This window comes from Centruroides vittatus, unplaced genomic scaffold, assembly GCF_030686945.1.
Source record: "Centruroides vittatus isolate TY-2023 unplaced genomic scaffold, ASM3068694v2 contig_1049, whole genome shotgun sequence".
Classification (NCBI taxonomy): Eukaryota; Metazoa; Arthropoda; class Arachnida; order Scorpiones; family Buthidae; genus Centruroides; species Centruroides vittatus.
In genome coordinates, this window is record NW_027120677.1 from 669,363 (window position 1) to 813,198 (window position 143,836).

General features: G+C 32.0%; 3 protein-coding genes and 2 non-coding genes across 5 annotated transcripts; 4 read left to right on the forward strand and 1 right to left on the reverse strand.

The window, feature by feature from the left end:
* Nucleotides 1–3,878: 3,878 nt before the first annotated feature.
* On the reverse strand, nt 3,879–54,931 carry LOC136970650 (homeobox-containing protein 1-like). Its single transcript, XM_067265112.1, is given in 7 exon segments — nt 3,879–5,976; nt 11,297–11,416; nt 19,124–19,321; nt 20,995–21,200; nt 25,538–26,144; nt 26,147–26,334; nt 54,741–54,931. Coding segments are annotated over 6 exon segments (1,530 nt in total). The 5' UTR covers nt 26,262–26,334; nt 54,741–54,931; the 3' UTR covers nt 3,879–5,692.
* A 2,429-nt stretch (nt 54,932–57,360) lies between these two features.
* Nucleotides 57,361–105,961, forward strand: LOC136970584 (choline transporter-like protein 1). Its single transcript, XM_067265035.1, has 19 exons — nt 57,361–57,655; nt 63,373–63,457; nt 64,486–64,599; nt 64,727–64,869; nt 65,909–66,001; nt 66,340–66,424; nt 66,493–66,556; nt 73,049–73,157; nt 73,303–73,426; nt 74,565–74,612; nt 93,362–93,433; nt 93,680–93,805; nt 93,876–93,982; nt 100,781–100,921; nt 101,014–101,126; nt 104,520–104,686; nt 104,755–104,847; nt 104,982–105,074; nt 105,205–105,961. The coding sequence occupies exons 2-19, from the start codon at nt 63,416–63,418 to the stop codon at nt 105,268–105,270; spliced, it is 1,800 nt and encodes a 599-aa protein (XP_067121136.1). The 5' UTR covers nt 57,361–57,655; nt 63,373–63,415; the 3' UTR covers nt 105,271–105,961.
* On the forward strand, nt 96,267–98,137 carry LOC136970595 (E3 SUMO-protein ligase ZBED1-like). The gene has a single exon (XM_067265045.1). It carries the CDS (start codon nt 96,950–96,952, stop codon nt 98,135–98,137), a length of 1,188 nt encoding a protein of 395 aa, XP_067121146.1. The 5' UTR covers nt 96,267–96,949.
* Nucleotides 105,962–131,368: 25,407 nt separating the features above from the next.
* On the forward strand, nt 131,369–131,487 carry LOC136970755 (5S ribosomal RNA). The gene has a single exon (XR_010880033.1). It is a non-coding gene; the product is annotated as a 5S ribosomal RNA (ribosomal RNA).
* Nucleotides 131,488–140,664: 9,177 nt separating this feature from the next.
* On the forward strand, nt 140,665–140,783 carry LOC136970747 (5S ribosomal RNA). The gene has a single exon (XR_010880030.1). It is a non-coding gene; the product is annotated as a 5S ribosomal RNA (ribosomal RNA).
* The last annotated feature ends 3,053 nt before the right edge of the window (nt 140,784–143,836 follow it).

A 143,836-nucleotide genomic window follows, 5' to 3' on the forward strand; every position in this document is an offset into this window, starting at 1 on the left:
ATCATTTTAGACATTATTATATTATGTCCCAGGCACAAATCTGGACAAACGTTGGGTTCGTCGAAGCAAATAAAAAAATTTGTATACGTTTACATATATATATAATGGACCCCATTGTTCCCAAACAAAAATTTTATCAAATGGACAGTTGATTGCTGGACTGGGAAGTACTTTTTGCATATTTTAATACTTAAAATAATAATTGATGGTGTTAGTAAGAAGATACTTTAAGATAAAATGAGGTAAATACTTTAGAAATATCTTACATATTGCCAATTAACAAGAATGTTCCGTCTACCCGGAATGCGTTAAATTCATTAAAAGAAATTGTAATCTACGGACAACTTGGGCTCTTATTTTTAGATCTTGATCCATTAAATAATCAAGATTTTCTTGATGTTTAAAAATCGTATCGTATGAAATTCTAAATTATTTGCTTTCTTAAAGCAATTTAAAATCATCATTAAAGCATAATCTGAAAAAAAGCATCCTATATTTTTATTCTGTACATATAAATTAAAGAAAAAACAAAAAAAAATTCGTTTTTCCTTTCTATTAAAATAAAATCTAAACAATAACAGGATCTCATAAGTCTAGAACCATAGGAGTTATGCTGATCGTTGTTTATTCCTTTACAGATAAAGCATGGTTCCAAGTAAAGAGAAATGAATTCACTGTGGGTCCTCCAACCTACTGTAAAGTTGCCAAAGAGTTTAACAGGCTGCATGCAGATCACGTAGAGAATAGACGCAGCCCATTAAACTCTTTGGTAACTTCGCACGGACTGCAAGTCCCCACCATCGAAACGATTTCGGTTTGTTCCTCCTTAATCGGCACCATACTTTTATCTATAAAACAAATAACACGACTCGTGGTTCCGGACTGGGATACCCTGTATATATTAAAATTATTGTAATTTAAAATATTAATTCCAGTATACAAAAAAAAATCAGACTTATTAGTAATAATCACAAAAACATTCTGAAGGTATACTTTTAAATATTACCACTTTCCGTGTAATCGAATTGGATAATTGCAGTAAATTTAAAAAAATTCTATTTATACTCCATTATTTGAGGATTAATAATCTATTTGCTCAGGCAATTTCAAAATAAACTGAGAAAACCTTCAATAAAACCCAAACTAATTCTTCTGTATGTTATCTTAGAAAATTATTCATAATAGACATTATATTACATTGTCCTTTGTAACTTCAGAGAACATTACAGAAAGATTAGGCCAATAATGAGCAATGGATTCATAGTGACATAATGTCGTATAAATAAAGATTTAATGCGTAAAAATTATTGAAATGCTAGTGGAATTACTATTTTTACTAGAACCAACAGAAGATATTATCTCATATCAAATATGATTTTTTTTCTGATTGATATGGGATGCTTTTTCTTGTTAAATGCTATCATTTGTATTAACAAAGCTTATTTAAAATGTTTCGGACACGTACATATAAATAATAAGCTGCATCGATAAAAAATTAACCGGTTTTGCTAATACTACAGAAAAGAATTCGTTTTAAAATTAAACGTTATCTTTACTTTTCATTGAAATAAAGTAAAATTGTAATTTTTCGTCACATTTAAAAATCTATAATGTAAACTACCAACAATTTAGAAATATATCACACTTCTTTTTAGAAATATTTTCTTATTACGATAAAAATATAACTACAGACGGGATAGTCGTACCTACCTATAAAAGTATCGAGATTACTTACCCCATTTTACCTTAAATTTATAAAAATATTATAATAAATCAAATCGTAATTCAAAGAATTAACTCTTGCCCCTCAATTTAATTTTTACCACAATTCTTGGGAGCTATATTTAAAAAATATTCGAAATTACAGAATTATTAACTTTACAAACTTTATTTACGACAAAAATAATAAGTTATTTTGTCGAAAATTACTTTGTTAACCGCTCGACATTTTGGGGAGCCTACACGTGTTTACGAGGGGTAAGCGTCGAATTACGCATAACGGAACGACACTCGATTAATCACCGTACTTATTTTTTAAAAGCTGTATCTATATTAAATATAAAATGAAAACTTTTTACACTAAAACAATAAATTAAAACTATTTCCAGACATTTAAACCTGAGTTCTGCATTATATGAATGCTAGAAAGGCAAATTGGTTTGGTTACATGATTACTGTATTTAAGCGCATATATTTATATATATATAATATATAAAACTGGACATCAGATCATCTTTTAAATAGTTTATGATATCAACCAAAATTTCTTATTTCCTAATGCACGTAAAAAACACACCGTGGCTAATATATGATATTGCTGTTTAACGAAGACAAGGACTGCAATCGATAGAAACAATTGTTGTACTTTAATTATAGATTGGTCAAATATATGGGCCTATAACATCAGGTTTATGCAATTTAATGTCATATTTGAGGTAGTGCTATTATACGACTGACCTAACGGCTTCCCAGAGACAGAGATGCGTTATTTAAATATTAAATTAATATAATTAATTTCGGAATAAAATAACCTCCTCGTATATTTTTCCGTCGAGTTTTCGAATCTCGTTACCGATCTGTGGACTTTCGTCGACCGTTTCGAAAATTATTCGTACATATATTAGAAAATTTTTGTATAAGATCAATAAATAAGACTTAAGTTTTAATATTCAAAATGTGACATTTAACGTGCCATCATTTTTTGTCACGTTAACAAACTAATTACATTTATATATTTTACTTAAATCGTTTATTCCTAATCTCCTCGTTTTCCGCAGTGGGAAATGCACTGATCGTTTCGTCTAGCTTCTCGATATTTTTAACGGACTCGAATCTTGCGAGAGGTATATTAATGGTCAGAATTATTGGCTATACGCTTTCGGTTTTGTACTGGTGTTTGTTTCTTTAAATGCATAACAAGCAGATTATTTAGAAAATTCGAAATCTGTGCATCCCTAATTCAAATCCATTAAGTTCAAAACATATAAATACTAAAATAACATCTATTATTTTGACAGAATCTTATTCATTAAGAAGAGTTTTGAAACTTTGGCAGTTGAGAACATCCGATAGTATTAAAAATACTCAAGTTAAATGGATCACCCATTATATAATAATGACAATAATGATGATGATATATATATGATTTCTCTGAGTACAAACTGGAATTACTCACGTTAGACAAATATTAAATTGAACAACAGAAACAGTTTCGAGGGATAGAGGTATTGAAGTTTACCTGATTTTCACAATATAATAACAATCGTACGATATCTATAATAAAGCGATTTCCTGAACGAATGAATCCCTTTCTTATAACAAACTTAAAATATTCAATCGTTTTGTACTTGTAAAAATGTAAGGATAAATACTGTAAACTTCTGTACAGTAAATAAGAACTGTTATTGGATTTCGTTATACGAATTATAAAAAGTTCTACAGAGATGAAGATACATCTTAATGTTTCAATAAAATTTTATACAAATTCTATTACCTTTCTATAGTTTTTTATTTTATTTAACAATTTATTTACTTTCGTTCTCCGTCGATATTATTATTATTACTGAAAGTTTCAAACAGTTTGATAAATGCAATTTGAATACTGTTCAACTATGTATCTTCATTTCTTTAATAAATTCATAAAACATTAGAATATTATTTCTATAATATAAAAATTGGCAGTTCTTTATTGAAAATTATAGAATAACTTTGAAGTGCGTGTATTAAAAAGTAAGAAACGTCAGTTCGTGCCGAAAGTTATACTGTATATTTCTTAATAACAACAACTAAATCAAAAGAATAAAAGAAATTTCAATTACTACATCTAATGAAATTTAAAAAGCATAAATTGTAGATAAAATTTTTTAACACTTATTAAAGAATAAGGTATAAGAACTGCCAATACAGGTAAAAGAAATTTGCGTATTTACAAAAGAATTATCAAGTGGAAGAAAAACAAGAATTGTCACACTTGAAATAATTACATGTACTATGATTATATAATAATCTGATATTCTTTGATAAATAAAATATACAATTACAACAATAAAATTATATATTGACTCTAAAAAATTAACCCTGTTTGAAATTATACTATGGCTAATTACTTTAATGTATGCAAAACAATGCACACCTGAATAACTCACAAAATTAAAATACAAACATTATTTTTTAAAAAAATTCTGTACATTGTAAACAAAACTACCAGATATTTACTCGAAAAAACTGGTCAGTTTTGCGCCGGTAGACAGGATTCAACTCTTTTTTTTTTACGATTATGGCAACAATGTATGAGGTATGAAGGGCAAATAAATAACAAATCCAACAACTGTTTTGTGAATCAGTTATGGGAAATTATAAATTATTAGTGTAATACTGGCTAGCGAAGATACGGCAATTCAAATCGACGATGTTTCGGTCTGACGTCACGGACCAAATAATCTCCAAAAGATGGCGGATGTTGCTAATGAGTGTGATGGCATGTTTTACGTTATTCAACATGCAATATTATATTTTTAAGATCAAAAGTAAAAATTGGCAGCTTAAATAAATAAATAAATAAATAATGTAAAATGATGAAAATCCAACTGATGAAAGGAAAAACTGAAGAGTCTGAAAGAACGAAAAAAATCGTAAATGTTTGCGTCGGATAAAAAATACGGTAAAAATCGTTATGGCAGGAATATTACAAAATATGTTCATTTCAACTGGACTTTGTCAGAAGACAAAATTATTTTTCTGTTGACATCCATTGTAATGCAATCATTTTTTTTAAAATATGTTATTTACAATGTTTGATGAATGAACAATGGCAAATCTTTTGAAAAAAATTTTGTCAATGGTACCAGTCATTACAAATGCTAGAGAAATATAATTGCAAAATTAGGTTACTTCCCCCTGCAGTTGGTTATGACATCAAATGCCTCAATCATCTATTGTAAACACCATCACCACATACATATTCAATTCATGCAATTTCTTTTCAATAAAGATATATCCCAATTATATCACCCTTGTCTAAAACAGACTACTGACTCAAACATCACAAGACATGCATTTATGTTGATTAAAAATATAATTTTCAAATGAAACCCTTTCTCGTTCTGTCGGTCAGACAGCAAAATAAAATAATTTTTATCACTTTTTTTTTTCTTTAAATATCTAGTTAAATTTATATTTGCACTTTCTCCAGATGTTTATGTTGTGCTTATAGAATATGGTGGCACCGAAATTGATCACAAATTGATGTTTTCACAGCAAATTGTAATGGCTGCCATAATTTTACACGAGCCCGTCTAATGATATAAATAAATGTTTGATATTTCAGACATATCCTATTTGAAATAGCTACCATCAAATGATCTTTCACAATCAGACAAATAGCAAACACATACATTGAAGACAAACTTACTTCAAAAAGTGTCTTATTTCGTTGGCTATGCCACTTGCACACCACAGAAATGAAAGTAAATAAGAATAGATCTTGCTTGGCAAGAGATCAAATGTAAAAGCACAACCCCAATTTGTAGCACTCCTATCAGCTTTCGACCGCCGGACCACTTTTTTTTTTCGTTTTTACTAAATACTGTCATCTACAAGGCCAGAAATATATAGATATATATATATTTTCGAACAGCTCGAAGTTTTGTTTTGTGAATCTTTCACACGTTAATTTTTCATTCGTGAAAGAGCTTCATATCTCCTGCTTTACATGCATCTTGTCATCTTCGTCTAATTCCATAACCATCATCTCACCATTATCGTACTGTCCTTGCGAATCATGCGAACTATCACTATCTGCTGTTTCATTAGACAGATCAAGATGGGCACTATTAGGTATGGAGGGCACTAATGGATTGGAAGGTGGAAGGCTTGTGGGAGGTGGTGCTGCAGAAGTAGAAGATGGCCAACCTAAACTGGATACAGATGGCATTCCTGCAGGTTGAAGAGCAGCAGATACTGCTGCCATAGCTGCTGCTAAATAAAGTGAATATCTTTATCATGAAATATAATTTTTTTCGTTTTTAAGAATATTTTTAATAAATATTTCTTAACAGAAATTAAAAAATAAATAAATAATAATAATAATATAGTAATTATTAATATAATCATAAACCTTAAACTGAGATTAAACTTAATGTAATTATACTCAAAAATATTCAGTATACAGTAGACTCTCCTGTAACAGGGTAGATACGTTCCAAGTTATATGAATCCATGTTGTACGAGTCACTTTAATACATGAGCTAATCACAGCCCAGCATGTGTGCAGTTTAGGGGCTATGACTGTTTGATAGGTTTTCTTCCATAAAATTAATCGATTCTAGACTAATTTGATTCAACATTTCCAAATCACGTATAATTTTTTGGGAATAATCCATATAAACTATGCTATAAACAAAAAAATTGTAGGAATACTTACCGAGTGTGCACCGTTCGAAGATGCCATTGCTTAAGTTTGTTTTCGTCACGGAGCGGCTCGTCGAATGGCGGATGCTTATTTCCTGATTGGCGAATTTTTCGCAGAAAAATAACTTAACTTTGGAGACATCATTAATAAAAATATAATTTTTACGGCCATTGAATAATAAATGTTTTTTAGTAGGTCCAGTTTAAACTCGACGGTTTGTACAATATCCGCTATTGGTCCAGATTCGACCAATCCTGTCGCGACACGAGTCGGCGATGACGTTTTACCGTGTTATACGAATATGATCGCAGTTTTTTCACCGTGTTATTCAAATCCGTGTTATGGGGGGGTCTACTATAATTACATTTTCAAAGTAATAATATACATATAAAATTAATTATTCAAATTATTATTCATAATCCATATAACTGTAATAAACCAAGAATATTTTTGAAAGTATTCCAAACTATTTATTTCCAAACATAGTCAAACCTTGATATAGCACCACTATTTGTTCACCATTGAACTAAATGCTAAACTGAATAATCTCAAACTTAAAGGCATTTTATATTAAGAGTTGACTATATTGAATATGTGAAATAGTTTCTTCTTACATTAAATATGTTTTAGTGCAAGTTTGAATCATAATAAACTAGATTAAAGTAAATTATATACAGTATTTAAAAATAATTTATATGATTCAAAGAAAGATTTAAATTTTACATATATATTTTTTTAGTTTTATTTGTTTCACATATCGGAAAACATTATACACTGATGGATATTAGCAGTTCATTTTTAGCTTAAAATACAAGCTAAAGAAATAATAATTTGATTTAAAATATAAAAAATACAAGGCAGAATTACTATTCTATAAAATTCTAATATATATAAAAAGCATTGAATGTATTTTTATGAAAAGCATTATATAATATGTACTTATCTTGAATGTTAATGAATCCATTTCAGAAGTAAAATTCATTCAATCATAATAATAATTAAATTTTTGTAAAGATATTTAAAATTGCTTTTTAAAACAATTATGATGTTTTAAATCAACCAATTTAATAACATATTCACGTTTTTTCTCAATTTAAAATACTTTTTAAGATTTGATTTGAAACATTGGTCTCAAACTTCGTGAGCATATAGAGGGGTTGAAATAGAACAACTTTCTAACAGAAACTTGTGTTTGCTAATATAATCCTGAATCAGCATAAGCTGTCTAATGTAAGAAACTATACACGACAACATAAAACATACCAATGAACAAATGTTTAATAGTGAAACAAAGAATACATGAATATAAACATAGTAGAGTAGAGCATCGATTATCCGACTTAATTGGGGACTGGGGTTGGTCAAATAACCAAAAAGTATGAAAAAATACATTATTATTATAGTGTATTAGGCCTGGTTTAAATACTAGCCTCCCTTTCATGGTCGAGCCAGTGCTGCCAGCTAAAACATGCAAAAATTTAACAAAAATAATATTAAAGTAGCCAAGACATAACCAAATATTGTAGCGCCACATCACTAGCGGACATTTGAATTTGCCGACTAGAACGCGGTCGGTTAACCGATAAGTCGGTTAATCGGGGGTCGAATAATCGATGCTCTACTGTACATGTGAAATGGCACTGTTACAAAACGTTTTTAAATTGGCACCCCCCCATATCCAATGTGGGCATTGCATTTTGAAAAGAAATTGGTGCATCCTCTCAAATATTCCATCAATTTCCTTAACCACATCCACAGTTGCAAGAATTTTGGCTAAGTGTTTTCAGGTCATCCACCAGTGTCTCATAGACAATGCTTTTAATATGCCCTAAAAAATGTTTACATTAAACAGCTTACATTGACTCAAATTATGTTGGTAATCAAGTTCCTACTCAAAAGTTGCTCCATTTTAATTTAAAATATAAAGTCTGTTATAAAATATACTGTATTTATTCTAATAAACACAACTCTTTAATAATAAATTCACTCTAAAACAGCACAGCTGCAAGCTGAAAAAAGTTAGAGATAGTGCACTATTTATTAGAATAAATACAGTACATATAATATAAAAAATTTAAAAAATCTATAAACATTTTTTAATATCTTTAAACAAAAGAAAATTTGGAATTTTAAAATTAGTAAAAATTAAGGAGAATAAATAATTTTTCTATTACCTTTTACCAGATTCCACTTATTGTAATCACAATGTTATCAAAATAACAAAATAAAAGTTATTATACATCATAAATACTTCACTTACTGTAACCAGAATTCAGTTGTTGTAATCATTAATTTTATTTATGCTTTCTTTTCATATTAGCATTCTCAACATATAATAATTTTCATGTTATCAGCTATAAGTTATTGTTATTGGTTTTAACCAGTCCTTTAAATTGATCGTTTTAATTTTTATTTGCTCATAATAAAATATTTTAAATTGCTAGCAGCATTATACTAGTTGTTGAAGTTGGTATCAGACATACAATACTGAATGATTTATTTGTAATTATTATTATTATTATTATTAAGTCATCGAGATATACATTTTTAAATTGTTTTCATGTATTCTTTTAATGTTAGAATCAATGAAATCACAATTTCTTCCAATGGTAGTCTTATTTAATTACTTTGCATGATGTTATAAGTTTAGACTAATCCTAAAGTGATTAAAATAAGCAGCATCTACTGTATTTTCCAACTGACTTTTAGGTTTTGCATTTTCTTGTAATAATAGTTTGAGATTTAGTTTTTATTAACTACAATAGTTATGAACGTTAGATCAGAAGAATTTTTTATTTGCTTTACAGAAAGTTAGCTTGAAACATGACAAGAGATTGCAGTATAAAGCATAAAAGACAAAGCAAATAATGTTCAACAGTTAAATTCAATAATGAATTTTTAAGGTAATACAAACAATGTTTGAGTCCTTTATCTTACATCCTTTTATTCCAACCAGGAACCACGAAACAGCAGGTGACTTGAAACAAAAAACTTCTAAAAATAACAGACAATATACTATCAAATGATTAACACACAATTTAATACTATCAAACGAATTAACACACAATCTGCCAGAGGACTCTCAGCCGAAATGTCGACTATATAACAAAGATGCTGTCGTGAAGAATTTTTTATGTTTGTAGACGCCGTAGCCTACAAAAACAGGTCGGCGTCGGGATCATTTTTAAATTGTGTGTTAATCCTTTGATAGTATATTGTCTGTTATTTTTAGAAGTTTTTTTGCTTCAAGTTGCCTGCTGTTTTGTGGTTCCTGGTTGGAATAAAAGGATGTAAGATAAAGGATTCAAACATTGTATTACCTTAAAAATTCATTATTGAATTTAATTAAAATAATCCTGGACTAAGATGTACAATGTTCAACAGATTATTTTCATTTTTCATTGTTAAGATTTTGGTAACAGTTATATTTATCAAAATTTGTGAATTAACAATATAAGATTAATTACCTAAGATATGTTACATGTATTCTATAACATACATACCATTATGTCTATAATCTATGCAATTTCTTATCGATTTAGTGAAGACTTTCTAAAATAATAATCACGTGCTTATATTTCAATAATTAAAATTATACATCTTTATGTTTTATAGAAATTCAATAAAATTTTAATGAGAAGCATACTCAATTCTTTCTTGGATCAGCATCAGCTTATGAAATAATATTTGAACATATATATATAAAATATTTTTTACTTCAAAATATTAACTAATAATGTAAAAAAAAATCAGTAAATTCTTTATATTGTAAATCTATATATTTATGATATTTCTACAATTACCGTAATTCCTCGTGTATAATAATATTAAAATGCAAATAAATATAAAATATTTAATATTAAGAGAGGAAATTCTGTATAAAAAATAAAACAACATAAATCAATATAAAATATGACCACTTATTACATTTTGGTTCAGTATATAACAGATTCCATAATAAACCTAAAAGTAATCAATTTGTACATTCTTATGTCTCTGTCATTAATTAGAATCTAAACTGAATGCTACAAGAAAAAGGAACAAAATATTTTCCATTAGAGATCGACACATTAAAAGACTAAAATATTGAAATTACTTAAAGACATTGGAAAACTGACCAGTAGAATTTCCTACATAAACTTATAATTTTCAGTATTGAAAGAACTGATTTTTCCAAATTTTTTGAAGAATTTTAATAAAAATTTAATGATTTTGATTTACTGAAATCTAAACGAAAATTTTGACTAGTTTAATAATATGTTGGCAAGTCACAACTTTAAGAAATATCTAAACATATTGAAATTAAATCAAATCTAAAGAAAACGAGCAATTATTTATTGTGATGTCGTCACAATGCCGGGCCGAAATTTTTAATCATATTTTAAATTTATTTATTTTAAAATATATGCTCTCCACTGCAAATTAGTAGTGGCTTGCCCCTGTACATCATACTTTTCCTTTAACAATACAGTTGTGCTGGTAATCTATTAACTGCTTTCAGGGGAAAAGTTTTGAACTGAAATAATGTGACTTCTGGTTTGTATCGGAAGCTCTTACGTAGTTAATCGGAGCCTCCTGTCCCTAAGGTTTCCGTGTCTGGTCTCAACTTTCATCTATTTGACTCCATTTGAGATTAAGGAAAGACAGACAGATGGACAGATTACAATGGGAATTTATAGGTCTACAATTTTTTCAAATTGCAGCCTAAAAATTGGAAATTATGCTTTGAAATTGCATTTAAATTTTTAAATTAAAGCTAGTGTAATAATATTTTTACAACTTATAAAAAATCATTTATTATATAATAAAAAATGTATATAATTTACATTTAATTATGTGCTTATATATTATGAAATTTACAACAAAATTAAGTAAAAAGTTTTGTACCATGTTGCTGTCGTAATTGTTTTTTCGCTTCTTTCCGACGATTGTTGAACCAATTGTTTACCACTGGCAATGTAACCTTTTCTCTTTCCGATAAAGGACGATCTGCCATGTTAGTAACACCTTCGAAACAAAATATTAAATAAATAATGTTACTTTTAATTAAATGAGTCATTGTTTAAACTTTGAATAACTTTAATTTACAGATTGCTTATTCATATAACAGTTATTTAGAATGTTATGAAGTATATGGCTGGTATTCAATTATTTCACTTTTCAATTAAACTTTGGTTTGATAAGCAAAAACAGTTATGCAATATTTAATTCTTTTGACACTTTTACAATAAAAATTCTCAAAAGTATTGCTTAAAACTTGCTGAAACATTTAAGTTCATAAAAATTAAAATGTTTCAAGTTCATATTTTAAATTATGCTGACATAATTTTGTATAATGACTAGCACTGCTTATTCTAATATTATTTAGATATAAAATAACTGATTTTTTCATACAGAATACAGTGTTTAATTCTTTCTAAAAGCCCATAATAAGAAATTGAAAAAATTAGATCTAAAGAATAATTAAGTACTGTATATTTCCGCAGATAAGACGACCTTCAGATAAGACAAGGTATAAATTTTCGTCAAAGTTTTAGTTTTAGCATATATCTGTTCTATAAGATGACCCCCAAACTATCAACAGCCTATGAATTTAGTTTAGATCAGCGATCATCATCTGGATAATAATACTGTATAGCATATATGGAATTATGTCCTATTCGTAATTTTTCGAATGAACAAATTTTATTTTCTGCCTTGCGATTGTTGCAAACATTCGCACTGATTCGGGCATTCACCTTGACTATTCACAAAAACGTCCTATGGGCTACAACATACCCTACTCTCTACTAGAAAATAATTACGGTTTGTTCGTTTTTTTATAATGGTTTTAATTTATATAATTTTCAATCTAATTTTTTTTTGTATCTGTCCTATAAGATGACCTCAGATTTTGGGGGCCATTTTTTATGATTCAACTATCATCTTATCTGCAGAAATATATGGTAATTAAATTAAAGCAACTGTAAAAAATTTAGCGGAAAACACAGTATTTTTGGCAGGAAATTTGTGGGACAGTACAGTCTCAGTAATTCAATATATGTGGAATTGGAACAGAGTGAATTAAGATAATTGTCAGATTATTGAAAGTCAAATGATTCAATGGTGTAATCATTTGGAAGAAAAATATTTTGTTTACTTGCATGATATCAATACATTGTATTAGGTTGGACTACTGATCAAAATATTTGAGCAGTAATTATTGTTGCCAAGTTGATGGATTCCACTTTCTCATTAAATTTAATATTTTAGTGAGAAATTGAAGCAACTGTAGAAAATTTAGTGGGAAATACTGTATTATTTGTGGGCAATTTGGGAGAATGATTTTTTATATTTATACAGTATTATGCTATAGCTTGTATTTATTGTACTTTTTTGTAATAGTATAAGATAACAAGCCTAACTATAACCTTCACTATGACCAAGTGTTCAAGCTCAGGCATGATATCAAGCCTGAGCTTGAGAGTGATTAGTTTCAGATTACTGGGCATATCACACTGCCAGATGTGGAAAACTCCATAGGGCCAGCCAATTTGCCATGCCCAAACCAATGGTTAACTACCAGTATTCAGTAGTTTAATCCACTCAGTTATTGGTGGGCGGCACTTATGAGAATTAAGAAAGTACCATTCAGAAATGAAAAAACACAAGTTGTTAGATTTGGAAAATTAAATAGTTATATCCAAACTTTAGTTATATATGTGGATGAGCTTTTCCATCCCCTTGTCATAGAATGTTGCCGCCAGTAAACTGAGATGGCCTTAACAATGTTGTTTTGAAGATTGTCATTATTTTATTAGTCTCAAACCTCTGCCCTGCTAGCCATGTTTTCAGTTCAGGAAAGAGGTGGAAGTCTTCACACATTAAAAAGTTTTAAGCTGGGTTGAAGTCTTCACCACTTTTAAACACCCAGCGTATAGCCCCAGTTTAGCGCCGAGTGACTTCTATCTCTTTCCTGAACAGGAAAAGTGGCTAGGAGGGCAGAGGTTTGAGACTAATGATGATTTTCAAAAAACATTAGGGCCCATCTCAAGTCATTGGCGGGAACATTCTATGACAAGGACATGGAAAAGCTTGTCCAGAGATATGACAAATGCCTCAATCTTCACAGTGATTATGTTGAAAAGTAACCATGTTTGTACCTACTTTTGGTAATAAATTCATTTTGTTATTTACACTTGTCTGTTTTTATGGACCATTGGAGCTTGAAAGAAAAAAAAAAAAAACAGCCTACGTACTTACTATAGACTTTCCACAGGGTAACACTTTTAATTCCACGCAGGCAAGTGTTATATGCTATCTGTCTCAGTAATGATATAGCGAGTCTAGTTCATGCTATATCATTGTCAGAGTAATTAAGTGAATGTAATCCATATTTTTTAAAATTATATCCTTTTTTGTAAGAATTATATTTAGTTTATTATTTTGTTAAATATTTTGCCAACAGATAGCACTACATGTAAATTAGCAAATCAAATGTAGATAGATATTAATTGCTTCATAGAAATCCAATCAATATTTTAGGGTGGGATGCATGACATTATGTAAGTTAGAAGTATGTGAATGTAACTGCCAACGTTTGTAACAATTGGTTGGACGGCCTAGAAGTGTGTAGCAAATAAACAAACATCCTCACCTATATATACAGTAGAGCATCAATTATCCGACCCTCGATTAACTGACTGCATTCTAGTCGGCAAATTCAAATTCCGTTAGTGATGTGGCGCTACAATATTTGGTTATGTCTTGGCTACTTTAATATTATTTTTGTTAAATTTTTGCATGTTTTAGCTGGCAGCACTGGCTCAACCATGAAAGGGAGGCTAGTATTTAAACCAGGCCTAATACACTATACTAATAATGTATTTTTTCATACTTTTCGGTTATCCGACTTTTAAGTTATCCGACCAACCCCACCCCAGTCCCCAATTAAGTCGGATAATCGATGCTCTACTGTATATTATATATATATATATATATATATAAAATAATGTTGATTTCCTAATTGTGCAATATTTCCTATTCTGTGTATAGTAAGTCTGGTATTACAATGGATGTTGATGGCCATTAATGAAACTAACAGACAACAACCAAATAAGAAGCAAATATAAGAAAAACAATTTTATTCTTAAAAATTATTATTCTACTTACTCAGATTTAAGATACACATTAATTTCTACACATTCACTCATGGATTTTTTTTAAATAGACAACCTACGATAAATTTATGTCAGAAAAGTTCAGTATTTATTGTAAATAAAATAAGTTTTATAAATCCTTGATATCAAAATTAAAAACCATTTTCCATGTTAGGCTTTTCTGAATCAACACTAATATTGTTTCAGTCATATTCCTAAGTATTAGTTTTAGTCATTATATATATGTAGTTTTAATTTTAGTAAACTAAAATAAGGCTAATTAACATTGGATTCAATGTTCACATTTGCCCACATGCAAACATACTCAGTGCCATTTACAGCATCAGAAATGCAACATTTCTGGAAAGAGTGCTGCACAATTTTCTAGTATTTTCAAATGTTAGTATAACAGATTAATGATATTAAGCTAAGCTGACCTCTTAAATATTTTCTATTATGAATATCAATCTAATAAAATCATTAAAATGATGCCATAGAATTAGTTACGGAGAGACAAGATGCATGATAAAAAAGAACGTAGAATTATAAAATTATAAAATTAAGAACAAAGAATTCTGAATTTACGAAAAATTAAAACAAAATTCTATTGCACTCGTGCAAATTGTTGGTAATGCTCATGCGCGTTAATCCAAACGTAAAACAAAAAGGTAGTAACATATCAACCTAGGCATCGTAAAATATTACATTAAATATAACGATAAACTAAAAGTGGCGTTTTAATGATGTTCTGTTGCTTTAACAATGCTCCGTTAATTTAGGTTATCAAAGAAGGATTTCCAGGCTGAAGCTAACATGTCTGCATCTCTATGGTTGATGCAGTTTGTGTTTAAATGAGCTCTGTGTATTTCCATTTTTTCAATGTGTTTAACTGCTTGTCTTGATCTTGCGGCCCTCACAATCGAGGCTTTATCCCAAAATACCGTTATCCCTTGCTCTTTCACAAATGCTGCCAGTACCAGTAGAATCAACATTCCTGTTCACCGACTGCTTATGCTCTTATACTCTCTGTTTTAGGCTCCTCATTGTAGCACCGACATATACTAGATCAGTGTTAAATTGATTATCTCTAATTGGGATGAAATATACTCCTGTTTTGTCGTTGTGCTTTTCATTTCTCAAGATACCGTTCACCGTTGGGTTACGCCTGCATATTACGTGCAGATTCCTATGCCTTGCTACTTTCTTAACTACTTTACTCAGAAACGGTATATAATCCAAAACTAAATTTCTTCTTTGCCCAGTTTGGGGTTGTTGCTGGTCCTGTTTACATTTATGCATTCTCGTAATCAGGTCGTTGATTACTTTCCTGCTGTACCCATGTTGAACCGCTACGTTTCTTATGTGTTCTAACTCATTATAAGTATCACAGACATTCGTGCAATGTGTGTGCGCACATTTTATCAAGGGTCAAAACGCTGCCAGTTTAAAGTGCTCAGGGTTTATAGAATTGCTCGGTATAAAAATTGACTGATAAACAGCTTTACGACATATACTTGTCTTGATTTCACCCTCTTTACATATTATCGTTACATCCAGGAAGTCAACGCTAATCCCACTTTCCTGATCCAATTCCAAAGTCAACCCATACGGGTTGTTGTTGATTCTGTTCATAAACTGGCGCACATTGAGGTTATTATTCCACAAAATGGAAATATCATCAACATATCTGGTGTATGCTACTATATCCTTCTGGAACGTGGTTAAGACTTTGCACTCAAGTTTACAGAGTACTAATTCACAAAGTACTGTCGACATTGGGCTTCCCATCAGGATGCCTCTAGTCTGAAGGTATGTCTTCCCTTCAAATTCAAAGAAAGACGTGTAGCAGATTAAATCTGCTAACTCCAGGATGTGTTTATGGTAGTTGAAAGCATTATTGATGTTAGCAAATAAAAAATCTCTCAAAGCACAGAAGCAAGATGGTAATTTTATGGAGGGGTACAAGGCTTTATAATCCATTATTGTCATATATTCTTCGTCTTTAAGCTTAATTCTCTCCAGTTTGCGTACCATTTGCAATGAGCTCTTTATATGAAAGGGGTACCCCTGAATTTTGTCACGTATAAATGCAACCAGCTGTTTTTCCAGACCGAAAGTGGGTGCCTTGCACTTCTCCCCTACTGGGCGTAATTGGCAGCCAGGTTTATGGGTTTTGCCAAATGCAAAAATTCTTGGTGTTCTTGGTGCTTGGATAGTAGCACTTCCCATCTTTAAAATACGTGCCAATGGAGTTGCGACAACTCTCTTGACTCTTTGCTGTAATGTTTCCAAAAATTTGTCTGGGGCAATAATGCATTCTGTGCTTTCAATATATTCCTGTAACTTCTGGTTATAGGAATTACGCTTCATGAGCACCACACCTTTAGACTTATCCGCTTTTAAGAGAACTATGTCATTGGTTTGCAGCCAAACCCTGGTTTCTTTGATGCAGTTCTGGAAATATCTTGAGTACACGCCCTCCCATTTCGCTTTTTCTGCATGGAATCTTGCCTTCCACCTGAAGTAACCCTGGCTAGTAGAGCTCAAACCAGATACGAGCAATTCAATATTAGGTATAATTGTTTCTGGTTGCACTGCCAGTCTATAAGCGTAGAGGGGGCCGTATTCCAAAGATTGTATAAGGCACTGTGGCGGATTGATATTATCCCATGCTGTTATTACAACGTTTTTTCTTCTATGGGGTTTAACGTTCTGGCATTTGAATAACCATTTCAGCTTTTTGATATATTTTCTTTTCAAATTATTTTCAACAGAGTATGATAGAGCAACCACCCTGGCATTGACTTCTCTTAAGAGCATTTGGTCTTCTTTATAGAGCTCATCTTCTAGTCGCGTAAGCCTGTGTAGTAACGAATAAAACTTCCATCTTGCATTTCTGATAGCCTCGTTAAGACAAAGATGTTTGAGTTTGGGTAACAATGTGTTACATCCTACAGGTAGCTTGATACGAAAAATTGTCATTAGGAAAACCCCATTTAGATGACATTCCATAAGGAATTCGAATTTCGTTCTTGCTCTGCAGAGCTTAATAACTACTTCTCTATATGTCTTGGCCGGCAAAGCCATTAATACAATAAATAAATAAACAAAGCTTACTGGAATTGTTCCTATACAGTAAAATAACAACCTTTTTTTCCCGTTCCAGCAATATTTTAATTACATAAAAACGTTTTCAACTGCTTTAAGCAGCCATCATCAGTTAAACAACAAAAAAGAACGTAGAATTATAAAATTATGAAAATAAGAAGGAAGAGTTCTAAATTTACGAAAAATTAAACGAAATTCTATTGTGCTCGCGCAATTGTCGGTAATGCACTTGTGCGTTAATCCAAACATAAAAAAAAAAGATAGTAACATATCAACCTAAGCATCGTAAAATATTACATTAAATATTTACAATGGATGCTTGAAATTCGCAATGGATGCTTGAATGGATGCAACGAAATTCTACTGCACGAGAGCAATAGAATTTCGTTTAATTTTTCATAAATTTAGAACTCTTCGTTCTTATTTTCACAAGATGCATTGCACTAGAGATCACTAATTATGAAGTATTACATCAAATCTAAGACACACACTATTTTCAGAGATACTAAAACCTGACAAAATACATTTAAATTCAAATGAATATGGTATTTAAAATTCATATTCAAAAATGTTACAATGTTTAGATGTTCAATAGATTCAAATCTGATGAGTTACAGATTGGCATCTCATATAGTGTAACTTCCTGGAAATCTAAAGTTAATACTATATGACAGTTTGCTTGGAAAATTGTGAAATAAAATTTCTAAATAACAATTTACAACAAAAAAAAAAGAAAAAATACAGCAATCAATACTGCTTTAATGATTTTTCTCTGTCTATATCAGCGGTTCCCAACCAGTGGTCCGCAAGAGCTAAAATATGGTCCGCAAAAGATTTAAAACTTTTATTCATTTTAAATTATTATTCCCACATTGATACAAACTGAAGTCAATTTTTACTAAAAATGTTGTTTTCTATTGTAATAGTACTGTTAAAGCATGTTACTCGTGAGTTTAACAATTACTTATGTTAAAAGTTTTGATTAAAGTTTATTTTTAGATTGACACAGTTTATTTTTCTTAAACCTTGTGGTCTCTGCTAACAACAATAAAATCAAAGTGGTCCCTGGTCAAAAAAAAGTTGGGAACCACTGCTCTATATGGATGATAATGTCAGAAGATGGGAATAATTGAAATATATGAAGACAATAAAGGGGACAATATAGATTACTTCTAACTAGCTTGAATGGAGAGAGTACAAAACAGTCTGTAGACATATAATTAAAATAGAATATAAAAAAAACTTTAAATGGTTATATACAAATCACATTATTATTAATTTTTTTTTAAAATAATTGGTTAAACTTTGGTAATTTGTATCTCTACTTTAAATCACACCAAGAAACTTAGGAATGTGTGCGTTATTTAAAAACATAAATCCAACAATATTTACATCACAAGATGATGAATTTTAATAAATGACAAATCATCAAATAAAATAAATTAATCTGAATGCTAATTTACTTTACCTGGCCTTATCAGAGCCCTATTACATTCATCAACAATCTGTTCTCTTGTTTGTGTATCTGGATAAGGATCTTTTTCATAATATCGTTCCAATACTGCTAAATGTGCTGCTTTGAAAGTAAAACGTTCTCTTTTTAATGGAATCAAATCACCAGTTTCTGACACCATTCTTTTCATTCCTGAATTTGGACATAGCTGAGCTGTAAAAATTAAAAATAATTTTTTTTCAATTATAGATTTTTATAAAAAAAATTTATATAGATGTTCTATCTAATATAATAAAATGTATTCAAAATTACTGCATTTATTTACTTACATTTTCAAAAATGAATTCGAGATTTCAGAATAAATAAAATTATATAAAGATTATAAAAGTTAATAGAAATTAAAATTTTATAAATTGAACTTACAAACAGAAGCAGCAAAATGACACTCGACTTTTAAATTATTTCATGTTTAAACAATAAAAGTTTATTTGAAATTAAATTAATTTTTGCATTTGTTTTTTAATTTACTTGTGTATTTACTTATCCTACTAAAAATCTATTTTAGTTGTCTTCTCATTTGACTTACAGTATACTCTTACAATATTTTTGCAAAGTTCCCAATAGTGTAGATAAACACAAACTACAAATTAATGGAAACTGAAAACATTCTATTCAGCTGAAAGTTGGAGAGTTGGAGAGTCGAATGTTAAAACTGACACTGACTTGTAAATGGAAAATCAAATACAGGCCTACTCCTCACAGTTTTCTGTTTTGACAGTGGTCACAAATACTTCATTTCAACAACTTCCAAATTGTTCTTCGTTAACGCATGTCTTTGGACAAATTCAAGTTTATTTAAAAATGGAGAACTGTTAATAATGCAAGCACATAATGTATCTGTCAGATATCCTGAATATTTTTGTTAATTATTATTGCTTTTTACGTATTATTTCTGAGAAATTTTGAAATATTTTTAGAAAATTGATATGAAATGTAACCAAAGTAACTATTCTTGATTGTTAAATATATGTAGAAAAATGCCTTTTTGTTTACTGAAATTATTTGACAAAAAAACAGTATCAGAAATATCATACAATTCCTCTTTGTGCATCTCCAGGTTACACAAAACAATATTCTTAATAATTTCTATACCTTGCAGAGTGTTTGGCTCAAATTTCTTAGACAAAGCTTCTATATACGAACAAAAACAAGTACTGTACATGCAATGAATCTATTAAACACTACATACACTGCAAACAACTTTTAACTAAATCTGGTAAGCAGAAACATATTTTAACAAGAATCATGATAATAAGATATCAAAAATATCAGCTTGAGGATAGGGGAATGAAGTTTTAAAAAATTCAAAAACTTTAAAGAATGTGGATTTCTCAAATACATTGCATGCCTTTCTGGATTAACGAGCACGGTTATCTTTTCATTCTTCTGTACAACCTAACGTTTGTGCAGTTGATTTTTCCACTTCTACATGTACCAAGAATTCTATCCTTGATTTCCCTCTTAATATTCTTTCAATTTTACCTCCATTAGTACAATACATAGGAAAAATAATTTATAAAGTGAATACATTTCTCTCTCTAGTTGTTATACTATAACTATCATCATTAAAAATAGTTTTACAGAAAGGAATATGAACTCATTTGACCAAATGCTTTTGCAAACAAAAATTTATAAGTTCTGTTTCTAAGTAAATTACAAAAAGTCAAATTCTTGTTTTTAAAAGTGCACCTTCATTTTTTATTCATCGATTGTAATAAACACATAAGGTTGACATTAAAAAATTTAACAATATTAATAGAAATAATTAGAGATTATTAGACTAAAGTAAAAAAAATACAAAATGTAATTTCAAAAAAACAACGTACCTAATTTCCAGGGATTATTTTTACATGTTAAATACCACATATAGAAAGTATTTTTGGTGCGTTCTGACATGTCTTGGATATCTCCTCGAAAGAAACGGCTGACGTATGCTTGGCTCATTTTTGTCATCTCTGCAATCATAGTTTGCTTGATGTTGTATCTCATTACAAAATTTCGAATTTCTGACAAAATAGCCATTTCTCCCCTCCTAATAAAGTATAAAAATCATACGTTATTTTCAGTATCACTTAATTTACTGTATTAAAAGAATCATAATAATCAAAACATCTGAATGTTAAATAACAATCTTATAAATTTAATTCTAACTTTAAGAACTTAGATATTTTAACCTCTCAGTTCTTAAACTTAAGTAATCATCTTAGTAAAAGTCAAGCAAAAAATTTATTGTGTTTGACACGGTAAATACTATTTACAGGTCAGAAATTTATCATCTGCTACAAGCATTGTTTGGAATTGTATATATATTTGAATTAAAAAATTTACTACATCCATAATTTACATTATGCAAATCAAATAGGAAAAGAATTATTATATCAAGATAAAATTATTTAAGTATTAAACCAAATGAAAATTTGAGTCTATATTACAATCTAAACTCAAATTTTCATTTGGTTTAATGCATTAGTACTTATTTGGAACTCGTAAATATAAATAGAAAAGATTTTCTGGCAAAAATGCTGTAATATATAGCTTGAATTTTTCCTAAGGATTTAAAGATATTGTGAAACAAAAGATTTTGTTTCACATTGCTTCAGTTTTTCCACAATATGCAAAATATGACCTAATGTAAAAGTAAAATAAAACTATCCAAATCATATACTCTTTAAAATAAATTTTCCATAATACATTTTCAAAGAAAAAAAACACTTACAAGCAGTATTACTTCTTTGTAAAAAACTTTTTAAAACAAATTATGCTTTAACAGATCTTTAATAAAGATGATCATTGTATAACTCACAATTATAAAACAGACTATAAAAATTTTAAAATTGAAGATATTTATCCTTAGAATATATATATATATATATATGCATTTTTAGTTTTAAACAGAGTGATAACAAAATTCTCACTAGCCAATCATTTTAAAAACTAATAGGACAACCACAGTAGACCTTTTGCTAATGCTTACTATATGTTGGACATGTGCTAAATGGTGGTGCAACCCTTCTATAAGAGGGATATTGCCCCCTAATGAAAATAGGTCAACATTATCAATTACAAAGTTGTTGCACATGAAAAATTATATATTATTAACTTTTAGTGCATTTTTTGAAATATCAAGTGGAACAGTCAAATATACCAGGCAAACATTTCACTGCACAACATGCATAGGAAAGCAATACATCACTGCATAACACAAATGAAATGTGGGAGTAGCTGAATGTGTGGTTACGTTTAGGTTAGCAGTGATGTGGATATACATATGATCCAATTTATTAGAAAACATCAAATACTGTTAGATAAACAGTGCTAAATAAATATTCTATATTGTACTTTCATATAAAATAACAGTCTTCTAATCAGAAATACTGGAGTGAGAATGAACTGTCACAGACAAAACCTTTTTTACCAGTATTGAACTAAACAAAACTTTCGAATGTTTTTGGCCTTCACCAAGGCCTGCTTTAGGTGCTGAACTAAACTGGCTTCCTACCTGGACTGTTAGAACGATACTGTTTGATTTTAAACATTGTATATATTACATTTCACCCTTCTGCCTGGCTCCATTCAAATTCCTCGAACATGTATCTCCACGCATGCATGATAGTCTCACCATCTTTTTTTTTCTTCTTTTTTATTTTCACGACTAGATGCATTAACAGACACAAGGCATTTTTTACATCATCTTTATTCCAGATCTTCTATAGGCCGATATGCTTTTTGGGCAAAGGCCCCTCCTCTGTCGGCACGACTTGAGGGATTTTCCTCGGGTGGTGTCGGCACATTCCGTTTTTAAAAATTACTTATTTACAGATAAAAATTGTTTAAAATACCATTACAGTTTATAATTTTAAATTACTATTGCAGTAAAGGATTTATGGTTTAGTCTCACCATCTTTAAAGTTAATACAGTTGCCTCTTAAGTTGGCTTTATAAATCTCCAAGGCCTCCAGGTGACCAATATGATCTATTTGAAAACGTTCGGAAGTTTTGTTTAGTTCGATACTGGTAAAAAAAATTTTGTTTGCGACAGTTCATTGTACTTTCTACACAAGAAAGGACAAGATGTGAAAAATATTAACAAATCACAGAATAATAATATATGAGCATTATTCACCAAATACTGTGATGAAGTAAACACTTCACAAGCATACCAAAATTTTTATTCCTCAAATTTGGTAAGTTAAATTATAACTTCAAGAAGTATAAGTGTTATAAAAGAATATATTATTTTTCAAAATAAAATTAAAAAGTTTCATTATTTAAATATATAAATATAACAATTATACTAAAAACAGTCGATTTAAACATTTAAATGTCGATATATGAAAATAATCAAATACTGTAAATGGGAAATAATCCATAGAAAAAATCAAAATAAATAGCAGCAAAATTTGGAATGCAATAATAAAAAAAAGTAATATTATAATTTAGTATTTTATTTTTTTTTCTATTTAATATCTACTCTCTCTTGAAAAACTAAAAATTTAAAATTATTTATGAAGAATCAGTTACGGTAATTGAGAATGCTGCAAATGAAGTAAATTTAAACATCACATCATGTCTGCGGATCGCAATAAATGAGTTTCATAACTTTCTAGACAATAAAGTTAAAATTGCATGCGGTGCCATCTGTTATGATATTTTATTTAAAAATTTTTATATTATTATAGAAAACCCTCAAATTACTTTTGCATTTCTTGATGTTTCGAGATCCTCCAAACAAAAAGTGTAAAAATATTTTTGCTTTAAGAGTATCAAATGAATGATTTTCTGTAACTAATAATTAAAAAAAAAAAAGTCGTAAATGTTAAAATTAAATTATGTAGAAGTGTAACTTATCAGATTAAAAAGCAGACTTATTTAAAATTATAAAAATATAAATGTAAGTTGTTCATTAATTAAAAAGTAAAAAGCTGTTTCCTAAAAACATAATTACATAGCTGTCCACTTTAACACAAATGAATCAATTGCAATAATCCTCTGACCTTCTTTTACAAGCTATTTGAAGAATGATAATGTAGTTGCTCCACTGGATATGCACTATTTACATATCTATAAAATATAAATGCTGGCCAGAGAAATAAAAGGAGGTCAGAAATATTGTTATTGCCTTGTTTAGATTAAACTATCATTTATGTATATTAAAGAACTTCTTGCCTGTATTACAAATTTTACAAAAAAATACTTACAGTAACTAAAACCAATAAATCAGACTTATATTCACAGCAAATTTAATTAACTCTTTATTTGCCCAATTTGTATTAATGCAATAATGCATATTGGACAAATAAAGAGTTAATTAAAATTTATTGTCAGTGTAATAAGCCTGATTCATTGGTTCTAGTTAACTTTTTTGTATCATTTATGTAACTTTGTTAGGTAGAAAATTGTCATGCAGCTAGTAAGCACAGAAACGAGCTGATTTCTGACTATGATTCAGACATACTATATAAAAGCAACATTATACCTAAATAGACTTATGCACAACTTTTGAAAACTGTATGCATTTATGACCATTACTTTTATGTTTGACTTACAATCCAACAACTTATAATAGGAGTTCCAAAACCGAACTCAATCGTAATTTAGAATCTAAGACAATCTAAATGAGATTTCTATAGTCTCCAAATTTTTTTAGAAAAATAGAAGACAATATCAGAAATGAAAATGTGGAAATTTAACACAGAACATGTAGATAACATCATTAACATGTGTGCAAAAATAGAAGAAACATTTGGAAAGAAGGGGTGCAAGGTAATGGTTGTGAATTTCTTATAAACAAAAACCAACAGTGAAAAAAAATGTTTAAAACTGCAAAAGATGGGAAATAAATCTATAGATATTTAAACATCAATGTACTGTGCTCTTTGAAAATTAGTTTAGAGTCTTTGTGGTCTGTCATTTCTTTCCTAATATTCAGGTTAAAAGTAATAAAAATTCCTAATTATCACATTTACTAAGATATACTTTTGTATTTAAAATTTACAACAACTCTAGTTTTTTTTATTTTTTACCTCACTTTTATGTTAGAATTTAATATAATTCTGGTTAAAATTTTTAATTTTTATGTTATTTTTTTGAGTTATTAGATGTTACATTTATATTTAAATATTTAAAAATTTAATGTTCTGATATTCTACATTTATTGTATTCTATTTTGGAACAGTTTGTAACTGACATTCCGAAAGTACGGTATATGAAGATGGCCTATGGATTAGGTTGAAAACATTAGTATATAGCAAATAAATGTATCTCAGCAGCCAAAGGTGTTTAGTGATGATTTTAATATAGTGTGTGTGTGTGTGTGTGTGTGCACATATAAATACATATGTATAAAATCATTTCAATTATATTACTTACTTTTTCAATTCTTCCATTTCATTGCATTCATCTTGAAGTAAATCATGAGGATTTATCAAACACTGAATAGGTACACCAACAGATGATTCAGATTTCGATGCAAACATTGCTGGATTATTAACAATTGTGCCATCACTAACAGATTGTGTTGGTTGGGTTAATGAATTACTGAGAGGTATAATGGTTAACTCACTTGGAAGTTTTGAGGTAGGGGAAGTAATAGATGAATTGGGTGAAGGAGAAACATTGCCATTTGGTGGAATAGTTGATACTATATCTGAAATTCCATCGTTGGAAGTACCATTACTTTGTGGTTGAGAATATGATTGAGAACATGACTGTTCACCTTGTTTAAAGGCTGGCTGCATAGATGGCACTGTTTCTGACCTGAGAGAGTTTGAAGACATTCCATTCGGCACTTGACTGGTTGTAGGCAAGCTTGTTACTTTTGTAATTGTAATGCCCAAAGGACTATTGTTATGTCCAGCATCAGGAGTAGAAGTCTCTGTGCTGTGAAGTGATGACGTAGATGTTGGGCTACTATAATGTTGTCCACGTACATTATTTCCATTGGTCTTTCCCAATTCAATGTCTAACCGATCTAGTTGTCAAAAGCTTGTACTACTTGTTCTTTTGTAATACCGCTGCTTCGCAAGCGGCGAATCAGTTCAATCTGTTCAATGGTAAATAGGGCACCAGCCATAGAAGCAAGAAGGCATACCATACATCCAGTAGCCAGCACTTTCAGTTCCCACTAATATATTTTAACTTTTGTTACATCCTGATCACTTTCTCTGCTAATAGAAAAAACATAAATATAAGTAAATAATAGAAATGCAATTAACTGGCCTAAATACCTACAAAAATTACTACATATATATAAATTTAACATTATGATATCATTTCAAAAAGAATATTTTTAATTTACTATTATTATTTTATTCACAATTTTATATTTTTTCAATGAAAAATATCAAAAAAAAAAAAGAAAATATTACATAAATTTGTCTTTTTAAAATTTACATATAAATGACTAATATTGTTCCAATAATTTCCTAACTATAAATTCAAATATTTAGTAATTTAAATTTCAATATATTTTGTTTTTTTTTGACAGATGTTTATATGTATGTGTGTACGCATGTGCACATGTACACACATACACAAGATAAAGTCAAAAAAAGGGAAGAAAACATTAGGTGTATTGCAAGAATAGAAAATCAATTACGATATATCTGTCATTTTATACAAGAAATTATTGTTTTTGGAGAAAAGGCAATATATTTTCTAGTTGTTGGAAACAAAATGGCCATTTTTTAAAATTAAACTTTTTGGCCTTGTAGTTCAACTTTTTTCCATGTGAACAGTGCTGTATGCTTGCAATTGGAAGAGCCCACACATAATATGTGAATTTAAAAATGTAATCTCATTTATATTGTGAGTTCCACATGTTAAAGAATACTTTCTCTGATGGAATAAAAAAAAAGGAAATTGAATAATTTTCTTTTTCGAATATAAGCAGGAACATAATGCAGCTGAAGCAATATGAAATACCAATAAAACTTTCAGTGAAGGTTCTTCTAGTGAAGTGAGCAGACTGACAGGGATTGGTTTAAAAAATGTCATTCTGGGAATATAAATTTCAAAAATCAGAACTGAAGATCATAATCGAATTAACAATGCCTCACAGTCCTTATTTCTAATTTAATTTTTTACTGTCTACTTGGACATTGACTATTAGTAGGACGTTAACTGGTATTTAATATTTGATACAAAACTGACAGTTAGATCAGAAAACAAAACTTTTATTAACTTCACCTGTAGTAGTAATTTTTCCTGTACACATATATGTACATATATGTGTACAGGAAAAATTACTACTACAGGTGAAGTTAATAAAAGTTTTGTTTTCTGATCTAACTGTCAGTTTTGTATCAAATATTAAATACCAGTTAACGTCCTACTAATAGTCAATGTCCAAGTAGACAGTAAAAAACTAAATCATAATCGAATCATTACATCACTTGACTCTCCAGGAAATCACAGAAAGGTTGAATGTACTGGACATTATTCATCCATTTCTCAACACCTAAATATGTTAGGGAAAGTCAAGAGCTCGACAAATGGGTACCTCACAAACTCGGTGAGAAAAATAAGGAGCTTCATTTGGAGATCTGCAGTTCTTTAATTAGTTGTCACATAAATGAAATTCTTCTCCATCCACCTTATTCTCCAGACTTTTTGCCAAGGAAAGTTGTCAAGAAAGAGGATGCAATAAAAAGTACCTTTAATGACTTTTTGGCTTCTTGTTCTTGTGATTTCCATCAAATTGACATTAATGCATTTCTATTGCATTGAGAAAGTGTATTAATGTTGGTGAAAACAATTTTGAATGAAAATATAAGTTTTAAATTAAATTAATATGTATTCAAAGTCGAGTAAAAATTGGCCATTTCATTTGCAACAATCTAATAATTATCTTTGGCAAATCAGAAGAAATGTTTGGCACACAACATAAGATTTTAATTATTTTTTTACTGTATAAATAAGTTTTATCTTAATTTCAGTTTTTTTTAATTATAGTTTGAACATAAACTGATAAAAAAAAAATGTTCAGCTTATAATCATCATCATTTTCTCAGCCAGATTTTTAAAATTTATGCTAATTAAAGTATATTCACTATTTCTTTAAAAATAATTGTTCTAACTCTAAACTTTTGGCACGAATAAATTATTTGAAAGATAATTACACCCACTGTATGGTACACAGATACAAAAAGGTTGTCATTCCTAATCTATTCCATGATCAAAGTACATGCATGTATGAGGCACATCAGAAATTAAGTTCTAAATTGGCTAGAAAAAAACAGAAACTTACTTCTTCAACCTTATGTTTATTGTTGTAGCAGTGACTATGTATTTTTCTATTTTCAATATATTCACCTTTGAGGTTCAGATATTTGTCATAGTAACAAATAAGCTTTTGCAAACCATCATCAAAGAAGTTTCCCATCAAATTTAAATTTAATCTTACAAACATATTTGTTTTTTTTTTTTTACATAAACAAAGATCATTGTAATTCATATATTAGGGTTTATCACACACACAGCAATCAAGTATTTGAAAACAATTTATTATACTTTGGTTATCATAAAGACTACTATATAAAATTTACAATTATTACAAAATTACAGGGTGATAATAATTAACCCATACAAGTTTTTTGCATCGTAAATTTATTAAAGAAATGAAAATTAGCAAAACAACAGCAGATAGCTGTGACAATACTTTATGTATTAATCAGATATTCAGCCGGTTTCAAAGTGGCCTCCTTTTGCTTTGATGCAGAGCCCCAAACGCATTTTGAAATTCTCGGCAATGGGCCGCTGCTCTTCTGGAGACAGTTTGTCCCACTCCTGGTGTAAGGATTGCTTCAGCGACTCCAGCGACTGTGGCGCTTAGTGCAGGCCCTGGTCTTCAAAATGGACCACACGCTGTACTCCATCGAGTTCAGATCTGGCGAGTACAGTGACCATTCCACAGACGAGATGAAATCAGGAAAATGAGCCTTGCACCATTCCCGAGTCTTCTTTGCCTTGTGTACCGGTGCCGAGTACTGTTGAAACTTCCGTCACCAAAATGCTGCTGAGCCCACAGAAGTACCACGGCCTCAAGAATGTCACAGCGGTACATGTCTTGATTGATTTTAGCACCTTGATTGACAAAAAGGGGTGTCTTGCTGCTTGCACAAATTCTGCCCCAAACCATGACTGACATTAGATTTTGGCGATGTTCAATGACGGCTAAGCATCCGGGAGCCTCTGCAGACCAGTTCCTGTCATTTTGATGGTTTGGTTGTGCACCTGTTGTATGGAGAAAAGCCTCTTGTCTGGGAAGAGAATGTGCTCCCATTGTCGACCTGTGGCTCGACGCTTGAGTTGACGGCATCTTTGGAGTTACACACACTTGTTTTCATTGGTGAAGAGCTGAACCTTTTGGAACTTGTAGGGCTTGAGTCCAAGTTCCTTTTTCACCATTAACCGCACCGATTTGCGATTGATTCTGATCTCACTAGTAATTTTTCTCATGGAGACCTTCGAATGTTGGTCAACTCACTTTTTGATGATCTTGCAGTTTCTAGACATGTTGACAATGCGCTTTCTTCCACGTCCAGGATGGTCATCATCGTGGCCAAGCTCCTTGAATTGCTGAACTGTATCTGAGACTGTCATTTTGGGAACACTGAGCAAATGAACAATTTCACATTGATACTTTCCTTGCCAGAATAGTTCCAAAATTGCACAACGTTTGTTCAACATCCTTAAAAAAATAAAGAACTAACCCTTATTACACCAAAAGCACATCTACATGGGCGGAAAATCACAGAGAATTAAACACTACAGTATGTAAATTAGTGACAGTAATGCAGCATTGCTACAAACTTTGTACGGGTTAATTATTGTCACCCTGTAACTAAAATGCATTTCAGAACTTGGATTCCCTCTTCAGTTGCATGATTATTATACATAAAACCAATAAATTTTTGTAAAAATTATAACAAAACATTAGTAACATAAAATTAATCTGTTTTAAACTACATTTGGTACATTTCCTTCTTTATATTTGTTTTCATCAGTCATACAATTAAAGTTTGTTTAGTCCATTTTGTATACTTCAAATTATGATACAGTATTAACAAATACATTTACAATATGAATATATTTCAAGACACCTTTTTTTTTCTTATAAAAACATCTACATTTTACAATCTTCCAATTTTAAAGATATTAATGGAGTTTAAAGTAGTAAAATTCCAATACTTTACACATCATTCACAAATAACTTATATTCAGTAATCACCAATCTATACATCTATTACTTTCCTACATTTGCCAAAATAGAAATACTACACCAAGAGCATGCACACAAACTAGTGTTGCCACCTTTATAACAATCGCTGACCCGGACGGCAGGTCAGGTTTGTTCGAACAGAAGTTCCTGACACATGCACAATGTCATTTTACAATGAGAAGAAAAACGTGCATGCAGGTTCTAAATCAGTTACAGTTAGGGACTAGGGACTTGCGTAGGAGTATAAATAACTAAATACATTGTATGATTGTATAAATACACAAAAAAAAACAAAAGGTCGAAAGGCAAGTTGCATGTCACACGTCAGCATAAACAGAGTAACATGGCGAAATGGCAGATAAGTTTCGGTGAGTGTGAGGTCCTTCGTTGTTCAAACGGTGTAAATTTATAACATTATTTGCAAGAACTTTGTTTCATTGTAATTTCACAATTTCTACGAAATTCCTGGACAAAATTAATAGTTCACACAGACAGCGAGTCAATTCCTGGACTGTAGGGTGAAAACTGGACGGGTGGTAACGCTAACACAAACACTGATTATTAAACACCCAGGTACCAAACTACAAATACAAGGTCTCTCCCAAAAGTAAGTGTACTGATTTTTTATTTAATGACTGTGCAGCATTAATTGGTATTTTCATGTTGCTAGATATCTTAGCAGCATGTCTAGACATGTTTCAAGTTTATCAGTTAAGTCAAATGTGAACAATCTCTGTTTGTGTAAGATAACGTTTTAACACATTCTTATGTTTGAAATAGAGAAAAATCTTGAACAACATTATGCTATCAAGTTTTGTGTGAAACTCAAGAAATCTGCAACCAAGACTTTTGCAGATTTAACCAAAGCTTATGGAGATGCCACTTTATTGAGAAACATGGTGTTTAGATGGCACAAAGATCCAGGGTAAAGTTGATGCTTATTGTTTTTGATGTGAATATGTCTTTAAATTGCTTCTGTAGTGGGAGGCAATTCAGAAAACTGATAACAAAATCGGGGGATACAGTTTGGCATTGCAGCTACATATCTATCATCTACATCCAAAATTTAATTACACCACTCGATAGTTAATGGATCAAAGAATTCATTATGTTGAGTGGGGACTGTGATGCATCACAGTCCCCACTCAACATGGTGGAATGGGAAAGCCTCCCACATGGTGGAAGGGGAAGCGCTGCCATTTTGAGGTTGTTTCGCCACGTCACATACTTTCCGTTTAATATACATTTTGACTCGGATAAGCTATGACGCTCGTTTGAGTTTCAATTTATAGCTCTTGTCAATATTTATCGATTGCATACACAAAACATTAGTGTGGAATAGTTATGGTGAATATATATAGTGTTAAAGTTAAAAATTAAGAAAACTTAATGCAACGTCGGCCTATACTTGTCGAAAAGCCAAATCAAAATAAAGAAATCATATTGGTTAAAAAGGGTTTCTCAACAGCAATCCAGTGATACCCATAAAACACCATATGATAGAGTGAAGCGGTGTGGAAACGTACATAAAACATGGAGATCCGAAGGACTTCTTACTGTTAAGGAATGATTATGACATACATATAATATGCTCAGAAAAAAAATATTATCTGTTAATGTACAACAGTCAAACCTGTTTTTATGCAGTGGATAGGGACCGCATAAAAAAAACGCATTAAAAAAAAAAAACGCACGAAACTTCACGAATGGCTGTAAATAATAGTTTTCGCAACACAATTAAAAAAATATTTTTTTTTATGCGGTCAATAGAGACCGCATAAAAAAAGTCTCACATAGAAAATAACTCAAAACCGTACGAAATAGAACTTATTGACAACAGATGTCAGCACTTGACTGCATCGTCTCGTCTATCGTCTGTTTTACATATTTTTGTCCAGGTGGTGTTTTGTTGACTTAAAAAATAAATTATTTCATTTTTCGCATATTCATGCAATAATATTACTATAATAAGTTCATTTATGCTATAATAAGTTTATTTAGCTATAATAAGTCAACGTGAGACATGACAAATTGCACGAGACTAGTCGCCAACTATACCGCACAAAAAAAAACGCATAAAAAAAATCACACAAAAAAAAGACCGCATAAAAACAGGTTTGACTGTATATTCACGTAAAACACACGACCATGTCCCCAACACAGCCACACCCCATTTTTTTCAATAGCCGTGGAATTGTGCACAAAAAATTTTTACCTTCAGGACAGACAGTTAATCAAGCCTTCTACAAAAATGTCTTGGAACAACTTTGAAAATGGGTCAAGCAAGTCTGCAGGGACATTGCAGAAGATTGGGTGCTGCACCATGATAATGTGCCTGCTCACACAGTGCTATCAATTCCAGAGTTTTAAGCCAAGAAAAAATCCCCACACTCCTACAACCTCCCTGTAGCCCAAACCTAGCTCTGTGCAACTTCTACCTATTTCCTAAGATAAAATCCAAGTTGAAAGGTCATCATTTTGGGGCAGTGGAAAACATCAAAAAAGTTGCAACTGATGAACTAAAATAAACACCCTTACAGAAAACGACTTCAAGTACTGCTACAACCAGTGAAAAAACTTTGGAACCACTGTGTAGCATTGTAACAGTCGTACTTTGAAGGAGAATGTTTGTATTTTGATATAACTCTGTATACTTTGAAATAAAAAATAAGTACATTTACTTTTAAGACAGACCTCGTGTACTCCAAAGGCAGTATTAGAAAATGAAACACACAAAATATACTATGAGAGAGCCATAATCACAGATAAAACAATTCATTTCAATAGACCTGACATCACTTTCATTGATAAAAGCAAAAAGATTGATTATATAATAGACATCTCCATTCCAAACCTTTATAACAAGAAAAATGCTTACACTAAAAAAAATCAACAAGTACACTCCATTTTCCCGAGAAATAAGGCAACTGTAGAGGATAGATAGGGTATTTATTGTACCTATTGTCTTCTCTTCCCCTGGTGTTATACCACATACACAAGTGCCTAGAAATCTTAATAAAAATATATACATGGCACTACAGAAAGTCACAATATTAAACACATCACATTATTAGGAAGTTTTTATACATTCATACCAGGGCTATGAAGTCAGTAGATTTTCACATGACATTGACTTGACTTTTTCTTACCATTCGACTCCACCAGGGGTGGATTTGTTAACAAAGTAGGCCCGAAAATTCTGACGTCATCACATGACCTCAGAATAAAAGCTTCAATAAATACAGTTCTAATAAAAATAGAACGTAGAAACTTTTTTACTCCAAAGTTTTAGAATTAGTAATGACATAGTCAATATATAAATATGTATTTGATAATTTTTTTCTTTTTCAGCTGTTATATATAACAGAGGGAAGGTGTAGCAATTGGTCAAAAAATGACCCCATCTCAAAATTTTTACATTTTTGGACTCAGGACACCTTGAAATGTCAACATTTACTAAAAATCCAGGTTTTTTTTCTATATGTATGGCTGTCAGACTGTGGGGCACAATTTTGTTCAGCTTGTTTGAAGATTGATAACTTCTGTGGTTTTTGAATTGGAGTCAGATGGTATAACACAGAAGTTATTAAGCTTTAAAATGATTGAACTAAATCATGCTCCACACACAATCTAACATCGTGCATACAGAAAAACCTCAGATGTTTTTGCACTTCTCTACATTTCGAGGCTTATATACTAGCCTATGTTTACTCAAAAATTAAACTTAACAACATACAAAAAATCAGTAAGCATTTCAACAACAAAAAACAATGTACTACTCAGCTGGTTTTTAATTCTACAATTCTTTCAACCAACACATAACACCATTAAAAATTTTACTTTCTTTAAAATTACAACGTTATAATAAAAACATGATTAAAAAACCATAAGATTAACATATATAAACTACATCATACATCTTTTTTAAAAAACAAATTTTTTTTACAACTGTTTCCTTCCAATAAGCATATACATTGCAACCACATATCAGGCAACCATCCAATATCACTATTCATTCTATTATTCCTTTTCCCTCCTTTTTTATTTTTTAATTCAGTCTACCAATACAAACCATCTACACTCCACTATTCCAACACTCTCAACAACTTCACTAACAAGACCTTCCACATTAACCAAGGTTTAACCACAATTTAATTGATTACCTAAAATACAGATATACATTCATATATCAAATGCCTTTTATCATACTATATGAAAAAAATTGATATTGGTAAAAAGGTGGGTAGAAATATTTACCTATTTTAATAAACAACATATTTCACACAAAAATCTTATGCAGTGGGTGATCGGTTAATGAACAGATTGGTTAACAGACAAATTGGATAACGAACACTTTCGCGAAAGATTTTTATAATCAGACAATGAGCACTTCACTGAACAAACACAAAAAGAAGCAATGGAAATAGCAAATACCGATTGATTTTCCCTTGTTTCCAGGTAACAATTCAAAACTTTTCGGAGTGCGAGAGACGTCGACATCAACGTTCAATCCGACATATACTGATCAGATAGTATTCCCTGAACTTTGAAATACTCCCTTGAATTCCAGCCTTTTATTTTTCTGACAGAAACAATTCTTTTATAGTATTTGCGAGACTGTCGGGCAGGCACTCATTAAGTTTTGCATCAATTTTTATTTTCGAAAGGTGAGAGTATAATCGCAAAGGTAGAGAGTGGGCAGAAGTCTGATGTTGCTGGGCAATATGGCTTGAACAAATCTACAGTAGGGCACAGTTCAATCTTATCTAAGAAAGATACAGTATAATCAAGAAGACCCAAGCAGTTAAAGGAGTAACAAAAATCACATCTGAGAAATAAAGAACATTGAAGAGCTCATAATGGAACTTTAAATGGATCTGACAACAGAAAAACACCAAGAACTCTTAAATGAAGAACACCAAGAAACTTGGTGAGAAACTTCTGAAAAAGAGGATTAATGCCAACATCTGCTATTAATTAAAGATCTTTTGAAAAAGGGGGGATGTCAAATCAATGGTCTTAAAATGGCATACAACCAGGTTGAGGTTAATAGGCTTGGGGATCTCTACAATTACAATGCTATTAATTACTTCTGAAAATTCTGAAGAAGAGAGAAATACAATCAACATTAGACAAATTCTTTAACCCCCACAAATAAAAAAACATGACTAATAAAAATGCAAGACTGTGTATATAAGTATTTTTATTATTACATATAAATAAATGTAGTAAGTAAGTATATATTTTTTTAGTTTTTGGGGTCTCCAAAACGAATTAATCAAATTCCCATAAAAACCTACGGTAAATCGATAATCAGTTAACGAACAATTCGGATAGCGAACAAAGTCTTGGAATGGATTATGTTCGTTAACCGATCACCCACTGTACTTCTAACTGAATATTTATTATGCTGCCCCAGCACCAATGCTTCAGTTGAGTGTGTGTTTTCAATTGGAAATGACTACTGCAGCAGTGAATAATCACCATTATCTGTAAACAGGTTATCATTGGTCATATCTGTAAAATTTAATTTATATGATGTAAGTTGTAATGAGATTAGCAAATTGTTAGAAGGAAATGACCAATTAGTAAAACTAATACATTCAGTGGAAAAATAAGATTTAAAAAAATTTTCTGCACTGTTTAATATTGTATTAAATAAGTAATAAGTAGGTGTTTTTAAAGGTAGCATTTGTAATAATGTTTGTAAGGTAGTTTGTGTTTCCTAAGACAATAAATGATTTTGTTTTTTACTCACTGTACACCTTTTCCTTCACAAATAGTTGGTCACGTTATTATTGTTATTATATAAATAAAATATAAATGTGGTAATAAGATTTTAAAAAATTTTTATTTGATAAGCATTTGTAGGTTATTTACATCTGTATTAGAGATTTCTTCTTGATATTCCATTTTTTCATTTCATTTACTTTAAAATTACATCTACAGTGAAGTGTAATAAAAAACAATGTTTTAACGTTTGAGACAGACCTTCTAAATTGCATATTAATAAATGTCATACTCCCAACAATTCTTGTGGATGCAGGATGTGAAATAGCATTGGTTCAGTGAAGGTTTTATTTCTATTCTAGCAATTTCTGTGGGCATATGATGTTATGAATTTTATGATAGCCTTCAACAAGGGCTATCCACATATTTATAAAATTACAATGTGCTAACTGAATAGAGAAACTCAAACTTTAAAACAAAAAATATATATTTTTATATAATGGTTACAAGAAATCTTGTACATCCTAAAAATATTTCATACATGTTTGTGTGTTTTATATGACAGTTATGTTAAATGATATATATTTTTAAAATTCTGCAGTAAGTTACATGAAATCAAAAGTTAGAGGTGATTCAATACGTAAAGGGGTATCCATCAATTATATCTTATCTACAAAAGTTAGGCAGTCTATAAAGTATTTTATTGACAATAATAATGAAGGTTGTTGTTGACGTTATTATTATTATGATTATTATTATTATAGCAATAACAATAACAGCATTTTATTGATAATAATAATAATAACTAATATAATATCCATTCTTATCTGCTTGAAATGTCTTGTGACTAAAATTCTTATATACAAAATATAAATAATGTTACCAAATGGAGAGCAGCTAACATCAGATAAAAGAAGAATGAGAGAGATAAATATGCTCTATCGTTATTTTTTAAATTCAGAACTGAAATATCTTAAATTACACAATAAAAACAATCATAACTTTTTCAATTTAAAATAATAAAAATCTTTTTAAATAGAATTTGTAAATAGTAGATATTTATTATTGAAATATATAAATAATTTTCAAAAATTAAGACTATCAACATTAGTAATTTTTATAGAAATTCAATATCATAGTGGGTAATATAACTACAAAAAATCAAAAACCTTTAGAGTCTAGCATTTTATTTACGAAAAGCAAATATTTTTGGCTAATTTAACTAGCCCTCTTCAAGATCAAAACTGCAGACACCTGGATTTGAGAGCATCAGTTCAAATTATTCAAAAATTTTGTAATATGACCTATTTTAAATGGAATGTGTACTATGAATTATTTTGAACTGATGTTCTGCAATCCAGTTGTTGTAAGTAGTTTGAATCTGAAGATGGCTAGTTAAATTAGCTTAAAACATTTGTAGTTTTTCAAAAATGTAATGCTACGTTGTCAAGGTTTTTAGTTTCTTTCTGGGGTAATTTCTATGTATTTACAATGTTTATTTTCTAAATTTCTCCCAATGTATTGATATACATCTATAAATGTATTTTATTAATTAATTTTCATATATGTATATATATTTAACCTGTGAGAATAAAGTGTAATATATGTACCCTATGTTTTATAAGTTTTTTTTTTCATTATTTTTAAATATATTAAAAACTCAGGACATATATTTTAATTGTTAAAACCAAGTTTTCAAAACTGCACTAAGCTCTAAGAATGAAAATTTGTTAGAGTCTTTAAGCATGACATTTATATGCGTGAAATATACATTAGAAACGAATATATTAAAGTAATATTTAATAAGCATGTTATATGAATTAGTATTGATACAAAACCATTAAGATAAGTAATGGTTAGCTAATAACGAAGATCGATTTACATTTCAAATTAACTAATTAAAATTACATATATGTCATTTCTCATACATAAAATGAATGGAAATATTTCAATAAAAAGAAAACCAAAACAAAAATTGTCTTTTAATCTTTGTTTGTTGAATCTTAAAATATTTAATAAAAAGGTATTTCAAAATAAAAGGATATTACAAATACTCTTGCATTATATACTACTTATGAGAAGTCCACATGAGAATCAATACTGCTTTAAATTCCATTAAAAATAGTAAAAAGAGATAACCATTATAGATTTATATTATTTCTGAAGACTTTATGAATATTTTTAATAATATATATCTTAGAATAATAAATAAAATTTTGTATGTTTCAAAGTAATTTAATTCTAGATTTCCCTTGAATTCAATATTTAAATTTTGTTTATTAAAGTTATTTTCATATTTGCCAACCTTTAGTATGGGGGACAGCTGAGACATTGGTAGAAAAATGCTGATTTTTGAATAAAAACACAGCATAAACAAGTGAAAAATTCTTTATTAGTATTGATATTGCACAAGGCTTATATTAAATACCTTTAATAAACAAAATTTAATTTATCTTTGCTTATGATATTTTATAAAGATACTGTCATAAACACTGCCATAAAAAGCTTTATACTCTAACATCACAATTTTAAAAAGGTCAATTAATTTTAAATATAAATGGTTAACGATATACTAATATATGCAATTTATTTTGCTGTAACTGCTCAAACTTATATAGAACACACAGATTTATTACATGACGTGTATAAAAATTCTTAAATTTAGTAAATGACCATATTAGATAAAGACATTTCAGTATGGATCTCCTTAGATAGTAATGAAACAATTACACTGTTCACTACCTAAGTTACTGCTCAGGTGATCCATTGGGATAACCTCTCACTTCTCTTATATGTCAGTTCTGTAGCATCTCTTCATACTAATGCCTGCCTTAAAGAAAATCTTCTACAGATAATACACAACAATTTTGCTACTTCAAATTCTTTTTGAATCCTCTTCTTTTGTAGTCCAATTCCAACTTTTCAAAAATCAATCCACAATGCTTCAAATAAAATTTTTGTGTCTACATAACACAATTAAGTATATCTTTCATATGGTAGCTACTTTTACCAAATATGACAACTGCAATACATTAGTATCACACCTCTAGTGTTGGCAAAATTAGCAATTACATCATCATCAAATGATTCCATTACAGAAAGTGGTGAGGTTAAGGATAATGTCCCAAAAGCCATTTTTTCACATTGTTAATGATTTACATCTACTATATTGTTCCTTAGATTTTGATCATCAATGTACATGAAAATTTACAGCCAAAACAAAGAATTTTAACTCTCAACATCATATTTTCCATGCATTTTATTCAATTATTTAATTTTACATTAAATAAATATATTAGTAAACGTGAAATATTATGTACACTCTGTGCAATAAGAGAGAAATTACAGTAGAATCCTGATTATCTGAGTTAATGTGGACCAATGTACCTTGGATAATACTGAATGTGCAGCCATTTTGAATTAAAACTTGTAAATGCAAAAGATTTATACGTAGCACTTTTAAGCCTCTTTTTATATGTTATTAAATTTGATAATGCATAAGAAGAACAATTTTTATCAATTTTTACATCATTTATTATATAGCCAATATATATACACAATAGTTTCAAGAATAAAAATGTGTATTATTGTAGTTACATTTTAATATGAATGGTTTATCATTTAACTTTAATGTGAGACAAAAAGTAATGTATTATAAAATAATTTCCTTTTATGTTATCACTTTAAACTTTCTTCTAGGAGTTAGAGTATAAGAACAGTAGTGTAGTTGCTTACTGGCTTGACATGGTAATGCAGAACCTGGATAATCAAAGTTCAACTGTATAATATTTACTTATTTATTAATGCAATAAATAAATAAACAAAGCTTACTGGAATTGTTTCTATACAGTAAAATAACAACCTTTTTTTCATTCCAGCAGTATTTTAATTACGTAAAAACGTTTTCAACTGCTTTAAGCAGCCTTCATCAGTTAAACATACAGCAAAAAAGAACGTAGAATTATAAAATTATGAAAATAATAACGAAGAGTTCTAAATTTACGAAATATAAACAAACTTCTATTGCGCTCGCGCAAATTGTCGGTAACACGCTTGCGCATTAACCCAAACGTAAAACAAAAGGTAGTAACATAATTACCTAGGCATCATAAAAATATTTACATTAAATATAACGATAAACCTAAAATGGCATTTCAATGATGCTCTGTCGCTTTACCAGTGCTCTGTTAATTTTCGTTATCAAAGAAGGATTTCCAGGCTGAAGCTAACGTGTCCACATCTCTATGGTTGATGCAGTTTGTGTTTAAATGAGCTCTGTGTATTTCCATTTTTTCAATGTGCTTAACAGCTTTTCTCGATCTTGCGGCCCTCACATTCGAGGCTTTATCCCAAAATACCGTTATCCCTTGCTCTTTTGCAAATGCTGCCAGTACCATAGAATTAACATTCCTGTTCACCGACTGCTTATGCTCATATACTCTCTGTTTTAGGCTCCTCATCGTAGTGCCAACATATACTAGATCAGTGTTAAATCGATGGTCTCTAATTGGGATGGAATATACTCCTCTTCTGTCGTTGTGCTTTTCTTTTCTCTTATCGTTTCTCAAGATACCGTACACTGTTGGGTTACGCCTGTATATTACGTGCAGATTCCTATGCCTTGCTACTTTCTTAACTACTTTACTCAGAAACGGTATATAATCCAGAACTAAATTTCTTCTTTGCCCAGTTTGGGGTTGTTGCTGGACCTGTTTACGTTTATGCATTCTCGTAATCAGATCGTCAATTACTTTCCTCCGGTACCCGTGTTGAACTGCTATGTTTCTTATGTATTCTAACTCATTATAAGTATCACAGACATTCGTGCAATGCACGTGCGCATGTTTTATCAAGGATCGGTGAAGGTGAAAAGAGGGTGAAATCAAGACAAGTATATATCGTAAACCTGTTTATCAGCTGTTTTTATACCAAGCAATTCTATAGACCCTGAGCACTTTAAACTGGCAGCATTTCGATCCTTGATAAAACGTGCACACACGCATTGCACGAATGTCTGTGATACTTATAATGAGTTAGAATACATAAGAAACGTAGCGATTCAACACGGGTACCGGAGGAAAGTAATTGACGACCTGATTACGAGAATGCATAAACGTAAACAGGACCAGCAACAACCCCAAACTGGGCAAAGAAGAAATTTAGTTCTGGATTATATACCATTTCTGAGTAAAGTAGTTAAGAAAGTAGCGAGGCATAGGAATCTGCATGTAATATACAGGCGTAACCCAACGGTGTACGGTATCTTGAGAAACGATACGAGAAAAGAAAAGCACAACAACAGAACAGGAGTATATTCCATCCCAATTAGAGACCATCGATTTAACACTGATTTAGTATATGTTGGCGCTACGATGAGGAGCCTAAAACAGAGAGTATATGAGCATAAGCAGTAGGTGAACAAGAATGTTGATTCTACGGTACTGGCAGCATTTGCAAAAGAGCAAGGGATAACAATATTTTGGGATAAAGCCCCGATTGTGAGGGCCGCAAGATCAAGACAAGTGGTTAAACACATTGTAAAAATGGAAATACACAGAGCACAAACTGCACCAACCATAGAGACACAAACTGCATCAACCATAGAGATGCAGAAACGTTAGCTTCAGCCTGGAAATCCTTCTTTGATAACGTAAATTAACAGAGCATTGGTAAAGCGACAGAGCATCATTGAAATGCCATTTTTGGTTTATCGTTATATTTAATGTAAATATTTTTATGATGCCTAGGTAATTATGTTACTACCTTTTGTTTTACGTTTGGGTTAATGCACAAGCGTGTTACCGACAATTTGCGCGAGCGCAATAGAAGTTTGTTTATATTTCGTAAATTTAGAACTCTTCGTTATTATTTTCATAATTTTATAATTCTACGTTCTTTTTTGCTGTATGTTTAACTGATGAAGGCTGCTTAAAGCAGTTGAAAACGTTTTTATGTAATTAAAATACTGCTGAAACGAAAAAAAGGTTGTTATTTTACTTTATTTATTAATGCATAAAAAGTGACACAAATGAAAAGTATCACCATTTTTATGTTTTACATTATCATTTAATTCAGTTCATATAAATAAACATGTATTTTTATTTTTTAAAATGTTTTTCAATATTTTTTTTCAATAAACTTTTCTTCTTATGGACATCAAATTGATTTGTCATTCTTATCCCAGACAAAAAAATAGTTACTTTGGTAATATATTTACTACAAAACCATTTGTATCTGGCAATCAAAACAGAAAACTTGTATTACATTTTAAATTTTTTTATAGTTTTTCAATAATGCTCTATGATGTTCTCAATCTAGATGTCCACTAATAATTTATAACTACTTACTATGGAAATAGTCATATCTGGCAAATCACGATAGACAATGTTATATGAGTTATCTCATAGATGACTCCTGATGTTCTACTGCTAACTACAAGATAATTCGTAGTTGGCAGTCAACATGATAATCAGACTTCAATGAGTCGTTTTTCAATTTTTATCTTCAAAGTATTATGATAAAGATCGTCACTAATACAAATTTTATAACAGTCTAACAGTTCATTTTTGTCCAACTGTTTATTAAAATATGATTTTTGACAATCACATCATTTTTTCAATAAACCTTAGAGAATGATAACTGCAATAACAGCGGCCAATGTTATAAATTTAAAAAAAAAAAAACTTTTTACTATCATGACAAATTTATAGACAATTAAAACAAACTTATTTTCTTATTCCTATTTACATTATGTTCTGTTCAATTGTAGAGCAAAAACATTATGTTTATTAATATTTAAATATTGACAAATCAAAGAGAAATATGATTATACTTTTTGTTTGCATTTTCCGATGTTTATATGGAGTTGGCATTTCCTTGTCTAACACTTACTCCATTTCTCGCTATCAAGGGCTTCTTCTCACTTAAGTCCCATCTGATTAAAGTCTTTTTCCATCTTATCTTTCCAATGCAGCTTTGGTCTTTGTCTTTTCCTCTTTCCTTTTACAACCAGTTTTCTGACCCTCTTTCCAACATAATCTTCACTTCTTCACTCTATATGCCAAACCTCCTCAACCTAATTCTTGCATCTTCCTGATCAAGAGGCCCACTTTAACAGAGCCTCTAATAAAATTGTGTTCCTTATTCTATCCTTCCTTGACACTCCACACATCTCAACATTCTCATCTCTGCCACTTCCATCTTTCTTTCTTGGGCTCTTGTTATTGCCCATATAACATTGCAAGTCTAACAACCGATTTGTACAATTTACCTTTCAGCTTGCAGCTAACTTTCTTGTTGCATAACACATCGCTCAACTTCCTCCAGTTCATCCATCCTCATTGAATTCTATGCCGTACTTCTGAGTTCAATCCTCTGTGGTCATACGGCTTATTTTGTATATTGTTGTACATATTATTCTTGGTACATATTTCATTTTCTTCCTTTTTGTTCTTGGTTCTTTTGTCTATCACCTTCTAGAAACTTCTTCCCTAATCCTTCCCTGTTCAGGTGGTGTTGACCTAATTACAAGAAAAAAAAAAGGGGGTAGCCCTGAGGGTTAAGTGTAGGACAAGTCTTTACTTTTTGGCTTGAATGTTGGAGAGCTAGGACGTGTCATGAGGTCCTCCAGGTAGTTCTGTCATCAACTGGAGAACAAAGGAGAAGATAATCCTAAGCTAGCATTCGAGAGGAGCCCAAAATATCTTGATATTTGGATTTTCAGAAGCTCATTGAAAGAACCTGATAGAGTTCTACAATCATAAATCCCTACAATTTGAAGACTTAATAATTCAGAAATCACCACCATTACCCCAAGATCGTCGGTAACTTTGGGTACCTATTCTTTATCATCACTATATATCCATCTATCCTATTGTCTATCCATTCTTCCTTTTCTTTTTTTAATATAAGTAGTTTTAAGTATTTAATCATAGTTCTTTTTTGTACCATGGTGGATCTTTTCAGTTGTTTTTTTGTCACAAGATTACACTTAATGATTCTGTCCAAGTATCTGCAGAAATTGTATGTAAAAGAACAGAAATGAGGTGTGTAGGAATCTATAAAAGAATCCTGTAAAGAAAATAAACACGGGTAAAGAAAGAACATAGGAACCTATATGTAACATGCTTATTCTCTTGTTGGATTACACTCACTGCATATGTATTGCACACCTCCTCCCATCTCAACAAAGGCCCCGATACTTAAAACTCGAAATCAAAGGGAGCAGCACATTTTGGATTTTAATATTGCACTTGTCCCTGCCATTCAGAGTAATGTAAGCTGTTTTAGTTCTGCTAATCCTCATGCCCCTTTCTTCCAAAACTTTCCTCCAATCTTCCAGTTTCTTCTCAGCCTTGGTTTGGGAAGGTTCACACAACACAATAGCATCTGCAAATAGCATACTCCACAGAGCCTCACACTTCGTGTCACATGCCAAAACGTCCATTATCAGGTCAAACAGATAAGGGCTAAGGGCTGATCCCTTAGCCCTTATCTGTTTGACCCTGTAAACCAGCATTAATGGAGAACCCTTCTGCAGTGCCCACACTACTCTTAACTTGAGTCTCCACTCCCTCGTACATTTCCTTGATGAGCCTAGCATATTATCCTGGAACATTCTTTTCCCTCAAACATCTCCATATCTCTTGCCTTGGTACCCTATCATATGCCTTTTCCAGATCTAGGAACACCATGTGCAAATCTTCCTGCATTTCCCTGTGCCTTTCCATCAGCTGTTTCATAGCAAAGACAGCATCAGTTGTACCCCTTCCTGGCATAAAGCCAAACTGTTCCTCTCCAATCTCAGATTCCTGTTTAATCCTTCTTTTGACAATTTTCTTCCAAATCTTCATAGTACAGGACAATAACTTTATACCTCTGTAATTTCCACAATCCGTACATCCCCTTTACCTTTAACGACAAGCATAAGAATACTCTTTCTCCATTCATCTGGAATCTTCTCCTGCTGCCAGTTTCTTCATAATGTCCCAGAGGATATCAATCCCCTCCTTACCCAAACCTCAACCAGAATCTGATCAGTGCCTACTGCTTTCTCCATCTTCATTTTCCTAAGCACACTTTCCACTTCTTCTCTGCTAATATCTTGCACCACTCCTTCATTTGCCTGTTCATTCTTGTATAAAGTTCTGGGGTTTTCCTCATTCAATAAATTCCTGAAATATACTTTCCATCTTACCTTGACCCTTTTGTAATCTTGTAATACTACTCCTTTATTATCTTTAATCAGTTTAATAGAGGTAAACTCTTTCAATGCCTTATCTCTTGCTTTGGCAATTCTTATCAACTGTCTTTCCCCACCTTTTCTTTCAAAAACTTTATAAGCCTCTTCTAAAGCCTTTGCTTTTGCAATAGCCACTGCCTTTTTAGTCATTTTATTTGCCAAATGGCAAGCTTCTTTATTTTCAGGCCTTCCCATCAAATCCCACCTTTTCTTTGCCTCTTTCTTTTGTTTAACTGCAGATTGTACCTCAGCATTCCACCACCAAAGTTCCTTTCCTTCTGGTGACCTCTTCCCTGAAGTTTTTTCCAAAACCTCTTCTCCAACTTTCAAATGCACTTACTATTCAGCAGCCACCATGTTTGCACATCATCCAGGAACTGAATTTTCTTAAACACTTTTACCTTAAACTCTTTCCTCAATTCCTCTTCTTTCAACCTGCACCATTTAATCCTTTGTTCAATCTAGCTAACACAATTCATACAATGGCTCATAAGGAAATCACAATTCACCAGAATAACTCTATATTGTGCAGCAACACTTTCTTCATTTGACACCTTACTGTTTCTCACTTCACTCAGATGCCTCCTGTGGCACAAGAAAAAATTAATCTGGCTGGATCTACCTCCATTCATGTATATAACAAGCTGATTCACTTTCTTCTCAAAGTAGGTGTTAACTAGCACAAGATCAAAAGCCACAGCATGATCAACTAGTCTTTCTCCCTCACGCCACCTCCCAAGAACTCTTCTTTCTGCATTCTTCCTCTTCCCAACATGACCATATAGATTACCCTCACAGATTAACCTCTCGTTCACAGGAACACACATTATAACTTGGTCAAGATCTGTCCAAAAGTTTGTCTTCTCTTCTTCTCCACTACCTGGCTGAGGAGCACACATGCACACACACACGCACACACACAATCATGATGAAAATTTCACCAACGTCCAACGTAACGCTCATAATTCTACCACACCTTCATTTAACTTCACAGATTCTGTCTTTTAGAGCTTTATCAAATACAATACCAACTCCATTCCTTCCTCCCTTATTTGCTCCACTCACAAACAGTTTGTACCCATCACCAAGCTCTTTAGATTTATTTCCTTTCCATCTTGTCTCTTGCAGGCACAGATTGTTCACTCTCCTTTGCATGAGATCAACCAACTCTCTACTCTTCCCATTCAATGTTCTGATGTTTAAAGTACTTATTCTTATACTTGTCTTCTTCTTCCTCTTCCCTTTCTGGACTAACTTCTTTAGCCAAACCCGTCCTTGGTTCAGTAGCCCAAGCTCATTTGACACAGTTTTCAGGCAACATGACTGTGCGTCACTTATGGGAATGCCCTAACCAAGTTGTAACTTACTTGTAGCCTAGCAGACATTGCATGGGGTTTTGGCATAGGTTTTACGGCCGGATGCCCTTCCTGACGCCAACCCTCCTTTATCTGGGCTTGGGATCGGTTCTTCTGTATATATCTGAATTTCAATGATGGCTTATGGCATTTGAATTTTTAAATAAAATACGATTATACCAAATCTATTAAAAAAACATTTAACAGCACTAAGACTACAATACCATTGTCGCCTTGGATAGAACATCAACAAAAATGTAAATGTATAATAGACCAAGATAATATTAAAATAATAATATCAAATAATATAATTTGAAAAAATAGTGAAAAGAGAAAAATAAGGGAACATTTTGCTATTGTAAAACAATTAAAAAACAAAAATGTAAATTTACTAAATTTAAATACAGGTATAAATGTGTCACCAGAGTGGTGTACAATTATAGATGTTGCAACAACAAGAAAGTTAATGTCATGGAAATAATATGTTGTAAAATGACAATTGTAAGTTTTAAAAAAAAATATTGTATTGCCTTATGTAAATTTTTGCTTTCCTTTTTTGAGATATTTGTTTATAGGCTAAACTTAGTCCTATAAATGTACTGATGAGGATCAGAAGATTGAAATGCATATATAAGAAAAATAACAAACAGTAATGGTTTTAAAATCTTTTTAGTACCAGTTTATTGTTTTTAACATATCTTGAATGAAGATTCAGGAAAGTAAAAGAGACAACTATGATTTCATCAAATTTTATATATTTTTAACATAATTTTAATAAATTGTTATACTATATAACCATGGTGTCAAATTGCAGCTTCAAGCTCATGCAGTCTTCTAGACCCTTACTATAGCTCCTGTACATTTCTTTTTATAAACTTGTGACATACTATTACACATATATTTGTAAGTTTGCTGACTGTTATGTAGTATGATATATGCATGGATTGTAAACATTATTCATAACTTAGCTTTCAGTTGCCCTTTTGAAGTTAAGGGTATGTTCCTATGAACCAAATTTTAAAGTTAGTGTCCCAACTTCAAAGTTACAAATGTTCTAACAGAAAATAATGGAAAAGAAATATTGGTATGTATTTAGATAAAAAAAAACAAGTAATTGGCTTATAATAAACCTATTTTTTCAAAGTTTTTTAGGTAGCTTTTCTTATGTACCTACACAAATATATGCATCCTTAACCCAACATAATTGATATTTACTATAAAACAGTGATAACTACAGTATTTTAAATAGATGTATAAAATACATTCCAATAGAAGATGCAGCTCTTGCATGTTTTTAATAGGAAATATTATTGTGATCAAACAGTATTGGGAAAGGTTTATTTAAACTACATGCATGAAAGAGGGTGCTTTTGTCATTTGGTATGACTTTCATCTACATCTAGCAGAAATCTGTACGTCGTCGTCTGTTTTTGTTTGCAAATAAATGCTTGTTTTGTGTGTAAAGAATTTTTGCACCAACGATTTTTCAAAATATTGAGTGTAATTGAGCAAAAACCATACATTAAATTTTGTTTTTGCAATAGAATTACTGCTACAAAAATATTAGAAATGTTGCAAAAAGGCTTTGGTGATGATCTTGTACCACTCAAACAAGAGTTTGAGTGGTACAGGATGTTCAAGGAAGGTAGAGAACATATCAAAAATGAAACATGCTCTGGTAGACTATCAACTTCAACTGATGAACACATTGCTCAAGTCAGACATTTGGTGCTCAATGATTGTCATTTAACAATTTGGGACATTATTGAACATGTTCTAGTAACTAGTTCTAGTATCTAGTTCTGTACAAGAACATTTTCATTATTGAACATGTTGAGTATGTTCTTGTCAAGCAATTTTAAAAGATCATTTAAACTTCTGGCATGTTGCTCCTAAAGTTGTCCTGAAAATATTGAATTGTTTCCAAAAACAACATCATGTTCAAGTATCGAAGGAAATGCTTTCTCAAGGCAAATCATTCGTAAAATGCATCATTACAAGTGATGAATTATAGATCTACGCTTTTGACACTGAAACAGCTCATCAATCAAGTGAATGGCACTTGAAAAATGAAACAAGACAAAAAAGACCATGTCAAAGTCAATCAAAAATCAAGATCATGTTGACTGTATTTCTTCAATTGTCATGGTGTTGTGCATTACAAATTCTTTCTGACTGGCCAAAACTGTCAACAAAAATATTATTTGAGCATTTTGCGTTGTTTGTGTGAAGCAATTCATAGAAAACGACCTGATTTGTGGTGAGAAAACTCATGGATGATGCATCTGCTCACAATGCTCTTGTTGTTTGTAAATTTTGGGCCAAAAATTCAATAAATATGGTTCTGTAAGCTCCATATTCACTCAACATGGTACCATGTGACTTTTCCTGTTTCCTCAACTAAAATTTTGACTTTGTGATCTCTGTTTCGAGTCAATTGATGCCATGAAACAAATTTTATTGAGAGTCCTAAAAGTGTTTCCAACTTTAATTAAAGCATGTTTTGAAGATTGGAAAAAATGATGAGGTAAGTACATTTAGTGGGAGGGAATTACTTTGAAGGAAATGAAATAAATTTTGATGAATAAATTCAAATGTTACATTTTATTAAACCATTCCTGATACTTCTTGATCACAAGAGTATATGGCTCCTATATTGTGATAAAGTTTGTCTATATAATCCTGCTATATAACAAAATATGAAATAAAATGAAATAAAAAACAAGTTTTTTCATTTTCTTAAATTTTTGTACTATATATGATGTTTATAATAATCATCAAACTTCAAATGTAAAATCAATTGTTTCATATAATAACAGGAATAGCAAAAATACAACATGATAAGTTATGAATATTAAAGAAAAATAATTTTTTCAAAACTTCAAAAACAGCAACTTATTGATAAAGCTATTAAATGGAATTATCATCAATCAAGCGTGCAAAATAACACCAAATTAAACTTAGTTGATAAAATGATTAATTATTTACAATTTAATTATTTTTCTAGCGTGATTAATACTTTTAAAATAAAAAGACAGGTTAATTATCATCTGAAATTGTTTAACAGTGACATGTAAACTAGAATAGATTAAGAATGAATTATCGAATTCAAATATAATCTACATTTATTCTAGTCGCAAACTTTTTCATTTTCTAAATATTAAGCTATCAAAATATTTTTTTGGAATAGTTATCTTAATATATACTTTATTTAGAAAATTTTTTCTATTCACGTATTAATAATATAGTAAATACTCTAAACGGTAATTTAATTATATAGACCAGTGGCATAGCGTGGGTGTCAGCTGCCCGGGGCGGAGGAAAATTTCGCCGCCCACTTATTTAGGTATTTTTACAAGATATTATTATTTATTGTGAAATTTTGCCGCCCGGGGCGGGCCACCCCTGCCGCCCCCACTACGCTACGCCACTGATATAGACCTATGTTTCATTTATTAATTTTTGCATTTAACCAATTTACTAAAGAAAAAAGAATGTTACTTTGTGGAGAAAAATAAGTTTTTTCTTTATTTCGAGCATATGTCTGTTATTTTAACTGTTGTTTTTTCAAGTAGTTTGGCAACTCTGCTTCAGGTCAATTATACTTGTATTCAATTTGAAAATTATATTTTTTTATATAATTATTTTATTCTTGCTTATAATTTAACAACTAATAAAATGCTATAACTTTTATACAAAAATATCTTAGCTTATATAGTGGGTATTTACTCCAAAGCCAATGAAATGAGTACTTTATTATTTATATTTATGGTCTGATTCAAATTTTGAATCCAACCATAAATATAAATACCGTATATCTCGGCGGATAAGACGACCTTCAGATAAGACAAGGTATAAATTTTCATCAAAGTTTTATAGTTTTAGCTTATATCTGTCCTATAAGACGACCCCAAACTATCAACAGCCTATGAATTTAGTTTAGATCAGTGATCATCATCTGAATAATAATACTGTATAGTGAGTGTATACAGAATAATGTCCTATTTGTAATTTTTCAAATGAACAAATTTATTTTCTTGCATCTGGCAGCACTGCCTTGCGATTGTTGCAAGCATTTGCACTGATTTGGCATTTGGGTAATGACCTTGACTAGTCACAAAAATGTCGTATGGGCTATTCTAGTTTGTGCACATACTCTACTCTCTACTAATAAATAATTACGGTTTGTCCGTTTTTTATAATGGTTTTAATTTATATAAATTTCAATCTAATTTTTTTTTGTATCTGTCCTATAAGACGACCCCAGATTTTCGGGGCCTTTTTTATGATTCAACTATCGTCTTATCCACCGAGATATACGGTAATTAAAAATAATTATAATTGAAATGGACTACTGTTTGATTCAAAATTTTAATAGCTGTTTGAATTTTATTAAATTAAACAACAGGAGTTTTATTCCTTTAATAAAAAGCTTGAATCTCACCTCACTACACACTTTTTTTGCATTTTATAATTCTTTTCAGTTTCTCTTTTCAATAATTGGACTGAAAAGACAACCAGAAAAAGTAAAATCCTAAGACTAACGCTTTTAGATAATTTTTTTTTACTTAAAAAACGAGCAATTATTTATTATGACATTGTCACAATGCAATTTTTAATCATATTTTTAATTTATTTAATTTAAAATATATGCTCTCCATCTCAAATTATTAATAGTGGCTTGCCCCTATACATCATACTTTTCCTTTAACAACAGAGTCGTGCCAATCATCTATTAACTGCTTTCAGGGGAAAAGTTTTTAATTGAAATAATATATAGTTAATCGAGGCCTCGTGCCCATATCTCGTCTCAGATTTCATCTATTTAACACCATTCTCAAGATTACGGAAAGACTGAGACAAATGAATGACAGTGGGAATTTATAAATCTATAATTTTTTCAAACTATAGCCCAACAAAAATTATATATTACACAAGCTTTCCTGGTAAAGATAAATTTCTATATTTAAAACTTATAGAAAACAAATTATAAAAATTATTTTTGAATTACATTCAGATATGAAATTCTTCATTATTATTTTCTTGTTGAGAATTTTCATCATTTATTTCTATATAATATATAGAATTTTTTCCTTCTCTATTTTTTAAAGTATAACAACAGTGAAGAAATTTGTATGTGATCAAAGTTTTTATTAAAATTATATATAAATACAGCAATTTATAATTGAAATAAAGATGTCTAGTTAATACAAGTATAAAGACTAGTCTTATATCATTTAAATACAAGTTGCTGAAATTATTAGTTAATCTAACAAAACTAGCTAATAATTTGACTAGAATCAGTTAATAAATTTAAAAAGCTAAAGATAGTTTATTATTAGATTATTAAAAGATAGTAATAAAGATATAGTATTAGTAATTTTAATAGTTACATACTTTCAGAATAGGCAGAAAACAATATATCTGAGTGGGATCCAAATATTCGCACTTCATAAACTAAGCAATGCAATACCATATTTTTTAAATAACAGCTGTTTTAATTTTTTGTTTTCGTATATTTACTTATTAATTATATTTATCCAAAATTTTGTAACTTAATTAATTAATAATTAGCTTAACTCTAGCTCAAAAAATAATTAAATTTTTTTATATTCGTTGGCGTTTCCAAATGATAAACAAACATTGCCAGTTATGTCATCTGAACATTTGAAAATAAAATTTTTTTATTAGCCCAATTCTCTCCAAATTATTAAAAATTTTTTTAAATTTGATAACTTATAATTGATCCAAATATAATGACATTTTAACCAATTTATTATATCATCTTTTAATCATTCTGGTTTATCTGATTAAAATAATGACTGTTATAAATTCGAAACTGTTATTTAAGTTTAGAACATAGTTATATAATTAATAAATAATGTAAATATTTTTTTATTAAAGTAAATAAAATTATTATATAAAAATGAAAACTTTGTACTGAAAATTAAATAAACAAACTTTTTGTTGACTTTCTATAAAAAAAAGAATTCTTTTAACTTAATAAAAATACGTTGAATCTAATTAATTTCATGTCATTTATTAGCCTTCGAAATATACTACTACAGAAAATATTATAAAATGTAAGAGTTTTATATTAACTGAAAATATAAATTTCATAAACAAAACTTTGTAATTTGATTATAGATTATTTTATATTACAATTAAATTACAATATATTATAAAACATTACTTATGCAATATATGTGTTACTGTAATTTCATATTATAGTATTTACAATTGTATTTTAATGTTTACAGTAGAATTAAATTAAATTGTTTTATTATATATTACCATAAATTATAATTTATGATAATCATTTTAATTTGATGCAACAAAGTTTTTAATGTCAAAATATTATATATTATAATTGAATTTCGTTTGTTTTTTCTTTTTGAACCATTAAAACAAATTATTATGAGTTCAGAGAAATATTTTAAATTTTCTTCTAAACAAAATAAGCATTTAACTTAATAATAAAATTCTTTAAGGAGAATAAATACTCATATTTATCAATAATAAGCTATTTCATATTAGTAATTAGATAATTTTATTTTCAATACTTATTATTATTATAATAGACAAAAGTTAATATAATAATAATAAACAATTATAATTAGATTTAAAATAAAAATATTTCAATAAAACAGCACTATTTGCTTCATTTCCTATTTAAACAAGAAAAAATTTTTTTTAAATCTTCAAAATGATTGAACAAATTTTAACATAAAACATAAAACTACTAGTTTAAAATTCAGGACAAAAGAAAAATATATATATACACACACACATTTTTCTTTTTCCTGTCTAATTTCACACACACACACACACACACGTGTGTGTGAATTTAGACAGGAAAAAAATATCAACTAGCAGCATAAGGGTTAATGTTACCCTTGGTGCCAAGACGACTTGTCTCTGATTCCAGCAAGGAAGCAGTGGGACGCACGTTCTAACCTAACCTAACCTAACCTATTCTAATAATTTAGTTGCTAATAATTATGGTAATTTATTAGAATAGGTTAGGTTAGGTTAGAACGTGCGTCCCACTGCTTCCTTGCTGGAATCAGAGATGAGCCGCCATCTTGGCACCAAGGGTAACATTAACCAAAAAAGGGTTACTTAGTTGAAAATATCTAAGTTTTGAAAGCATTTTAATTACATCTATTTTTTTTTTTATTAAGTTCTACAAGCAAAAATTGAATACATTTTTAAAGTTTTCATGATCCATAAAAGACAAAAAAATTTATATCTATAACCATGAATGTCAAGTGACTTTAATAATTCCATTTTCTGTTACTATAATAGTAGTTTACTACATTATATTGAATTTTATCTGAAGAACAACTTTCCATTTTATAAAAACTGAAGCTACATTAGTTTAAATAATTATATACAAACATTTTCTCAAAAATCCTTAAGATTAACATTATGTTTAAAACATACATATCTTTTAGTTTAAGATGTAAAAACAAATCGTGATTAAGAATATTTTTTCGAAAAAAAATAAATCATATAAAACTATGTTAATCTTGATGGGTTTTTTGTGATTTTAATATTAATATTTTTTAAAAAAATTTTTATCAAACAAATTCATCGATTTTTTCTTTTATTTACATCACGAGCAACACAGATTTTCAAATGACCTAATTCGCGTAGGACAAAAATCTTAACCTTTATTCAACTTTTTTTGATCGAATAGTAAGTTTTTTCGGCATAATTTAAGGTGTTGAATTATAAAATATATATTAAATGAACGAAAATGTTCATTTTCTTTGACAAAATCCGTAAAACAATCAGATATAGAAGTCAACGCCTGTTCGGACATTGAACGAGGAAATGAAGCAAAGGAAAAATGTAAATAGAACGAAAAAAACTGAATATATGTTAAAAGTAGTCATCCAAATAATATGTAACATATGGGAATTCTATATAATATCTTCAAATAATCTATATTGATCATTGTTATCTATTAATTAACCGAATTCATTAACTTTAGCCTTTATCTAATTAATTATACGTTACCTTCCCATAAAAGAATATTCCTCATACAGCATATTTTCACGGATGCAATTTCTGCAAGACTTTGAGTCTTTTCGTCCATTTTCTTTTCTTTATTTCCTTCTGACAGACGTCAATCCGTCATTCACGTTCAACCATCGTCATAAAGGAAGTCGCCATCTTTAAATCTTGTAAAATCGCGAACCCTGGCGGATAAAAATGGAAAACATATTTTTCTTACGATTTACAATAGCTATCAATATTTTCAAATTGTTAATAAGGAGTTAAATGAAAATTCTTGTTTTATTAATAAATATTAATTCTAAGGTAAATAAATTAATATTTACTCTATATATAAATGGATATCCATCTCAAAAACATCATTTTGTTGTCAATTATAATTTATTTGAATATATTAAATTAATTAATATAATTAAAGCACACTTTGTTTTACACAAAGGAATTAAAGATAAATTTTAATTGAAATATGCTAGGATTTAATTAAATAAGAGAAATTAATTACAAATTCAATTTTATTTTTATTTCATGCTGTAAAAACATTCTTTGATTTCTCAAAATCTAATTATGAAACACAGCTTAATATATAAATCAATGTGTAAATATATTTTTAAACATAAAATTAATTCTAAAAAGTTTTTCTTTTTACACTATATTGTGTAACTAATTTTAATATATTCATAAATATGAAAATATCAATATTTTATTTTATTTCAACCATAATGAAAAATTGATTTAATTAAAATGATTCTTTTAATAATTTATATTTGTTGTATTTTTATAAAGAATGTTAACTAATTAATTCATGACGTTCAAACAGTACAAATGTATATTCTTTCACTAAGTAAAAAGTAAATAATTTTAACTTCTATTCATTTTAAACATAAACAAATCAATATTGATTCGATAAATTTCATAGGTGAATTTACATTAATTAGCTAAATTTTGTATCCATTCTTACTTTTATATTGTTTGCTTTCAATAAATAAAATAAAGACTTAAAACTGAATTACAAATAGTAATGATTTAATAACTTAGAATTTAAAATTCGTGTTTATTTAATTTTATATTTAAATATTTAAATACTTAGAATACAAATAAACACATAAATATTTATTCCATTTAAATTGATTATTTTTATAATTGTGTTACATGTATAGACTTTAATAATCTTGTATATGAATTAATAATATTTAAATCAATCGAGAAAATTATTCTGATACAAATTTAGATGTTAGAATTACAAACCAGAGTTTCTTAAGTCAACTTTGCTTGATAATTTCTACTCTATCATCATGACAAATAAATCTTATATAAGAGTATAAGAGTACTTACATGAATGACGAAATAAGAAATTTATATCGCTATAATATTATATTTATAATGAAGACATTGCTGTAATAAAAGTTAAATTATACTAAGAAAAAATTTATCAAGTCATTTGTCAATTTAAAGACATAAATATAAACTTTAATAAATACAAAAAGAAATTTTAATATTTGGATTATATTATATATTAAATTTATATGCACAGTACATTATATAAGTATATAAAAATATGTATGTTAAAAAGTAATTTTAAATTTTTATAGAGATATTTAAAATGGGACATATTTCTATATTATTTATTAATTAAAAGATAAAATACGTTATTATTTAATTACAGTTAGTTTAAATATTATTTTAGATTTAGTACGTATAATTTCATATTCTAATTACTAAACTACGTTGATAAGTAAATTAATTAAATGAAAATTAATTATTAAAAAAAAACTTTGTATAATTTTATATTTATTATTAATTATTTACTGAAATAATTATAACGATATTTAATTAATAAAAATTAAAAACGGTTTTCAATCATAAATCTTGAAAAATTGTATAATTTAAGATTTTTCTAAAATTCATTCGAATATTTTAAATTAAATAATAACGAACAAATAGAATTTTTTCGGCGAAAAAAACCTATTTAAATTTGTTTACTCCGAATTCTCCGATGAGCATTAATCGATTATCGGCCACGATTCATTTCCTCGCTGATAATTGTTTTCTTTAATTTGATTAAATGATAAATTTCGTTTGCAAATTTCAATATTTCGTTTAAAATCTCACCTCCCCCCATTTTTTAAAAATTTTTAAAGTATTTGTCAAATTGAATTCATTAATTGTATTTTGTATTTACTTTTGCGCGCTTTAAATATATATAGAAAGCTATAAATGTATTTTTAAAATAATTAATTTGAAGTTAATTACAGAAATATTTCTAACAAGCAAATTAAAATCAATGTTAGAATGATAAAGGAAAAAAAAAAAAAAAGGAATTATATATTAGACTTTTATTCGCTACGCCATTATTATAAATTTTCAAACGTAAATGATGATGAACTTTTGCAAGAAAATCAATAATTGCCAGTCGAGTAACTTTAATTACACGTTAATTAAACCAAGTAAAATAGCTTTCGCTAATCTAAAAATTTTGAACTACTTTTATCTTAAATCGAAATTCGTTACCATAGTAACCAAGAGGATCGTTTATTTTCGTATTTTTTTTTTTCTTTCTTTCTTTCTTTTCTTAGAGTATCGCACGTGCTCGTGAATCAATGAATGACGTAGCAAACTACAGTCGTCTGCTAGCGGGTCAAGGTTTCTATGACAATAGTTAGAGAATAAACATATATATAGCAAAATGTTTTCGGGTCTGACGTTACGTTATATATTAATGTTACTCCCAATCGATGTTAATTTGAAGTTGAGTCGTCTCCTGACCCTATTTATTCTGCTGTGAATCGATGGTGAGAGAGTGAGAGAGAGAGAGAGTTAGCTAATCCCGCACTTTCATTTCGCGTTCCGATATAAACGATGAGAAGCATTTAAAACTTTCTTCGCAACGGAGCCGTCTCTTGGAAATTATTTAATTTAAGGTAAGAAATTATTTAATTATTGTTAATTTTTAATTTAATTAATAACGTTTGCGTCATTGCTTAATCGTGTATGATATCATACGTCTTAAGAAACGTGACGTCATATCTTAAGGCCGCTTCTAAGTAGAGAGCGTTTAAGTAAGCAAACCAATAGCATAATCCGTTTCATAAGTACCGGTAATTTAGGCTTTATTTTCTTTTATTATAATGGCTACTTATAGTTTGAAATTATAATAGTTTGATCAATAAAAAATGTTTTTTAAAAAATTTTTCTGTATTTATAATTATAAAAATTGTTAAATTTATTTAAATTGTAATGTTTAAGTTTAATGATAATTTCTTTACATAAAATAAGTGGAATGTAGGAGAAATTATATTAAAATGTTTTTTTTTTTGTTTTTTTAAATGGTAAACGTATGAAATTTAATTTTAATCTATTCTTGTAATATTATTAAAATGTTTTTATGTTATTGCCGTTTTTATTGCTACAAAAAATTTTAATAATATTTGAAATTTTTGTAACGCTATTTTATACTTTACAAGTACCATTCCCCGTAACGCTCTGCACATAATCATCCCCAAACTTAAGTAACACGTATCCTCCATCTATCGTACTAAGGAATACACGCAAAGGGTATGGATCGTTGCATTATTTTATAAAAATGAATCGTTCTGTTACCCAAGGGTTGAGACCTTAACATTACGTAATCCACCCCTTGTAACGCATCGTAACGATTACCAACATATCAACCCACTCTTATCTGTAATTTATAGACAGCTCCATAACATTATGACGATATATATTTATCTTGACAAAATATTTAGCCGCATAGTTGACACAATTCGTAAACATCGAGATATTAAGATGCACATGCACACACTTCTCTAATGCGATCTCGCACGGTATTATATCACGTACTGTACTTGATAGACTTCTCTAACATGGCTGGTTTAATGTTAAAATAATATATGTTCGTCTTAACAATAAAGTATTTAAATATCTTCATCTGGAATTTTTAAGTATCGAGAAATCTAACATGAATATGATATCAGCACATGTGCTTGTTTGTCTTCTCTAACATAACATATTTATATGACATATAAAATCTGAGACATTTAAGTGTTTGAGGTAATCTATCCTTTCATTTTATGGACTTATTTTTCAATTCAAATGGCAAAAATTCCTGGAAATTACACAATTATTAGATGTACTTTATTTTATTAGCCATACAAATTAATATAATTGTATTGTAAAGCTAATAAAATCAAGCACCAAACGTTAAAATAATTATTTATTTATTTAGTTTAAGATATAATAAAATCATAGCAGTGTAATGATTTAATTTATATTAACAAAAGAAAAAATCATTTTAAAACTAAAATGAATAGAAATGAAAATACAGAATTATCAACTTTGTAATACCATGTAATAATTTTAATGTCGTAAGACCTAAATAAAAGTAATTAACGAAATTACGTTAAATTATTATTTTAAATGGAAGCTACTTTGTTAAACAATGCGTATACAGTAGTCTCATCTTTATTTATCTTTCAGATTTCGAATCAATTCGAATTAAACTAAATCTTATATATTCAAAAATTATATCTTAAGTAAATATTCTTATAAATGTATACATTTAAAAAAAATGAACTAGAGACCGTCCATAAATCATTTAATGCTATTTTTATACTTTACAACCCCCTGTAATGCTCCATAACTCCTAAATTACGCAACGCATATCCTGTATCGACCCCTTTAATTGTACTAAGGAAGAATACACAGAACGTGGTTCCGAACGTTACATTATTTGGTTAATGTAATCCTTGGTGCCAAGATGGCGGCTCGTCTCTGATTCCAGCAAGGAAACAGCGAGACGCATGTTCTAACCTAACCTAACCTATTCTAATAATTTGGTTGCTAATAATTATGGTAATTTATTAGAATAGGTTAGGTTAGGTTAGAACATGCGTACCACTGTTTCCTTGCTGGAATCAGAGACGAGCCGCCATCTCGGTACCAAGGGTTACATTAACCCATTATTTTATTAGTTACATGTATAACGTACTGTACATAATACGGTTAATACTATGCAAGAGTGTTGCATAGCGAACCGTAAAAAGAATGAATCATTCTGTTACCTAGGGTTAAGATATTAGTATTAAGCAATATTTTTTGTAAACACCCCTTCTCATCGTAACGATGACCTGCATATCCACTCACCCATAGCTACGTTACGTAATTTATAGACAGCTCCCTATTTGAATTTTATAAACTGATACTTTGGAGATTTTAAAAGTTAGGAAAAAAAAGATTATATTTTATAGTAATTGCTTGAAATGATATACTTTAATTAAATATTTTACTATATTTTTAGAATTTTAAATTATTGATATGACTCGATACAACGAGATAATTGTTAAGTTATATCGAGTCAAAGTAACGCATTTTAAATTAAAATTATTCCATTTTTAATTTCTAGTTTTTCATTATTAACTAGTCTATGAGTTAATGTCAAATTTTAAATACTTATCATTGCTATTTTTATTTCAAAATTTTCGTAGCGAAGATCTTTGTCTGCGCTTAGATAATACAAACAGTAGCTGCTTTAATTTAATAATAATTAGTAATTTATTTAATTAATTATTAATTAATATGATTGAATTTAAATCTTCAAACATAGTTTCTTACGGTGCTTGATGCAAATTGAAATGAAATTTAACGGATTTTGAAAATTTTCAAAGGAATAACATAAAACGATTGAGTTAATTTTTCAAAAGAAAATCGAATTTAATATATTGTTTAATTGAAAAAAATAATAATTAAAAGTTGAAATTTAAATACCAGTATTTCTATAATTTGGTATTCTTTAATTCCATCTTAAAATTTGAATTCGTCCCTGTTTATTTCTACTTTTCCATAAGCAGAGACTAATGTAAAGTGCGAAAGAGAAATTTTCTTTATTGAAATAAACGTAAAATTCCTTCTTCATAGATTACTATTTTATATCATTGTTAAAACCTTATATTATAATTAAGTTTTAGTGATTTTGAACAGTTGAATATTGTTTAAACAATACACCTGATTCAAATGCTTTAATGATATTAATTAACAGGAACAAAAATTTCAAAATTTTTAAAATTTTTGTTCCTGTTAATAAATTGAAAAACAAAATACGTATCTTTCAAAATGTATTACAGTACAGTATATAATTATATGTACAGTACTATAAACATTTATATAATTTTTTTCAGTTTAAAAAGTCACTTTATATAGGAATGCAAAAAATTCGCATCTAAGAATGAAAAATAAAGCAATAAAAACCTTTGTAAAAGATTTAATTGCAAATTGCTTAGGTGAAAATTATTTTATTAGAACAGTATGAATATTATTAAAATGTTAAAAAAAAGAGCACCATTCACATTCTAAGTATAAAGCTTCAATGTGTAGAATTTACGTTCTATCTCTCTCTCTCCTTTCAATGCAAGTGCACTCTAGTATGACGTGTGAAAATTTCATTAGATATATTATATAAAGGCGAACAGAGTTTATTTAAATACATTATTTACTATGAGCTTTCCTCGCTTGGAACGATCATTATATTTTACATTGATGTAATCAATATTTATAAATTCTCAACATTCTCAACATCTCATCTCTATATCCAAATAACGTGTTTATGTAATTTACGATTGTTATCTAATCCATATTTACTTAGTTTTTGTTGAATTCTTCTATTACTAAGAAATTTCGTATGTTAAAAATTTTATTTTCATATAACATATACATATGTTGAATATTTAATTTGTTTTTATTGACTATTCTATTATTTCTCAGGATAAATTTATGAATTAAATAAAAATATAATGAATAAATAGTTATATTATATTTTTTTTTTCCTAATTACTTTCTTATATTTTTATTCTGGTTCATATTTTAAAATCTTGCTGTTTTCATTTCTTTTGTCAATCTCTGTTTTTGTCAATTTATTTATATTTTTCCATATCGTAAAGTATGTTTTATCTTAACGTAAGGTTCTTTAACGTTATCTACACTCAGCCGACTGTTAAAATAAGATAAAGATTTCTATATATTGTATTTAACAGGATATGTATAGATAATTGGTTGCTTACCAGTGGATGAAACCATCTGGTCGTGGGTTCGCGCCCGTGCAATAGGGTTGCGACCGGGTTTTCTTCACGTATCTAACACCTAAATGGGGTCAATTTCTCATAGAAGAGCCTCCCGGAAAACACCACCTCTTGGCAGATTGTCTGTGTTGCGTTACATTATACCACCAATCCGATCCCGAAAACCAACGATAATTAATATTTTCTATGTAATATTTCTTCGAAAATCACTCGAATAAAAAACGCTAGATTAAAAAAACACCAGATTTGGTAAATAAATCGCGTGTTTATGAAGTTGAAAATAGAAAAAAAATTTTTTTGTTTATACCTATATATATATATATATATACACACACACATATTTCTGATTTAATGTTAGGCATTAAGAGAGCATTTTTATATATCCGAATAAATTCGACGAAATTTAATAGATGCGTGTTTCACGAGACAGACAAAACGTATTTTTAATTTAAATGCTTTAACGATTGTTTTCGTATAAATATTTTCTGTATCCATAAGCAACATTTATTATTAAAAAAATATATATACATATTAAAAATTAATAAGGTATTCAATTAATATGCAAAAGGAAGAACACGTGATATTTACATTTACTTACGATGCATAGTGAAGTAATTAATAAGCACTATAACTTTACAATTACAGTAAAAGCATCGCAGCATGTTTCATGTGCAAATAATTGTGTTGATTAACATGCAAATTTCTCTTAAAATTAATTCATTATATTTTAATATAAATCTATCGTCAAACGATTGAGGCTATTAAATCTTAATTTTAGTATTTTATATTTCAATAGATTTATCTTAAATAAAAGTTTAAAAATTAAAACGAAATCATTTGTAAAATGTGAATTGTTTTTTTTAAATTTATTTAAAAATAATGGTTATATATTATTTTTTATATTGTTGCAAACTATTTGATTGGAAACTAGAAAAAATAATCTATAAATTGATACGATAAACATTATTTTAAACAATTTTAATGCATTTTTTAAAAAAGTAACAGATGTTAAAAACAATAAGATTAAATTAGTGTAATCAGAGTAATAAAACAAGGCTGTTTACAGCTCTCTATAATGAAGAAGTTAATTTAAACTAAACTTTTTAAACTTCCCTCATAACGCTTACTTTATAATTAAACTAATTTTGATTCTTATAATACTTTCTTTATAATAAAACTATTTTGTATACTGTAAATCTTTTGTATTAAATTCTTAAGGCTAATAGGCCAAGAGCATTATTAATATAAACTCTTTTAATAAATCAATGTAAAAAAATAGGCCAACGATAATTTGCTAAAGTAGGCTACATGGTAGGCAATGACCTAATTGTAAGAATGTAATCTTTCAAATTGATATTTTATGCAATTCCACCCATAAAATGAGATAAAGTTTTATTGATTTTTGTTATAATTTTAATATCATTATTTTAAAATTATATATATATATATATATATATATATATATATATATAATTTTAATATATATATAAAATCTTTCAGAAATTAAAAAGCTATTCATTTACAAATAAGTAATTGAATTCTATTAAAGATTTTCTTTAATCTTTCAGCTTTTAACTACAATCGATTTAAGTACTCTCACGTTAGATAGATATGGGATGCTGCGGAGAAGATAAGCGTGTCCATTCATCTTCCGTGAGTATAAATAAAAATTCAAATAATTGATTTCTATTTGTTCTTTAATGATATTAAATTATTTGAAAAATTTCAACGATAGCCAAATTATAGAGAATTTTTCACCCAAACACGGCACCTAATTCGATGGAATTGTAATTTTCCTTTTACACTAAAGAAATTAAAAGTTATTTAAAAGTATTTTCGAATCTACCACTAGAAAAACTAAATGTATTCCTATATGTTACTCTTTAAATTTTATTAACATTCTTCAATTAGTTTTAACGATTCGGGTTAGAAAGGTATGGGGGGAAAAAAACTTCATTTAGACGACAGTTTAATAGGAATTCCTTAACTTAATGAGTGTAACGTGTCACCTCCCTGATCGATATCTGAATGAATATTACTTCAAGTTCCTTTCTCCGGTTCCTCAACTACTTCCACGCTATTCAAATGTAAAATTTATTATTTAAATTCTTAAGTGTATTTCATTACTTTCCGGTATAAATGTATACAGCTCAACTATCTTCATTCAATATTTTATAACAAGATTTTTGGGGAACGGTTCGTATAAATTACGTAACACAGATATGGGTGGGTGTGGGTAGGTGTGCAGATAATCGTTACGATGCGTTAAAACGGGGTGGGGATGTTTACAAAAACGTTACGTAATGCTAGGGTCTCAACTCTTGGATAACAACGATTCATGTTCTGTTACGTAGAAAAAGTCACTGCTTTGTATGTTACACAGAAAGCTACTCGTAATTAATAATGTAACACTTGGTACCTGTGCTGTGTGTTATTTCTTAATACAATTAAAGGGTTAATAGAGAATATGCGTTAAATAATTTTGGGAATGAGTATTATTGGCTTACAGAGCGTTACGGGGCATTACAAGGGGAGGTAGTTGAAAGCATAAAAATTGCGTTACGTAATTTATAGACGGTCCCTTTAAATCTTTATCATACAGGTTAACATTTAGGTCTACATTTAAAAATTGAAAAATTAATTTTGATTGTTCTATTTATAAAAAATACAAATATTTCTAGGTTAACGGAAGATGGGTTCCTCCGGATTTAGAAAGTTTTGAAGGGCCAACTAAAGATCGTCAGTGTACAGATATTATATTTTTAATACTTTTCGTCGTATTTTGTATTTTCTTGGTAATTAATGAGTTCCATTTACTTACGTAAAAGGATTTAAATTAATTTTGAAACTTAATGAATTTTATATTAAATTTGAAAAAAAAGATTAATAAAATGTAATTAAAGATTATTCTTCTTTCAACAGATTATAGTCCTAGGTGTGGCTGTTGGTATAGGCGATCCCTATCGTCTCTTATACGGTTATGATAATTATGGAAATGTTTGTGGTAGAAATAATACGAAAATTAAAGACGTATCTGACTCTGGAAAAGATATGACAGATAAACCGTAAGTATAATAATAATAATAATAATAATCATTTATTAGTCATATTAGGCAATAGCCTGTTATTACAGGGAGTTATAACATAGAATGAACATTGATCATAGTCATAATTATAACATATTCAGTTTTTATCAGTTAGTATTGTTACGTACAATGTTCGGATCAATTCAATTCTTTCACCCTTTTAAGGATTGATTACAAAAGTTTTTGTATAATTATATAATTTGTAAATCATAGCAGTATTTGCACCTTGGAAGAAACGATACATTTGATTTTCTTCTGTGATGAAATTTAATTGGTTTAAATCCATTTTAATTCTTAGTTCATAGCCTTTTTTACATCCACAGAAAACGTGATACTTAGTGAATAATTCTTGACATCTTGGACAGCTACTTTTGGAAATTTCATAGATTCTATTATTAATTATAACCATATTGCAATTTAATCTCAGTTGAATGAAAAACTTCTTGACTGTAAACGACATATTAGATAACATATAGTTATTATTGAAAGGGTAATTTAGCGATATTTTATACCATTTAGGCTCTCTTCTCTTATGTATTTTTTAGATATCTTGAGCTAATGAGATTTCTAATGCATTATGTATTAGTTATTTCCTTATAAAGTCGCTAATTTCTGAATTTTCTAGTAATGGAGCTATAGAAACTCCGTATTCATTGATTATATTCTTCACTTGACTAATCCAGGTATTTTTTTGAGGTTTTTGACACATTTTTTTATACAGCAAATATAATAGTTTTGTTGGAAGGTTGTCATTGTCTCTGATTTTATATAGAAAATTAACAAATCTTTTGACAAAGAAAGGAGCTAATCTAAATCTGTTGAGTTCAATTCTAAGAGCGTAACCAGCAATATTGTATTCCAATGTAAAAATTTTTCGAATAAATTTATTTTGAATGGATTCAAGATAAACCGTAAGTATATAAATAAATTAAATAATTATCAAAATATATATATATATATATATATATTATGAATTATCTATTATTTATTAATATAAATAATCAAACATTTATTTCAGTTATTTGACTACAGATTTTGAAGTTGAGTGTAGATCTAATGCAGATTGTACAGTCTTATGGAAATGTATCGATAAATGTTCAGATGATTATCGGTAAGTTACAAAATTTGGTTAATGTTATCTATGGTTCCAAAATGGCGGCTAGTCTCTGATTCCAGCAAATAGAAGAAAGGAAACAGTGGGGACGCACGTTCTAACCTAACCTATTCTGATAAATTACCATAATTATTACCAACAAAATGATTAGAATAGGTTAGGTTAGATTAGAACGTGCGTCCCCACGGTTTCCTTTCTTCTATTTGCTGGAATCAGAGGCGAGCCGCCATTTTGGAACCATAGGTAACATTAACCCAAAATTTATTTTAATTATTTTAAGAAGTTCATAAGTTTACGTGTAAGGAGTTTTAAAAAATAATAAAATAATTTTCTAGTCAACTGGGATACAGATGCTACAAAGAAAAAGTAACTGTTGGTGTTTTTAAAAAAGCGGAAAAATTTGGACAAACGTTTTTCGAGGTATTTATTTTAAAATATTTAAGTTTTAGAAATTATAAGCATTACAATTTCTAAAATTGATTTTATAGCAACTTGGTGCAGATGTAAAATCGTGTACGAACGAATTGATTGCTCTCTGCTTTATATCTGTAGGTAAGTATTTTAAATAAATAAATAAAATATTATTGTTTACGTTTGTATTTTCATAACTATTTTAATTTTTTATTGAGATTTTATTTAATAATTTCCGTCCTGTGGGCGCTAACAGGGTCTTTTTTCTAATGGTTTGTTTACCCAAGTTCATAACGGGGCGGTCGGATGGTGAGGGATGGGGCTTGACACATCCAGAAGGGCCTTTCATGGAAAATTCTGGGGTTTTTATCGCTCGGATTAGATCCAGTCCAGAACGGTAAACTGACGCATCAGCCGCTTGAATCATCCAGCCATCCATTTTGATATTTTTTAGTCTAAGTTATATCAGCGTGATAAATACTGTATTTAATTCAGTTGTGAAGCTTCAATTACGCGTGACTATTTGCAGTCTATTGTTTGCCTGATCAATTGATTATCATGACGTGTTTCTTTGTTATATTAAAACAATCAAATGTTGAAAGGACGAGCAACTACTGTAATAAAACAATAAATAAAATCGAATTTCTGATTACATTAAATGATATTATTCCTACATACAGTATTTATAGTAAAAGTACGAGTAGTCGGGATGTAATGACTCCGATATATATTTATGCATCCTATTGGGAATTGTTTTTTTTCTACATTATTCAAAATTACTTTACTTTCAAATTGGCCATTTTAAATTTTAAGATCTGACATTTGTTAAGATATAATGTGCTTCGATATTTTATTGCTATTTACAAAAGAAAAATGGGAAATCATCAGAACTTACATTAGAACACGATGAACATTTAAAATATATCGATCTTTGTTATACAGAAAAAAGTTTAAATACATAGTAATTTAAAAGTAATTAATTTTTTTATAAATTAAATCTCCAGTTGATCGTTTACGAAATGTAATGCATTTAGTAATATTTATAAAAGAATGTATGGTGATAAACCAACATGTTAGTAACCATGTCTAGTACGTGGCGAACGGCGGCCGGATGGCCGAACGGTCAAGGTGGCAGCCTACCGCTCTGGGGGACCCGGGATCGAATCCGAACGGGTCGAATAATCCCCAGGAATTTTTCGGGGGGTGGTCCGTTCGGATATGTCGGGCCCCGTCCCTCACCACCCGGTCGCCCCATTGTGGGCCTAGCCGAACCCATAATGGGCCTACTATAAGAGAGGCCCTCTTAGTGCCCACAGGGCGGAAAGAGTTAAAAAAAAAAAAAAAGTACGTGGCGAACAACGGGCTCCTTCCAATCCGCACAGTTCAGTTCGTCCTTGGTAATGGCAGCGATCAGAGAGACATGAAGACAGGGGGTGATAATAATTTCCGGGTTAGACCAGGCTTCTACACAATGATGATTTTGGCTATGTATAATGGACTATCTTTATCTTCTGAAATTCGGTTACAGGAGTTAGAACAAGAACTAGAATTAACTGGGATATCTTAAGAGTCTGTGAGGTAAAAAGGAAAGGAGAAGAGAAAATTAAACTTAACAGTGGATATGTATTCTAGTACAGGGTAACAGATAATGGTAAAACTATGGTTTTCTTATTCACAAAAAATGGAAAAGCCTTGTTATTGAGTTTGACAGTTCATCAGACGGAGTAGCAAGATTAGTTATCCAATTGTCAAAAAGATACAAAATACAGATTAGCAAAACCAAGTTTATGTATCAACAACTATATATTCTGATGAGGTATTAAAGATTTTTATGAAGAAGTAGGAATGATAAATCAGAAAGGAAATCATTATGTTAAGGTACTTATGGATGACCTGAATGCTAGAATCGGAGAAGAGAAAGAAGGCGAAAGCTCAGTCAAGATGGTAAAAGAAATGAAAGAGGAAGCAGACTTGTCGAGTTTGAACAGCTTTACGTTATGAATTTATGAATTCCTTTTTCGAAAAAAAAAAAAAAAAAAAGACTTGGAGAAATGCAAAAGGAACTAATAATGAAATTGGTTACATCGTATCAAACAAGAAATTTTAATCCATGACTGCGAATTTCTCAACAACTTCAATGCAGTCAATTATCACAGAATAGTTCAAATGTAAACTGCTATTGAACACGAAAATTGAAAGGACGAAGCTTGTTAAGATCAAAAAGAAGTCCATTAGCCTAATATGACAAGTATATAGGAACACCGAAATAATTGGTGAAACAGAAACAAAGCCAGCGAAGAAATTAACAGAGAATACAAGAGAATCGATGAAAAGAAAAGTAGGGAATTCAAGGAAAATAAAAGTGATCCAAAATCAAAAGTAGAATATGCTAAATTATGTAAAACAGTGAGAAAACACATTACAGAGGACATCAGGAAGTTCAATTGCAATTTTGTAACAAAGGTATTTGTAAATAACAAAAGTTTGAAAACAACTAAACGCCAAACAGAGAACTCATCGAACAACCATAAAGAACGTCAATTATCATTTTCTTTTGTCTTTGTAAATTTCGAAAAAGCTTTTAATTCTTTTCCCATCTGTAGTAGTGAAAACTCTAGAATCTAATGGCATAGAAAGCATATATATATATTGACATAATTAGGAAAATCTATAACAAAGCAACAACAACCATCTATTTGGATAAAGAAAAGGCTACGATCAGGCTTGAAAAAGGGATCAGACAAGGAGACAGAATATTGCTAAAACTATTCAATGTTGTATTAGATGAAGTTTTCAGAATTCTGGACTGAAGCAAGAAAGAAATTAAAATTAATGGGAAATTTCTGAGTCATCTCCGCTTTGCAAACGATAGTTATCATTATCAATAACCCAATCGAACTAGAAAAAATACTTGGATGAACTAGTAAGCACTCAAATAGGATTAAATATAAATCTGCAAAAGACGAAAGTAATGTTTTATGAATTTACTATGAAAAAATTTATGACAGAACCGAGATTGAAGGAGTAAAAAATTATATCTACCTGGATCAAGAAATAACTATAGACAAATGAAGTAAACAGAAGAATTAGGATCGGATGGGGTACATTTGGTAAAAATTGGAAAATTCTAAAAAGCAACCTGCCGCTGCACTTGAAAAAAAAAGGTATTCGACCAATGTGTACTACCATCACTCACCTGTGGAGCAGAAATGCGGACACTAACAAGTAAAACAATACAGAGGCTATAGACAACACAAAGAAGTATGGAAAGATGCATGCTGGGTCATTACGAGAAGAGATAGAAAGCGAATCATTTGGATAAGAAATACAAAGGTATATGGTATCAACGAGAGAATCAAACCTTCAAAATGGCAATGGGCAGAACACATTGTTAGAAGACAAGACAACACATGGGCTACAAATATTTTAGACTGGTACCCACGAGGGATCGAACGCCGAAGAAAAAGGCCCTAAGTACGATGAAGCGACGAAATAAAGAGAGTGGTTGACATTAGTAAACTAAAGCATTGGCTACCGGAAAAATGGAAAAGATTAGATGAGACCTTTATCCAATGACAAAATTAAAGAGCACCATTTAGCAGTGGCGTGCCGTCATTGGAAGCGATGGAAGCGCCGCTTCCACCTTCCAATGACCTTCCCTTGTATTTTATAAAATATAAATTTTCATATTTTAACGTACTTTGAATTAATTAAAATTAATATTTTATTATAACTGCATTATGTATATTTTACAAATTTCTATACTACATGTGAAAAAAAACGATAAGATTGCTATTGTATATTCGAATAATTCAGTGGCGGAAGGAATGTCGAAACCGGGTCAGTTTCTAATCAGCCAGATTATATAGGCATTAGCACATGCGGTTTACAGTGCACCAACCTCACCCGGTTTAGCTGGTAGAAGCGACACACGCGTAAAGAGTCCGACTTTATATCCCGGAGCGGTTGTGGGCTGTTAGCCGCCTGCTAGATATTCGGTCACCCTCGCTCGATTATGCGAATCATGAGCAGACTAGATCAACGGCGGGCATCCCCCGGCCCGCGGGCCAGCTACGGCCCGCGAGATCTTTAATAGATCGGAAAAATAACTAATTAATAGTTATTTTTCCAATTCTTTGTAATTTTCGAAAACGATAAGAGAAATAAATGTAGTGATTAACTTTTTATTTATTTATTTCATATTTGCAGACTAAAAAAATTACGAGTCACAAGAAGGCGTCAATTGACTACTACGGCCCGCGGAAAAAACGTAAAATTTATTCTGGCCCATGTTATAAAAACGGTTGCTCACCCTAGACTAGATTTATAACTTAACCCAACCGATAGGAATTTACTGGCATATTTTTATGATAGTTCTGTATAGTTGACAGGAGTTTAAAAAAAAAAATCCATTAAAATATTTGATATATTTATTCCGCGTTTATTCTGCTCTCCCATCTTATATTACTTACGGATTTCAATGTTAAACCGGTGATATTACGATTTAGTATGTCCCATCTGTAAGGGGATGCAGAAAAAACGTGTACAATTCTAGTACAGTGTTAAAAATTAACTGTTACTTTGGCAGCATCATTTACAACCAAATTTAATGAATGAGACGTACAATGGTACAAAAAAAAAAAGCTCTAGGATTTATTTTCCTTAAATTTACGATTTATATATCCGTTGTCATTAAAATTTGTCTTTCCACTGTTTTCCCGAGACTACAGATATTCAGGTACAAAGTAACCGGTTTCAACTTATTTCTACTTAAGTAGTAGTTAAATAATTAAGCGATTAGAAACATATATAAAACCCTGACGAAAGAGCCGAAATTTTACTTAAACAGAAGCTTAACCGAACCAATCTCTTGCCGAGTAGAGTGGGGTCTGATCTCTTCGTAATATTAGATGTAATAAAGACAGAAATTTTTCCAGTTCAACGAGAGTGACCGAAAAGTTGTAAATTTTGGAAATTTCCGCGAACACTCGGTCCTAAAACGAATTAGTTAGAAAACGAACGACGGACAATCTGTTAAGTTTAACATATTTAGATTTTTACAGCTACGGTGAGAAACGTTTAAAATCTACAACAATCCCGTCGCGTCCTTTGAGATATACTAGTAATGCGACAAAAGAGGCATTTGACATTGACCGGTATCGGCACCCTCGGGATTTGGCACGCACGCACCTACCTGGACCGTCTCCGATTTCATTCATTAGCCACTCGTAGGGAGCTATTTCACTAACTTGTAAGTGGATTGTTTTAAGATTTAAAAAGTAAAGAATATTTTATTTTTATGTACGTTTCTTCACAAAGTTATATTTAATTATAAGTTTCTTTAAAAGTATATTCATACAATTGAAGAATTTTTTTTTACTAAGAATGTATATTCATCACACATTTTGTTTTACCAAGTAAGTTTTTTTTTTTATAATTTTAATTTTAGCCCTTATATCGTGGCTAGTGATTCAAAAATTTATTTTAAAAAAGTTTTGGTTCAAGACCGTATAAAAAAAAGAAAGCATTATTAAAAGAGAAAGACCGATGCCTAAATTACGTCGGCAAAAAAATTTCAACATTTTGACGATAAAATTTATGACGAATGACGATTCTTTCGTAAAATTGAAGCAATTTGGAAATCAAAGCGGAATAGAATTTAACATTGGTAGACAATATAAAATAAATATTGAAAATTATAACGAGATAATTACGATTAATAGATATATCTAAATTAATAGAAGTTATATGTTTTTTCTCAAAGCCAGAATTGGCATTTAGAGGGCGTAGGGAATTTATTGAATCTAATAACGGAGGTAATTATATTGAACTTTCTTATTTATTAAGTACGTCAGATAATCTATTAAAAATACATTTAAAGAAGTATACGGTTTTTACTGGCTTATCGAACAAACGAATACGAACGGGCCCTGACGCGCAATTAATTGATTGCCCCTGTAAGTCGGCTTCTTACAGAAACACAGCTTCCCTATCATCAAATGTCACGGCACGCCACTGCACAGTGCAAAGCCTTAATAAAATCCTTTACGGCAAACTAATAAAATAACTTATTTAGAAAAATATTCTGGCCGGTTTGATTAGTTTTGAAAATAATAACTTAATGGATTCTATAAATAGTGCATTTAATACAAATCAATTTATCGAAATTGCTGTTTTCGACTTTATGACATGTACTGTATATAAAGTTCCATTAAAATATGTTCTAAATATAATGTAATAAATCAAAAAAATGTTTTTTCTTATTACTTTCAACTTGTAAAAGAAATACAGTATGTAATTCGAGATGTATTTCTTCTACAATTTTGTTATATATAGCACAACATTATACCAGTAAAAATAAAGAAAAATTATGAAGAAATATTAAAAATAACGAATTGACACTTTTCCTCAAATCGTAGACAACATCGCCACTATAAAAACTTAACAAAATATGACTCTATCTGTTTATTAAAGGTTTAATTTTGAATTTAGCCTCATAATAGCTGAATGTATAAATTTGACTTTGAGAAGTTCTCGTAAGAATTCGGTCGAATTACATTTTAATTTTACATTTGTTATTATACTATGGTGTTTATATTTGATTATAATAGTAGACTATATACTTTATTATAGGTCTTGCCATAGTGTTAATAATTGTGTTGAGATTCTGTGCAGCCATCATAATTTGGGCAGTATTGATAATTGTAGGAATTGCATCAATTATTCTGACGTCTTTCTTATGGTACGTAAAAGTAACAATTTTCTAACTTGCTATTATTTAAATTTACTCGTTAGAAGATAAACTTTGCTATTTGATTTTATTAGTAATAGTTAGGTTTACTATAGATTTTTAGCGAAACTAAATTTATACATTGAAATACGTTTAGGTATAATTGGCATCAACGAAAAAAAGAAGCGGATGAACTATCAGATGACGATTCACAAAAAGAAGGAAAAATGCAAACTCAAAAGTCTTGGTTAGCTGCGGCAATAATATCAACTATATTTATGGTGAGCTAAACTTAAGCTTATATATATATATATATATATATATAATTTGAATGTACAAATAGGCCTGTGTTAAAATATTAGAACTCAACATTTGCGTTAATATTTAAAAATCATAAATCTTATTCTTTTGATATAAAATTCCAAAAAAGATATATGAAATGATCATTCAAATACCAGGTCTCTAGGACATTAACCGCTTTACAACAGGAATTAACCGATTTTTTCCCCTGGTTGTGTGTGTATGTATGTATATATATATATATATAACAGAGGGCATCGATAAAAAAAATGACCCTCCAAGACTTTTACATTTTTGTATTCAGGGGACCTTGAAACGTTGAGAAATGTAAAAATTCGGGTTTTTTCTGTATGTACGAATGTTAGTTTATGTGAGGACAGGATTTTGTTTACACATTTTGATGGTTAAAAGTCAAGAACATAGAGAGATAGAGATCGTGTGTCATATTGCGAGTGGGGGGAACTTAATGAAGATTTTACTCGGTATCAGCATTTACGGGTTTTTTTTTTTTGTAAAACTTATCTCTACCTTCAAAATTAAGCCTTTTGTCATTTTATAATAATTAATAATATAAAAAATTTTAAAAATAAAATCTCATAACAGATAGCGCCACCACAATTTTAAATTTTTTTGCCGGGAAAGTAACATAACTCGTTGCTGAATTTTGTGTACTGCATTTCGTTTGCGTGATAATTTAATGATTTTTGTTTTAAAATCATCATATCTTGCATCTTACAAAGGAGACTGCCTCCTGGGAAGACTTTCCATATGAAACTGGTCCGTATTTAGGTGTTGCAAACGTGAAAAAAATCCAGAAAACTTCACACGGCCAGGCTGTTGGTCGGGCGCGAATTCATAACCGACTGCCAGTGTTCAGTGGTTTATCCGTTCGGCCACTAACGAGCCAGGTCTTGGTTTCGAATAGGAGCCAGGAATCTCAGGAAATTTTCCTCTCATCATCCAGCCCTAGGAAGGTGGGCCAAGCTCTTTAGGGCTTGGCTAAACTTGTGATAGGAATGGAGAAAATTTATCTTAGTGTTTATAGGGCGAAAGAGTTAAATTGAATAAACATATAGATAATTTTATGATAAATTTATAATATTGTCAATTTCTTTTCAGGTTATTTATTTATTGTTAGTATTTATTATGAGGAAGAGAATAGGATTGGTAAGTAATTTTATTTTAAACGTTTGAAAATTTTTAATTAAATGACTTTAATATACATCTGAGAACATTATTTTAAATTATTATTATGAATAGTAATTATTTAGGTTCATTTAGAATAAAATAATTAAAATATTTCTTTTTTTTATTGTAACTTTCAATTATTCTCCAATGTCTTACCATTTGACTATAATAGAACACCTTAATTTTGCTGAGAAACATATATTTTAATCACAAACGTTTTCAACCTGATTAACAGGTCATCCTCAGGTCTACAAAACGATAATGGAACATAAACGTTCCATGTATAGAATATAAATATTTAAATCAAAATTTAGAACAAGAATTTAAAAAATATACCATAGAAACGGAATAAAACATAAAATTAAAATATATAAGAGAATAAATAAAAAAGGAAGCAGTCAGGAAGAATTCCACTAAACATTATGTGAAAAAATTGAAATGGATTATTGGTAAACAAGTGAAAAGATTAAATAAAGGGAACCCTAACACCTTCCAAGTATGGGACCAGATAGAAATACCAAAGAAAATCAAAGAGGTACTTGAAAAAGGCCCTAACTTTGTCCCAGATGTGGGGAATAGTTGGGAAACGTCCATACAGGAGATGGAGAGAGGGATTGTTGGCATGGATCCTTTAGATAAAGAATTCTTTAGATGGAAGACTGTCATAAGTAACCGCCTAAAGAAAAAAGCAACTAGCATTAGCAATAGAGACATATGGCTCACGAAGGAGTGGTTAAGAACGAATGATCTAGTTTTGACCAAAGCGGACAAAACTAAACATTTGGTTGTCATGAAGAGACACACATATGACAAGGAATTACATGCTTACATCAGGAAGACAGAATGTGAAATGGTTGACGACAAAATAATTGGATCTCTGGGCAGAAGGGTCAAGAAGTTAGAACGCTCAAGTCTCGCGGCCGTTTTGCCTTTTCTGAAGAACTGTCACAACCCAAATACAGGAGCTCCAAGATTGTTTGCGTTTGCTAAGACGCACAAGGCTGGAAATGAATTAAGACCAGTAGTAGAGAAATGTAGGGGGCCCACCTTTACCTTAGAAAAAAGGCTACATGAATACTTATCCACACAAATGGAAGAAGATAAACTGGTAGCAAAAGATCCTCTTGTCGTAGTAAAGGAAATACAAAATATTTCTTTAATGGAAGAAGAAGTGGCGACCATTTTAGATTATGAGAGTATGTATCCTTCAATAAGAATTGAGTCATGTGTGGAGGCATTGTTGGATTTCATGTGCAACAACAACCCTCAGTTGCGTAGTCACACCCAAGACCTAGAAGAACTAGCTAGCCTGGTATGTTATCAATCTTGTTTTACGTTTTGTGGTCGAATCTACAGACAAAAAAGAGGGGTTCCGATGGGAAGTCCCCTCTCTGGAATTCTTTGCGAATTGGTAGTTAGAAGATTGGAAAGGGAAGCTCTACAAACTTTTAAGGAAGATATCATACATTTCATCAGATATGTGGATGACATTTTTATATTATGGAGAAACAATAGCAAGATACATGATTTTTTGAATAAAATCAATAATAACAAGGATGGGCTTAGATTAAAGTTAGAGCAAAAAAGTTCCATGAGTGTGCACTTCTTAGACATTAATATCAAGTTCATGGGGGATCATTTGTCCACCAGCGTATATATTAAGCCTACTCACACCCCACTATATATACCAGCGCAGTCCATGGATCCATATCGATATAAAATGGCTGCATTTCAAGCGTTGATAAGAAGAGCCTATTTGTATTGTGATAGAATTGGTGACAGAAATAAAGAAATTGAAAGGATATTGCAAATAGCTCAGGCCCTAGGCTACAGGAAAAGCACCATAGTTGGATTACTCAAAAAGTATGAAAAGAAGAATGAGAAACAAGGATTAAATACAGCTCACAATAGACGCTTGAAGTTTACGTATAACAGTAATTTGAATAGTATTATGAAAGAAGTGGCTAGTAAGAAACAAGCAAGAATGATTTTAAAAAGGGCCCCAAGTTTATATAAGATATTGAGAAATGATAAAGATAGAATAAACGCAGAAGAAAAACCAGGTGTCTATAAAGTTCCTTATGAAAACATCCAGCTGGATGTTAAGAAAGACTACATCGGCGTCACCAACAGGAGCTTAGGGGTAAGGCTAAAGGAACATCGGTATAACGTAAAAAAAGGATCCAATACCACAGTTTTATCACAAATGTCGCAAGTCCAAGGTTCGGTAGTAAAATGGGACGAGGCAACGATTATAAAACCAGTATCTTCCCCCACTTTATCAATGACAGCAGAGAAGATTGAAATATATAAGAGTAGACTACGGGAAGGATGTTTGAATGCGAGGGATGCTGAGAGCCTGTCGTCGGCGTGGAAATACATGATTAAAAAGTTCACTGAAAACTCATGCTAGAATTAGTTATTGGAAAACTATTAGTTATAATTTTTTTACTTTATCTTTATTTTTATTTATTCTCTTATATATTTTAATTTTATGTTTTATTCCGTTTCTATGGTATATTTTTTAAATTCTTGTTCTAAATTTTGATTTAAATATTTATATTCTATACATGGAACGTTTATGTTCCATTATCGTTTTGTAGACCTGAGGATGACCTGTTAATCAGGTTGAAAACGTTTGTGATTAAAATATATGTTTCTCAGCAAAATTAAGGTGTTCTATTATAGTTGTTTAATTGCTGAGCTCTTTTAATGATATAGTCTTACCATTTGTTCAATATTTGTCTTTTATTTGTATATTTTTAAGATAATTTTATATGATAAATTTATGAGAATGTTTATAGAACTTATCTTGATGAAGTAAATAGTATTTTCCTTTGTCGTGTGAAAATAAGATCTCGAATAAGCGCGAAGCTAAAATGATATCTTCTTAGCCATACAAATATTTTATTCAATTTAATATAGTTTTGATGGTTATTTACATGTATTGCATTAGGTTAAAAATAAATAAAAAGTGGTATTTTATTTAAAATGTTTAAGAAAATTAGTAAAAAAAACAAACAAAAAAAATATTACAGTAGACTGTTGATTTAACAGCATAATTGAGGGAAGATGTCCACTGTTGTAGAAATTTCCGTTAAATCAAATATCTTCTAAAACGTATATTAATAACAAACTTACAATGTACATGATGTATTAAAATATTATAATGTAGGTATAAACAAGTATAAATAAAATGTAATTTTAACAAGCTATTATTTTTTATGACATCGTCACAATGCCAGGCTGCAACTTTTCGTCACAATGCTTTCAATTCTAGTAGTGTCTTGCCCCTGTACATCATACTTTAACAATAGAGTCGTGCCAGTCATCTATCTAATTTTGTTCAATAGCAATTTTTTGAATTGAAATGACGTGATTCCCAATCCAAACCGGAAATTCGTATATACCACGTGGTTAATCGAGGCCTCCTGCCGCTAAGCTTTCCATATCTGTGTCCATATCTATCTTACTCCGTTTTCGAGATTAAGAAAGGACAGAAAGATGTTCTATTTGCGACTAAAAGTAGATTCTAATTTTTCTTTAGGACATTAAATTCTTTAGGACATACCATTAAATCATACGGATAGTCCATGAATTATGTAACGCTAGTTTTACACTTTTCGACTATCGATTCATCCCACTGTAACACTCCGTAATACTATCGCACATATCTATCCCAAGATTACGTAGCGCATATCCTTGAGAAACTTAATTGTTTCTTAGTAACACTATTTTATTAATTATGTGTATAACATAGTAAACAGTGGCATTTGCTATGTAGCACTTCAGAAACAACCGAATCACTGTTACGCAAGGGATAAGAACCTAGCATTACGTAACGTAAATACTTCGCCCACTTGCAACATGTAACGATTACCCACATAATGAACCCATTAACTCATATTTGCGTTACGTAATTTATGGACAGTCCCTACTTTAAATATATTAAATACATATTTATATTTTATGATATTATTATGTGTATTTAATTTAGTTTTATTAAAACAGATATACCGATCATGTTATTAAAATCAAAAGATATGATTTTATGACATTTATACCCTCTTGTTTATTTGATGTTAATTTTTCTAAGGTTCATAATTAGTGATCATTATGACTTTTAATGACAGCTTTAGGAACCCATTTTTGCAATACACATGCAAAGTTTTTAAATCTATCAAATATATATATAATTTATAAAAACACAATACTTTCTAAACATTCAGTACGAATGACTTGAAATCGCCTATGAGCTTCCATCAAAAACACTTCAGGAGCTTAAAGATTTCGTTCAAGAATGGACTTTTCTCCAAACAGAACAATATAAACCCCTGCTTTGAAATTTAAACGTTTTACGATTAAAATGACAATTTTATCGATAAAATATGTCTTTCAAAAAGGCGATTCAAAAACATGTGCAAAGAATTCACTTAAGCGTCGTCCATAAATTACGTAACGCTACTGCACATACCCACCCGAGGGTTGCCAACTCAGTGGGTCGGAAATAGGGTTTCTCAAACGAGATCCCGGTTTTTTTTTAACCCGGGAAATATCCCGGGAAATCCCTCAAATTTCTTAAAAATTCACTTTTTTCTTATTTTGTGTTAAAGTTCAGGAAATTTTGCAAATAGAAAGTATAATTAACTCATAAACTGTCAGAATACATTTGTATTTATTAATTTTAAACCTACTTATTAGTTTTTTAAATTTTTGCTCGTTATGGCATGTCACAAATGGTCAATAATCAATGCGTAGCTTATTTATGGCAGGATTCTGAAAATTCTTTACTTGTCAGAACCTGTAATGTCTGGAATAATTGTGATTATGCTTTTTTAGTTTTTAACCATGCTCAGTAGCTTCAATAACTGCGTAACGCCAGGTTGTGCGAATTGGGCCAGGATACAAACGAGTACGAAGTCTGCAAGTATGAAGTTTTTCTTCATAAACCTAATTATTAAAGACAAACAAACTGTCGAATTATCGGGCTACAAGCTTAATACCGCTATTAAAGCAGCCGAGGTAGACAAATCAAGAATACTAGAGAACAAAAGAAGTACTACAATCTCGAAAACGAACTAGAAATCTCCAGGCTACGGGTGAAAAAACACATAACATCTGTTTTCTCTTAAACGCATTAAAGACGATTCCAATCACATCAATTGAATCGGAAAGGGCATTCTCGCAGTGTCGTAGCGTGGGTGTCAGCCGCCCGGGGCGGAGGAAAATTTCGCCGCCCCCTTATTTAGGTATCTCAATTAAAAAGACTAAAATATACAGTAATTCCAATGAACTTTTTGTCAGAGAACAATCAACATTATTGTGTACTGTACAGGTGTAATGTGTATTGTGTATTTATTGTGAAATTTTGCCGCCCCCTAAAAATGCCTCCCGGGGCGGGCCGCCCCCACTACGTTACGCCACTGCATTCTCGGTAGCAAGACTTTTTATCATTAAAATAAGAATAAGATTGAGTGATCGGAGTATTGACCATCTTTGCTTTTTAAAATCTTATAAAAATTTACAATAATATTTTATATTGTTTAATTTAAAAAACGAAAATTACCTTCTAAGTTAGAAGTTTGATCTAAATTCATTTTTTTTTTAAATTTTCAACTTAATTCAAAATCACATTTTTTAATTGTTGTATGCAGTTTCCAGGAAACTTTAATCAATTTTTTTCTATTGGTGAACATTTCTACGTAATTCAAAGATAATTTTTAATATATGTCTTACACAGTGTTATTAATATGATTTTGGAGGTTGGAAACGTATTAAATTACTTTAAAAAATGAAAAATAATTATATCATTTGATTTCAAGATATTTCGTATATCTTAAAAATAATTAATTTTATCCCGGGAAACAGTTCACTTTTATCCCGGAATCCCGGGACAAGCAAAAGACCGGGAAACGAGAAACCCTAGTCAGAAATCCGGGAGTACTCTCGAATGCAGCACCTTACCTGGCGGGAAATTCAAAAGTACGAAAACCATGTATATCAAACTCAAGCCATTTAAACCCCTTAACTGGTAATATAACCTTTTAAACCAGTGGTTCCCAACCTTTTCTAGGATGCGGAACACTTTTGTGAGCAATTTTCTTTAGCTGAACACTTACTTAAGTTAATATGAAATACATAAGCTTGTCATCGGTTATTTTATTAGAATTGAGCAGTTATAATTCAAAATCTCTACTCATATTATTAACGCCAGTTATAAGACAGGAAAAAATATACCTAAATAACTTTAATGGGAAACTTGTGCCTGATGTTTTTTCTATATTTCATTCAGTTTTTATCATTGCCTTTATCTTATTCGAAACAGTAGTACACTCCATAAGTACGAGTCGTACATATATATTTAAGTTTATGAAAATTTTATGATTTTAATTTTTTGATATTCGGCGGCTCGAATACGATCGTACTGTACACTTTCCGATTTGCGACTAAATCTCGCGGAACACCGGTTGGGAACCACTGTTTTAAACCCATAACCCGGAGGACAGTTAATAATGTAATTAATTAATTTATTATGTAAAATAAATTGCAAAATATCTTTTCGGAATCCATAAAAACGTTTTTTACATAAACAATAAATAAACTAACTGTGGGGTTTAAAACACTTAAGTTATGAGTTATGGGGTTTAAAATAGCTTGGGTTTAATAAATATGATTTGCGTACTTTTGAATTTTCCTCCGGGTAGGGTGCTGCATTCCAGAGCACTGTCCGGGAGGCGAAATTAAAAAAAAGCGATGAAAATCTAATATTTTTTCCATTGCAAGCAGCTTGCAATGCCTTTTGATTGGAGACGATAAAATCATAATTTGAAATTTGTGCACGCTTGTATTTCAGATTTTACGTGTGTTTCATTCAGTCGATTACGACATTTTGACAAAAGTTCGTTTACTACGCTGAAAACACGCTCAGCAGCGGCATTTGCGATAGGGATCGATAGAGTGCAACAAGTTTTTTATTTCTTTGCCAGCCAGATTCACCTCCACATTTTTCAAAAAAACTGACCCAACGCAAGTCTACTCTTTGTTTTGCTTGCCACAACTTCACGAATTTCTCTTAGTAAACAGTAATCGTCATACAATTTATCCTCATTTATAAGCACATTCAGAAAAGAACCGAGATCTTTTAGTTCATTCCAGTCAATTTCTTCGTCCATTGTCAAAATGATCATTTTCTTGTAAATATTCGTAGAGTCGTCAAATTCTAGCTGCGATGTCATTCTGTATATTTTGAGGGTTGAGGGGCAGTAGCAGCTCCGAATTTTTTCAGTGCGGGCGGCGCGAAAAAATGCAGGAGATTTTAATAGCGTTCCTGGAGTCGGGAGATTTTAAAAACTAAGGTTCTTTTTCCGGGAGAGTTGGCAACCCTAACCCACCCCCAAAATTACGCAACGCATATCTTCGATCAATCCCCTTAATCGTATGCAATATTGAGCACGAGCGTCTACAGCAGGCCTGGCCAACCCAAATTGTTTCGCGGGCCACTTTGATCAGCGTAACATTACGATGGGCCACAATTTAGGCAAATATGCTTTTAAAAAAATAAAACAAATACAAAATGAATAAGATTTTATTGTTATACCAAGAGTTCGTACTCGCACTTGCGCATTATAGCAATGACACGTGCAAATTTTCATTTATTTAAGTGCTTTGGTATACATATAATGGGAAACAAAAGTTTTAATAGATATATCATATCGCTTAGCGGGCCACACAATTTAACGTGACGGGCCGCGGGTTGGCCCGGCCTGGTCTACAGAAAAGAGAAAACGGGAGAATAAAAAAATTCCACAAATTATAATTGCAAAAGTGATTTACGTAACTTCACTCTCGACCATAGGACGCTTTGTCTGTCATTTTGTATTGATGCAATACTGTATACTATATAATCTACTCGTAAAAAATCCAAATTAATTAAATAAAAATTTATATAATTGTCTCAAAGCTTTCCCCCGCCTGGAAAATTTTCTGCGGATGCCCATGGTACGGAGTACCGAACATTACATTATTTTATTAATTAGTAGTTCATAGCATTCAAAGCAGTGACGTAGACAGTACGTTTCGCTATGCAACACTTCAAAAACAAAAAAAACTAAACATTCTATTATTATCTATACATTAATAAAATATACAAAAAAAAGAAAAATAATAATAAAACACATTTTATTTTATAGTAAACTAGCTGACCCGGCCACGCGTTGTTGTGGCTCAAAATGTATTATAAATGTATAACACTTCCCCCGTGGGGGAAATTTCAAAAATCCCTTCTTAGTGTACAGTACATTCTCTTGACGTACCCTATTAAAACGCATCTAAAATAGTATAATAAAAGCAGAGTTCTTCACATTAAGCTCTAATCCTGTACCTCTCCCCCGCAAGGAAATATCGAAAAATCCCTTTTTAGTGTATATTCTGTTGACGTAACCTATTAAAACGCAAAAAACCGCATCTAAAATAGTATAATAGAAGCCAAGTTCTTCATGGTAAGCCTTAATCCCGTCCATCTCCCCCCAGTGGGGGAATTTCGACATGTATATTATATAAAAACACGTGCGTATTCGAATGCAACGTTGTGTCAAAATTTCAAAGGAATCGGTAGGAACAAACAAACGTTATATTTTATTTATATAGATAGATAGAAAATGATCTGCTTTAGTCCATTCTCACAGAAAAGCGAACTTAGGTCGTCAGAGTTAGCGCCATCTGTTGGACATAAAAGCCTTAATCCACATATAAAGATATTTTCGGAAGGGGGGAAAATGGTGGCCTTCACATATGCCACAAACCTTTGCGGGAGTGTATTAAACAACTTCCCAAAGTTTCATGGCAATCGGATAAATGGTGTAGTAATGCATGAAAGACAGACAACAGACATACATTCGTTTATATATATATAGATTTTAATATCTACAAATCATAGCGAAGAAAAATTTTCAGTAATTCTTTTTAACATATCCTTTAATGTAAGAGTTTATACCACACAACAAATAAATAAAGTACATCATTCTTTTTATTAAATGGAAACATTTTTCTCCAATATGTATAACCCTAATTAAATGTAAAAAGATGTTTTAGTAACAGAAAAGTCTTTTCATTGAAGTAAACTTATATACTTTCCCATTGTAATAGTAAACCAGTTAATAAAAAGTCCTTGGGAATGTCAAACAGCAGAAATTCTAACTAAAAATAAAAATTTAAAGCATTTTAAATATAAATTAATTACACTTCTTCATTATGTTCTAGCTTGTTAACTAAATAAATTGTTACTTAGGAAAAAGCACTGTTATTAAAATTTCTACAGCTTCGTATTGCTTGTGATTTTTTATTAAAAAGTAAAGAACAATAATGAATGAATGTTATATGAATATGATAAATATTTGAAATATTTTTGTCAATTTATATTTTCCATAATTTTTAGCAAATCTTATCATTCAATAAATAGCCTATTGTTGTGTTAGCATAATAAATATACAAGATAATTTTTTGATGTAAGTGCTTTTTTTTTTACTTTTTAAATCTTTGAATATCCTGATGTAAGAAATACATATATAAAATTCATTAAACCATAACCAATATTGTTTTAAAAAGCATTGGCAACCTAAACTAACAAATTATTTTGTTTACTTAATTATCAATAATGTGTAAATTTTATGAACTTTTAATGGTAATATGATCTTGTTAATTTATGGAAAATATTTATATCATTTTTGACATAAGTATAAGAATTGTAAAATTTAAAATTTATTATTTTGTCACTTAATTTGGCAATTTCCTTGTTAATAGTAATTTACAATACTTTATACAAAAATTAAAAACAAAAACTAAGGTAAATATGACCAGTAAAATTCTTAAAAAATAATGTAGAAATTTTCATATTTTCATGATTTAAATAATTTGAAATAACTTGTAGAATTTTTTAAAGAATATTATATTCTTCTATATATATAGAAGAATATATATCCATTTATATTCTATATAAAACCCATCTACATACAGATAAATTAGAAACTGCATTAATTTTGCATTTAAATGCTGAATGGGGTTTGAAGTAAAAACATTAAAGATACAAAAAACATTTGATTATGAAGTTAATAATCAAATAAATAATGAGCCTAAAGAATTACAGTATGGCATCGATTATCCGACTTAATTGGGGACTGGGGTTGGTCGGATAACTGAAAAGTCGGATAACCGAAAAGTATGAAAAAATACATTATTAGTATAGTGTATTAGGCCTGGTTTAAATACTAGCCTCCCTTTCATGGTCGGGCCAGTGCTGCCAGCTAAAACATGCAAAAATTTAACAAAAATAATATTAAAGTAGCCAAGATATAACCAAATATTGTAGCGCCACATCACTAGCGGACATTTGAATTTGCTGACTAGAACGCGGTCGGTTAATCGGGGTCGGATAATTGATGCTCTACTGTATTTTTAACTGATTATTTTCTAAAAGTAGTTGACATTGTCTTTATGGTTTTTAATGAAAATTCAGATTATATAAAGTTGGTGATGATAATTTTTTGACTTGTATAAATTATTATTAGTATAAAAAACAAAGATGATACTTGTTTAGTGAAAAATTGCAAAAAGCTTCATTTAATTTTACAACCTGACACTTTTTCAGACATAGAAAGCCATGATTTATGTAAAGAATCAAAATGTTTCAGTAAAATTAGTTTTCCAGGGACCACAATAATAGAATATTTAAGTTTATTTGTCTAAAGAAATTAAAAGTCAACTTTCTAAATAAATTTATTAGAAATGGTATGTTCAAAAAGTTCACGAAAAAATGTTTGCTGCCTTTTTTATTGACTTTATATACATTTAGATAACATTACTGCCAAAGTATTCACCAAAGTATAACATACAAATAATTTCTGTCTATAAAGGATACATTGCATTAAAAAAGGCTAATTTTATTTTCCTGTAGTGCATATTTAAACCAACTGCCTTCAGTAAGCAACACAAAAGTATAGACAGTTGAGAATGGCACTATGAGTGTCACATAACATACCTGGCATCACCAGCCTATGTGTCTCTCCAGCTCATCAACATCATGTAGAGCTGCTAGGTACACATCATACTCTCATACTTTTAGGCAATTCCACAGGAAAATATCCAGTGTGGGAATGTAGTGGCCATGGTATCGGTAGGAATGTCTTAATAATGCCAATACGATACTGTATCAATACTTTCCTTTGACACTGGGTACTGTTTGTACTCAATACTTTTGATCCGATACTGATATCGATACTTTTTCTTGGGTATGAGATTTGGCATTGTTACATTTTTCACAGATACGTAAGATTCAATCAAAATTGGATTTTCTAGTCAAATCCAAATTTAGGTTTTAAGTCAGTTTCAGCCAAAACCGAAACCAAATCTTATGCTATTTTTGGTTATGAAACTTATATAGTAAATATTGATAACCAAAAATCAATAAATTTATTACATCAAATTTCATTTTCAGAATCTACATATATGCAGTATGCTTAGACTTCAGATTACTATTTTTAAATTAACTCACCAATTATTTGAAAATATATTAAATTCTCAAATCAACTGAAATGAGTACAGTATTGGAAACATTTAGTTTATCTTAGAAATAAGTTTTAATAATTTATTAATAAAACTAACTAGAATAAATCATGTTATTTGTTAAAATTAAAAGTTTCAAAATGAAGCTACAAACTGAACAACAACAGCTGGCAAGATTTCCAGTTTTGATACCTGATACTGGTACCAATACTTTAAAACTACTCGTGATACTCATGTCGATACTTTTATGGTATCAGGACATCCCTAGGTACAGGACTGTGTAATCCTATCCATCACATGATGAATTGCTCTGTTAGTCACTGATACATATTTCCCCAGGAATGAGCTGGCACACCATTGTACTAATACCAAAAATATTGCAGTTGCTCCAATGGCAAGTTGTCCAGCTATTCATCTACCATTGTGTCTAGGATATTAATTACGCTAGCCATCACCAGCAGAGTGCAATCATGAATATGAAACCAAGAAGCTGCTCATCCCAGACATTTAAAAACAGTTACACATTTCACATGTACAGGTAATCCCCACATAACATGGGAGTTATGTTCCAAAAAATTGCCATGTTATGCGAATCCGTGTTATATGAAACAAAGAACTAGTACAAAAAGGGGGGGTTAGGTTCCAAAAATTAAAAAACATGCTATTATATTTTCATAAATAAGATAAATATCTTTATTAAAATTTTCTTAAGAAGTGATACATATTAATATAAATTAAACAACGTTTTCGTTGTCATCACTAAGCACTATTAACCAAAAATTTTTAATCTACGTAGCCAAAAAACAGAGACAATTAAAGTCTTAAAGTATACTTGTAAAGGTGTGGATTGTCCCAACGGTTGGAGGCACGGTTCAATGCCTAAGAATCGGTGATGGAATAAAGCAAGTATGGAATAAAGGGAAAACATCTGGCAACACAAAACGAGAAGTGTTGAGATCTGGCAACACTAAAACAAGTTTAGAGAAGGATCATGCATATCGACAGAAGGCGGGAAAAAGAAAATTTACATACTGTACTTAGGTACTAATAGTTCATGAAAATTATGCATGAAAATCTGATAGTACGTATGCGCTCGAATGAAAAATGTCAAATGAGATATCTTTCACACTTAAAAGCTTTATCACGTTTATTGAACTGTTGTATGGAGATTTCCCTAATTTCAAATTAGGTAAAGTTTTAATGGTTTTTATTACATTTCATGTTGTCCGAGGGTTTTACCCAATTCTCAAACCGTGTTAGAGTAAATCCATGCCATAGAAGTGCCGTGTCATACAGGGGTTACCTGTACCATGGAGCTCACTATAGTGTACCCAGTGGTGCTCATTATGGCAGCTACACACTAAATTTCTGGTAAAAAAACCTTGTTAGAATAAAAGACAGTAAATCAATAAGAAATAAAATAACAGACATTTTGGTGTTAAAACAAAGCCGATAATGAGTTTAAAAACAAATTTAATAAGTACTTTTGATGGTAATACATAATCATCATCTTCAGGTAAAAAAGAGAAAAAAATAGAACAAATAGTTTTTAAAATTTAGAACATACTATAAATTAATGACATTCTAAACCATAAAGAATTTAAAGTTTGAAATTATTTACAAAAAACTTTTTTGTTTTATGTGTATGTTTTTTATTCCTGGTGCATTGTCAGTCCCTATAATATGCTCAAGTGTGTTTGGTTTGATCTGGCATAAGTTTAGCATCATGCTGCAGACTAATTGCTGTTATCATTCCCTGCATGTTGTGCCAGTTGTAAATATCAGTTGAATGAGAGCAAATCATGGCAACATAAAATTCAATGTATTTTGTCTGTTGTAGCTCACTTTGTCATGCTGATTTAGGTATGCTTGTATGTGGATGCATATGGAAGTATGCCAATACTTCCATATGAAATTGTGAACATGAGGGCAACATGAACCATAACCCCCATTATGCTATCAGTTTGCATCATATGGCATAGTACATTCAAAACTGTCATATTTATAGATTTTGGTGCAGTAACATGTGGAATCTGTATGTGCATTTATTCTCATTTCTCTATAAAAAGTAATAATTTCATAATAGTGTTTGTTAGGCATTGTTGCAATGATCTTCCAATTAGCAGGCTGCATGATGTTGACTCCGCAATAGGGCCATCAAAAATGTGTGCTGTTATGATTTGTCAGACAACACCATTGCTATGGTATTTTGCACATATTTTTCCATCCCTTATATATATAAAAATAATAGAAGTAAACAAATTATTATCCTTTTGTACCAAAGTAAAATCATTTTGTAAAACAAATAAACTGTATTATCAATTTTCATAAGATTAAATTGGAAAATCTTATTAGCAATGTGCAGTATATAGTTCATGTGCCTAAAAGCATCAGATTATTTAAAAGTTGCAGGAATTTAATTTTTTAACATCATAAATCATTTTAAAAGATTTGTTTTTCTTGTGATTTTTTATGGAGTTGTATGTTTTTATTTGTTACTTGGAGGACGATAATCATATGTGGTAACAACTTTACCTACGTAGGCCTATATTATAAATAAATATCATCAGAATGTGGTTGTGAGTAAATCCAATTTAATATCAATATAATATATTGTAAATTACTTAAAAGAATACTGAATTTAAAAAAAAATCACTAAAAATACTTTTATATTTTATATATAGGCAAGTAAACATTCTATATTACTTCTTATTTAAAAAATTACAGTAATAAAACAATCTCCTTGTAATTCCAGCAGTAGATTTAATAAATTGTAACGTTTACAATCTAATACAAGAGGCCTTTCTCAGTAGATTACATTTAAAATAAACGGTCAAAAACATTACAATTTATTAAATCAACTGCCGAAGTTAGAGGTGATCAGATCAGTTTTATTACCGTTTCTTATTCTCCGGTTAGTCTTATTTATTTAAAAAAAATTACTTCTATATTTATACCATATAATAAATACAGAAGTAATGGTTAAGAATGGTATCTGAGGTGTAAATAAATTTAAAAGCATTATAAACATTGAGTCAAAGTTGTTTTTACAATCATCAAAACTTACTTCTCCTTTATGTAAAATAATTACTGATAGAATAACAATGAAAATAAATGAATCTTTAGGAGTCAACATGTAAAATGTAGTTTATATCGGTTGTAAAATTATTAAATCATAACTGAAGTGTGATCAAATTTTGGTTTTGAATATTGGGTTGTTACCCAATAGTGCTGTTTTTTCCCAATCTTATCACAATTCGGTATGTTATAATTCTCTTTTTATATTCTTTTTAAATTAAGTACTTAAGTACCTTAACAAAGTTGTGATAAGTTTGGGAATAAACAGCACTATTGGGTTGCTGAAATAATAATTTGATACAGATCCAAAATGAAGGATAAATAAGAATATTCGGTTAAAGTTATTTTTAAATAAATCATTATAAAATCACGTACACAACACAACAATAGCTAACAGTAACCTCTACGTGTGCTGTCATAGAAACATTGATTACAGTATCGTTGTAAAACTAATGAATCACTTATTTACCTAAATAATCCATAATATATCTAAATTTTAAACATGTAGATGTAATCATAATCGAATTTCAGACGAAATTTTAAATTTAATAAAGGAAACTAAGACAGATTAATAACACACCATCAACATCACTACAGGAAACAGATAAATATCCCATAATGCTTAGCGCGAACGAGAGCCATCCTCCATTTTACTTCTTATCTCACTTGTTAAAGCCACACAGATAAACAGTGATGAAAGGTAAGAATACAATAAATAAGACTACTGTGACGAGAAAAGTTGGGAGAATAAACGAATTCGGTAGTGATATCTCGTTCAGGGCCGAATCCATCTATCGAACTAGTTCCATCTTGTAAACAAGGAACGATTCCATTCCGCCCTTTTTCGAAACTTCTAGTTCCATTTAGTTCAAGGAACCGTGTCGATTCGTAATGAAATACGTGAGAATATTAAATTGGATAAACGAAATGAACATCAAATTACGTTTTAAATAATTTTAACTTTATTAATTTATAAAAATCACGTGTTTTATCGATTGGTTATTAAAATGTTCGTCGATGGGTGTGTTATTTCCGAGGAAGGACACATCATACAATGTAACCAGAAGGAATACTTCATCTATGAAATTATTATTTTAGCCGTTTATTATTATATAATAAAATCTGTATGTACAGTTAGGATACGAACTTTACACAACTTGTTGGAGAATTATATTTTATATGTAAACGTGTGGATATAATGTACGAATATAAAAGGCAATGAAAGGATACAGAGAACCAGTTCATAAAGTATTACTGTTGGGTAGATTGTAAACAATGAAATATTTATTTTAAATGGTCGGATTAATAAAGGAAATTTCCAGCTTTAGACAAAACACGAGATCGGTGGCTCCAAAAAAAGTCAATTTTATTTTGTTATATTTACCACTGGACCTTCTTGGAGAAATAGTTATGTCGTGGTATTCTCTATACACTTAAAATTTTTATTTATTTACATATTAATTTACAAAATCGATATATAACATGGAAATTATGCTAAATAGCTATCTAATTTGTCTAGTCCTAGGTCCAGTCTTGGTCTCGAAATTTTTATACAAACAAGTAAAAGCGCTGTCAGCTCGCCTTGCCATTTATGAAAATTTGTCACGATCAAAATGCGTGACCGACGTTACCCATCCGATTTCTATTGTTTTTTAGACTCGTGCGAAACGAGATTATATCGTTAGCTTGCACGTTACCATACGTTTGGTTTTTATGCTTTTTTTTTAAAACTCTTTCCTCCCTGTGGGCATTAAGTGGCCTCTTTTAGCAGGCCCATTATGGGTTCGGATGGGTGGTGAAGGATGGAACCGATACATCCCCGAAAAATTCCTGGGGACTTATTGACCCGTCCGGGTTCGATCCTGGGTCCCCCAGAGCGGTAGGCTGCCACCTTGACCGCTCGGCCATCCGTCCGATTTTGTGCTGAAATTTGTGTGTGATTGTGAGTTAGTTTTATTTTGTTTAGATAAATTTTCTTTCTTTTTTAAAGAGATGCTTTGTACCTGTATAGCTACAAGATACGAATGGTTTTTCTCTAGAAAGAGAAATAAAACTTCACGTAAGTAACGATGCAGTATTAATAAATGTAAGATTTCATCTGTATTTCACAAAACTAGATTTTTTTTGCTGTTTTGTAAAACTGAACAATCTTAATCGGCAAAATATTTATTAAATCTAACGTTTTCGGCTCTCTCACAGTGATTCGAGAAATCTCAAAAGTAACCAAAAATATAAACGAGTCAATTGTTTTTTAAACAAACATTACATTTAACATTAAACTCAATACTTTATGGGTATATTTCGCATTCTCTATATTAATATGCCATTGCGCAAAGTGAATAAAGGTACAAAAGGCCGCTTTTTGATAATTCTGAACGTACGTCTCTGCGGCCATCTTCAGGAAATCGCAAGAATAGCATAATGGAACATTAATTCTAAAGCAGAAGCAAAATTTATCACTAACAGAGAGAAACCCATTCCTCTATTAGTGATAAATTTTCTTAGCCTAAGCGTGAGAAAAATATTACACTAAATATTTCCAAGATGGCCGCAGAGACGGCCAAAAACGTTAGATTTAATATTTTGTGGTTAATTTTACTAATTAATTATAAAATTTAATAATTTTTTTATAAACTAAAATCGATTTTTATTATAATTTAATAAAGATTTTCGTTGAAAAGTATGGATCCAACACAAGTTTTCTTAAATTTGTTCAATACAACACAAAATATCCTGGTTATTAAGATCTGTTTTAAGGAGATTTCTTTCTAACTTTTCTCTAATTTTATTATACTGTGTTTAATCTTGCATGTTACTGTACTGTATAAACAAGTTACTAATGTGAATCAGAACCGAAAACAAGACAAAAAGACACAAACAAGTAAACAAGAATTATAATATAATGTAAATGTAAGTATTTTTTATAATGATTAAGGAATTTTAGGGAATTTTTACTTTTCCGGCTGTTGTAGGCTATATAACAGAGGGAAAGAATGACGGTCGGTCAGAAAATGGCCTCCCAAAGATTTTTACATTTGGACTCAAAACCTTGTAACATTGAGAAATACAAAGAAGTTAGGGATTTTTTCTATATGTATGGATGTGTGTGGGGGTTTGTTCACTCACTTAAAAGCTTAATAACTGCTGTGATTGTTGTTTTGAATTTTCTGAAATTTTGCCGGAGTTTTGTTTATTAGGAGGATTGATGATATTAAATTTTGGTGGTTAAAAATCAAGGAGTGGGGAGATAGAGTGGGTCGCGTGTATCTCCATTATGGCCAGACTTAATGAGAATTTTACTTGTTATTAGTATTTACAATTTTTTGGGCTGAAATTTTCATAAATTGCAGCCAACGTATAAATTCCCACTGGCGTCACTCTGTATGCCCTTCCTTAATCTCGAGAACGGAGTTAGATAGTTGAAAGTTGAGATCAGATATGGAAAGCTTAAAGGCAGGAGGCCCCGATTAAATAAATATGAACTTCCGATACAAATCGTAAGTCACGTTATTTTAATTCAAAAATTTTCTTTTGATGACTGGTATGACTTTCTTGTTAACGGAAGTATGATGTACAGGGGCAAGACACTATTAAAATTGGAAGCATTGTGACGACGTCAATAAATAATTGCTCGTGTTTTTTTTTTTTTTTTTTTTTTAAATAAAGCTCATCTCTACCCTTAAAATTAAGTTTTTTTTTTGCCATTCTATAATAAATAATATGAAAAGTTTTAAATAAAAATCTCATAAAAGATAGCGACACGTACAGTTTTAATTTTTTTTGCCGGGAAAGTTACACAACTCATTGCTGGATTGTTTTTTCTTGCAGTTAACTTTATTTTACAAAGTAAATGCTTACTTTACTAAGATCGCTCTGCATGTAAATATTTACAAATAGTTTTAAATATATTTTCTTTTATTTAAAATGACGAAAATTAAAAGTAACTTAATTTTTATAGATCAGAAGAGTATTAATTATAACTTCATTCCTATCATTGTTAAATTATTTTGCAACTGTTCGTAGATACTAAAGAAAAAATTGTCAGTGGTGATTTTATTGAATTCATTTTTGAATTATTTCATTGAATTTTTAAGGTCGCGGCCTTATATAAAGAAGCAGGAAAAGCAATAGGATCAATGCCATTGTTACTTATTCAACCAGTATGGGTAAGAGTTTATAAAATTTATTGCCTTTAATAGTACCGTAGTCTGTTCGTTAATTAACATTTGAAACCAATTGAAATAAACATTAAAAAAAAAAAAAAAAAAACAGCATAAAATACATTTCATATAAATAAAGCGTGTAGTAGAGTTGTACAGTACACTTAGAATTGTAATTTAGATTATGATATTTTAATATGTTCATTCAAAAACATACAAATGTTTTACTTTATATATTGTTTTGTATTTTAGACATTTATCGCTTTGGGAATAGTATGCACTATACTGGTGGTTGGATTTTTCTTTCTGCAAACTTCTGGACAACCAGAAGTGAATGAAAGCGGTTATGTTAATTATCGCCTTAATACCTTCTTCCAGGTAAATATATAATCACAATGATTTTGATTTTAAAACCTTAGTTTAAAAGATTCTTAAATGTTTATTTTAGGCAATGAGATGGTATCATTTGTTTGCTATATTCTGGTTAACGCAATTTATAATTTCGTGTCAACACGTCGTGATTGCCGGTGCCGTTGCTACTTGGTTTTTTACTAGGTGAGTAAATAATATCATTTACTTTAATCTCTTATTTCCGAGTGTTATGAAAAAATATAGCTGTATATTACTTTTATATTTTGTGTTCATTTGAAATTTCAAAAAATATGAAATTTGCAACATAATTTTATTTTCCTGTAGAATAAAATTACGGTTAATGTTACCTTAGGTAGCCAAGATGACGGCTCGTCTCCGATCCCAGCAATCAGAAGACAGGGAACAGTGGGGACGCACGTTCTAACCTAACCCATTCTAATAAATTACCATAATTATTAGAACAGGTTAGGTTAGGTTAGGTTAGAACGTGCGTCCCACTGTTTCCTTGCTTAAATTAGAGACGAGCCGCCATATTGGCTACCTAAGGTAACATTAACCAAAATGACTAAGCAAAATAATATATTAACTATTTAAGAATTAATAACAATATAAATTTTTCGAAGGTGTGTGTATTTAAATATAGTATAATAGTATAACAATTATATTTTAATTATTTTCATATTTGTGAAATACAGTATATGAAAACAAAAGTAGAATTTTAATATGCAAAATTGAAAGAAATATATTTATAATTTCTTCAAATTTTGTCGTTTACAAATCATTGGAAACTTCTAGTTCGTGAACTAGTTTTATGGGCTTAATCCTTTTCTTTAATTAATCATATATTTTGCTTTGAATTTACTGTACACGCGATTAATTTGAGAATATTTTTTCACTGGATATGTACATAATTTGTGTTTTGGAAAGATAGTTTATTTTATTAAAAATTTTATAGTTAATTATAATAATAAGCTTACATTTACTTAGGCTTTTTAATATAATTAATAAATATTTAAATTCTTAAGCGACTAACTTATTTTAGGTGAGTATATCTATATCATATTATCGTGCACAGAGTAGAACATTATTCACTAAAAAAATAAAATACTAACGAAAATCGTTTACTGTATGTATAAATACTTTTATATTCGATGCACAAGTTAACATTGTAAACTTTTATTTGTCGTATTTCAGAGATGTTTATTTAAGATTTACACTATTATAATATTTACGTTACTTATATAATACTTATATAACTACTGTAAGTGTAGCGAATTTTATGGTGTTTGAATGACCCAAGAGTCAGTTAATCGAAATATCTGCACAATTGGTCATATTAAAAATACCATATCTCATAGAAATCAGAGTTCGAATCTAAATTTATCCAATGATTGTTCACAAGTCGTTAGATTCTGTATAATTGAACCGTCAAACCTTCAATCAATCAATCAATACGTTTATTAGGTACGAAATTGGTACGTACTCGGTACCGCGTAGCTTTGCCGAGTAAATGACATAAGAATAAAGTTACAATAGGGTTATACTTGAACATTGATATGGTAAGGTAGCAATAGTGTACGGTAGTAATAGAGTAGTGTAGCAGTAGTAATAGTAGTAATAGTGTTCAGTAGCAATAGTGTACAGCATTCCTAAACTAGTTGACCTGAGGAAGAACTACGTGATAGTTCGATAACGTTTGTCACCAGCTGTATATCTTATACGTGTAACGCGCCGGTAACAGGTTTCAGGAAGTGTAGACTTTACTCTGGTGCTGAAGTTGGAGTCAGTTCTGTATTTAGTGTAGTAGATAATGGAATAGACTGAACAGATTGAATACACAGGAAATAATGAAATAAAACCTTATTAATATTCAGATTCGAGGCCCACTAGTGGCCAAGTTCCCTGAACACTGGGAGTTCGGTCGTGGGTTCGCGCTTTGCCAGGAGGGGCTGGCTACGTGGAGTTTTCCGGGTTTTCTCCACGTCTATAACGCCTGAATAGGGCCAGTTACCCTTAAAAAGATTTCCCGGGAAGCACTCTCCTAGGCAGATCGCCCAAGTGTTGCGTTGTCGTAACTTAATAATAAACAGATATTCTGATTGGCCCAGTAATTGATAAATATTCGAAGCAAACCAAATCATCGATAATAAACTGGAGCTTCAACATAATCCAATCATAAAAATCACAGATTGAAGTAAGATTACGTTTTAACTTCAAATTATAAACAGTTTTTGTTTTCGTTTCAGTTTTTAATAAATACTAATTTACAAGATCCATTGTTAATTTATATTTTAATTCGATCCGAATTTAAATTGTAATTGAAAAATTTTGCCTTAATAATATAAATTGATTAAAAGATGTCTTATTTTAGTTCTTGTTTTGTTTTTAGTATATTTTAAATTGGAAGCTTCAAAATCTTTAAAATGTTTTTTCTTTCTTTTTAGATTTGATATTTTAACATTTAATTCTTAAAAGAATAATCGAAACATTGGACGATGTCTACCCCGAAGTTTGAATTGAGTCGAAAAAGGAGTCCAGTTTGGTTATTTTTTACTTCAGAAGACGATTGTCATGCAAAATGTAGTGTTTGCAAGAAAGTATTTTCTTACAAAGGCGGATCAGTAAACAATTTGATGAGACACTTACGTAGAGTGCATCACTTCAAATTTCAAAAAGATAATTTTGTAGAATGCGTGGAAGTATCCTCGTTAGAAACAAATGAAGCAACAGAATCGGAATCGGTGGCTTCAACTTCCTCTTCTACCGTAACACAAATATCAGAACCACAAGCAAAAGTGGTAAAGTACGACACAGCACTTCCGTCAGATTTTCAAATACCAGTTTGCGAAATAAGTAACGATGCCGATATTTTGCTTTTAGAAGTTATCGTGAAAAAATTATTTACCGTTTCGAATAGTAGAATGTGAACATTTTAAAAAATTCGTATCAAATTTAAATTCTAATTACCAAATACCTAATAGGAAAACCATATCTAAATCGTTATTGCCTCAGTTGTATACGACGTGTCATGATAAGGTGAAGAACGATATAAGTTCCATAACAGCAGCATCACTAACCATTGATAGATGGACCTCACTGTACGACGAAAAATTCCTGTCTGTAACCGTTCATTTTATAGACGAATCTATAATGAAAACATACGTTTTAGAATGTTTTCAATATTCGGAGCAGGATACGGCACTATTTTTAGCAAAGGAATTAAAAAGAGTTTGTACAGAATGGAACGTGCACGATAAAATTTCTGCTGTGATTACTGATAGTACCGACAATATTACGTCTGCCATAAAAATTATAGGCTGGAAACTTTTACCTTGTTTTGCTCATAATTTAGATTCAATAGTTCAAAATGCTTTAACGGAAATTAGAAATATTCAGAATAAAATAAAAACAGTAATCGAATATTTTCAAAAAAGTCCAGAAGCAATTCAAAGGTTAAAGCAGGTACAAAGCCAAATGGACCTCGAATCACTTACTCTGAAACAAGATATGATTAATAAATGGTGTACAACTTACGATATGTTTGACAGTGTTCTAAAAGTAAAGGATGCTTTACTATCCACTCTGACCACTTATTATCCACACGTGAATTTTACCAATGATGATGTTACGGTTCTGAAAGAAGTATGCGAAATATTAAAAGTTTTCAAACATATAACTGAGGAAATGATTTCAGAAAAAGACGTGATGGCATCGAAAATAATTTTATTCGTTAACGCATTAAGAAAAATATGTTCACAATTCGTTACATCGGATAACTCTCCGGAAGTCGTAAGTCTTGTGGAGAAATTGTCTGAGTCTATAAATAAAAACTTTAAAGATGTCGAAACAAATAACGTTTATACCGAAGCAACACTTTTAGATCCAAGATTCAAAAAATACGGATTTTCTGACAAAAAGCATTTTGAAGCGGCAAAAAAGTCAGTGGTCGCAGCTATCGTTAAAAATATTCCACCTCCAGCAAATACGCCCGAAAAAGAAAGGAGAAACAATGGCAACAGTATTTGGGATTTTTTCGATACTTGCGTGGCCGAGATGAACAATAACTCCAACCCCACTACTGCTGCCCTTGCTGAAGTGGACAAGTATCTCGACGAACCGTTATTACCACGCCAATCAAATCCACTGATTTGGTGGGAAGAACGCAAGGCGGTATATCCCCGTTTATACGAATACACTAAGAAGAGATTGTGCGTTGTTGGCACATCGGTTCCAAGCGAATATCTATTTTCTAAGTCGGGACAAGCCGTTATTGAGAAAAGAAATAGATTAAAAGGACAGAAAGTTTCTCAAATAATATTTTTAAATGCTAACATTTAAGAAAATATTTTATAATATAACTTAAACCTATAAAAAATTTAATAGTTAAGTTCTTATTTTTATTTTTGACAACTTTAACGCAATGTGGAAAGTATTTCAAATAAACAATATTTTGTGTTCCACACTTGCTTCTTTTATAGACACGTTTTCATTTGAATTAGCGATGTTGAATTTTGTCTTTTCTCTCAATCTTTTCGAGAAATTTATCTTTATTTTTATTGATGTACTTTCCTACGAACCCGTTTCATCGCTTAAATCAATTGACTGTCAATGACGATAAAAACACTTTCGTCTCAACGATACCTGACCCCACTGTACAAGACAAATTCGAAAAAATATTCATTAAATTGAAAACAATATACAAAGAAGTGGAAAACACTAATAAAATAAATAGTGAAATACAAAAATCTATTGCATGTCTCTCGTATTAGTTTTGATAATTCGGTAGAAAGAATAACGACCTTAGAAAACAATAATAGTACTCTTCGTGGAAACATTCATGATCTGAACCAAGAAATTGTAAATTTAAAATCGGAGCTACTAACTTCTCAGGAGGAAAAAAAAAATTGGAACAAATATTATACAATTCAAAGATAGAAATCGCAGGAGTACCTGTACTTCTCAAAGATTTAATCGACATAAATAACAAAATAATTACGCAGGTGGATAATAACTTTGACAAAAGGTCGATAATAGACGTTCATCGGGTAACCTACATTGAAAAATTCAAAATACGGCAAACAAACCAACACATTCATTAAAAAAGGGGAGAAAAGTGGAGCTAAAATTCTTTTATCTCCACTTTTCTCCCCTTTTTTCACCTATATCTTCTCGCGAGTCGTGTTATTCTAACCGTCACTATAATCTCAGGACTGAAGAAGGGCATTAAGTCCGAAATGCATATCCATTCCTATCAATAAACCGACCTTTTATCACTAAAAGTGTCCCTATGCAGTTTTTTCTCAATGGCAACCTTATGCTAAGGGAAGTTTTTTGATATTTTGAAAGAAGTCCAGGAAAAAATTTTTATCCCCCTCATAGGGTGTTCAATGTGGATGAAACTGGGCTGACCACGGTTCAGTCAGAGCATACTACAGTGTTCTCATTGAAGGGTAAGAGACATTAACCTTGTAAGTGATTGAATTTATTTTTTATATATGTACTGTACAGTACATACATATTGTACACATATGGTTTCGCAAATGCTACACATTCGCGGTAAACAGAAGTGCTGGATTATCGCGCAATTCTGGATTATCAGCTACTTTCCACAGGATGTCAAATTATCATATTGAATAATCTGAAATGTCGAATTTACTCAACATTGTATATAATTAGGTGTCAGATTAACGAACTTCTGCTGTATTTTAATTGTTATTAACATTAAATTATTTTTATTATAATATTTAAAGTATACGAACATTCTATTGTGTTTTTATACAATATTCGTTATTTATAAGTTCATTTTTTTTATTTAAAAACATGTAACAAAAAATTTGCGGTGTTTTGGGGGTCCGGAACGGATTAATATCGAGAACGAAGTTCGATAGGTGACCGGCATGACTCTGTTGTTAACAGGAAAAGTATGATGTACGGGGCAAGACACTACCAAAATTGAGAGCATTGTGATGAAAAATTGCATTTATTATGCTATATCTTATACATTTATAGTAATAATAAATATCATTATTATTAAACAGCTTTTATTTAACCTCAAATCTTGCGACTGAACTTTCAGCCGCTTCTAATTAAGATAGAAAGCTGAGTCTTTGAAGACACACCTAAGTCCAATGATAATACATTTTAATGATGTTTTAGGAGGTGGGCCCTTCCACCATCTCCCACCCGGAAATCTGATAAACATAACCAAATATAGATTTTAATCGTGTGTGTGTGTGTGTGTAAATTCACTGTAGTGAAGTGTGTAGTAGAGGTCTCACCTCCACCATCCTCTACTCCAATCTAAAAAAACTTCACTAATAAAAGTATTTTTTTTTAATTTTTAAAAATATATGAAGATTATTAAATTACGAAAATGCACCCATTTCGAAAGAACATGAAAGAATCAGAAAGCAAGCCAGATGAAATTCTTGAGACTACTTCGCTGTTATACCAAATGTTTATTTATACTATTTATATATATTTAATTTTATACATAAGCAATTGTTAAGCAATTGTTCAGTCTCAGATTTGATAAGGCTGATAAATCGATTTGTGAATTCACATATAAATAAACAAAATTTTAAATATATAGTAAGTATAGTCTTACTTCTCCAAGAGGGTCCAGTAATAAATATAACGAATTAAATTAAGGGATCTTATTTATAGACCTTTCCTGCCCAGATTGACTCGTGTGTACTCTTTCGCTGCGGGGACTATAACGAAATAAAAAATCGTTAGGATTGTTTCTAACTAATAAAGAAAGATTCTATGTATTTCAATTGTTCGGAAATAAATGGCAAAAGAGCCCATTAAGGGGCAAAAGGGGCTCGCTCTGACCCTCTCTTTGTTCGGTATTGTATCTATAAGTTATTACTATACACAGATTAATTTTTGTACATTTAAACCATTGAGTATAACATAATAAAATTCAATTTAGAGATAATACAACGATTTATTAAATAATTGTCATTTTTATTATAGAGACAAATCGAAATTAGGATCTCCTATTCTTACAAGCACTAAAAATGTCGTAAGATATCATTTGGGTTCCATAGCTCTAGGCAGTCTCATCATAGCCATTATTAAACTCATACGTTTCATCATGAAACAAGTAGAAAGACAGTAAGTTTCGGGTATTTAGAAATTAACTAAAAACATTTAAGTTATTATTACTCGATTTTGTAATTATAGTTTTTTTTTTTATAATTGATTAGGTTGAAGAAACAAGATAATCCAGCAAGATATGTTCTAATGTGTTGTCAATGCTGTTTAGCATGTTTCGAGAAGTTTTTACAGTTTCTGAACAAAAATGCATATATTGAAATAGGTAAGCATTACATAAAAATGATTACGTATGTAGTTCACTAGACACTCGCTTATCCGGCCATCCAGTGCCATCTGGACCATTGGAGTAACGACCTTCTACTGTAAATATTAAAATGTAAAGACATTGATCCGTATTTAAACTCTTCTCTTTTATCTGTTTTGTGGATACTTATAGAATTATGGGTAGTTATAATTAATCTGACATTACTCAGAGTGATGTAGAAAACACTCTAATCTACTCGACGGATTACAGTGAAAATTGGTGGTTACCTTAATAAGAACTCAGAGGTTAGTTTTTATGCCAACAATCTGTTACAACACGCTAATTTCTCGTAATACTGCAACTAGTCACACGTAAGAGTCGCATGAGAAACACTGTAAAGTGTGATGGCTTTCCTGTAATTGCTAGAAGGAACCATGGGTAGAAACGATCGAGTTTTTTGAATGAAATTGAAACACTTTTACCGTAACGGCAGTAATGTTTCCGCCAACTTTTGATTATCTGAAACCCGACTTTACCAAGCTAATGTTCAATCATTTGCCGATCTGAAGGCAAGGACAATACAGCATTTTTCAACCATTTCTCAAGACATGCTTCACGCATCTGTGGACCAATCCGTATTACGTTTCCAGCATATTTTGCGTGTTGATGGTTTACATATTCAGAATTTTTATTTGTAAAAACAAAAGGTATATTCAGTGAAAAAAAGTAGAGGAAAAAATCTAATCCGGAAATAGGAAATAAAAGCACAACATGCAATTTATCGTTTATAATAAAGGAAAGATTTACTTAGGATTCACAAGTAAGTTTATTGAAATTATTATTATTTTCGTATCAAAGTATCACGCGATATCGTCACGCATGTTTGCGTGCTGCTGACTATCAAATACCTTTATATTTTACTTACATAAAAATATATTTACTTGCTCATGTTTAAAGTGTAAACTATAACAAAATGGGCAGCTAATCTCACGAAAAGTATACAAAACTGCGTAAAGATTAATTAAATTTATTTTTAGTTATAAAGTTGTAACTAAACAAGAATATAATGAAAATTTTAATTACAAAATTAGCTGATTATCTTATTTGAAACATGAATAATTTTATAGCTTTATTTTAAAAATAATCATCTAAGAGGGTCTCGTTATAACGAGCCCATTATGGGTTCAACCAGACCCACAATCGGGTGGCCGGGCGGTGAGGAACAGAATGAGGAAACACCCAAACCGACCACCCCCGAAAAATTCCTGGGATATTTTGACCAGTCTGAATTCGATTGTTGCTCCCCTGAGTTGTAGCTTATCACTCTAACCGCTCGGTTATCCGACCGTGTCAGTGCTTTTTTTTTGTTAATACAATCGATCACTCTCAAGTAGCTAAGTAACAAGCTAATAACATAATTCGTTTTATATGAAAAGGAATATATCATCGGCTTACTTCCTTAGCTACTGTCATTTAGATGCATCTAAAGTTAAATAAAATAAAATAACCATAAAATATTAGTTTGATAACCACTAGAAAAGGGTTTATAGATGAATAAAACAAATTTGTTATGTCCTAATCCGACATTCAACAGAGGTCAAGAACAATCTATAAAATTGCATAAAATATAATAAACTAAATTTTCACTAGTCAGGCTGTATTTAGTACCAAAACAGTAAACTTTTCTTACTAACGGCAGCTTGGTTAAACGCTTTAAAACAGTTAAAATTCTATTTTCTAGCTTAATTTAGATTTTTCGAGACAAATATGAATGTCGTTAAAATATTTCGTTTCTCTCGAAAAACGGACGGTTATAATAAATTTTGATTATTTTTCACGATATTCAGAAATGGATTTAACTTAAAATTTACTGTAAAAATAGCACAAAATACAGAGTGATTCAAAAGTTTTACAAAACACACTACCAAGTTCATGGGATGTGTGCATACTGCGAGGCTCCGGAAATGTCCTGGAATTCCACTGAGTTCCTCAATATTTGATATTTTTCTTTCCATAAAAGGAAAAATTAATAATAATAATGAAAATTAAAAAAAAGCTTTTCTCAGAAACACGACAAAGGAACACTAGACAATGTAAATCATAAGATCAACTATCTCCGGTTGGGATCGAATTAAATGTCGATTTTGGCTCATCCTGCGATCTAAGTTGAGTGAATGACCACTTAGAAAGTGAGGACGAGGAAAAGCTACCGATCGGAATGGGCGATCAAGAACAGAAAATAATAAAAACTCCGAATTTCAAGGAGAGGAGAGCTTCTTTCTCCGAATTTTTCACCGTGCCAGACCTTATTTGGTTGCATTCTCAATTTCACCTTCGACTCTTTCTCACTCTCTTTCTGGACTGTCATCACCTCTTCTCCGGACTATCGACAACATCGCCCCTCGAATGCCGAAGCAACAGAAGGATCTTTCTCTCGGAACTCCTTCTTATAAAAAAATAAGAAAATAAAAAACAGAAGATTGAACAAACTTGCTCTTCGTCTGCAGAGAACACCAAGAATACTAGTGGCCGTAAGCCTTTTTTTGTAAATGGCTTATAGGCCTATAATTGTAGGCTAAGAATTGTCTACTTGTAAAATTCTATATGTAAGATATTTCACAGCCTCACAGCTTTAAAACATATACATTTTTGCCCTACAATTAATTTAGGTATTGATAATACATTAGTCTATGTGTGAAGACTTTTCTATCACCCTGTAGTTAAAGTGTTATAGAATTTGATGTAGTAAAATTCAATTTTTAGCTAATATACAGGGTGTTTTTTTTTAAACTGACGGTACTCGGACATCTGTAGAGCAATCTAACAGCCGGACTGTCGCCAAATTTGAGAGAGTGACTAAGGACGACATGGAAAAGAGATTCCGCTAAGAAAATAATAGTACCCAAATTCGCCGGTAGGGTGGATTTGGCGCTGTTGTAGCGAAACAGTAAGAATTTGTTGAAGGTTCACAGACTGCACATGTTGAAGGTTTACAGGGGACCGTTGCTGGTAGTTAGCAGCGCCTGGGGAGTGGCACGACAATTGGAAATGACGCCTTCGACGGTATGGCAAGTTCCGCGAAAAGTTCTCAAGTTCTATCCATACAAGATGAGCCACCTGCAAGAATTAAAACCAAACGACCATGCTACAAGGTTGACATCTGCTCTGATATTTCTTGCTGTTTCACTGCAACAGCGCCAAATTCACCCCCACCGGCGAATTTGGGTACTACTTTTTTTCTTCGCGGAATCTTTCCCATGTCGTCTTTAGCCACTCTCCCAAATTTGGCGACAGTCAGGCTGTTAGATTGCTCTACAGATGTCTCTGAGTACCGTCAGTTTAAAAAACAACACCCTGTATATACTTAAACATTTTTTTATATAAATAAAACACATTTTTAACATGTTGCAGCTATTTATGGCTACAACTTTTGTACCGCTGCAAAAGAAGCTCTTCGTGTATTAACTAGCAATGCATTAAGAGTAGGCGCAATCAATTCAGTAGGAGATTTCGTCTTATTCGTTGGAAAAACTGGCATCACCATAGCTGTTGGCTTTATAGCAATGGAAATTATTAAAGTAGGTTTATTTTTATTCTTTTTAAATTTCACATATAATTCTAAATACTTTTCAAATATATTTTACAGAATAAAGAAGGTTTATATTACGAATGGAGTCCCATTGTCATCGCCTGTATTTTTGCATTTCTCGTAGCTCACGCTTTCTTAGCAGTTTACGAGGTTAAGAAAATTAATTTATTTCAATTTATTGGTAGTTATATAAGTTTTCATAAATTAGTATTTCATTTTTTAACGGATAAAACTTAATATTTATAATAAAAGTAATAATAATAAAACAAATCTCTCATTCTCAGATGGCAATCGATACATTATTCGTTTGCTTTTGTGAGGATTGTGAGAGGAACGATGGAATTTCCAAACCTTATTTTATGAGCAAAGGATTAATGGTAAGCAAATCAATTAATTATTTCATTTATTAACACGTCTCTAGTATGAAGAATAAAATAATGAAGATAAAAGCTGACGTTTTTTAAGTTCTTTTTTACAATTTTCCATTTTTTAAAATTTATTTTACAGAAATTCGTTGAAAACAGTAAAAAAGTTTTAGGTTTAATGAACGAAGAAAAATCGAAAGGCGGTTGAATTATCATTTTGTGGACATATTTAAAAGCATATTTACAAGTCTGGAAGTTTTTATAGCATGCATCATTAACTTTATCTATCTATTTTAAATGTCTGACAAGAAAAATAAACAATGACTTCACATTACGCACGCTTTCGGTGTTAAAGTCAGTGCTTCTCAAACTTATACGTTCACGGACCAGTTTTTTTAAATAAAAATAATTATAAAACAGAGAGAATGAAGTTTATATGCATTTTTAATTGTAAATTTTACACTGAATTAGTAAGAAAAATACAATAACAAAATTTCGTTGTAATCATTTTGTAAAGATAAGTTTGTGGGCCGTTTTCGAGTATTGATGATTTCCTGTTCCGATTTCGATGGCCAGTCTACCCCTGTTTAATATTTAAATAATAAAGAAAAACGAAAGTTATAAAACAATACGTTTTTTAAAAGACTTTTAAAGACATTGTTAAATCGTTTTTATTAACGTAATATATAAAATTATGAAATTTTAAGCGAAATCTGGTCGTGCCCCATTTAATAAATTGTTCACAGACCAGCCCTGGTCTTCAGTTTGAGTAGCACTGTTAAAAATTATAATAGTAATTATTAATTATAAAATTGATTTTCTGATTTTACAGAAGTTTTAACAATTTTGTAAAGTAATAAATTTTAAATAAATTCAATAAATGTTTTTAAACAGAGAAATTGTTTGTATTTTAAAAATAAGTCGAAAAAATATATTAATTAACGCAAATTGCGAAATGTTTTTATATTATTCAGTTATATAATTTTTGAATTTTGTTTCTTCTTGTTAATCTTTATTAGTCACTAAAACAATTTACAGTTGTTACCAATATAATTAATTTACAATTGCACGTAACTGACCGATATTTAGATATAACTAGTACAAGTGTAAATAATAAATACAAAGTTATAAGTCATTTAACAAGACCAGAAACTCGATTAACTATATACGAACTTCCGGTCTAGATAGAGTTGCTTAACTTTTCCGGCAACATTTAAAATTTTGGTAACGCCATCTGTTATATTTTATTTAAAAACTTTTTATATTTTTAAATTATCTTTTTTAGCTTAATATTTATAATGCTTTAAACTCAATCCAGATTGTCTGTCACACTCGGTTATTAGAAAATAAGGAATAGAATTTAAAAAAAATAAAATCTGTTAAAATATAATTAATTTATAATTTTTTATATTTCAATAGTTTAAATACAACAAATTTATGCTGACTTCACTTTTTATATTCTACAAAAAATGTCTTTATTTACATTTTACTTTTAGATAATTGTGAATTTCAGAGAATTCAAACAAATGACGTATGTCTCTGATATGTGATATTCTACTTTTATGCTAAAAATTTATGTAATAAGATAGATCAAATTCTTCAAAACAACCTGATCAGGTTGTTTTGATATCAGCCCTATTCCAATAGGGAAATAGGGCTATTTCCCTATTGTCTCGAAGGTGACTACAGAGCCTCATATCTACGAAGATTCAAAATGTTATTGGAATATTTTCCATTTTATCAAATTGGATATTTTATTACTTCAAAATTATAATAAATAATTTTAAATAAAAATAAATATTGATAAAAGTAAAAACGTTTTAATGAATCTAAAAGTGTGCAATTTTAACACCTTCAAATGCGAGCATCTGTGACTAATTCCAGTGCTTTACCTCCCGCAATTAATTAAAATTGTTTATTAAAAAAGTTATTATAAAAACTATATAAAAAGTTAAAAATAATCGAAAAAATGTTTTTTTTTCTTTAATAGAAGAACACTCCCCGCAGCTACATTTATCATTTTACAAAACGCGAAATTTAACACATGCAGTCTACATTGTTTACAATCTGGATGGCCTTGGAAACAGCTGACAGCAGCTTTTCCAAATCGTTTGCATGTAAGACCGATTTAAAGCAGGAAAGGAACTAATTTACCGCATCTATTTCAAATGTAATACAAATTTCTCCTTTTCTACGCTATCAAAATAATAAAGGGATCTAAAGAAAATATGAAAAAGAATTTTACTAAATGAAAAACATTAAAAAAAAAAAACGTGATGATGTGATAAAAAACATAAAATAGAGTTTTAAAAAATGTTAACAATGTCAATCGTTCTAATAGGAGTTTAAAACGATTTAATTAATTGAATTAAAACTTCCAATTAAAAAACTAGCGAAATTAATTAGCTAATAAATAAATCATCATAAATAATTTTTGCGTAAAAACTTATCGAAAAATCGGCAGTTTCCAGCGCCTGTTCCAGTAGATATAAAGCAGAAGCACCCCATAGAATGGATGAAACGTAAAACGTCTGCGTGTCACCGGTTCCTCTTTAGTTTTAATTGGATATTTGTGTTTTTTAAAGAACTTTTTAACTTCTGGCGGCATGTAGCCTATAAAGAAAGGTCTGTCGCCATGAATGTGAATGTGTATAGTCTGGAACGCAAAATAAATGGTTGTCCCTTTTGGGCAGACTTGTATTCAATTTGGTAAATATATACTTGAATGTATAAATTTTTTCGCGAGACGTACCATTAGATTCTTTATCTACTTCAAACACAAAATTTCGTTTATAAAATTCCATGTACTTGTAGTAATACTAATATTTATTTTGGTGAAAAGATACGTAAATTAAGTATAAGATTAAAAGAACACATGGCAGACTTCAAATACAACAGATTAAATTCCGTTTTTCACGATCACTGTTTAACGAATAACTGTAATATTGATAAGTCTAATGTGAAAATTTTACATAAGGAGAAAAACGTAGGCCTATATAGCAGAAAATTTAAAGAAAGTCTTGGAATCTTAAAAGCTAAAAATTGTATAAATAAAAACTTGTTAAATGTCTTGTAAAATAAAATTTAATATAAAAATAAAAAACTGGTTTGGCTATGTTGGTGAAAGTCGAAAATTGTAAAACAAATTGCCGTATTTCATCAAGTTATGCAAATTTGTATTAGACCGCATTACGACAGAAAGCGGAAGCAAGTTTTATCTATGTCGTGTAATGACGTGTAACTTGTAATGTAAGACTTAACAGTCTACTAGTTTGTGTTTTGTTTTATTTGTAAATGCAAAAAGCATAAATTATATCACATCTAAGCACAAAAACGATCCATTTGATACTAGGATATCATTTATGTATTTATACATTGGTTGCTCGTTATAAACTAGATGTACGAAAATTTCGAGTTGCTGAAGCCTGTTTTTAAAAAAGTGTATTCGGAGTCTCATTAACAAACATAGAAAAATCGGAAAATTTAAGGTATGTAATATTTAGAGAAGATTTTAATAATTATTATAAGAATATAATGTTGTATTATAAATTTGTAACCAAGTATGTAAAATATCTTTAGATAGATGTAAAAAACGTATCATCCTTTGAAGTAGATAAAGAATCTAATGGTATGTCTGGCGAAAAAATTTATACATTTAAGTATATATTTGTAAAATAGCTTTTCTGTGTAATGTAGTCTTGTAAAAAGAATTTTATGCATAACCTTTTTTAATATTTAGTTGACTGAGGAGGGGCATTGCCCGAAACGTGTATTAGTACTCGTATCAACTAAATAAAGATGGAAAAACGCCAAGTGTTTAAATAGTAGCACGATTTGTGTTTGAGAATCATAGGAAATTAGAAAACAAGGTTTCAAGAAAATTGAGAAATAATGAAATTTTAAACTTTCCGAATGACAGACTGTCGGAAGACCCTACTTTTTGTCGTCGATCCTGGAAATGGGCCTTACAGAATTCAAGGCTTTGTTCCTGAACTGAGAGAAATTATCGACTTAAAGGATATTGTTCATTTTGGCGCCTGTGAAGTAACCCATGTCTTTAATATCGGACTCAAAAGTGAAGCGACAGCGGAAACTCTTGAATAACGGAACCATTAATGTAAAAGGTAAGCCTTGTAATATTATTAATATCGAAAACTGGAAAATAATAGCTACAATACACTGGCTACCCCCCGAACTTGTGACTAAAACATTTTGTAAATTACGGGAGAATAGTAAAATGCGAATTTGTTAAATGCAACGTGGAGGGGCTAGAACATATTCTTGCCAACAAACGACGGATTTGGATAGAATTAAAAAGGGGTGTGAACTTAGAATCACTACCGTACTTTATAAGGTCAAGGGTATGTCTGGAGCGGTTGTAATAGCCGGCCGTCCTCATTTATGTTACCGATGTAAAAATATAGGCCATTTACGAGGCAGTGTACTGTCCCAAAATGTAAAAAATGCAACAAATTTGGCCATAACGACGATCAATGTGTGGGAGTCACATTTGCTTCCAAGCTACAAAATAAAACAGACTAGGCAGACACTATGATTTTGATAGAGAATGTTCTGGAAGTGAACAGAACAAAGGCAATAGTACAACTACTGCCGCAGGCAATAACGAGCTTCAGACACCTCTAACCAAAGAGGTAAATGACGCAGAAGTAAACGTTGCCCAGAATCAAAGAACAAGTATTGAAAAAGATGAAACAACAAAACTCCCGGATATACCTTATAATAATGAAAATTCGCCGCCGCTTCTAACAGCTAAACTGAGGAAGAAAACGAAATACCTTCCCAATATTAATATTACGAGGGGTGTAATACGGTCAAATGACCAAGAAAATAATATACTCACCATACAAAATAAATTTGAATGCCTTATGGAAACGAACGAAACGGAAACGACATTAGAGAACGATAAATTAGAAAATAGCAGCAGTGATATGAATACAATACGATACCGAGAACTGCACGGAACAATTAGAGAGGTCGAACAAAACAGAGGAAACGAAAGAGGCGAGCGTTGAATGCCCCGCAGAGCTCTTAAATCAGCATGATTCAAATAAAAAGAGTGAGGTAAACGAATATATGACAGTACAAAACAAAAGGAAAATAATGAAGAACACAAAAAATGCGAATATTCAGCAAAAGTCTCTCGGAATCTATCCAGCTGGGCTGATATAATGACAGAAGACACAGGAGGAGCTGTAGATACCCCTCCTGAATGCAAAATTCATAGAGCTTAGACCTGAGTATTGTATAATAAAAAAATAACCGGGTTTTTCTTTTTCTAAATTGCGACAAAGATGGAGCTGAATCTAGAATGCATTAACATAAAAGGGCTGAGGAAACGCGGAACCAATGTATTTTTGTGGAACCTCTGTCATAGTAACTTCAATGTTGTACTCGTACAGGAAACACATGTTTCCAATAAAACCAGTGCCACCGAAACTGAAAAAAAAGTAAGCACAGTAAATATAATTGTTTTTGGTCGTATGGCACTCAACAGAGCAGTGGAACAGCGATATTTATCAAAAACGATTCGAGACGGCTGGGTTTGAGTACGATGCCAGAGGGTCGTATCTGTAAAATTGATGTTATCATACGAAGTTTTTTGTTGTTTATTTTAAGTGTCTACGCGCCGACAATAGGCACATGAGAAAAATCTTTTCCAGAATATTGACAACTATTTGAAAACGGGATATGACTATTTAATAATGGCAGGAGATTGGAACTGCATATTGGATGCAAAAAGATAAAAAAGGCGGAGACCCAAACACATCCACTAGGACAGCGGAACAATTGAAAACCATTATGACTGATTATACGCTAACCGACATCTGCAGAGATCAGCATCCTGACACTCTGGAATACACACACATTACTGCCAAATGCAGCACCAGGATTGACAGAATATTACTTTCTAAAGAGCTAAAAAATACACGTTAAACAGACTGATATAATACCCTGTTCTTATTCCGATTAGGTGGTCACCACAAACATACTCCCCAACGCTATCCCTAGAAAGGGAAGAGGATACTGGAAGTGCAATACATCTATATTAAAGGAAAACAATTTCAACGACAGCTTTAAAGATTTTAGCAGTAAACACCAGAAAAACATAGAAACTGACACAAGGAAATGGTGGGATAGATTTAAATTAAACTTTATTATTCGAAAATGCAAAGAAAGGAACAGTAAAAAGTAAAAGGAAATTAACTCGCTAAAAGCAAAACAAAGAAGCACTATGAACAATATAAATAATCAGAATGAAGAAACAATAGCCTCTCTCGAAGAAAAAAATTAACCTAGCAGAGAAAGAACACATGGAAGGGGCCTTAATCCGATCGAGGATAAAAAAAATTGAAAGTAATGAAAAACCCACGAAATATTTCTTTCGAATTGAAAAAAACAACTACAGAAAAAAATGACATTACAAAGTTGAATGGTGCTAATGGTCAAGTACTAACAGACCAAACAGAAATTTTAAACGAATGTAGAGCTTTTTTCGAAAAACTCTACTCTAAACAACAAATATCGCTAGAAGCGGTGAGAAAGTTTACACATGATTTGCCGAAAGTACAGGAGCAGCAACAGCAAATGCTCGAAGCTGACGTGACTGAGGACGAATGTATTAAAGCTATTAACAGCCTGAGCAACAACAGAGCTCCGGAAGTGACGGCCTCACAAAAGAATTCTATACGACGTGCAGCCAACATTTTAATGACAAACTTCGTAAAAATGATTAAAATTACAGCCTCAAACACGGACTCCCAACAGCATGAAACAAAGCATAATAAAACTTATTCCAAAGATAGAAAACCCCACCGAGTTGAAGCACTACAGGCCAATATCGCTCCTTAACTGTGATTATAAAATAACAACAAAAATTATGACGAATCGTTTAAGATATGTACACTACCGGATATCATTTCTATGGAACAGTCATGCGCCGTCACAGGAAAAAAATTCAGGACAACATCCATCTAAGAAACATCATAGATTATATGAGCGAAAAACTATCGCCGGGAAGCATAATATCGATTGACATGGACCATGCATTTGACCGGATTTCACACGAGTACATGCTGCATGTGCTTGATAACTTTAACTTGGGCAAAGGCTTCACCATAATGATAAAAACCATCTATGAAGATATTAGTAGCAGAATAATAATAAATGGTAACTTCTCGGACACATTCAGAGTAGAAAGATCAGTGAGGCAAGGATGTCCACTGTCAATGACACTGTTTACTCTTGCATTCGATCCACTGATTAAAGCCATTAACGAAAACGAACACATAAACGGGATTAGAGTACCACCTGAAAAGAAAAGTTTTAAATGTGTGACTCATGCCGATGACCTATCAGTTATGTGCAGTGACGAAAAAAGCATTAGACACCTATTTCATACAATTAAACAATTTGAACAAGCATCGGGGCTGATCATAAACCCATCAAAAACAATAGGAATGGAAATTGGAAGCTGGGTAAATAAACCAATCTACCCTCACGGAGGCCTAACGTGGACTGACAACATTAAAATTCTTGGCGCTTACTTTGGAAAACACAACATCCAAGAAGATATTGGAAAAAACGCTAGAAAAGTGTAAACATATCGCCCAAGCAAATGAACAGCGAGACTTAAGCATAATAGGCAGGGCTAGAATATATAACATAGAAATGTGCAGTAAATTTATTTATATCGGCACCACTACAGATATTCCAGCTGACAGTTTGAAAAAGCTCGAAACTATAGGCTATAGGCTCATATGAAAAAACAAACCAGACAAACTAAAAAGAACAATAATGAGCAATAAAACTAGAGATGAAGGTGTCAATGCTATTAATAATCAACTAAAACTACAAGCCTTACACTTAGACCATATGAAGGACCTTATAAACGGCGACAAAAAATCTGGTATCCCACTGCACGGTACTGGTTAGGATTTCATCTTCGACACTTAAATAAAAAACTAGATAATAATCAATTCCCAAGAGGATGGAAAGCACCAGAGTTTTACAAAAATCTGATAAAAATCTTTAAAAGCTTCCAGACTAACAACTCGAACTTCAACTGGAAAACTGCAAACTGCAAATCGATCTATGAAGCACTCCTAACTCAATACAAAGAACCACCCCATGTAGTGATTAAAAATCCCACAAGAAGTTATAAAATGATATGGAGAAACATCAACTCCATATACATGGAACCGTGCAGCAGGACTATGCATTGGATGATAACACATGAAATATTACCCACAGGAGACTTTTTAAAAAGGCGCCATATAGTAGGAGAAAACGAATCCAAATGCAAAACGTGTGGCGAAACCGAAACTAACAAACATCTATTCTACACATGCCAACCAGCGAACTACATATGGGAAAATATTAGAAAAGTAATAGAAAACTGTGATAAATATGTACAAATAACTGAACAGAAAATTCTATTTGAAAGCACAATACTATGCAGGGAGTGCAGCATTATCATGTGCGAAGCCAGATACACTATCTGGCTAAACAGGAACGAAACTAGATTCGAAAATAGAAAACTAACTATCAAACCAGTAGCGTGCCGTCATTGGAAGCGGTGGAAGCGCGCGCTTCCACCTTCCAATGACCTTCCCTTGTATTTATAAAATATAAATTTTCATATTTTAACGTACTTTGAATTAATTAAAATTAATATTTTATTATAACTGCATTATGTATCTTTTACAAATTTCTATACTACATGTGAAAAAAAACGATAAGATTGCTATTGTATATTCGAATAATTCGGTGGCGGAAGGAATGTCGAAACCGGGTCAGTTTCTAATCAGCCAGATTATATAGGCATTAGCACATGCGGTTTACAGTGCACCAACCTCACCCGGTTTAGCTGGTAGAAGCGACACACGCGTAAAGAGTCCGACTTTATATCCCGGAGCGGTTGTGGGCTGTTAGCCGCCTGCTAGATATTCGGCCACCCTCGCCCGATTATGTGAATCATGAGCAGACTAGATCAACGGCGGGCAACCCCCGGCCCGCGGGCCAGCTACGGCTCGCGAAAAGTTTCTATCCGGCCCGCGAGATCTTTAATAGATTATTAAATTGGAAAAATAACTAATTAATAGTTATTTTTCCAATTCTTTGTAATTTTCGAAAACGATAAGAGAAATAAATGTAGTAATTAACTTTTTATTTATTTATTTCATATTTGCAGACTAAAAAAATTACGAGTCACAAGAAGGCGTCAATTGACTACTACGGCCCGCGGAAAAAAACGTAAAATTTATTCTGGCCCATGTTATAAAAACGGTTGCTCACCCTAGACTAGATTTATAACTTAACCCAACCGATAGGAGTTTACTGGCATGTTTTTATGATAGTTCTGTATAGTTGACAAGAGTTTTAAAAAAATCCATTAAAATGTTTGATATATTTATTCTGCTCTCCCATCTTATATTACTTACGGATTTAGATGTTAAACCGGTGATATTACGATTTAGTATGTCCCATCTGTAAGGAGATGCAGAAAAAACGTGTACAATTCTAGTACAGTGTTAAAAAGTTAACTGTTACTTTGGCATCATCATTTACAACCAAATTTAATGAATGAGACGGTACAATGGTACAAAAAAAGCTCTAGAATTTATTTTCCTTAAATTTACGATTTATATATCCGTTGTCATAAAAATTGTCTTTCCACTGTTTTCCCAGACTACAGATATTCAGGTACAAAGTAACCGGTTTCGACTTATTTCTACTTAAGTAGTAGTTAAATAATTAAGCGATTAGAAACATATATAAAACCCTGACGAAAGAGCCGAAATTTTACTTAAACGGAAGCTTAACCGAACCAATCTCTTGCCGAGTACAGTGGGTCTGATCTCTTCGTAATATTAGATGTAATAAAGACAGAAATTTTTCCAGTTCAATGGGAGTGACCGAAAAGTTGTAAATTTTAGAAATTTCCGTGAACACTCGGTCCTAAAACAAATTAGTTAGTAAAACGAACGACGGACAATCTGTTAAGTTTAACATATTTAGATTTTTACAGCTATGGTGAGAAACGTTTAAAATCTACAACAATCCCGTCGCGTCCTTTGAGATATACTAGTAATGCGACAAAAGAGGCATTTGACATTGACCGGTATCGGCACCCTCGGGATTTGGCACGCACGCACCTACCTGGACCGTCTCCGATTTCATTCATTAGCCACTCGTAGGGAGCTATTTCACTAACTTGTAAGTGGATTGTTTTAAGATTTAAAAAGTAAAGAATATTTTTATTTTTATGTACGTTTCTTCACAAAGTTATATTTAATTATAAGTTTCTTTAAAAGTATATTCATACAGTTGAAGAATTTTTTTACTAAGCATGTATATTCACACATTTTGTTTTACTGTTTTTTTTTATAATTTTAATTTTAGCCCTTATATCGTGACTAGTGATTCAAAAATTTATTTTAAAAAGTTTTGGCTCAAGACCGTATAACAAAAAGAAAACATTATTAAAAGAGAAAGACCAATGCCTAAATTAAATATAAATACGTCGACAAAAAAAATTTCGACATTTTGACGATAAAATTTATGACGAATGACGATTCTTTCGTAAAATTGAAGCAATTTGGAAATCAAAGCGGAATAGAATTTAACTTTGGTAGACAAAATAAAATAAATATTGAAAATTATAACGAGATAATTACGATTGTAGAGTCTGGGATGAACGAAACAATCTAGACATAAAGATAGGTAAGAAAAACGAGGACTTTACACAATAACAAAATTTATTATTTAAATAACATAAGAGAAAAAAAAAACAAAAAGAAACAGACTTAACCTAACAAGATACAAATTAATTTACAGACGATAATTATACACGTTCGAATTACACATTATACTCAGTCGATTGGGAATTTGGGGCATCCACGTGTTGAAAAAAAGTCCTTTCCAGCGAAATAAATATGATGACTGAATGAATGTTCCTTCCTCCACAAAATACTATTGTCGCAAAATGCACATACCGTTTCTTCACGCCGATGGATCCGGATTGTTCTTCCTAGCTCCGCCGCTCCAATTCCTTCCTTCTGATCCGTTAGCAAACTTCTCGCTCGATCCAGGCTAATCTCCAAGGAAAAAAAGGTACTCCTATGTCACCACACGCACATTTTATAAGTTCCCACCATCCGGAAACTTCTCTATCACGTGACCCGTCAATCCGCCAATGACCGCTTACAAACCTCACCCGTCAAGGGTTGGTACGCGACGACATAAACGGAACGGAATTTATTTCCGTTTCTCTAACTACAATACAATAAAATAATTGACACACGCGAAAAAAAAAAAAATATATATATACATTTAGTGATCAAGCACTACACGATTAATAGATACAGTAGAGAACCGAAAATCGGAATCAATTGGGGACTGGGGTTGTTCAGATTAGGGATTTGTTCCGATTACGGTCTATGTACGAAAAAATATATTAACCTGTCCGATGTTCAAATTTTTCTCCGTTGCGTGTCGCTTCGTGTTGAATTTTCGTCGATTTTAAGCCTAACGAAAATTTTTATAATAATAATCGAGGCTATCGTATTGTTAAAAATTATTTCTGCATTTTGTACAAACAAAATAAATATATTGAAGAATATAAAAACATGAAAATTATACTTTAGAAGTAAATTTAGTATAAAAAACGTTCGATTCAGCACGACACAGTCCGACTGAAAATCGTGCCGATTACCGGCGATTCCGATTACCAGGGTGCCGATTTACGACTCTCTACTGTATATCTAAATTAATAGAAAGGTATATGTTTTTCTCAAAGCAAGAATTGGCATTTAGAGGGTGTAGGGAATTTATTGAATCTAATAACGGAGGTAATTATATTGAACTTTCTTATTTATTAAGTACGTCGGATAATCTATTAAAAATACATTTAAAGAAGTATACGTTTTTACTGGCTTATCGAACAAACGAATACGAACGGGCCCTGACGCGCAATTAATTGATTGCCCCTGTAAGTCAGCTTCTTACAGAAACACAGCTTCCCTATTATCAGATGTCACGGCACGCCACTGCTATCAACGACTACAAGTACCGTTTATATTACAGGCTAAAGCAGGGATGGGCAACCCGCGGCCCTCGGGCCGCATGCGGCCCGCGTGACATAAAATATGAATAAATATATCAATTTCCCAGCTTAATGAGATATTGAACAAAAATTCAAACGTTATTTTCTACAACTTATATTTGTGAATAGTTTTTTTTGCAATGAGTTTAGTAAAAATTAAAACAAGAAACCGACTAACAGACAAATGGAAACGAATTTAAAACTAGCGGTGACTAATATTTGGCTAAATATTTCCGATATATTACGTTTAGATCAGTGCCAGAAGCTATATTAAGTATACCTATGCTAATTTATAATTATATATGAATAAAGAATTGTGATTTACCGACAGTACCCCCTCTTTTCTCTTGTGTGCGGCCCGCGTCAGTTCAAAAGTTTTGAAATGCGGCCCTTACGTAGAAAAAGGTTGCCCATCCCTGGGCTAAAGCATATTTTAGACGCCTACAGAAAACACCTATCGGAAGACAGGTATAACGACATATGGGGAAACCACAGAATAGAAGAACTACTCAATCCGTTGTGTGCGGACGTGTGATGGCCTCGCTCCCTGTTTCTAGTGCTGAAAGCATGGGTGTTTCACCCAGTACAACCCGTTATAATAGAAGTGCCTTAACGAATGCAGAAATCATGAAATTGTTAAATTTTCCGAACGATATAGACTGGCGGAAGACCTTACTTTTTGTTGTCGATCCTGCGAATGGTCCGTACAACATACAAGACTTTTTATCTGAACTAAGAGAAGTTATTGACTTAAAGGATTTTATTCATTTTGGCGCCTCTGTGGTAACACATGTCTTTATCATCGGACTCAAGAATGAAGCTACAGCGGAAACGCGTTTGAATAAAGGAACCATTAAGGTAAAAGGTAAGCCCTGTAATATCATAAATATAGAAAACCGGAAAATAATAGCCACGATACAGTGGCTATCCTCCGAACTATCCCACGAACTTGTGAATCAACACTTTGTAAATTACGGGAGAATAATAAAATGCGAATTTATATGTAACGTCGAAGGGTTAGAACATATTCTGACTAACAAAAGACGGATCTGGATAGAATTAAAAAAGGATGTGAGCTTAGAATCGCTTCCGTACTTTGTTAAGGTCAAGGGAATGTCTGGAGCGGTCGTAATAGAGCTAGTGGAACTGCGTTGAGCGCCACCTGTACGCAGGCAAAGGAAACTTTTTCGGGAAAACACGAGCGTCTTTGGGTTAGATACGTACTGAGACGCGGTGCTTGTTTTCTGCCTGTGATAATGAAAAACAGCTTTCTGCCACACAAAACTTCAAAAAATAACTGTTGTGTGGTCGGTTGTAGTGTTACCTACATTACTGCGCCGCTAGGTACAAAGTTTTATTTGTTCCTGCATGAATAATAGGTCTACCCTGGGACGAAAGAGAAATGGCTGACTGCAATTTAATTCCTGAGGTTAATTACATAATGATGTGTTGCATTCTAACCAATCTCCAATCTCCTGTTAACCATAGTTGGCTCTATTTTAAATTTAGTTCTCTAATGTAAAGTTTAGTAATTTTCTTTTTTTTATGTTATTTTGTTAATCTGACAGATATTAATTGGCATATGATGTGATATTTGAATTTAAGAGCTCTGTGGAAGAAAGGAGTAAGAAGCAAAATTAGTATTTTGAAGAAATGAGGATGAGAATTTCCCTGTTAATACAATACTATTAGCTATTGCTATGGTCCTTATTGAAGTTCCTTTATATATATGCATACACTTAACACCTTATTCTTGCCGAGAAATATAAATTTATTTAAAACAAACAAACGTTTTCAGCCTGATTCACAGGCCATCTTCAGGTTTAGAATACATTTGAATTAAAAATTCTATCATTGGAACACAAAATTCAAAATTCAAAATTAATAAGAAACATTTAAATAAAAAATTAAATAACATAAATACCAATGAATATATAAGTATTAATAAATGCAATACTAAGACATTCAATAAAACCGCTATAACTATTGGTTAGAGCCCTTATTAAACTTCCTAACCATGAACTTCCACGCAGAGGGTAGACTTTCTGCGTCCCTCGCATTTAGACAGCCTTCTTGTAATCTACTCCTATAAATCTGCAACTTTTCTGCTGTCAATGCCAAAGATGGATTGATATTACAAAGATTGATATTACATTCAAAAAAGGCCACCTGTCCACTAAAGTTTTTATTAAACCATCACACAGCCCTTTGTATATTCCCTCCCAATCCAAGGATCCGTATAAATATAAAATTGCGGCTTTCAGAGCTTTAATAAGAAGAGCTTTTTTGTATTGTGAAAGAGTACAAGACAGGAGGAAGGAAATAAATAGAATAATAGACGTAGCCAAGGCCCTAGGTTACCAAAAAAAGTACGATTCTGGGAATAATTAGGAAATATGAAGCCAACATCGAAAAAAGGTTTTTTAAAAATGCTCCCAATAGAAGCGTGAAATTTACGTATAATGAAAGTATGAATGCAGTCATGAAGGAGATTGCACACAAAAAAGGTTCGAGAATGCTTTTAAAAAGGGCGCCTAATTTATACAAAATCCTCAGGAATGATAAAGATGGTATAAAATCAGAAGAGAAAGCAGGAGTTTATAAAATTCCGTATGAGAACATGCAATTGGGCGTTAAAAAAGACTACATTGGAGTAACCACTAGAAGTTTAGGGCTTAGAATCAAGGAGCATAGTTATAACATCAGAAAGAGGTCTAATGCAACAATTTTGTCCCAAATGGCGCAAGCGCCAGGAGCTATAGTTAAATGGAATGAAGCGACCATCATAAACCCTTTATCTTCTCCATCTTTGGCATTGACAGCAGAAAAGTTGCAGATTTATAGGAGTAGATTACAAGAAGGCTGTCTAAATGCGAGGGACGCAGAAAGTCTACCCTCTGCGTGGAAGTTCATGGTTAGGAAGTTTAATAAGGGCTCTAACCAATAGTTATAGCGGTTTTATTGAATGTCTTAGTATTGCATTTATTAATACTTATATATTCATTGGTATTTATGTTATTTAATTTTTTGTTTAAATGTTTCTTATTAATTTTGAATTTGAATTTTGTGTTCCAATGATAGAATTTTTAATTCAAATGTATTCTAAACCTGAAGATGGCCTGTTAATCAGGCTGAAAACGTTTGTTTGTTTTAAATAAATTTATATTTCTCGGCAAGAATAAGGTGTTAAGTGTATGCATATGTATATTTTGCTGAGTGCTTTGTGATATTTTGTTCCTTTATATATATGGTTAGTTACAAATTTCATTATTTACCATGAAATAGATATATAGTTTATTTCTTCCACACCACCCTTTAAATTGTACAAAATTAAGAGTATAATAAATATCAGAATATTAATACTGCTCAGTCCCAATGATCTACAGTCACTTCTCGAGTTACGACCATTCGCACTTATGACGAAAAAGTTCATTAAAAAATTTTTAAAATGTATCAATTTTTTATAGGTTTCGTGGAATATATATCATATACATATATATCTTGCACGCTTTTGGCGATTGATTGCGTCATCTTTAGTTTTGTTGTGTAGTTAGTTACCCTTCGCGTGTGCTTGTGTAAGATGGCTAACTGTTTTGTTGAAGTACAGTCACTTCTTGACTTACGTTCGAAGTTGCGGAACCGAACCCCGTCGTAAGTCGAGAAGTGACTGTATTGACTAATGCAGGCATTACTTTGACCTTAAACTGCAGAATGTATGTATATATGATATATATTATTAAATATATACTTATAAATAATATGTAAATTTAAAATTTATCAAATTTCTATTTATTAAAATATAAATAGTTTTACATGTAATATACAAAATTCATACAGGATAAATTCATATGTTGCGAGAATGCTATTATTCCTCAACAACAATCAAATGAACAAAATGATGAAACAAAAGTAATGAACATGAAGAACTGAACTTTAAAATAATCACATTGAAAAATCACTGGTAAGATCGTCATCATCAGAATCTTCCTCACTAGAATGTTTTTGTATGCTTGAAGCAGATGATGGTTTCCAAGTGTAACATTTTATCGTTGTTGTTTTTAAGAACTCGATTTTGTAGTGTAATTTTTATTAAATTTAATTGCAAAAAAAATACGTTCAACTGCTGCACTTGAATGAGGAAGCAATAAAAATCTATTTACTGCCAAAGTAAAGTAGAAAAATATAGAAATATAGAATTAAAACGAATGTTTTGAAAGGTACTAAACTGAAAGGAAAGATATTAGGATTTCATAAATAGTACTAGGAAAATGGTGTTGGGTATCTTGGTACTGGAACAAGTAAAAAGGTATTAGATTAGTACAAAAGTACTAGGTGAAACAACACTGGAGCTGCCTTTGTAGCCCCGGTTCTGTTACCCGGCGTCGCCGCTAGAGGCGCCTCAATCTAGTTTCGCTGTTCCTTCCACTAGCTCTATAGCCGGCCGTCCCGTTATGTTACCGTTGTAAAAATAAGGGCCACTTACGGAGGCAGTGCAATGCTTTAAAATGTAAAAAGTGCAACAAATTCGGCCACAGCGACGATCAATGTATTGGTGTCCCTTTTTCTTCCAAGGTACAAAGTAAAACTGACTGGGCGGAAATTATGGACGATTTCGACAGAGAATGTTCTGAAAGTGAACAGAACAAAGGAAATTGTTCTACTACTGCCGCAGGCAGTAACGAACTTCAGATATCTCTAAACAAAGAGGTAAATGAAGCAGAAATAAACGCTGCCCAGAACCAGACAACTTTTAGTAATGAGAAAGATGAAACAACAAAATCCCCGGATGTACAGTACTTTATAATAATGAACACTCACCGCCGCTTCAAACAGCTAAGCGGAGAAAAAAAACGAAATACCTACCCAACATTAATGTTATGAGAAGTACAATACAGGCAAATGAAAAGGAAAACAACATGCTCACTGTGGCGGCCGAATAATTGTAACTAGCGCTACATCTGAAAATCCAGGTGGCGCTGGCGCGACGGGTATATAAACATGTGCAAGCCGTCCGCCATATTCTTTTTTTCCGACTTGTCAGCTATTCTGCGGACGCGGGTCACTCTCATGTACCGACACGTGGATCCTATCCAACCGTACCGATAGTGTAGAACGAGATTTCTATGTACATTGTGTAAATAAAGCAAATGGTGAGATATATGACTACAGGTTCTATTTATATTCTCAGCGAACACATAATCAAGTGGTGCGTCGATTACTACATTTGGTGACCCGAACGTGATGGCTGCGCGAGCAGCGATACTTCCTCTACGTCACGTGATCGTCTGATTAGCCCGAGGGAGTGACGTCAACTAGCAGAACAGCAGACGTCTGTCGCCATTCCGCTTCGTATCGTTGTATTGACTGCAGTATCCGGAAGGAGTCGAGTAACGATTGTGAGGTAAACGATTTAGATAATGTTCGAACGATGTACTCGGTTGTTTGGAATAGCGTTTAAGGGCCGCATAATATTACATCGGTTTCGATTGGATTAGTTAAAATCTGGTTGGTTGTTAGATCGCATAGGGGAGATGTATGAGTCTGCACCAGCCAGCCCTCGTCACAGCCTGCGAGCACAAGAGACAGACGTGTGAAAGTTGAGCCGTAAAGGCATCCAGTATGGTGTTTGCGTGTTTTATTTTCCATCGTATCTAGTCAATATGGATCAGAAGGTTCAAGGATATACACCTCACCTGAAAAAAGTGCTGAAAAGCTATCAGGCAGCCGCCACACTCACCACACAAAATAAATTTGAATGCTTGATGGAAATGAACGAAACCGAAACAACATTAGAGAACGGAAATACTAAAAATCTGAGTAATAATATAAACACAAAAAACATACCTACCAAACTAAATGAGCCGGAAGTAATGATGCCAGAATGAATAGATTAAAAATTCTTTCAATAAATATCAATGGTCTAAACAACAAAAATAAACAGCAAATCTTTATTCACCAACTTCTTACCAGTAAAATTGACATCGCATTAATTCAGGAATCAACGCTTAGTGAAAATGAAAACTTTCATCAATTTGCCCGTAACCTAAACAAATTTTATCAATGTATCTGGTCCCACGGTAACGGAGGCAATGCAGGAACGGCGATTTTCGTCATGCACGGCATCAACATAGTATACCAGGCACACGACGACCACGGTCGTTTGGCTCTATGTGATATAGAATTTTCACAACCAATTCAAAGAATCATTTCTGTATACTGCCCGTCAGGAGATCCAAAAGCAAGACGAACTTCAACATCCTCGATTTTTATCTGGACTCTACCAACGAAATCGTTTTAGGCGGTGACTTCAACTTTGTCGAGAAAGAAATAGACAGAATAGGAAACACTTGCAATAAAAGTGAAACAAAAATTTTCCAAGTCCAGAAAGATCTGTTTGATTTAATAGACATTTGGCGCAAAATGAACCCCCATAAACGTGAATCCACATATCATCAGAATAACTCTTACTTCCGCCTGAATAGATTTTACATCTCTAGTCACCTCCATCAGATAACATCGGAATGCGAAATCCTTCCGAATCACTTAACTAATCATAGCGATGTTATCTTGACATTGGACTCCTCAAAGAAAAACTGCAAATCCAGACATAGAGCAACTACGCCCTGGAAAATGAACGTAAACCTATTAAAAGATGTCGACTTCCTTACCGAGGCAACCCAAGCGGTATTTGACATCACAAAAGAAAATGACTGTGATTGGTGGGAAACTATGAAAAGAAATATTAAAAACATAGCAGTTAAAATAAGTATAAGTAGAGAGAAACAGCGACGTAAGGAATACGATGACGGGATACGAGATCTAAAACAGGCATATATAGACGAAATCTTACACCCTGGTAAACACCAAACAGCCATTGCAAACGCAAAAACCAAACTAAAGGTATATCATGAGAACCGTTTATATGGTGCATTTATTCGCTCTCGTGCAGAGCTCTGTGAACAGGAAACCCATCCGTCCAAGAAATTTTATCAAATGGAACGAAAGCATAATAAATCTAAAACGATCAGCACAATAAAAAATGAAAAAAAGAAAACAATAACTGATGATGAAGAAATGAGAAAATTTATTCACCAATACTACTCAAAAATTTTCGAAAGGAAAAATTTTCACGAAGGAAAGGCACGAGAATTTATGTCCCGAATGCCAAAACTTAACAATAAGCAGAGTATTGAGCTAAATAGAAACATCACTTATGAAGAATGCAAGGCAGTGCTTAATAGCATGCCAAATAACAAATTGCCAGGACCGGATGGGCTACCCGCTGAATTCTATAAACAATTTTTTCCCCTGATAGGGCACCGTTACGTCAATATGATCAACAGCTCCGTAAAAACCAACAAACTCGTTAAAGGCTTTAATCACGGAATAATCACCCTCATTCCTAAAACCGACAAAAAGGAAGAATTAACGGAAATCACAAACTGGAGACCCATCTCACTGCTAAATACCGATTACAAAATCCTCACTAAAGTCCTCGCTACTAGGCTGCAGACCTGCATCCCCTCGATCATTGATGAGCACCAAACCTGGGCATAAAAAACCGTTCGATACTCTAACATCTTTCTCTCGCAATCCATCTTCGAGTTAGCCAGCCAATGTCACGACACATGCGGCCTGCTACAAATAGACCTTCGTAAAGCCTTTGATAGCGTTGGGCACGACTACCTTTGGTCAATTCTAAATCACATCAACATTAGAGAAAACTATCTCAAATGGATAAACCTTTGTTACGAAAACGCCACCAGCCAAATATTGGTAAACAGAAAACTTACAGAAAAATGTAACCTGTACAGCTCTGTACGCCACGGCTGTCCATTATCCATGCTTCTTTTTATTATTTGCATGGAACCTCTATTCCGACACATTACAGCCGACGCCAATATCAAAGGCTACCGTCTCCCAAACAATCCGGACAACGAGATCAAATACACTGCATATGCGGATGACATAACTTTGTTTCTCACTGACACAGGCAGTATTAAAATGGTGAGCGTAATTTTTGAAAAATTTAAAAATACCTCCGGGAAATGAATCCACAAAAATGCGAGGGACTTTGGGTTGGTGCCTGGGAAAACCTCCCATCACACTACTTAGGATTTAACTGGTCCACGACATATATGAAAAGCTTGGGAATCCCGATAGGTAAAACTAGCAATGATCAATGAAACAAAATATCGAAAAGGTGAGAAAGGCTTCCTACATCTGGAGAGGAAGAAACATCTCAATTACTGGTAAAGCTAAATTAGCAAATGCCAAACTTCTAAGCCCTTTTTGGTATCTTATTCACACGCAACCACTCCCCAAGAAAGCGGTGACACAAATCAATAGATGATGTGCCACTTTCATCTGGAGTTCAAACTTCGAACCGATAAGAAGAACGACATTATATAATAGCTTAGAAAACGGTGGAGCTGGCTTATTGGAGGTCTCCCTGAAAACATTAGTTCAAAGAATCAAAGTGATAAACAACATAACTACTGAGAAGAAACAAAATAAAACCACCAACAATACTGCTCGAAATGGTGCGATGCTACAAAACAATGAAAAAAATCTTCTCCGACGAAATCATCTTTACGAAAACACCAAAGGAGCTCTATAATAAAGTTATAGATAAACTTATTCCAATACCCCAACACCGTATACATTGAATCAATATGAAAAGTAAAAGCATAATTAAAATCGTTTCGAAATTAAATATCCCTAGTAAAGCGAAAACCATCTTTTGGAAACTTCATCATAACTGCCTACAAACAAACGAATGGAGAAAGCAGAAAAAACTGACACAGTGCGCAGACTGTCCCATATGCTACAACACGGAAACGCTTCAACACGCAATTCTGGAGTGCAAACACACAAACCTACTTTGGGCAACATTAAGTAACAAATGTTCTCTAACAAAAACGCACAATATAGAAGACATCAAATGGCCTTGTGAGTATACTGAGACAAAACATCAACTAATCATCCTAATCATCGCGATCAATGCAATCTGGACATGCAGAAATTTATCCTATTACAAAAAGACAAACGAATTAATCACCCTGTCCATTTTTAAAAACCTAATGGAAAATCAACGACAACTGCTGGAGTACAAAAACCAGAACTTTACGAATATTGAAAAAGAGAACTAAATAAAGACTGGTCTCATTATTGAACGTAACGGTTCACTACAACTAAATCTGTAATGCTGTTGTAAACTATTCCTATTGTAACTATTTTATAACTTGTTCATATAAGAACAAATTGGATATGTATATAATTAATTATTTTTCTGATAATAAAGTTATTTTTTTCGAAAAAAACAGCGGCCATACCACGCTAGTAGAGACTGGACCCGTCGTGTGAGCTGGACGTGAAATGGGGCGCTCTACAACTGGCGACTCTCAAAGTGTAAGTGGTGAAAGCCACCGTTTGTCTGATTCGGATATTTTACGTTTACTAAACTTCCCAAATGATACGGACTGGAGAAATACTTTACTTTTTATCGTCGATCCCGGCAGTGGACCGTACGAGTTACAGGACTTTGTCCCGGCGGTGAGTGAAGTTATACGGATTAAACGATATCGTCCATTTCGGCGCGAGCGTGGTCACGCATGTCTACACTATCAGGCTAAAGAACGAAAGTGCGGTGAATTCTCTGTTAAATTTAAAAGAGATACAAGTGAAAGGTAAGCGTTGTAGAATTATTCCAATAGAAAACAGAAAAGTATTACTTAACATCCACTGGTTACCCCCAGTATTTTCGCATGAACTAGTAAACCGACATTTTATTAACTACGGTAGAATATTGAAGGCTGAATTTGTAAAATTGAATGTTTCCGGGCTGGAGCACGTGCTGGCGAACAAACGTAGAATTTGGCTGGAACTTAAGCAAGGAATCGGAACCGAAAACTTATCATACTTTATTCGGGTTAAAGGCATGACCGGCTCGGTCGTGATCGCTGGCAGGCCGTTATTCTGCTACCGTTGCAAAGGTTTTGGACATATCAGACGTAACTGTATTGCCAAAAAATGCGAAAAATGTTATAAATTCGGGCACGTAACGGAATCGTGCCTAGGAAAAACGGCCGCTTCTGTCGTGGCTACAAGTAGCACGTGGTCCGACATTGTAGACAAAGAGTTGGAGAACAATAGGTTAACACGTGCAGACAACACACCCTCGTTACCAGGAACAGTTACGCCCGCGGCATTTCCTCTTGTCGAAAAGAACAAAAGCGAAGAATCTTCGAAGAACACGCCAGTTACTGAATCATCACTTGAAAATATTCCTGACAAACAAAGAAAGAAAAAGCGCAGGAGAAAAATTAAATTTACTTCATCGTTTAATCTGAACGAAGAAAGAAAAAAACAGACAGTCACGTCGGTAAACAGAACATAGATTCTGCAGAACCATTGGCAATTACAAATAAATACAAGGTGTTGAACAGCATAAGCCAGGAGGAAATGCCTCGTGAAAATTTAATAGTAAAAGAGGACTCTCAGTCAGAGGAGCATAAAATGGAACATACAGGTAGTACGAATCAAGAGATTATGATTATCCCACCACAATGCAAGATAAAATATGCCTTATAACCGCAAATATAAACGAGCTTAACGATAACCACAAGCAGAACTTATTATTGCATTACATGTTACAAAATAATGTTGACATTGCTCTCATACAGGATACCAGATTAAGAGACAATTGGAATACTACACAGTTCCAAAATAAAATTGACAACTACTTCAAGTGCATCTGTTCGTTCGGCGACAGCACAAGCAGAGGGGTAATAATTTTTATAAAAAATGACATTGAAATAATACATACGACTAGTGACAACCAGGGTCGTATGGCTACGTGTGACGTAGCTATCGGTGATAAAATCATACGTGTCATAGCGGTATATTTTTTTAGCTAACAATGCGAAAAACCGGATAGAATTTGTTTCAAACCTGGAGGAGTTAATGGGAGTCCCCTTCGAGATTATCATGGGGGGTGACTTTAACTTCGTCGAATCTGATCTTGACAGAATCGGCAGAAATTCGAACGAACCTGAAAAAAAACGCTTTAAGCGGTTCAAAGCGAAACACGACCTAACAGATATTTGGCGTTATCTATTTCCGAACAAAAGAGAATAAACGTATCATCAAAACAAAGCCCATTCTCGTTTAGATAGATTTTACCTCACGAACAAGCTTGTAACAATGTCAACCACCTCTGAAATTGAACATTCGCACTAGTCAGATCACAGCCTTGTAAAACTCTCGATGGATTTTACGGCACGTGGAGTTAATCCGGTGGATTAAAGCAACACACATTGGAAGTTTAACGTTTCCTTACTCAACGATGTTGACTTTCTTGCCAAGATTACATCGAAGATCCTATTCGATCAGCAACACGAGAACCCCGTCAAATGGTGGCAAGATCTGAAAAACTTTACAAAACAAACTGCCATCCGAATCAGCTCGCAACGAAAAGCTGAAGCTAAACAACGGCGGCGAGAATTAATAAATAAATTAAAAGAAGCATTAGACAAAAATATAATGAACCCAGGAAATCACACAGAAAACATCCCTTTTGCCAAAGAAGAACTTAGGCACATGCAAGAAAAGAAACTGCGCGGTGTATTCATCCGTTCTCGAGCAGAGTTTCACAGCATAGAGGGTAAACCCACGAAACGCTTCTACCAACTAGAAAAGAAGCATATAAAAAGCAAAACAATTAAGGAAGTAAACATAAACAGGAGTATCACGACGGACAACAAAACGATACAGACAACATACCTCAACTATTACGAAGGCCTGTTAGCCGGGAAACATTACCATTCCGAAAGTGCCAAAAATTTTGTTTCCCTTTTGCCGGTGCTGTCTCCCGACAGAAACAGCTCTCTAAACGAAGATATCACATACAACGAATGCCTATGGATACTAAAATCCATACCGAACAATAAAACTCCGGGACCGGATGGGTTACCAGTGGAATTTTACAAGCAATTCTTTCCGCTCATCGGTCTTAAACTGGTGCTGATGTATAACTCATGTATCTCTGATAAGCAAGTACCGGATAATTTTAGTCAAGGGATAATAACACTTATTTTGAAATCCAAAACTGCGGCGGAATTAAAAGAGATTAATAACTGGAGACCTATATCCCTTCTAAACACCGATTACAAAATATTAACCAAAATCCTAGCCAACCGTTTACAAAAAGTCATCTCTGAGCTAATCAATAGTGCGCAAACTTGCGGGATAAAAGGTCGCTGCATTCACACTAATATCCTCCTGGCACAAACAATATACGACCTTGTTCAAAATAACTTTGACCCTTGTTGTTTTTTGCAAATTGATTTGAGGAGAGCATTCGATAACATCTGTCATGACTATTTGTGGAACGTGCTCGAGCACTGCAATGTCGGTAAAAGCTTTATTACCTGGATAAGGCTCTGTTACGAAAGTGCACACAGCCAGTTACTTATTAATAAGCAACTGACTGAATAGTTTAGGATAGGGTGCTCTGTACAACAGGGATGTCCTCTGTCTATGTTGCTTTTCGTCTTGTGCTTAGAACCATTCTTTTGCTACCTAAGGACATCGCACTCGTTCAACGGATATCACCCGCCAAACGATAGAAACACGGAAATTAAGTATCTATCATACGCAGACGACATTACTTTAGTTCTGACGAGTTTAGACAGTATTCAAAAAATAAAACCCTTATTTGCGGATTTTGAGAAGACCTCTGGGACAGCAATAAACCCAACAAAATGCACTGGCTTGTGGACAGGAGCATGAAAAGACCTACTAAACACTTACGCTGGATTTAAGTGGGGTAAAAATAATTTAAAAATCCTAGAAACGTTTATGGGAGAAAATACCAATATTCAATGAAATGACATAATAAATAAAGCCGCATTCCACTGGAGTGGAAGAAACTTTTCCCTGTATGGCAGAGCAAGAGTAGCCAACACAAAAATCTAATTGCAATTTTGGTTTCTGTTAAGAACACGGCCTTTAACAAAAGGGGTGGCCAAAAGAATAAATAGGATCACAGCCAGCTTTGTATGGTCCTCGAGTTATGAACCAATCAGGAGAACATCTATCTATAACAACATAAAAAATGCTGGCCCAGCTTTAATCGATATATCTGTAAAAGCGATTGTAAGTAGAATCTCCCTCATTTATAATTTATATAAATACACGCCTTGGACCCCGATAGCGAAAAGTCTACAACAACCTTAAATTCCTAACATAATTGTGACGACCGAAAGGCTAAACAAAAGTTACAAGTTACCCATCCTATTAAAAGACGTCATACGTTGCTACAAATACCTAACCGAATTCTTTAACGAGGAAACAATTTTCACTACTAAACCTTAAAACCTTCATTGGATGCTCGTAGATACTAAAATACCAAAACCCCAAATTCTTGTGCTCGACCAGCAATTGTCGAATAGTAAAATAATCAACACTGTCTTTAAATTACCTATAAAAAACAAAGATAAAAGTACTTTCTGGAGAATCTACCATAACGCCTCCAAACCAACGAATGGAAATTGAACAGAAATCAACAAAACATTAGCGACTGTCCAATCTGCAAGCAGACTGAAACTTCTCAGCACGCAATTTTCGATTGCATGCACGCGAAAACTCTTTGGAATTTCCTTCAAAAAATGCCTTTTTCTGATTCCACATACCATAGGTGAGCTTCGTAGGCTTGAAATAAATGAATTGTCTGTGCAGGTGATTGCCTCCATCGTAATCATAATAGAGACAATATGGAGAAGCAGATGCACGGCCTTCTTCCAAAAAGTCACGAATATTTGCACCTTCGTAAAGTGCAAACTCAATCTCACTCAGTTAGTTGAAACTGTAATCTGACAAACAAAACACAAAGTGGAACAGTAGGAAAAAGTTGGAAAGAAACTGGGTTTTTTATAACCAGCAATGATAAAATGTGTTTAAACGTCTAGTATGAATTGTAAAGCATAATTTTCTTGCTTTGGTTAATTCAATTACTTTAATGTAAATTCGCTTAACGAATATTATGAAACATTGAAGAAACGTATGTAAATATCTGTATGGTTAGATTATAGCACCTTGTTGTTCATCTATGAACGCTGCGTGTTGTACATATCTTTGTATAAAGTAGTAATTTGAATAATAAATTTTTTTTTTTGGAAACAAAAGCGGCCATACCACGCTGAAAATACCGGTTCTCGTCCGATCACCGAAGTCAAGCAGCGTCGGGCCCGGTCAGTACTTGGGACGGAGACGACCTGGGAATACCGGGTGCTGCTGTCACTATTTTTTTGCTTTCGTTCTTCCACCTATCTCTTTTTCTTTGGTCTAATAAAATTTATCAGTACCTGGCGCAGTAATTTCTATTTAATCAAGCAAACATTTCTTTTCTATATTTGTGGCTAGGTAATTCAAGATGGCGGCCTAATCGGTTGCGACTGGCGATGCTCCCGACTGTGACTGTTGGAAGCGAGACGCGATGCCGACGATCCCCGTGGCGGCTGTTGCCAGAGAGACGCGATCACGTGACCACCTCGAAAAAACGCCAACGCGTAACTAAAAAAAAATGTGCGTTCCATGTATAAACTAATACTACTATTACTAAGTATACGAAAAAAAACAAATATTTTTCTCACCTACACCACCTACACGAAGGCTGTCATTTCCGCTTTTTTTTTTGGCAACGACGACTTGCTGACCGGTTTTCGATTCGGCTTGGGACGCTTCTTTTCTTTTCTTTGCCCGTTTGACATTCCCACTTGTACTTTCCATCCCCTTAGTTTCCGTTTCTTCCTTTTTGTTTCGGGGTTCTGGGGCGGTAGAGCCCGCAAAGGCCGCGTTGTTTAGAATGCATTCCAAGCACAGCAAGTGCCATACGGAGGAAAACACTTTTTCCCAAGAAATGTGTCCGCATATACCCCTAAAAGTACCTTCAAAAGCGGAAGAGTTCCTTTTACAATAAGCGAATTTCATAGCCACGGAGTTCCTGTCGGCACGGTACACCAACTTCGACGCACGAACACAAGCGGTACAAACGGCTTCAACATGTTGCAAACCTAGTTTTACGGCCAATTTCACGTCAGACGGAATTCTCTCGTCCATCCCCAAATCGTTAAATTTGCTTCCAAGCAATTCAAAAGACATTAACGAATCACACATAGTCCAGAATTTTTCCCAAATTATCACACTTCAATCGACATTATTATTATTCTCAGGTTATTCTCTTTCTTTCTAAAATTCCATAAAAAACGAAATAAACAAAACGCAAAACGTCAAAAATAAACCTCGATACGAAAAAAAAGAAACACGTACCGTAAAGAGAGCAGTAAAAAAATTCTAAGAAACCTAACAACAAAAATGTCTCGGATACGCCACAACCTTGCAAACGAAAACGAAAATTTGCATAATTTCACCGCAAAAAAAAAGCCGAAGCGATTTGCATAAAGAAGTGCCAAATTACAAAATAAGCACTCTACACTCTCCGGTGCCGAGATTTCCAAACGATAGCAGATGCCGTAATCGCGTATCGCTCGCAACAGTCGCCGTCAGGAGCATCGCCTGTCGCAACAGGTACGGCCGCCATCTTAAATTACCTAGCCACATATTAACCAACATTTTTTTTCTATACCCTGTACATTGCTTTTAAAATTCTCACTGTCAATTACAAAGGGTACACTGGGCGTTTAAATGCCTTTATCACGTGTGAAACAACATACTACAGACAGCTATCATCAAAATCAAGCAACAGCCTATTATATATATTTAAATTTACTAAAAATTCCAATGGCACAAGTCATTAAATGTGAAATATATTTATAATGTAGGTTTAGAATTAAATAGAATTTGTCTATACAAAACAGATAAAAAGAGAGCGACGGTGGCGACAATTCGCTGTTTAATTTGCATAAATTTGAGCTTCTGTTATTCTGGGCAACATTTCGAATGAAAATCATTCGTTTCGTTTGGATGCAATTTTTTCCTAGGAAGCGATAAAGGTAAAAGATCGGACCTCCGCCAACTTTGACCTATCGACCCGCAAGTTTCGTTAGCTCCTCACTGATAACGAGAAAGGCTTAAGTTTAAAATTTGAGCTCTCTAGACCCAGTAGTGTTTTTTCTCTAAGAGCATCAGCACCGCCAAATGAATAAGTAAAAGAAGAAAAAGAAAGAAAAGAAGAAAGAAAGAAAAATACAGCTTTTATGGCCATCTTTGCACTTAAATTGCTTATATTTCGGCGACCCCTTTATAGAAAAACCTGAAGTTCTACACGCTACCTAAGAAAGCAAGTGTCTTCCGAACGAGATATTCACATTTACTACAGACGTTTGGATGGCGGAGAAATCGACAACTCTGATTCCTGTATATGTAGTCAGTCAGTGAATATTTCACTTGGCGCTGCGTGACTGCCGTGACTCTGGATACTGCGGAACGGCATTTTGGTGAATTCGGCGCTGTGAAAGCAGGAGAGCGGTTATGTTGGTGAATTTCCGAACACCTATTACATTTTTTAGTTCATTGCCAAACTGTCGTACTCATTTTAATTACTTTATCACGTTTTATCGTCTGTTTCTATATTAAAAATGTTTCCATGTGGATGGAAATAAATATCAATAGAAGTAGAAACGTTTTTAATGGATCTAAAAGTGTGCAATTTTAATATTTATCGAATTTTTAAAAATTAAATTTCATTTTAAACGTTTTGTTTTATGCAGTTAACGATTTGGCAAGTGAGATGCTCATATATTTAGAGAAATCAGCTTCTACAAATTATACAATTCTGTCCATTGCCATAACACAAAACCTTTGTGAAAATAGAGAAAACGCGCTGACGAATAACCTCGAATTATTTCGTTTAATTAAAGTTCAGACTATATAACGGTGCGAGTTTCATATGGGATGTGATGCGCATGTAAACTGTAGCCGGGGAATACCAATGTAATGTATTTATTAATTTCCGTCTTGTTTTAACAATTCCATTGGATTTGGGCCTAAAGAAAATTAATTAAGAGTGAAAAGTATGTCCCGAAATAAGAGGAAACACCACATTCGTCGTCTCTGTGAAGAAACCGCGCGACGATCGATTAATTCTTATGCAAATAGAGATTTGTCCGATAGCCATTGACACTAATTGTCAAATTCGACTTTCCAAAATACCTAAATTTAGAAACATCGTAATTTAAACTTACCAACAGAAGTGCAGAATACGAAGCAAATCTAAATAAGAAATAAATAACGCTCGAAACAAGCAAATTTTTTATCGCACCAACCGAAAATCAAACCGTTGGCGATAGCGATAATCGTCCGCTCGCAACAATAGAACTCTGACAATTTGTCATTACAGAGTTTTATTGTTGCGTTGCCACGAAATTTAATATTAAAAGTTTGGCCGAATCGCGTGATTTCCGCGGACCTCTCCTTGCATATAGTCGTGCGTTAATGTTAGCGTCAATATGCAGGCAAAAACCTAATATTCTCGTATAAAGATGAATAAAAATTGCGATTTTATCATGACACTTACGACCGAAAAAAAAATAAACTTCAAGTATAGTAACCCCAATTCCATATACTTTTGCCATTTAGTTAATCAATCTGCTTAATTAATGCGCTTAAAGAAATTTCCGCTTTGTCGGGAACACTTGTATACCTCGGCTACTCATTATTGTTGTTTGGCTCTTTGTTTGAGTCATCCATTTTTAGTTTCACTGTACTAAGCTACAAAATAAAATGCCAAATGAAAAGCCTGAAGTTAAAAATAAGCGCTGCCATTGTTGTGTTCACTAAACGGTGTAGGCGAACTCGCAGAATGGCGTATGGGTTTTACCTGGTAAAAGTCACGATTTTGCTGAAAAACGACTTTGAAAATTTCGGGGTTTCAGTCGTCTGCAAACTTTTTCGACAGTCGACCCCTTCAACCTTCCTACTTACTGTTAAGCTACGTAATCATAATGGGACAAGCAAACAAGAATTTTATTGGCCTGCAATTGGAAAAAAAAACCGTAGACTGTCCGTCTTTTCCTTATCTCGAGAACGGAGTTAGATAGATGAAAGATATGGACAACAGGAGATTCGACTATGTACTAACTGTGTCCGACGCAAACCAAAATTCACGTTATTTCAATTGAAAAATTTTTTCCCCCTAAAAGAGTTAGATAGATGACCGGCACGACTCTATTGTTAAAGGTAAAGTATGACGTACAGGGGCTGATTTGGAAAGAATAGCATATAATTTAAATGAAATAAATGAAAACTTGCAAGCCAACATTGTGACAATAAAAGAATTGCTGGTGTGATCTTTCGATTGTTTATTATTTATAATATTACATATATCTAGACAGATGCATTATATAATAAGTCTTATTAAATTAGTAAAATTGTCAATTTTTAATAAACTTTTTTCCATCGATTCCTGTCGAGCGCTTTCAAAAGACCTGGTTTAAAGTGTATTTAGCGTGGAATGCGAAGGGAAGTGGGACGAAAAGCGATACTGGAGGCGCGAATTGGCTACGAATATGCATAAGTGATGCTGTAAAGGCAGTTTGTTTTCGACAGCGGCCACACCACGCTGAGAACCGGTTCGGCCGTCGTGTGAGCAAGACGTGTAATGGCGCGCTCTACAACTGGCGACTCTCAAAGTGTAAGTGGTGAAAGCCACCGTTTGTCTGATTCGGATATTTTACGTTTACTAAACTTCCCAAATGATACGGACTGGAGAAATACTTTACTTTTTATCGTCGATCCCGGCAGTGGACCGTACGAGTTACAGGACTTTGTTCCGGCAGTGAGTGAAGTCATACAGTTAAACGATATCGTCCATTTCGACGCGAGCGTGGTCACGCACGTCTACACTATCGGGCTAAAGAACGAAAGTGCGGTGAATTCTCTGTTAAATTTAAAAGAGATACAAGTGAAAGGTAAGCGTTGTAGAATTTTACCAATAGAAAACAGAAAGGTAGTAATTAACATTTACTGGTTACCTCTAGTATTTTCGCATGAACTAGTAAACCGACATTTTATTAACTACGGTAGAATATTGAAAGCCGAATTCTTAAAACTGAATGCTCCCGGGCTGGAGCACGTGCTAACGAACAAACGTAGAATTTGGTTGGAACTGAAGCAAATAATCGGAATTGAAAGCTTACCATACTTTATTAAGGTTAAAGGCATGACCGGATCGGTCGTGATCGCGGGTAGGCCGTTACTCTGCTACCGCTGCAAAGGTTTTGGGCATATCAGACGTAATTGTACTGCCAAAAAATGCGAAAAATGTTTTAGATTCGGACACGTAACGGAATCGTGCGTAGGAAAAACGGCCGCTTCCGTCGTGGCTACAGGTGGCACGTGGGCCGAAATCGTAGACAAAGAGTTGGAGAACAATAGATTAACACGTGCAGACAACACACCCTTACTACCAGGAACGGTTACGCCCGCGGCATTTCCTATTGTTGAACAGTACAAAAGCGAACAACCGTTGAAAAACACGCCAGGTACTGCCGTAGCTCAAAACTCGTCAGGTAATGAATCATCACCTGAAAATATCCCGGACCATCAAAGAAAGAAAAAGTGTAGGAGAAAAATAAAATTTACTCCTTCGTTCAATCTCAACGAAGAAAGAAATAAAACAGATAGTAACACTGGTAAACAGATCATAGATTCTGCTGAACCAGTAACAATCACAAATAAATACGAGGTGTTAAATACCATAAGCCAAGAGGAAAAGCCCCGAGAAAATTCAATAGTAAAAGAGGACCCTCAGTCAGATGAACAGGAAATGGAACATACAGGTAGTACGAACCAAAAGGTCATGATTATCCCACCACAATGCGAAATAAATTATGCCTGATATCCGCAAATATTAACGGTCTTAACGATAACCACAAGCAAAACCTATTATTGCATTACATGTTACATAATAGTGTTGACATTGCTCTCGTACAGGATACCAGATTAAGAGACAACTGGAATACTACACAGTTCCAAAATAAAATTGGCAACTACTTCAAATGCGTCTGTTCTTTCGGCGACAGCTCAAGCAGAGGGGTAATAATCTTTATAAAAAATGACATTGAAATTTTACACATGTTTAGTGACAACCAAGGTCGTATGGCCACATGTGATGTAGCTATCGGTGATGAAATCTTACGTATCACTGCGGTATATTTCCCAGCCAACAATGCGAAAAACCGGATAGAATTCATTTCAAACATGGAGGAGTTAATGGAAGTCCCCTTCGAGATTATTATGGGGGGTGACTTTAACTTCGTCGAATCTGATCGTGACAGAATCGGCAGAAATTCGAACGAACCTGAAAAAAAACGCTTTAAACGGTTTAAAGCGAAGCACGACCTGACAGATATTTGGCGTTATCTTTTTCCGAACAAAAGAGAATACACGTACCACCAAAACAAAGCCCATTCTCGTTTAGATAGATTTTATCTCACGAGTAAGCTTATTACAATGACAACCACTTCTGATATTGAGCCATCGCATTGGTCGGATCACAGCCTGGTAAAACTCTCGATGGATTTTACGCCACGTGGAGCTTCACCGATAAACAAAAGCAACACGCACTAGAAGATTAACGTTTCCCTGCTCAACGATGTTGACTTTCTTGCTGAAATTACTTCGAAGATCTTGTTCGATCAGCGTCACGTGAACCCCGTCAAATGGTGGCTAGATCTGAAAAACTTCACAAAACAAACTGCCATTCGTATTAGCTCCCAACGTAAAGCCGAAGCCAAACAACGGCGGCAAGAATTAATAAACAAACTGAAATCGGCTGTAGAGAAAAATATAACGAACCCAGGAGATCACACGAAAGACATTCTTTTTGCCAGAGAAGAACTAAAACACATGCAAGAAGAAAAACTGCGAGGTGTATTCATTCGTTCTCGAGCTGAGTTTCATAGTATGGAAGGAAAACCCACGAAACGCTTCTACCAACTTGAAAAGAAGCAAATAAAAAGCAAAACAATTAAAGAAGTAAACGTAAACAGAAATAGCACGACAGATAACAAAACAATACAGACTACATACCTCAACTACTACAAAGACCTGTTAGCCGAAAAACACTATTTTTCCGAAAGCGCCAAAAAATTTGTTTCCCTTCTACCGATTCTGCCTCCCGGCAGAAATAGCCCCCTTAACAAGGATATCACATACGACGAAAGCCAATGGATACTTAAATCCATGCCGAACAATAAAACTCCGGGACCAGATGGACTACCGGTGGAATTTTATAAGCAATTTTTCCCGCTCATCAGTCACAAACTGGCGCAGATGTATAACTCATTCATCTCTGGTGAGCAGTTTCCGGATAATTTTAGTCAAGGGATAATAACACTCATCCCGAAAACCAAAATTGCGGAGGAATTAAAAGAGATTAAAAACTGGAGACCCATATCTCTTCTAAACACTGATTATAAAATTTTAACTAAAATCCTAGCCAACCGGTTACAAAACGTCATCTCTGAGCTGATCAACAAAGAGCAAACTTGCGGAATAAAAGGTCGCTGCATTCATACTAACATCCTCCTAGCACAGACGATACACGACCTTGTTCAAAATAACTTCGACTCTTGTTGCTTCTTGCAAATTGATTTGAGGAGAGCATTCGATAACATCTGTCATGACTATTTGTGGAGCATTCTCGAACATTGCAATGTTGGTAAAAGCTTCATAGCCTGGACAAAGCTATGTTACGCAAATGCACATAGCCAATTGCTTATTAATAATCAACTGACCGAAAAGTTCAGGATAGGGTGCTCAGTACGACAAGGATGTCCTCTGTCCATGTTGCTTTTCGTCCTATGCTTAGAACCTCTATTTTGTTACCTTAAAACTTCGCACTCGATCAGCGGATATCACCCGCCAAACGACAAAAACACAGAGATAAAGTATCTATCATACGCAGATGACATCACTCTAGTTCTGACGAGCTTAAACAGTATTCCAAGAATAAAACCTATATTTGAGGAATTCGAGAAAGCCTCTGGGACAGGAATAAATCCTACAAAATGCACTGGTTTGTGGATGGGAGCATGGAAAGACCTACCAAACACCTACGCAGGTTTTAAGTGGAGTAAAAAAAATTTAAAAATTCTAGGAACGCTTATAGGAGAAAACACCAATACTCAATGGATCGACATAATAAATAAAATAAATAAAACTGCATTCCACTGGAGTGGGAGAAATTTTTCCCTGTACGGCAGAGCAAGAGTAGCCAATACAAAAATCTTATCACAATTTTGGTACCTGTTAAGAACCCAGCCTTTGACCAAGGGGTGGCCAAAAAAATCAATAGGATCACAGCAAGCTTTGTATGGTCCTCGAGTTACGAACCAATCAGGAGAACAACCATCTATAACAGCATCGAAAATGCTGGCCTATCCTTATTCGATATATCTGTAAAAGCGATTGTAAGTAGGATTTCTCTTATTAATAACTTATATAAATACACGCCTTGGACCCCGATAGCAAAAAGTCTTCTTCAGCCTTATATTCCTAACATAATTGTGACGACAGAAAGGCTGGACAAAAGTTACAAGTTACCCGCTTTATTAAAAAACGTTACCAGTTGCTATAAATACCTAACCGATTTCTTTAACGATGACACAATTTTCACCACTAAACCCCAAAAGCTATATTGGATGCTTGTGGATACCATAATACCAAAACCGCAAATTCTTGTACTCGACCAGCATTTGTCGAATAGTAAAATAATCAGCACTGTCTTGAAACTACCTATTAAAAACAAAGCTAAAAGTACCTTCTGGAGAATCTATCATAACTGCCTCCAAACCAACGAATGGAAATTAAACAGAAACCAACAAAACAGTGGTGATTGTCCAATCTGCAAGCAGACAGAAACCTTTCAGCACGCAATTTTCGATTGCACGCACGCAAAAAATCTTTGGAACTTCGTACAAAAAAAATGCCTTTTTACTATCCCACAAACAATAGGTGAGCTCCGTAGACTTGATATGAACAATTTGTCTGTGCAAGTGATTGCCTGCATTGCAATCATAATAGAGTCAATATGGAGAAGCAGATGCACGGCCTTCTTCCAAAAAGTCACAAATATCTGTACGTTTGTAAAGTGCAAACTCTACCTAACTCAGTTAATTGAAACTGTCCCCTATCAAACAAATCACAAAAAGTGGTACGATAAAAAAAGTTGGGAAAATACTGGGTTGTTTATAACCAACTATGATAAAATGTGTGTAAACGTCTAAGATTAATTGTAAAGCATAAGTCTCTTGTTCTGGTTAACTCTACTACCTTAATGTAACTTTGCGTATCGATTGTTATGTAACATTTAAAGAGTGTATGTAAATGTCTCTATATTAATTCATTGTACTATTTTGTGCAGCTACAAACGCTGTGTATTGTAAATATCTTTGTACATCTTAGTATTTAAATAATAAAATTTGTCTTTAAAAAAAAAAAAAAAAAAAAAAAAAAAACAGCGGCCATACCACGCTGAAAATACCGGTTCTCGTCCGATCACCGAAGTCAAGCAGCGTCGGGCCCGGTCAGTACTTGGGACGGAGACGACCTGGGAATACCGGGTGCTGCTGTCACTATTTTTTTGCTTTCGTTCTTCCACCTATCTCTTTTTCTTTGGTCTAATAAAATTTATCAGTACCTGGCGCAGTAATTTCTATTTAATCAAGCAAACATTTCTTTTCTATACCCTGTACATTGCTTTTAAAATTCTCACTGTCAATTACAAAGGGTACACTGGGCGTTTAAATGCCTTTATCACGTGTGAAACAACATACTACAGACAGCTATCATCAAAATCAAGCAACAGCCTATTATATATATTTAAATTTACTAAAAATTCCAATGGCACAAGTCATTAAATGTGAAATATATTTATAATGTAGGTTTAGAATTAAATAGAATTTGTCTATACAAAACAGATAAAAAGAGAGCGACGGTGGCGACAATTCGCTGTTTAATTTGCATAAATTTGAGCTTCTGTTATTCTGGGCAACATTTCGAATGAAAATCATTCGTTTCGTTTGGATGCAATTTTTTCCTAGGAAGCGATAAAGGTAAAAGATCGGACCTCCGCCAACTTTGACCTATCGACCCGCAAGTTTCGTTAGCTCCTCACTGATAACGAGAAAGGCTTAAGTTTAAAATTTGAGCTCTCTAGACCCAGTAGTGTTTTTTCTCTAAGAGCATCAGCACCGCCAAATGAATAAGTAAAAGAAGAAAAAGAAAGAAAAGAAGAAAGAAAGAAAAATACAGCTTTTATGGCCATCTTTGCACTTAAATTGCTTATATTTCGGCGACCCCTTTATAGAAAAACCTGAAGTTCTACACGCTACCTAAGAAAGCAAGTGTCTTCCGAACGAGATATTCACATTTACTACAGACGTTTGGATGGCGGAGAAATCGACAACTCTGATTCCTGTATATGTAGTCAGTCAGTGAATATTTCACTTGGCGCTGCGTGACTGCCGTGACTCTGGATACTGCGGAACGGCATTTTGGTGAATTCGGCGCTGTGAAAGCAGGAGAGCGGTTATGTTGGTGAATTTCCGAACACCTATTACATTTTTTAGTTCATTGCCAAACTGTCGTACTCATTTTAATTACTTTATCACGTTTTATCGTCTGTTTCTATATTAAAAATGTTTCCATGTGGATGGAAATAAATATCAATAGAAGTAGAAACGTTTTTAATGGATCTAAAAGTGTGCAATTTTAATATTTATCGAATTTTTAAAAATTAAATTTCATTTTAAACGTTTTGTTTTATGCAGTTAACGATTTGGCAAGTGAGATGCTCATATATTTAGAGAAATCAGCTTCTACAAATTATACAATTCTGTCCATTGCCATAACACAAAACCTTTGTGAAAATAGAGAAAACGCGCTGACGAATAACCTCGAATTATTTCGTTTAATTAAAGTTCAGACTATATAACGGTGCGAGTTTCATATGGGATGTGATGCGCATGTAAACTGTAGCCGGGGAATACCAATGTAATGTATTTATTAATTTCCGTCTTGTTTTAACAATTCCATTGGATTTGGGCCTAAAGAAAATTAATTAAGAGTGAAAAGTATGTCCCGAAATAAGAGGAAACACCACATTCGTCGTCTCTGTGAAGAAACCGCGCGACGATCGATTAATTCTTATGCAAATAGAGATTTGTCCGATAGCCATTGACACTAATTGTCAAATTCGACTTTCCAAAATACCTAAATTTAGAAACATCGTAATTTAAACTTACCAACAGAAGTGCAGAATACGAAGCAAATCTAAATAAGAAATAAATAACGCTCGAAACAAGCAAATTTTTTATCGCACCAACCGAAAATCAAACCGTTGGCGATAGCGATAATCGTCCGCTCGCAACAATAGAACTCTGACAATTTGTCATTACAGAGTTTTATTGTTGCGTTGCCACGAAATTTAATATTAAAAGTTTGGCCGAATCGCGTGATTTCCGCGGACCTCTCCTTGCATATAGTCGTGCGTTAATGTTAGCGTCAATATGCAGGCAAAAACCTAATATTCTCGTATAAAGATGAATAAAAATTGCGATTTTATCATGACACTTACGACCGAAAAAAAAATAAACTTCAAGTATAGTAACCCCAATTCCATATACTTTTGCCATTTAGTTAATCAATCTGCTTAATTAATGCGCTTAAAGAAATTTCCGCTTTGTCGGGAACACTTGTATACCTCGGCTACTCATTATTGTTGTTTGGCTCTTTGTTTGAGTCATCCATTTTTAGTTTCACTGTACTAAGCTACAAAATAAAATGCCAAATGAAAAGCCTGAAGTTAAAAATAAGCGCTGCCATTGTTGTGTTCACTAAACGGTGTAGGCGAACTCGCAGAATGGCGTATGGGTTTTACCTGGTAAAAGTCACGATTTTGCTGAAAAACGACTTTGAAAATTTCGGGGTTTCAGTCGTCTGCAAACTTTTTCGACAGTCGACCCCTTCAACCTTCCTACTTACTGTTAAGCTACGTAATCATAATGGGACAAGCAAACAAGAATTTTATTGGCCTGCAATTGGAAAAAAAAACCGTAGACTGTCCGTCTTTTCCTTATCTCGAGAACGGAGTTAGATAGATGAAAGATATGGACAACAGGAGATTCGACTATGTACTAACTGTGTCCGACGCAAACCAAAATTCACGTTATTTCAATTGAAAAATTTTTTCCCCCTAAAAGAGTTAGATAGATGACCGGCACGACTCTATTGTTAAAGGTAAAGTATGACGTACAGGGGCTGATTTGGAAAGAATAGCATATAATTTAAATGAAATAAATGAAAACTTGCAAGCCAACATTGTGACAATAAAAGAATTGCTGGTGTGATCTTTCGATTGTTTATTATTTATAATATTACATATATCTAGACAGATGCATTATATAATAAGTCTTATTAAATTAGTAAAATTGTCAATTTTTAATAAACTTTTTTCCATCGATTCCTGTCGAGCGCTTTCAAAAGACCTGGTTTAAAGTGTATTTAGCGTGGAATGCGAAGGGAAGTGGGACGAAAAGCGATACTGGAGGCGCGAATTGGCTACGAATATGCATAAGTGATGCTGTAAAGGCAGTTTGTTTTCGACAGCGGCCATACCACGCTGAAA

Coding starts and splice junctions, on each gene's coding strand:
- LOC136970584 (XM_067265035.1), top strand. CDS start 63,416: ATGGGATGCTGCGGAGAAGATAAGCGTGTCCATTCATCTTCC. Junction 64,870..65,908: donor AAAGATATGACAGATAAACC/GTAAGTATAATA, acceptor CATTTATTTCAG/TTATTTGACTACAGATTTTG. Junction 66,425..66,492: donor TTGGACAAACGTTTTTCGAG/GTATTTATTTTA, acceptor TTGATTTTATAG/CAACTTGGTGCAGATGTAAA.
- LOC136970595 (XM_067265045.1), top strand. CDS start 96,950: ATGAAAACATACGTTTTAGAATGTTTTCAATATTCGGAGCAGGATACG.